Source organism: Platalea leucorodia (assembly GCF_965183815.1).
Source record: "Platalea leucorodia genome assembly, chromosome: Z".
Classification (NCBI taxonomy): Eukaryota; Metazoa; Chordata; class Aves; order Pelecaniformes; family Threskiornithidae; genus Platalea; species Platalea leucorodia.
In genome coordinates, this window is record NC_138858.1 from 57,157,737 (window position 1) to 57,301,915 (window position 144,179).

General features: G+C 39.7%; 1 protein-coding gene across 3 annotated transcripts; it reads left to right on the forward strand.

Annotated features, from left to right (window-relative positions):
* Window positions 1-1,531: 1,531 nt before the first annotated feature.
* On the forward strand, window positions 1,532-60,589 carry PCGF3 (polycomb group ring finger 3; the record flags this gene model as incomplete). 3 transcript variants are annotated; one of them, XM_082335800.1, is made up of 10 exons in its annotated part: window positions 1,638-1,710; window positions 34,772-34,814; window positions 42,470-42,587; window positions 48,803-48,899; window positions 51,505-51,560; window positions 52,487-52,597; window positions 53,063-53,151; window positions 54,409-54,546; window positions 56,293-56,373; window positions 58,160-60,589. In XM_082335800.1, the coding sequence occupies 8 exons, from the start codon at window positions 42,479-42,481 to the stop codon at window positions 58,205-58,207; spliced, it is 729 nt and encodes a 242-aa protein (XP_082191926.1). In that variant the 3' UTR covers window positions 58,208-60,589. The 3 variants fall into 3 exon arrangements, with proteins under 3 accessions (XP_082191927.1, XP_082191926.1, XP_082191925.1); XM_082335801.1 differs by lacking the exon at window positions 34,772-34,814 and having other exon boundaries at window positions 1,532-1,710; XM_082335799.1 differs by lacking the exons at window positions 1,638-1,710; window positions 34,772-34,814 and having other exon boundaries at window positions 42,455-42,587.
* Between the last annotated feature and the right edge of the window lie 83,590 nt (window positions 60,590-144,179).

The following is a 144,179-nucleotide window of genomic DNA, read 5'->3' on the forward strand; positions in this document are numbered from 1 at the left end:
CCAAAGGCATTAGAACTGATGTAACGAGGTTGAAAAGAGAGCAAACCATTGCCTTGGCTCTCTGAGGTTTACAACAGTCTTGTCACAAGGGGTATATTAAAGTAGATTGTTTGAGGAAGCATGGCCATATCATCTTGCTTCAGGTACCATCTTCTCAAAAATATCTATAGTAAGAGAAAACCAAAACCCATAGACTCTGGCCTTAATGTTTTTCCCACTCTGCAGTCTTTGGCTCTGGAAACACTAGGAACAAAACAAAACAAAACAAAACCCAACAACCAACCACAAAAACAAACAAACAAAAAAAGCAGGCATCCAGTTTACAATATCATGCACATTCTTATAGTTTGTTAATTTTGCTTCTGGCTACTTGAAGCCCAATTCCAGAAGTCAGGTAGGAGACCCCATTACTTTATCTCTGTAAGTAAAGGTCCATGCAAAGTCATTTGTGGTTAAAATGAAAACAGAATTTAAATTTCTGACAGACAAGATGCATCCATTTAACCACACAACCCCTTAAGTTAACAGAGCAAATCTACAGTGCTGGCATATTTTCTGTTAACACAGGCTTAACGTCTAGATAAGAAAGCTCCTAGAGCCAAGCACTGACCCTAAAGTTGTGGTACGCAATAAAGGCTCAGTAGTTTGTTGGACAAGGAGGAAAACATCTTCTAGGGCTGTACCATGTCAGACAGCCCATTTCCAGTTGCATTCTTAGACAAGGTGTAAGGCTGTCTTGTGGCTTATTCTTGGTTGGCACGGAGGAAAGAGGGACATACATAGGTATTTTAAAGCATTACATTCAAAATATATGCATAATTGGGAATGTAAAGCTTGCTCTGGTGTCTTAAGAGTTTGGACAAGTGAACTTTTAAGTACTTGTATTTGCGACCGTGGCATTCAGCTAATTGGTATGAAGTTTGGTATGGGTTTCCCAAGTTTTATGCATGCTCCTTAATCTAAGACCTCATACCTTTCAACTTTCAGGAAGCCAAAAATCTTCTTAATTTCATCAGTTGGAGTGTTTGAGTCACCTGCAGTTTGTCACCAAGTTGTGTGTCTGTCTTGCCACCAGCGCTCCTAGCTCCCGTTCAATGAAGGGCCATACCCTGCCGAAAAGTAAACAACCTTCGTTACCCTCACCCTGCTCACAAGTTCAACCGATTTTTCAAAGCCGGTCACCGCGGGGAACCCGGACATCCTCCCTCTGCCCCCTCGGGCCCGTCTCCCGGGGCAGCACGGCGGGCCCCGCGGCCGCGGCCTCGCACGCGCTCCCCCGCCCCCCTGCCGCGGTCGGGCGGGCGGGGGAGCGCGCGCAGGCCAGCCCCGCTCCTCGGGGGAAGGGGCGGCCGGAGCCGTGCCCGGGGTGAGCGCCGCGCGCATGCGCCCTGAACGCGGCGCCCCCGCTCGGCTCCGCTCGGGCCGCACTCGGCTATTTCCGTCTCTTTGTTTTAAACTCCGGGCCGAGCCTTTTAATTTTATCCCCTCCCCCCCCCTTTTTTTTTTTAATTCTTTTGGCCGGGGAGGGAAAGAAGGGCTGCTGTCTGTTACGTCGCTCGCGTCCTCTGCTTTCTCTCTGTGGTGGCGCCCGGGAAGGACGGGCCGGGGAGCGGAAGATCGGTGGCGGGGAGGAAAAACCCCCCGCAAGACTCGAGAGGCGACCGCGCCCCTCCCCCGCCAACGGACACGGCGCCGCCCCTCCCCCGTCAGGTCAGTCCGGGGCCGCGGCGTGGGGTGGCGTGGCGTGGGGGTCTGCCGATGGCGGGGCCGAGGTCCCGGCCCTCCCCCGCCCTGCTGTGAGGGCCGCGGGCCCTGTGAGGCTGGCCGAGGGGCTTGGGGGCGGGGCGGGCCTGCCAGCCTTCCTCCCCCCGAGGTCTTTGGTGTGGGGGGCTGCGGCGACCTCCGGCACGCGTGTGCGTGGGGGAGGGTGCGGGGCGAGGGTCTGCTCCGCCTCAAGGGGGTCAGGGTCTGCGGGGGACCGGACCTTCTGTCCCCCAGGTGTCCAGGGTTTCGGGAGGGAGGGGGACTGTGCTTGAACTTTCCGTGCCGCAGCAAGCACGCGGTATTCTCGGGGCGGGGGTGTTAATAGGAGAGGTTGGGTCTTGCGTGAGGTTCCCCGCCCCAAACACCCCACCCAGAGCAGGGAGTCTTCTGTGGGCCCGGGGAGCGTTTGTCCCTGTCCTTCTGTCTGTCTGGGGAAGGTGTCTCTTGTCTTCCGAGGGAAAGGAAACCCTGACACCCCCCATTCCACCCCTTCCTACCTCCGGGCAGAGTTGCCTGTTGTGCGGAGGGGCCGGGGCCAGCTCGGCTGCGGTCAAGGCAGTGCTGCCTGTGGGAAGCCGGGGTGGATGGAGCTGTCCCGAGTTGTCCCTGAATGCTTCCCCGGCTTCCGGAGGGAGTGGGTTTGCAGGGCTCCAAAACGCCACGGCTTTGGGAGAAGGGGTCGCTTTGAGTGGTGGCGATTGGTAGTGGTGGAGATACCGTTTTCAGTAAGCTAGGGAATAGAGGGGGCATGGCCCTTGCGTGTACGACCTCAGCTGTGCAGGCTTCAGTGCTGTGTATCTTAAGTGACATGTGGGATTTCGTCATGTGGGAAATAGGAAATGAAGTGGTGCTCGTAAGTAAAATATAGAATGCTTATGGTTTGAGTTTTATTAAGGTCTAAGGATATAGATATACATACACATACATACATACATATAAATATATTTGTTATTACGAAATCCTGATCATTTTCTCAACAGTTTAGTGAGTTGTGATGCTGTTCAGACTTAGTCTCTTAAGTTGGTCTCTTTTAGTCTGAAAGTGTCGGGACACACTTCAGACTGTCTTGTGTGGAAAGTTTAGCATGTCCTGAAGTTAATGAGGCTCACAGGAGGTTTGATTATTATGGTCTATGAAGTAATTGGGTGTTCTTTTGTTACTTCACATGTTTGTTTGTTTGTTCGTTTTTGTTTTTGTTTTTGTTTTTTTTTTAAATTGTTACAAAACTATCAGTCTATGCACACTTTGTGTCAAATCAGTTTAGCCATTTCCTGCCTTCTGTATGAAATGCGTGCCTCTGAGCAACCAGTTCAAGAAATTCTGTTTTATTATCTGTATATGCTCTGGAGCATTCTTCTGGAAATATTTTGTTTGGTGTTTTTCAGAATAATTCTACATAATTGTCTTCCAGAGTTTCACAGAAGAATTAAGTTTGTGGATCAAAAGGTTTGAATTAAAAAAAAAAAAAAGAGATGAACATTATGTTTAAGGAGCATCCTGTGTATGTGTCTTCCATTGTAAACTGGTTTCCTTTATATAGCTTGAACAATTAGGCATGTGCTAAATAGGTTGTTATGGAAGTGTGCTTTTAAAAATTATTACTGATTATTGTTGGGTAGGATACTTGTGAATTTTATGTTTGTGCTTTTAGTGGCAGGTCAGATGAGAATCTGAACTGTGATACTTACCATGTGTCTCATAAAGGTGCTCTGCAATTCATAAAATTCTTTGGTTGGTGACAAGGTGAACAGAAATAGGAACCTTGTACACTTCCAGTAGCTTTACTATTTCAATTTAAGTTGTACTTGTAGATATTTTATAATGTGTTTAAGAGAATACAGAACCTGTGCAGGACTGAAGGTACTTGGTGAGATCATGTAGGATGCATTAGAAAAGGGTCAGGCGGTTTACTAAAGAGAGGTATAGGGGTACTGCAACAGAAAGCTTGGAAAGAAATAGGTTTTAAAGCATTTCATAAACCACTTTTTGAGGAAAATCTGTTTCTTTATGTGGGCTGATCTAGCCAGCTTGATCTTGTTACTCTGCTGTCACCACAGAAAATCTAGACTGAACACTTGTAAATGTTTTATTAAAGTCGACTTAGAGTTTGTAACTATGCTGTCCTAATACTAATGCCTAGAATGGCAGAAATTAATTACCATGCTATGAAAGACTTACGCTACTAAGAGACTGTAAAGTAAAGCTTCTAGTTGCTGCAGCTGCCCAACTTACTTCTCCTGACTAACTACATGCTTTAGAGGAGGTCATCTCTAAGGTTTGTGTTTGAGATAGAGGTAAGCTCTCTTGCCCAGAACCGTTCTACATTTGCTTTAATAGCTTCCATTTCCTTTTTCCCATATGACTGTTTAATCTAGGTGGCCTTTTTAGCTTTTGTCAGGTTATGATCTCCCAGGACTGAAATAACTCCAGATTTAATTCCGGAACTCTCTGGGAAACTCTGTAAGAAGAAGTAGAAGCATTTCCATTGAAGCTCTAAGCTAGATCCGACGCACAAGGTGGATGTGGACATATTTTGAAAAGCATACATATTGGTAGCATTTCATTTATCAGCTGCTGTCTTAAGAGATGATACTAGCTTACAAGAATGTATAACAAGATCTTGTATGTTATAAAAATTTTATAAAAATAAAAACAATTATCAAATAAGAAATTTTTTTGTTTGAAACTATTGTCCATAGGTACACATGCGGAAGTAGAGTTACTAAATGGAAGCTTGTATTAATAATGGTGTTTAGAGATGCAATGGATTTAAGACTGTCTGCATTTCTGAGAGTTTAGTAGTTTAAACTCTGTTCCCTTTTTGTCATTGATAGTAAACACCTTTAACGATGGTTGAACTACTCTGATTTGCTAGGTTACGTATGCTGTCACGTTTAAAGGAAATGTAGATAAAACCTGCTTGGGGGAGTTTGATTGGAGTAGGTTAAAAGCCAGGAAGAACCTGTCCATGTCTTTTAGCTTGTACAAGACTTACTGTGAAGCTCTGTCTTGAAGTAAACTTATAGTTTTCTATTCTTTGCACCTTCCTTTTTAAAATGTATTGCTGTACTATTAGACTGTAAGTTTAGCTAATATGTGGAAGTCCTAAATGCAGTAAAAAGGAAGAGGGAAAGGTGTTATTCTGCATCTTTCCTATTGTGATACGTAACACAGTTTCATTGCTAACTGAAGACACACTATAAACAGTGGTTTGTTCTATAATGGCTCTAAAGAGCCAAGAAAAAACTTGCTGCTCTTATCTGAATTAGATTTTCTCAAGTTAATTTTACTGAATTAGTGCATCTATATTTAAGTCAACAGACTATGATCAGTGTGGTGAGAACTAGTGAGATTGAAAGCTATTTGCAACTGAAAGTTTGAAGTTTGCTGCTGCAGAGATGCAATCATATTGTAGAGCCAGCATTGTAGAAAGGATTAAACCTCCAGTGAGTTAATCAATGATACTATTTTCCCTTTTTTTTTTTTTTAATTAATCAGAAAGAGTACGTTATACTAGGAACTTCATCCTATACGTAGGAACTTAAGGGTCTTTTTATTCCTTTGTCAAACACAACACGTATTATTCAAAAGTAGAGGGTAGTACAGATCATTCAGAAGTAGGGATTATGGTGAGCTCAATTTACTTGTTCTTTGTGCCAAAAGATGACTGCTCTCGCAGTTTTAACTGCCTCTTTTTCAAATCACAATTATAATTTGATGGAGCCAGTGGGGGAAATTGTTGAGGCAGTGAGGGGGAGAAGGAGATAATCAAGGTGTGTGTATGTTGGCATAACCACAATGCAGGGTAAGATTGTAAGGAAGAAATATGCAAGTGTGAAGAAAACCAGGCTTTTTTATAGTTTTGCTGCTGGTGGAAGAACTTATTTAAACTAGCTCTACCATTGTTTTCCATCTCTCTACAAAGTGGCAAGGAGACCTATTATTATCCCTATAGATAACATAGGGTTGATGCTTAGGTTGATGATTAGGTTGATGCTAACAGATAACTATTTCGTATTCTGACATTGTGACTGGCAATAACTTAGAAATTTGTCTGTATTTAAAGGGCTTGTGTTTTGGCAGCAATAAGGATCCTTCTTGTTTGAAAATGAGGCTATCCTTATTGTTGGAAACTGAGGATATCTTTGCTTTGTGAATAGCATAAATTCATTTTGATTTAAGGTCAGAAGCATTCTGTGTCTGCTGTTTGTGGGCAAGAATGTGCTGTGCAGTATTTGCTTAATTAAGAGTGGAAAGTTATTTTTTTCAGGTTGCCAGAATGAGTATCATGTTATTTGCTGACTTGCAAATGGCCATCTTGTCAAGTTTTTCAGTTTTAGTAACGAAATTTCTTTTCACTCTCAGAATAACCACACAGTTGGTGTATGTTACTCTCTTTAGCTGATTATTATGTAATCATTGTGATGTTACTGGATGTAATACAAATCTTGCGTGAATTATGTGTGATGTTATGCTGGAATGGGTCATCTCTGCTATCTTCTCCTGCAGTGTGCATGCGTACATTAATATAATGTTTGTAACCATTAAGTGTCACTTAGTCATGAAAATAGGTAAGCATTGCCAGTGCAACGTTTGCTGATTTTTCAGGTAATATGTTGTGCTGTACAACTTTTTCTAGTTTGTCACCCAAAAGAACAAGCTGAAAGGTACAATACAGCTGGCTAACTTATATATTCTTTATTTATGAATAATTGTTTCTGACATTTCTTGTTGTATCTGAACTATTAGTTTGAGTACACAGATTGGCATAATGAAAGTCATGGGTCAATTGATTACTTAGTTGAAGGACATTGCCAAATTTATTTTAACTTACTAGACAAAACTTTTATTTTTATTATAACAAATTTATTTTTTGTACTGAGCAGTGGCAATCAGTAGAATTTATTTGAGGAATGGGATTTTTTTTTTTAACATAGTGGCATGCTTTGTTCATTCAGAGTGACTTTTCCCAAAAATCATTTGGACATAGAGACATTTGGAAGTTAAAGTTGTGTCTTGGAGCTAAGGTCAAAATGGACTAGCATCTTAACTCCTGTTTTTCAGATGGTTGTATTTCATACTGTTCCATTGTGATAATAACTGGGTTTTGTTTTGTTTAGAACATACTTATATTGTAGGAAAAAAATATAGACACAAGGACTTCGGTCTTGATTTGAGGATTCAAAATAGACAAGAGGTAAGGGAATTTTTTATGTACTTGTTTAAGTACCTGATCATGCAAACTGTTGAAAATGCATATGCCCCTGTTTCTAAATCAAATTATTTATATGTCAAACCCTAACTTTTTTTAAACCTATATCTCTTAAAGATACTTCTAGTATTATTTCCTTGCTTTAAGAGAGTGCCAACACACTGTAATCAAATCAGTCCTCTTAATGCATGAAATACTTTTCTTTCTGTCTTTGAATTATTCCTTTCTTCTAAGGTGTGGACCCCAAACCAGTGTACAGGGTTTTCCTGATCAGTTCTGATTGGTTCACTTATGAAAGCCCTGCACTTGCGGTGCTACGGCAGGTGATTCCCTTAGTCTTCCTTTAGCATTATACTAGTTGGTTGTTTACTGACAGTTTTTGAAGCTTTACTGAATCATTTTCAGGGAATAGCAAGCATAACACCACCACTTGTTAAATGCTCACTTAGAATTTCTTATCCACAAGTGCAAGTTGCTCTTGCCTTGTGCAAAAGTCTGAACTTGAGGGAAAGTTCTTTTGTGTTGGTGTGGAAACAGTGTAGTAAACAATTATACTCTGTGAGTGAAATCCATCAGGTTTAGAGATAAACAGTTACCTTTTTTTAGGAACAGTTGCATGGATTTAATTCACTTGTTGAATGAGATAAGTAACTAAACTGCCTTTTCCTGTATCAGTTTCCTAAGACTGATTGCAAAGTAGCCTTGCATCTTAAATCAACTTACGCTTTAAGATCATGCTTTTTGTATTGGGTTGCCATATGATGGTAATTAATTCACAGGTGTTTAGTGAAGTTCTTTAATCTGTGCTCATACTGTTCTCAGACAAATAGCGAAGAGATGCCCAATATTTTTGTATTTTTTTTTCCTGGAAAATCCATATATGCATTTTCCTTCCCTCTTTTCCCTTTTTCGGATTTGATAAATTGACGTTACCTTACCTTGAATCTGTACTTTTAAATTCTGAAGTTCATTGCTACAATCTATGTCTATTCCTGCAGTGAAATATAAAATCTAGTCTATTTGAAATACTGTGGTAATACCTTATTTTACCAAAAGTTTCAATCTAACTATTATTGAGCAGGAGCAGTTTAATTGAAAGGTGCTTTTTAATAACATTTGTCCTTGTTAATAGTAGCATTATGCTTGGTAGCACCAGGGTAAATAGTTTATTTGCATATCAATTTATTAATCTTGTGTTTCTAATCTTTTACTTCTATTTCTTGACCAGCTAGAATGAGGTAGAAATCCCTCCCAAGATCAGGTCATTCTGTAACTGTTTCAGAAAAGACTTGTGTTTGTATTCATAAAATCTTCATTCAAACTTCTTATTTTGAGCATTGTCCACAAGAAAACTAGTCTAGATTTATACAGGCTTATATCTGAGGTAGCATAAGTAGCACCGGGCAAGATGGTAAGGCTTCTGGCTAGCTAGTGAAGTTAATTTTCTTCAGTTCACCTTCTTGCATGTCAGATTCTTTCAAGATTTGACGGAAGTTAGCAGAAGCAGTCTGTGTATATTGATCCACATGGTATTAAGTGAATCTTGGCATTTGGAAATTTCATTTTATGAATATCTTTGAAATATGTAGGTGTAAAAAGTACTGTATTAGTTGCAGTCATTTTAACTTTTTAGGCACAATCTTAGATGCTACCACTAGAAATTGTTTATCAGGAATTTGTTTGCTCTAATCTGTAACAGTTAGTCAAATTATGTAAGGTTATTTGGACAAAGTGTTAGAGATACAGAGAGGATAACACCTTGTTTTCTTTTTTTTTTTTTTTTTTTTTTTTGACAAAAAGGTGTTTTACCTTGGCCTTTTTTCTTTTTTACTAAAATTAACAAATGCAACGGAACACAAATGAGTGTAGGACTAACTCTGTAAGTAAGCCATTCTGTGATCAAGTATGTAAATAGATTATGGTCTTCAAATGAAGTATTTTTGTTGCTTCTCTTTGGGAAGTGAAGGTACGTTCTGTCCCTGTGTTTCAGCTCCTCCCTCCATCGCTCCACTAAATGGGTCAAATGACTTGCCTAGTGGAACTTGAAGTAGACTTACAAAGCCACTGCTCTATCAGGGCATTTATTATCCATTCACAAGAATGAGTCAATACTGAATTGAATTTCTGGAGGTGATTGGAAAGTGTTGTGGAGATTTGTTTTATCTTCAGAATGTGGAAAGACAGAGTGTAAGGATAACTAAAAAGATTCCAGATCCCTCTTCTGCAGCCTCCATTATTTCACCTGACGTTACTGTAAGATATATTCACTGGAGGAGTGAAGATGGGAAAAATGAACTGCTTTTGTTTCTCCCCCAGATTCCTTAGCCACTTTTTGCTTCCCATGATAAGTAACCTTTTCTCAAGTTAGTCATCCATTATCACCATCTGCAGACATTGACAATTTTAGCATGCAATTGGAAAAAAAAAACAACTTTTTTTTCAGTTCTTTCTCCTCCCAGCATTAATCCAAAAACAAAGGGATGAACTTTTTTTTTCCCTGAAATTACTTTTTCAAATGCTCATAATCTATGAAGAGATCTACACATGGTATATCCTGTGACAAAAAGTCTTTCAGATGCCCAGGATTTGCTCTGTGGAGATCACTGTGAGGCGGGGTCCTTTCTGTCCTTATTAGCCAAACTTTTAATGATACATGTTTCTTGAGGTATTTTGTTAAGTTGTGTTCTAAAGAATGGAGGGAGAGAGTGTCAGTGAAGATGTCATCTATTTAAACAACTATTAAATTTTTATTAATGTTTCTAAGTTATTTTGGTTGTCCCTTATGGCGTAGTTCAATCTCCAAAGGTAATTCTTGGTAAATTGCAGAGAGGAACCAAATTCAAGCCTATGGATAATTGCTAGCAGGCTGCAGTAGTTAACATCTTGCACTGAAAGACTGTTTATTCCCTTTTTACTGTTCATGTTGCACATCCATCTAGTGTTTGAAATTTGTTGTAGGAAGCAATAAGGATCTATGAAAGTGATTTTGCTTTTAAAAATTCCTGGAGGGAGACTTAAGGTATATCTGGAATGCAATTATTATGATACATAGCAAAGGTAGTGTTTATTTATTTATTTATTCTTTGCTAGGACTGTCAGATGCTGTTTAGGCTGAACCTTTTCAGAGAATATTTTCTTCCTACAGTTTTTGAATAGCTTGTATCAATGTGCGGCTGAAGAGTTTTGTTGGTAATGGACATCTCTTTGAATGCTAATTATCAATTCTGTGATAATTCTGTAACTTCAGTGATGTTTTTAATGATGGATACCTTTTCATATAGAATGAATAAAAGATTGATATAAAAAGCTTTAGCTCATAGATGACTTGCCACTGTTTTCTTTGTAACTTCTGATCTGCTGCTGTGGATTAGAAAGGTTCTGCAATATATCATAGAATTATTATGTCCATGTGAAATGCTGTTGTGAATGCCTGACTCCTGACAGTATAAAAGCCGTTTAGTGGTTATTTGTCTGCTTTCATACTAGTTTTCCACATAGATGTCTCTTTTACCCAAAAAAAAAAAAAAAAAAAAGTTGGTCTACTGATCCATTCTTCTACTGATTTTATTTTTTATTAGGTCTATTACTGTGTTTCATCTGGATCTTACTGCTGTCTTTGTATACTTGAGGTTGGAAGGAGGTAGCTGATTAGCTATTGGGTTTGTTTCAACTTCTTTGTTTTCACCAGCAACCTTCCCTTATCTATAAAAGCTGACATCTGTGCCTTGTTTTAAGGGATTCTGAGGAGTTTTGTGCAAAGATCTAAATGCAGAGCATGTCTTCAACTCATTTGTGGACTAAAACTAAACTGTCCCAGAGGCTGTAGAGTACCATTACCATGACTGGATAAGGAAGAGCAATTTAACCTTTGTACTGTTCAAAGATGTGTTTTCTATACTTCTGACTCTAGAGAGACAGACTTGAGCATGTGACAAAATGACTATATGCAGGGCTGGAAGGGGAAACTTTTGTTCAGGAGGTAGTTAATTTCTTTTGCTAGCTGGAATATGTGAAGCTTGTGTCAGTGCTGCAGCAGGTGCTGAGTAAATTGTAGTAAGGGAAACTGGTAATTCTCTGAGATTTGGTTAAGCTCTTGGTATTTGGAAATTTAGAGAATGTTTTCATGGCTACTCTTTATTAAAGTGTAAATCTTACTGAACATAAGGGAAATACAGCATATGACTTTGGGAGATATTACTAATGTATGCTGTAAGAACAGCACTTGAGAATTATGGCTGACAGGCAAGTTGCTGCATCTAGCTCTCATTCCACCTACCTTTTTTCCTGAAGAGTTTTCCCTTGCTCTTCTGCTACATTAAGCCTATACTGGCATAAAGCTGCCTTCGTCAATGGTTTGTGCTAATATTCTATACTGTTAAAATAAGCACCTGATGTGCAAGGAATTTTCGGTTCAAGGTGGCCTTCTCCAGCAAAGGGGGGGGGACGGACAGTTGCAGCCAGTAATTTCTAAAACTGCAGAAATGAAGCTGTCAAAGCCCTTACACAAGTGAAACTAGTCTCATGGTGAGGTCATTTTGTTGCCTTAATAATTTAAACCTTTCAGTTCCTGTCTACTGCTGGGCAAATTTTCTCTGTTTTAAATAAAACAGCAGAAGTCAGGTCACAGGTCACGACAAAGAATTCAGTTTTATAAGTGCTGAATCCTCTTATGCTATTGTTTTCCACTGGATTTTTCTGTCAAGAGTCCTTGTGCCTTAAACCAGTGTCATACTGCAGTGTTAGGACTGACAGACAAGATAGTGATGTTGTAATGTTGTTGCTCTGCTTTTTGGTCAGAGATCGTGGAACTACCTTTTAATAATGACTTTGATGCAGAGTTTAGAATGATTGAATGATATTCCATATGTTCTCTGAGGTTTTCTTGAATTGTGACACATTATTAGATTATGCAGTGAAAAAATGTCTTAACAGTTACATTTTGGAAATCTTTCCTTACTGCAACATGGCCAGTGAAACATCAAAAAAAGAAAACCAAACCAAAACCCCCGAACAAAACAAAAAAAGGTTTGATAATTGCAGGTATCCCTTCTGTGAAGTGTCACGTCTTTGTGGAAGATAATGCCTGTTTTCATATTGCTAGACATGTAACTTCCTCCCTCCCTTCCTACACACATGCAGAACACTAGATGTAATGATGACGAGGAAATGAAAATAAATGGAATGTGAGGGCTTTAATGGTGTAATTCCTTCTACAAGTGTAAGTTTTCAAACACCGTTATCCCGTTGAGAATGTTGTGAACCTTTTTGAACTGGAAAGTTGGAGCATTTTTCAATGATTTGCTGTGAGGTTGGGTTGGAAAAGGATGGTTGTTTTAGTTCTTAAAAAGACAAAAAACAAAACAAAACAAAACAAAACAAAAAAAAAAACAAAACACAAACCAACCTGCCTCCACCCCCTCCAAAAAAATCTACCAGAAAAAAATATCTGTGGTCAGTTAAACAGGTACTTGAGAATGCTGGCTTCTGCACTCTGACTTGAAAATGTAATACTTGTTTTACATGAGCACACATACAATTTAGGGAAGTTTCAGTGATACCAGGCTCATGTCACTGTAATGATTTCATTAAGCTTGCCAAAAATGTGAGGTGGAATCTTTTCTTTATGCAATGTGACCGATCCCCAATACAGTCATCTTAAGATGAGTTCAGAACATACAGCCTACAAGAAACATGGCTGGTGAAATGTAGTTATGAATGTCTTCTGTGTTTTGGTAAAAGATACTTTCAAACCTCTGTTCTGTCTGCTGCTTCTAATGGATAAAGTTACTGCACTTAATTGCTGAAAAGCTGTAAAGGTAAAACTGTTAAGATGGCCAGGTCAGAATATCAGTAGTTCAGGGCTGTTCTTTATGTTCTTGTTCTGTTTTCATGTGGTAAAGGTGGTATGGTCAGCATGTCAAAATAAGTCAAGAGCTGAAAAAGCTAGAATTACTGTATTGGAAGAATGTTTTTTGTGCTTATTGCATGAGTGCAGGTTTTTTCCCTGTGTTTATAGTCAATTTCATTATATATGGGAAAGAATTAGGAAAAACCACACAGTAAACTATATTACATTTTGGTGTTTAATTTCCTCTTTCTTCCAGGAGAATGACTTTCCTTTCCTACCTCCTTTGCTCAAACTACTAATTTTCACTTTCCTTTCTATTACCTGGTGAATGTTGCAGTTTCTTTTCTAATTCCTCTCAACTATTCATTCTTCTACTACAAGCATACGTGCTTTTGTCGCTCTAATGCCAGTCTTCATTTTAAGTGCTGTTTATATTAAAGTCTATTTCTCAGTTGGTTTGAGTGCAGTTGACATGGGTACAGCAGGAGAAAAGGGGAGTTCTGGCAAGCACACTTGCTATGTCCAGGTGGCTTGTCTATCCCTGCCTTTGTAGGATTGACAATTGCTTATTCATTGCCCTTAATTCTGCAGAGGGCAAATGGCCCTGAGGGGTTTTTGCACAGCTGTGGAACAGAGGGTCTCACAGTGTCTTGACAGTTCAGCCGCTCTGTTGCTGGTCAATGGAAATACCTTTTGGGCCTTCAGCATTGTGGCTGGCTGGCCACTGTCTTTCAAGGCAGGTTTGTCACGTGTAATGGATGATACTTGAATGCAATGCTTACCCTGAGAAATATGTGTGCTGCATGAGGCCTGTAGGGCTGACACTAAAGAAGGGTCTGCTAGAACAGGAGACGATGCTGCTTCATGACAAGTGCACCCTCTAATAAGTGGTGATTTTCTCCTGGTATTTTAGTATGGCTATCACTGGTGAAAGGGAAGGGAGAGAGGAAGATAACAAACAAGCAGCAGTGTAGCTTGGCTTAAAGTTGGGCTAGGAGCTTCACGGTAGGATTTGAAAAGTACTGGGCTACTGTTGTGATCAAAACAGCTTTTCACAATATGTTTATCTTGTAAGGCATTAAAACTGAAATTGATATATGAAGTATTGTAGATTTCTCCCTAAAAGCACCTGAAAAGATAGAATTGGCTATTTCAGATACTACTCTCTACTGTCATAAACATACTGAACTAAAGATTAATTTTACTTAAAAAATACTTAAGTTCCTAATATTTCATTTATTCTAAAGATTCTACACAGAAAAAAAGTGGAAATGAGAATTCTTGTCTCACTGAAAACTTGAAACCTTTGGCTTTAGTCTGTTCACCGTAGGACTAACAGGTTTTAGTAGTTTACTTGACACAGTCCAAGGTATTTAGTGAAGAAAATAGCAAGTTCTCGTAACAGAAAAGTCAGATGTTACTGTGTTGTCTCTAAATATTATGATTGTTGTGTTCCTGCTTATTAAAAATAATCAAGCCTTTTGCAGGTAAAATGGTGTTGAATTTGATTAGGTTGTCTTGACTTGTACAGTCAGTTTTATCAGTGAGAAGTAAAAGGGTACTGATGTTGGTTTTTTATCATCTGAGGAGCTTTTCTGTACTTCGGAGCATTTGGGCAAATATGTAATTGTATCTTAGCTTAGTTTTGGACTGAATCAGCTCTTTCAATGGGCTGAGCATGTGCTCAAATTGGTGTGTTTGTTCAAGGGAAGGCGCAGATGTGCATAGCAGAGTGAGAATTGCAGAATAGAAACAGCAGGCCAGAACTGGATTGGCACAGCCTGTTGTCTGAGTCCTTGATTAAGCTACTGGAGCTCAAGATGCAGGTATAGTAGACTTCACAACTTGATTTGGCACCTTCAGATTCTTCATATTACACTGAACTGGGCAGTATTGGAAATCCAAAAATTTGGACTTGTCAAGAATACTGGCTCTGCTCTGCGGTGCTATTTGGTATTGCTCAGACTGTCAAAAATGGTGTCAGTGCAGGTGATCTGAGTATCTCCCTCTCTCCTCTCCTGTTGTACTTGAGGTCTTAAAGCAATGATGAGTATTTGCAACAGGTGTTTCCTATAAAACTTTGAAAATGGTCACTGTGAAAACAGATTCTATTTCATTTGTGTTAACATCTAGTTAAAAGAAAGTTGTATGCCTTGCATAATAAAGCCAGAGTTCTCTGCTATTTATACTCACTGTACTTTGTATCTTCTAAACATAAAGTACTTGCAGAATACTGTCTGCTGTAAAATTAGCAGTGGTGTCTAAATTTGGTACAATGCTTAAAACCCATACAATTTTCATTTTTTAAATCGGTTGGATTTATACTAGTGAAGACTCAAAGCTAACTGTTTCTCTTAAGTTCATAAAGTCTAGCAGTGCAGACTCCTTTATATTGAACAAAGTAAAATGCTTTTAAAGATAACGGGGGGAGATTGCTTGCACACTTGAAAAGTATGCCACGGTAGTGAAATAAAGTAGTAAATTTTTAGATGATGAGTCCAGCCCTTTGCAGGTATATTGACAAAGAATGACACGCTATTGGAATAAACCTCAGGGGTTATGAATATCTTTCCTGCTGGCAGTGATTGACAAGTGTAGGTTTATTCCAACTGTTAATGGGTTGATGTATTATTGAAATGACTTGTATGTCTCCTTGTTCAGAAAAAGGAAGCTTTTAATAGCACATTCTACCATAAGAAGGAGAAATCTTGCAGTCTTTGGAAGTAACACATACAAGCCTCTGGTGCTTTTGCTCTATATTAACACCTGCAAATCTCAGCTCAGATGGTCCTGATTTTGTATTTCATTCTTCTGTTCCTTCCTCAATGTTTTCACTTTAACAATTGTATTTGTTTTGAGAGAGGAAAAGGAAAAGAAGAGGGAAAATGTTCTCAAAACTGAAGTTTCAAGACTTCAAGGTAAGAATTGAGGCCATCAAATACTGGAAGATACGGAGGACTGAACATTTTTTGGTGGAAGGAAAAGAAGGTTTTCTGCTCTATCGATTAAAATCCTGCTATACAATTTAATACTTAAATAAACAATGCTATCAGGTTTGTTTTCACATTTGCAGTCAATTGAAAGGCTAGGATTGTGTCTGGGGTAAGAAGGCTGCAGCAGCAAGAGTTGAAAGGAGACTAAATAACTTGTTACATTGTTGCTTCAATTTATATCTGAAAGAGCTGAATGTTAGAATAATAGGAGAAGTGTGAACAGAGTGCATCTTAAAGCCCTCCTGGAGTTTCAAGAACAAAAGAAGAAAGATTTTGCAAGGCTTCTTTTCATTTGAGTTGCATAGTTCATGGGTAGCTAACTTTATGTAAGCTACTGTGTGTACATTTGAATCTAGAAGGAATACAGAATACCTACTGACCATTTGCAAGGTTTGGGGCAATTGTAGCAACATTTGCTCATCTTCTGTCATAGCAGCACAGAGGCAATTATTGGACAGATTACTGAAGTTGAAAGCTTTGATCACTGAAATTTTTTAACTAAAGGCATGGATATGTAATTTTTCAGATCCTTTTAAGTCTTGAAGTTTTGTTTTGATTAATTAACCATTAAGTCCTGTAATCTGGGTTTAAACTATGTGGGAACGTTAAAAAGAAAAGTGATTGCTGGTAAAATGTGCATTTGGTTGAATTGTAGCACCTTCCTGTTTCTTACCTGCTGGTAGCTTCTGGCTTCTCACTACAGATTTCCATTTTGACAGCTACTGTTTTACCGGGCTGCCACTGTGTCTGGACCAATAAGTGGAGGCAGGTGACTGAAAACCTGAATTTTTCAAGGCCTTTTGTTAAATACCCAAAGGAATTGTCTTTGGTTCCTATATGAAGTTTCTTTATCCTCTCTTTTTCAAAAATAAGCAATATTTGCATGAGAATGGGAAAATTGTTGTTTCCAATAGAGATCTGTAACCGCTTCAGATAAAAGGTATAAAAATTCTACTGCTCAGGTACCCTATAATTACTCAGTAAAGGTACACCTTTTCTTTGTCTTTGTTAATACGGGGTTGGTTTCTGGGGTTGTAGACTCACATAAGATGTTTTATGTAACTAGATGTTTTTACTGTACCTAGGATTAGGATTTTTCAACAATGGAAGTTAAAACATGTATGTAAGGGGCAGGAGGAAGGGAAAGGTCACCAAAACTTAAAGTTTTTTAGGAGTTGAGGGCACAGGTTCATAAGGCTTCTTGCTTCTCCATGCTGAACTTTTCAAGCCGTTATCTTGCATGGAGTCATAGAGCAATCAGTGCACATGTACACCATCAGTTCAAATGACAACTAAAAGTCACTTTTTTGAGTTGCTGATGTGTTCTGAAGAGGACATAGTAATGAAGATTACAATCTGTTTCAGCTGTGGTTAAGTCCTAAATTACTTTCTCTGAAGTGCATGGATATTAAACATTCAAAAAAGTTCAGATAGAATCTCACTAAAGGTTTGGTTTTAAAGAACTTTGTTCTTCATGAGATTCAATGCTGGTTTTGGCTGACTTTTAATTATTGGAAGTCAAGGATCTCTTTGTCTCCTTCTGATCCATGTATACTGAATTGAAACAAAGTGCCTTTTTAATGGCGTGTAATTTCTGTCTCTAAATTCTCAATGAGGAGGATGTTGGAACATATTCTTCCAGTGTATGACAAATGTGCCTGTAACATTTTGTCATGACTTGATCTGGGATGGTACTCAGGTGAAGAGTAGTCTTTTCGTCAAACGCCTCCTGCCTCTAGCAGTGGTTTTGATTTCTGATAATGAGCCAGATTTTATTTAGAGAAGGTTGTAGTGGTGTTCATTAATGAAATGAAGGTCAATCCTGTGATAATACTGTGGTTTTATAGTATTTTTAAAGACTTCAAGAACTTTGACACTTTAAGACTTCTTCCCAGTTTTATCAGTGGTTGTAATTCATGTTGGTTGGAAATGATCTTGTACCCTCAGCACTAAACAAAGGAAATAGCAGAATGTGAAGAGTCATTTGAATGTAATTAAACTAATACTTCTTTGTCAGAAGTGGAAAATAGCTTTGGCAGGATCAAATCTGACCAGTCAGACATTGTTTTTATCCAGGCTATCTTCCAGAAAATTTTAACTGTTGTTGCATAGATATTCTGCATTCCAGTATTTGTTAGTCTGCTCTTAGGACTGTCTCAAGACCCTACCATGAACAACTCATGGTCTGAACAACTAAGCATGTTTTAATTGGAAGAGGTGTCTGGTATGCACTTAAGAGTTTTGAAGGATGTGGTTTCACAGACTGTGGAGCCAAGCTAATGGCTTGCTGCTGCCAAACAAAGTTCAGTTCTCACTGTGCAGTGCATCCTCTTCCCTTGAACAGTCTCAAGTTCTCCTTTAACCTTCCTGTGAATAAGTGAATTTATCAGTCCAGCAGAAGACTATCCACAGACTTATGAGTTATTCCCAAAGCATCCGTAAGCCTTGAAATGGCACTACTTGTATGGAAGATGCTGTTTTAATGAGACTCTATTAAGAGCTGCTTTGAACAATATAGTGATGAAATTGTGAAGTTCTGCTAATCAAGGCATCTAGATGGCGGATAAGAAAAAACGTTTTCTACTTCAAAATGGCAAAAGAATTTTTTTCTTGCAAGAAAATTTACTGATGATGTAATCTATGAAAGCTTTTCTAAACAAAGGTTTAATTAACTATATTTTAATCATATGCCTTACTAGTCTATATGAAAGAACTTTGTGCACGTATTCTACAATAAACCACAAATATAGTAGTAAGTCCATCTGATTAAAAAAGATCCATCAAAATAAAAATTAGAAATAATTGTGTTGATATTTTAGAGCTTTGAGATGCTTAAACCACCTTTTCTGATTGGATTATATTAAAAATAGGAAGATTTCTTTAGGTTATCTAATATTAAATGAAACATCTACTTTGAGACAGTGCATTTCCTCATTTTCCTATCTTAGTTCTTTTCTGCGTATGCTGCAGCTGCCATTTCCAGAATGAAGTGGAAATGGTTTACATCACTGTAACGTGATTTCAGAGTACTGATAGATACGTTGAATGCTTGCTGTTACTCACTCTTTGTGTACTTCTGCAACTCTCAAAACCAGAGAAAGCAACTATATGAAAATGTTTTCTGTGGAGGGTAAGGTACTGGTACAGCTTAAATACAAACCTGTAGAGGTTTGCACATGACAGTCAAGTGAATTTTAAAAACTCTGCCATCCCCATTAACAGATGAATGCAAAAGTTATGAAAGACACTTACTTGTCCTTACTTCTTTCTATTTAATGCCCTTTTTTTTTTTTTCCTGAAATGGTACTGAGTCTATTGGGGTGTGTAAAAGGAGGGCATAAAACTCTTGGTAATAAAATTTCGTCCTAACTTTATCTAAATGGGCTTAATATTACTGTAGTAAGTGACATTGTAGTTAAGTACCACATCTCTAATTTCAGTGATGTTGAGTACAAGCAGAGCAACCAAAACCAGTGCGAGACACCAAGTTTTAAAAGTTTTGACTTTTCCAAAACCTTTTTGTCTTGCCCTTTCCCTTCCCTCTGCTTTTCAACTGCTGGCTCCTACTCTGCCCAACTACATTACTTGCCTCAGAGGTCAACAGGAGTGAGTGATTGGGAAGGCTGGGGCTGAAGATGAGAGAATCCTGTTTCCCTTAGCAGCTGGTGCTGTAGATACAATGAAACTTAAAATTTTCATGCTGTTGCAGTAGGACCACCTCATATGCTCTCAGACCGCAAGTCTCCAGAGACACTGCTGCTCATTCTAGATCTTTTGCCAAAGACACCTTTCCTCCAAAGATGAAGAACTTCAGTACTGGTTCTAAAGTTTGGAGTCCTGATCCAGGTGGTTGGAGTTTGGTGCTAATGGCTTACCTCTGAAATATGACTGGCTAGCTAGGTGCCTCCTAGTGACCAATGTAGGAAAAGTCATAGAATCATAGAATGGCTTGGGCTGGAAGGGACCTTAAAGATCATCTAACTCCAGCCACCCTGCCATAGGCAGGGATGCCACCCACTAGACCAGGTTGCTCAGGGCCTTGTCCAACCTGGCCTTGAACACTGCCACAGCCTCTCTGGGCAACTTGTTCCAGTGCCTCACCACCCTTTGAGTGAAGAATTTTTTTCCTAACATCTAACCTAAATCTCCACTCTTTCAGTTTGAAACCGTTCCCCCTTGTCCTATCGGTATCTGCCCTTATAAAGAGTCTCTCCCCATCTCTTATCTAAGCCCCCTTTAAGTATTGGAAGGCCACTATAAGGTCTCCCCAGAGCCTTCTCTTCTCCAGGCTGAACAACCCCAACTCTCTCAGCCTGTCCTCACAGGAGAGGTGCTCCAGCCCTCTGATCATCTTAGTGGCCCTCTTCTGGATCTGTTCTAAAAGGTCCACATCTTTCTTGTGCTGAGGGCTCCAGAGCTGGATGCAGTACTCTAGGTGGGGTCTCACAAGGGCAGAGTAGAGGGGGAGAATCACCTCCCTCGACCTGCTGGCCACGCCTCTTCTGATGCAGCCAAGGATACGGTTGGCTTTCTGGGCTGCTAGTGCACATTGCTGGCTCATATCCAGCTTTTTGTCCACCGGGACCCCCAAGTCCTTCTCTGCATGGCTGCTGTCAATGAGTTCTTCTCCTAGTCTGTACTCATGTCTGGGATTGCCTCAGCCCAGGTGCAGGACCTTACACTTGGACTGGTTGAACCGGTTCATATGGGCCCACTTCTCAAGCTTGTCCAGGTCCCCCTGGGTGGCATCCCATCCTTCAGATGTGTCAGCTGCACCACTCAGCTTCATGTCATCCACAAACTTGCTGAGGGTGCACTCTATCCCACTATGTCGTTGATAAAGATATTGAAAAGCACTGGTCCCAAGACAGAGCCCTGAGGGACACCACTCGTCACTGGTCTCCACCTGGACATAGAGCCATTGACCACAACTCCCTGGATGCATCCATCGAGCCAATTTCTTATCCATTGAATAGTCCACTCTTCAAATCCATATCTCTCTAATTTAGAAATAAGAATATTGTGTGGGACTGTGTCAAAGGCTTTACAGAAGTCTAGGTAGATGACATCAACCGGTCTTCCCTTATCGACTGTTGCAGTAACTCCATCATAGAAGACCACCAGATTGGTCAGGCACGATTTGCCCTTAGTGACGCCATGCTGGCTCACTCAGATCACCTCCTTGTCTTGCTTGTGCCTTAGCATTGCTTCCATGAGGATGCATGGCATGATCTTCCCAGGCACAGAGGTGAGGCTCACCAGTCTGTAATTCCCCAGGTCCTCCTTCCTACCCCTTTTTAAAAGTAGGGGTGATGTTACTCTTTTTCCAGTCACCAGGGACCTCACCTGACTGCCATGACTTTTCAAATATGATGGAGAGTGGTCTTGCAACTACGTCAGCCACTTTATCAGGTGGTCTCGAACTTGCTCTTCACTTACAGTGGGAGGGCCTTTGCTCCCCCAGCCCTCTCCTAGAGGTTCGTGGACTTGGTAGGTGCAGGAAGCCTGGCTGCCAGTGAAGTCAATTAACTCTGTCCTGTCTTAAATGATAAAAATTCACAATACTCAGTGTCCCTGTGTTTTTGTGGTAGTATGTTCACTGCCATTTTAAATGTCCATTCAAGAAACCTAGCAAAGTTTAATGAATGTTTTTTCATTTCTGAGGTTTACAAGCTAGCTTTATGATATTAATACACATGAAGCCAATACAATTTAGGAACCCTGACTGTAGTATGCTGCTTTTGAGATGGCTGCTTTGTTTGAGGAAAAAACCTAAACCACCATATAAACAAACAAAAAAACCCTAATATATTTACAGTTCAAGAAAAGAATAGAAAATTATTTTTAGCCGCTCTTAAAGTACTCTGAGAATTGGATTAATCTTGTGTTTTCTACATTTTCGGCTAGTTACATGAGTGCATGGGTTTTGTGCCAATTAATTGGTACCAATTAATGGTACTTTCTGTAGGATGATTTTTTTACATTTTACATTTTTACATTTTACTTCCCCTCCTCTTTTGCTTTTGTAACATAGCAGCAGTCTTTTGGGTTAGTTCCAATGACTTCTGAGTATTGATTTTAAGATAACACATCATTATACAATGAAATCTGTGTTGAAATCTGTAAGCTCAAGATAGATCACTGTAACTGCATTTAAGGTAGCTTTTTAAGTTAATACTCTGAAAGAAAACTTGAAGTATCTATAAAAAATTCTCATATCATGTATTCTTTTATGTTCCTGATCATGTTTTATTTCTGATAAGAGATGCCTGCCATCTGTTGCCACTTGAAAAGCCTCCTATTGCTGAATTATGAGAATGTGATCTCTTCCATAATTACACTTGCCAATGTGTCTTGGGTGGATGTAATACATATTTATCCCTTGCCTGGCTCTGTAAGAAGAATTGAGGCAGTGGAGAGAGTGGAGGAGGAAGGATATGGGGAATAACACACCGGGGCTGACAGTTGTGATGGTAGGTGGGAAGCAATCAAGTAAGTAGGCCAGGTTGCATTTAGTATGTATACACATTTTCCTTACTTTAAAAACCTGCCGTTCTCTTACTTTTTTACTCTTATTGCCCCTCTTCCTAAACAGAACCTTTTAAAATGCCAGCTCCGATTTAGTATTGATGCTTTATGCATATTCATATAAGGCAATTTTCAGTCATCATTGCTTGAAGTCAGGAAAACCTTAGTCTTGCGTTTCTTTGCAATGTGTTTGCTTTCACCTTCAGAGCTGAAGGGATCTAATGCCAAAATCTGTCTTCAGCTTGATAGAAGCAGGGTGCTTAATTTTTGTGCTCTTTTGAACTCCCATTTGTACATTTTAAATGTGCTTTCATTTTCTTTCCTTATATATATTCCTGCAACAGAACTCTGTAATGGGCTTCTACAGGAAAGATTTCAAGAGGTTACAGGTTGTCTTTACAAGAGGGGATTAATAATGGATGCACTACAAATCAAAGAGTTGGAAGTATGACATAGTTTGCGTTTGTTGATCTGTAGTTGGCATACTGAGAAGGAAAAACACATACTTACTCTCATGTTCGTGAGTTTGCTGTGACCTTGCTGTGTCAGGGGCTCCATCTTAGCGAAACAATAAAAGCCTGAAATATCGTCTGGATCATTTAGTTAACTTTGCTAATGCCTCCACCATCTCCCACTGTCTCTAGGTAAGTAAGCAAGGTTCCCGATTACCTACACTATTTGAGGTGTAAGACTATTACAGATGTTTGGGAATGTTTTTCTAAAGTCCTCCTAAACTTAACTCTGAGGTAGTTTATGCATGTGTTTTCTTTCCATTGTACATTTTCAGCTTAAATAAGTCTTTCTGCTTTCTCCTTATCTTACCAGTAGCAGTCATATTGCCCTCTCAGACCAGCATGTGATGGGTGAATACAGGAAAGGCAGAGGGGTTTTTTTGTTCCCACTCTGTGTTCTCTTAATTGTGATAACCCTTCCTATTACTTGGTCCAGTTTCATGCCATTTTTCCTTAATGTGTTCAGCTGGAATTGAACATTATTTCAGAAGATGTTTCAGCAGTAGCTTACAAAATTGCACTGACATGTGACTGTGGCTATTGAAATTGGCCCATGACATATTCTGGGTTAATATATATCTGATTATGGCTGCAGTAAATATTGCTAATGTTTGAAACTTGTGCTTTCACATGTTTGGATGGAAAGCACTGTATATGGAGGATTTTATATTCCTAAGTCATGGTGACTACGAATTCAGATCTACTATGAATCTAATAAAACTCAACGTTTACCAAAAATGAAATCTGAGTCTCAGTGCAGGGATGATGTCCATCTTCTTTGCAGTGTTCTGTTATGCTAATGGATGGACAAAGGTGTAGATGAGTTTTTAAAGTACGGTAAAATACTGTGTATTACAACTCTCTAGTCTTTTGCCTTTTACTGACAAACTGATATTTATCATATTTAGTTGATTTTATTAAAGGAATAACAGTTAATTATTTACTTGATTTTCAAAGTGTCTTCCTTAATTTAGTGCTTTATAAGCATGTGTTGTCAGGTGAAAAGTTGAAGAAAAGAACTAATCTCCATAATTTGGGTATTTGTATATCTCTTTGCCTGCAGACACTTTGAGATCAGTTGTGTGACCATTTTTAGCTAAAATTTAGCAAGCAGCTAGTAGTTGTTTGACTGTTTTGTACTCTAATACAGTCAGTTTTAATACAGATGCCAAATCTAAGCAAAGTATAAGAGAAAATATTTAAACAAAACCTTAGATTAAAATGTCTTGGTATCCAGCGCTGATATTAAACATGTGTCTAGTAACTTAGAGGTTTTTATGATTAGAGGCTAAACTGAGATTGAATGGCTCTGGATTTTTTTAAGATATATTTAACATTTTGATATTACTTGTATTTTGTGAATTTTCTAAGAAAGTTAATTCCTGTAACAGCTGGGAGGAGGTGGTGTTTGATGTTCCTCATTCCTCTCTGCAAAGTGAAATGATGGAAAATAAATTACCAAAATTTGTGTGAAGGGGTGTAGGACAGTTTTGAGTCACTCAGTTGTTTTCAACTGCATTGCTATTTCTCCTGCCTTACTGAAGTCCTTTTTTTCCTCATTATGTCTTTTAGTAATAACATACAAGACAGAAATTTTGAACAGTCATGTTTGCTGTTTTGACAGCTAACTGCAGGGCATAATTCATTTTGTGTAGACAGAAACAAGTGTTTTATGGAAAAGTATCAGATAGATCAGTCTCCCATTGTACCATAAAAGGGCAGTATGTGGGGTGAATAAAAATTAAATGGGTAGATTTAATGCTACTATGTCCTGATTATTACTCCTACTTTATCTCAAACATTTGTGTCACTTTTTACATGTCACTTATTAACAGTGGTGTCTTTTACTTCGCATTGTAGTGAATGAGATGTGTAAAAGTGAACGTGTTTTGCTTTCAGGTGGACATTTCTTAAGCCACCCTAGGGCAACTATTAGTAATGGTGTAACTACACCCCATGTAGTTTCTCTTTAGCCTGTTAGTCAGGTCTCCTCAAAAAAAGACCGAAGCATTCTTGAGCATAATAGATCAAAGAAATGAGTAGTACATGGTCATTTTCAGAGGATGTTTTCAGGAAACGGATGTGATATTAGAGTCTCTTTGGTTTTTACACCTGATGGCTGACGTTGCCATCAATCATGACCTAAATTCTCTAAAATAACATGACAAACTTCATTTCAAATAAGTTGGCTGAAGATCACATTACTCATACTTTGCTTGACTTGTCTAGTCAGCTATTACTCTCTGACTTTTGATCAAGAATAAATTGTTAAAAACTTAAGAGTAATGTGTAATGACTAGTGAATAGTAAGAATTTCTGACTTAAAAATCGGACTAGTGTAAAACCTATTGCTGAAACAGTCTCTTAGGGAGTAATATTGAAGATCGAGTTACACTTGCTATGTACAGGCAATTTTACTACAGAAGTATTCAGGCAGAGTTTATTTTGGTTGCCAGGTGGTTGCAGGGAGGGAGAGAAAAAACATCTCACTCATTTGTCTAGTTATGGAACCAAGACTAGGGATTAAAAAACAAAAACAAAACAACCCTTTCAGTTACCAATTCACATAGTCAGTTCAAAACTGGGATCATGAGCTTTGTGGTTTTTTAAAACTTTCTCCAGTATTCCTGTGGGTATAGTTTTTTAGAAGAAAAATTTTTCGATGTCTGTCTTGAAGGGGCTTCTACATGTTGTCCACAAAATAAGGTGGGTTTTTTTGTTGTTCTTTGTTTTTTGTTGTTCTTTTTTGCTAGTTCTTCAAAACAGTGCTTAAAACAAATAGACTTAGACTTGGGGAATATTTCAGAGAGAGAAATGCGATAGCAGTTTAGAGATTTAAGTACTGTTCCAGTTGTCCTTCTGTTTTCACCTTCTCTTTCACTTAGTTGCATGGCCCTGGTTTTGTGAATGTCCTTTGTAGGCAAAGTGTTCTTGATGCCAGGAGGCATTACGTCTGACACAAACCTCCAATAATTCAAGATACTGGGAATAATTCAAGATACTGGGAAGAAATCAATAACTTGCCTGCAGCTTATAAAGTCATACCTTCTAATGAAAGCTCCTGATTTATTAGGGAACAGTGAAATGTCTCAGCAATCCCACGCCCACCCTTCTTCTTCCTCCTCCCAAAAAACCCCAAAGAATTAGAATATGTAAAAACAAAATAGGTATTCATGTTTGCTTGCTCTAGGAAGGCATGGTGACTTTCTAATCCCTTCATTGAAGGTAAGTACATTCTGATAATATAGCTTTTATATAGGCTTTGTAATATCCTAGTTTTTATCTTTAGTGAAATTAACTTAAACTTGTGTTTTGAAGTAGTGATTATGAAGGAACTGAGATTGAGTTGTAATTGGCTAGAAACTCAAATAGTGGAGAATGTCATGTTGGTTGTAAGACTCAGGCTGTTAACCTACATTTAGTTGTGGCAGGCAGTCAAGTCCCTAAAAGAAGCATTGGGGTAGTGGCTTATCTGAATAATTATGTACACTCTGTGCTGTGTAATTGGAGTAGTTAAGTGGTTAAACCCATTTTTTCTAGTCATAAAGGCAGCTAGTATTTTAGATGTGATAGTAAATTAAGGCTCTTCATCTAAATGTCATATTTTAAGATAACATGATCTCTGAGAGGCTATATTTTTCCTACGTGTTTCCAGTACACAGAATAAAAGATATCATGGCTGAGTTAAAGTCTTTGGAGGTTCACCCTATGCTTAAGTAGATTTGGTAGACTGTTCTGGATTTGGAAGAGGAGGGAAATAGTCTTTGGTCTAGCTTTAACTGGATTTCAAAAATATATATGATGATGTCCAGGCTTGATCACTCTTGTGTTTGTTAATTGGGATAAACTGTAAATATTAAGAGGACTTCACAAAATATTCATTTAGCAGATTTTCCAGTGGATTTCCTTAAGGGATCATCTGCACTGTCTTAGACCTGAGCATATGAAAGTAAAGTTACACTACTTGGTCATCCATATGCTTTTCTGAAAGGCAGCTGAAGTATTTATCTAATTGTCAGCAGTTTACTCTGGTTTGGCATTCATATGCTCCACAAGCATTGCTGTGAGAGACTAAAGAGGGATAACTATTTATCGCACGATGATAAAGCGGGATAACTATTTAGCACACGATGGAATGCCCTATTTTGATAGGTCTGGTACAGAGAAAATAATAGTTGCTCATTGGCCAGCTGAGAAATAATTTCTTGGAAGAAGAACTGCTCTTGGTGAGGATCCATCCTGTGTTCTGCACCCTCTGTTTAAGTATTTTCCTTTTGCAGGGCTGAAGAACAGCTTACATTTACTTTGCTTAAAGTCATAGAATCATAGAATGGTTTGGGTTGGAAGGGACCTTTGAAGATCATCTAGTCCAACCCCCCTATCATGGGCAGGGACATCTTGCACTAGATCAGGTTGCTCAGAGGCCCTGATTCCGAATACTTCCAGGGATGGGGCATCCACAACTTCTCTGAGCAACTTATTACAGTATCTCACCACCCTCATTGTAACAGCTTTCTTCCTTATATCCAATCTATCCTACCCTCTTTCAGTTTAAAACCATTGCCCTGTGTCCTGTCACTGCAGGCCCTGGTAACAACTCTGTCCCCATCTTTCTCATCAGCCCCCTTTCAGTATCGAAAGGCACAATAAGGTCTCCCCGGAGCCTTCTCTTCTCCAGGCTGAACACCACCAACTCTCTCAGCTGGTCCTCACAGGAGAGGTGTTCCATCCCTCTGATCATTTTTGTGGCCCTTCTCTGCACCTGCTCTAACAGGTCCATGTCTTTCTTGTACTGGGACACAGAGCTAAACTCTATGAACATACGCAGTACTCCGGGTGGGGTGTCATGGGAGTGGAGGAGGAGAATCACCTCCCTTGATCTGCTGGCCACGCTTCTTTTTCTACAGCCCAGGATACAATTGGCTTTCTGGGCTGCAAGCGCATGTTACCAGCTCGTGTCCAATTTTTTGCTCATCAGTATCACCAAGTCTTTCTCCACAAGGCTGCTCTCAATCCATTCATCCCCCAGCCTGTATTGACACCGGGGATTGCCCTAACCCAGGTTCAGGACCTTGCACTTGGCCTTGTTGAACTTGAGGTTCACATTGCCCCACTCCTCAAACCTCTGGATGATGTCCCTCTGGATGACATCCCTTCCCTCAGGCATGTCACCACACCACTCATCTTGGTGTCATCCACAAACTTGCCGAGAGTGCACTCAATCCCACTATGTCAGTGATGAAAATATTAAGTAGTACTGGTCCCAGTACGGACCCTTGAGGGACACCAGTTATTACTGATTTCCACTTGGACACTGAGCCACTGACTGTAACTCTTTGGATGTGGCCACCCAGCCAATTCCTTGTCCATCTAACAGTCCATCCGTCAAACCCATCTCTCTCCAATTTAGTTGGAACATGCTTCTGTGAACATGTTTAGAGAGGTCTATTAGGTTACATGGTAAAGCTTGTCTGCACACCCACAAAGGAGCACAAGGGCAGGGGAGATGGGATACTCATACCAGGCCTAACTACTTCCAGGCCCATTACAGGAGCCGTCAGCTTGTCAAAGGCTCATCTCCACAAGCCCAGAGGAGCACAGGGGCACAATGGCAGACAGGGAACCCAGATGAAGGACTCAGAGGAGGGTGCACCCCATCAGGTGTGTAACCTAACCAGGACTGTCCCAGAAGAGCCATCAGCCCCATTGTCCAGACATGCTACCCATGACCACGAGTCAGTGCTGGAATACCTTTTGGACTCAGGGCTGGAGGTGTTACTGCCAGGGGTATGGGACATAGAGAGTGCAGGGGAAGAGCATTTTGGGGTTGCAAAGGATTTACAGGATGCTTTGGGGAGGAGCCAAAGGCAGGGGAAAGGAGGCATTTAGGTGATTTGGGGAGGAACAAACATAGGAAAACAGAGCAGCAAGGAGATTTAGAAGGCCAGGCGTGTAAATAGTTGGCTGGTCAGTACATGTGTCTGGCCATACCCTATGTCTGATCAGTGCAGTCTGTCTTATCTTCTTCTTGAATTCCTTTCCAACTCCTTCCTGGGTGAGGGGCGCTTTGTTCTGTGTGCAGGTGTGTCTCTGGGGGCCTGCGTGCCAGCAACTGCAAGTCAGTTGGAAGGCCCGAGGTGCCAGCAACTGGAGAGGCTGGCATGAGTGGACTTAAGTGCCAGCAATAGGAATGGGACCTCAGGCCACTAGGGCCTGTGCGTCCATGGTGCGAGGAACTGGAGCAAGTGAGGGTCTGGGCGCCCTAGCTGGAGCGGGACTGCAGGCCAGAGGGACCATGTGCCTGAGTACTAGCGGCTGGAGAGACCGGAGTGAGCGAAACCAAGTGCCAGACACTGGGTTGGGACCAGGGGTCAGAAGCCCATGTGTCCATAATGCCAGCAATTACAGTAAGTGAATGTTAGTGAAGAGCAAGCCAGGCTAGCCTCCATGTAGGTGAAGTGGCCAGGCATGTTTACCTCTCTAACAGGGAGACCAGAAGAGGAACTGGCTGTTGTGGTGACCGAGTGAGTCCGGCTGGGTGCCAGGGACACCATAGGATCTGAGGATCTCTAAGGGTGAGACTGCTGGTGAATGTGTGGCTCTAAGGGCAAGACCACAGGGGGCTGGCTACTGGGTGACCAGTGGAGTCTCAGCCATCTGTGTGAATCTGTGCCTGTGTGTCTCTGAGGGTGTGAGACCATGGGGGGCGTGATGGAGAGGGTAACTACTGGGGGAGCAGGAGAGTCCTGGTGAGCTGTGTGTGTGCATGCATGTGTGTGTGCGCATGTACCAGCAACCAGACCCCAGACAGTCTGTACCAGCAACTGGAGTGTGGCAGTGGCCTTGAAGACATGTATGTCCAGGTGATAGCAATTGTGGAGACTGGGATCCAGGGGACAGCTACTGGGCAGACGGAGGGTCTGAGTCCAGCTGCTGGGGGATCCACCTTGCACGTGTGTGTATATATATACTCAGTAGTAGACCTCTGCTCTGCTCAGCCAGAGAGGAGAGCAGGGTGAGGCTGTTGGTGCTGTTTGTGTTCGTGTTCATGTGCGTGCTGTGTGTGTGTCTGTCTTGATTGATCTGTTGTTGCTGGCTGTGGTGTATGTGTGTTGTATACGTGTGCTCTCTGTGTGTGTGTGCCTACTGAGAGTATCTGATCTGATCTGAATTCTCTCAGTGCCAGGAGGCACACAAGGCGTGAACATCGTTCTTCCACTTCGATCGGTCTGCGGCTGCGTGCTCTGGAGTCAAGGGCCACAGCGCAGTCTTCCGTCGGTTTCCCCCTCAGGACACGACCGATCCAGTTCCATCTCCTCCTCCTCACTTCGTTACCGATTTTCTCCATCCCTGCCATTTCTGATGCTCGTTGTTTCTGCAACTTTTTTTTTTTTTTTTTTTTTTCCCGGGAGGAGGTAGTTGGCCTCCTGCCCAACCCCCATGACTTGGAGGGCCAGTGGTTTTTCTGTCAGGGTGGCCTTCCCTTAGGCTGCGTTGGTTCGCGGCACCTTCTTGAATTTTATCCGGTGCACCCTCCAGAGAGGGATCGCCTATCCACCACCCAGGGGACGCGCCTTCTAGCCATGCAGCCCCAGCCGAAGGCTACTGAGAGTATGTGCAAGTTGTATCTGGGGGGGCTTGGAGGTGCTGCAGTGTCGCCTCTTTTGGGCTGTGAGGTGCAGCCTGATTTTTCCCTCAAGTCTTCTTTGGCGCTCTGTGCTTCACCTCCACAGTGTTCACCAGTGGAGAAATCAATCATCACTCTTTAATCTTTTCAGAGGAAAAGAACAATTACTATAAGTAGGCTGGAAGGCAAGTGGCTTTCCTTGCAAGAGTATTGTAGTAGACTATGGCACTGATTTTTGTAAGTAATATTAAATGATTTATAATCCTACTTTGGGACCAATTCTTATCAGTTTTTAGTAGTGTTTTAGCAATGTAACAGTGAGGCAAATACTCTGAAAAGTGAGAAAAGTAGTGTACTATTCTTGCAGGTCGTCTCTATTTTTGTCTGAGAAGATGAAAAATTAATACCTTAATTTCCACTGGATCTGGAGAAACCTGACTTGTCAGTTAGTTTGTACGTGATGTGATCTCTGCAAATTGCTCAGCACACTCATGAAATGGTTACAGAACTGAAATGCAGTAATGCACTCAACAGAAGGTAAACGTAAAATAACAACAAAACCCCCTGAACAAGTGCATGAGGAAACATGTGGCTCTCTGTATTCTGGGGGTAGTGCTGGTTTCACAATGTCGTCAAAATACTATGTACTCATTCAAATTAACTGCATGCCGTGTTTGTGCTTGGTAGATCTTTGTTTTAAGAAGACAGAGACAACAAATGTATAAAGGCTGTTTTTCATTTGTTTTTGGGTTTGGGGGGGGAGATGTCCTCCTTATTTTGTGTTATTAAGAGGTATACCTCCTTTATTGACGTTAGGGCACTGGTGCCATCTGGTGGTGATAATACCTTCCCAGAAATGGGAAAAATGACTGGTGAGGAGTTCCACTGAGATGTGAGAAATTGCTGGCATGAAGAGTACACAGATACATTTGCTACCTTAACATATAATTATGCGGATGAAATAAGTCATAAAAGGCTGCACATGGGCTGTTAATCATAACTTGGCTTGCTAAAGCAAATTTAATGATAATTTCTTCCTGCTCAACAAAATGGTTTGTTTCTAGTAGTTTGTTTTATTAAATAGTGCTTTGCAAACACAACATAACGAATTTTATTGAAGTTTACAATACTTTAAAACTCAATTTGGAAGAAAAATTTTCTTCTGTTATTGCATTTTGCTAAACCCAGGACAACCTTCTCACTGCTGGTATGTTTGAAGTTACTGTTCTCTTTTTAAGGGGCTGATACATTATGTTTGAATGTAAAAATTCAACAACATAAACCTGGCAACAGTTGAAATAAACCACTTTGATATCTGAAGCCAAAACAACCACAAATATTCTGTTTTCTTTATCCTTCCATCTCTTAAAAAAGGTCCTGTGTGTTAAGTTGTTTGCCTGAGGTAATATCCTCATCATTCTCTAGAGTACTGTATAGGCTGTATTGACCTTGTTAGCAATGAAAGTAGGACTATGACTACTTCTCCAGTTCTCTTGAAATAAATTTCTGATTCATAAACATCTTGCCCTGTGATGGAAAGATTTGCAGAAGTGCAAGGTACTTTATATTAAGCTGGTGGGGTTTTTTAATTCATTTCACTTAGCCATAATTCTTTTGATCTGTCACAAATCAGCATGCTATTATTTTAATAAGTTACTGCTAAATAAATTTCTTTGTGGAACAGAGGTCTGTCTGTTCAGCCGTTAACTTACATCTTTCTATTGCAATTGATGACAATAACAGGCTAATTTTTATGTTTTAATCCAGCTAGTTGAAGAGGCACAAATTCTGTGCTTGTATTTCTTTGTAATCTCTGATTTCATGACCATGCAACGCTGCCTTCAGTTGCATCCTGCTGAAAGTGTGAATTAGACTTCCCTTTAAACCAGGCATTAGTACTCTAGTTACATGGTTATGTTCACAATGTCAGGAGCCTTTTTTGGATCCTATCTTGATGGAATGAGGTGTTTGCAGGCCTGTTCAGCTAATGTAGATTGTGGAAACAGCTGTTAAAATTGAAAATATTTAATAGTATTTAAGAATTCAATATTAATATTTAAAGTAATATTTAAATATCTAATCTATTTGTTGAATGTCTTTGAGTGTAATTAAACTGGCTGCATAGCAAGGACTGTCTTTTTTTCTACAGTTTGATTCAGCTCATTCTAGACCTAGGTTTGTCTACTGGGTTTCATCTGCATGCCACTACTAACAAAAGTGTGTGAGGCTTATGCCTGGCATAAGCCAGGCAATCATAAGCATCAGATTTGGAAATTTTCCTTCCCATGCTAAGTTTTGGGTCTGAGCAAGTTCCATTGTTACAATGTTTTGTTCTTAGAGCTGTGACTTTCACTTTAATGAGTCTGTCTTAGAGAATTGAGGTGTACCTGCTGCTTCTGTTACTGTTGTCATTCAGCTTTCAGTGCTGTATGACCTTAGCACCTTTCAGTAATTATTCAGCAAAATTACTAGCATCTGCCATATATAGCTTTTTTGCAGGCTCCCACCACTGTGAACACTATACTTCTGCTTTTTAATCAAGTAACATTATTACACTATATTTCAGCAAAATAAAAATCCTTTTAAAATAGAGCAAGGTTGTAATGGTTTGTAAATCCTTCAGGCATTCACTTCAGTTCTGGATTTGTACCTGGTAAGAGTAACTTCCTGTTTTGCTTTACAAGGCTAGGTGGTACAAATGAGAACTATGGTTTGATAATCTGTCTAGTTATTAAGAGCAGTCATAGCAGTCAAACAGACCTTTGAAGAAAATCCCTTTGGGAATATTAGTACTCGCTTCTGACTTGTTAGTGTGCAGGATCAGTAGAGCGATCCACTTGCCCAGTCTCCAACAACCATCTAGATATAAAAATTAACAGAATTTCCCTGTCTTTAGCTTTTATAGTGCATTACTATCTTCCTGTAACCAGAACATGAAGAATATGGTGGTGATTTAGGACTGACTTGGTTTTGTTGGCTTTTTTCCTCACAAGTTGAGTACCACTTTCTTCTTCTGGCTGAACCAAAGTCTTACCTTGTCCTCTGCCAGTAGCAGGGAGGGAAGATGCATGACAGTTCCTTTTGGAAGACTGTTACTCAGAAGTTTATGTTCTGATGTGTGATATGCCTCTGACTCAGTTACTTCAGAAGCAGTGTCATTGGCTGCTCTGTTCTCCACATTTTGCTGCAGAAATAGATCTTTTTTGTGGCAAATGCCTTCTAGAGTTTCTTCTCCTGTCCATATGAGGGACTTTCCATCCTTCGTGAGGACTTTTTTTGTGGGTTCCCACAGAAGAGCATCTCATGCAACTCTGCATTGCTTTCAGTTAATAGTAATTTTTTCTCTGAATGCAGTCAAAGAAGTTCACAGTGGAATTGCTAAGAGATTTTTATTTGCGTTGTGCTGAAGTTCTCACCTAGTGCTATCATTAGTATCTTGTTATATCATTGTATTTATAATTCCCTTAGCAATATAACAGTAAAATCATTAACTATAGGCTATGCCTTTGATTTTTTTGGAGCAGGAAGACGGAAGTAGTAGTACCTTTTACCAGTCTCTGTAACATCTGAGTATTTCCTGTGTGAATCAACTTAATAAGAAAAATTGGCTTCTGTCAAGTTAATCTATTCATGTGAGATTATCCTCTGCCTAAAGGTGATGCAAAGGTGTTTTTTGTTTTTTTTTTTGTTTTTTTTTTTTGAACATAATTTTATTTTGGAAAATATCTAGAGATTTGGGAAATATGAATTATTTCCTTGAAAGTACTTTTGGAAACTTAAGATAAAAAGAGCAGATTACTCACAAATATAGCTTGAAAACTGAGAATAATAGTCATCTGGCTGTGGATCTTCAATCCAAAATCTTGTCTTTTCTTACAGACCGATCACTATCTGGTCTGTAGGTTGTGCTTCAAGGTTTCTGCTTATTTGTTTGGTTATTTTCCCTGTTATTTATGAAGATAATGAATTCATTTTCACTTCACCATCACATTGTGACAGGACTACTTAGATTTTTGAGCAGTTTTCCTTGACTATATGTGTCCTTTCATAGGAAACTTTATTACATCTTTTTTTTTCTTTTTTTTTTTTCCCAAGGATCTAATTCTGACAGTCTTTTCCTGCTTTCTTTTCTTTCTTCAGAAGTGCCCCTGCCCCGCTGTTATCTTAAATTTATATAGATGCTTAGATACTTTTAGGTGAATTCAGTGAGTTAAGTATTTCTTTGTGGCAGCTGGATTTTGAGGAATTTTGGATGTTAACTTTCAGACTATTTTTCTGTCTTTTCAGGTCTCTGGATGGCAGACTCTGAAAAGAAATGCTGTTTTAAGAGGTATGCCTCACGTAGGCCAGAATATTCCTGACTAGTGTGTATATCATTTGATTATCATTAGATAAGGCCATACTTCTGAGGAGTCCCTCTGCTGATCCTCTCTGTAAGCTTGCATGAATAATAGTTTTCAGTGCTGAAATCTCTCTGAAAGGTGAAAGCTTGTACAGAGACATTTAGGCTTGTCTTACTGGTGACACAGTTTTAGTAGAGAGATCTGTAATATACTGCTTACCTTTTTACTTGATCATATTAATAGAACACTGCCTTAGTGGATGAAGTATGGCATGAAGAAAACCAGTTGACTATCTAATGTGCATATCCCCTGCCAACCTCTCCTGACTGGGTGGGGGTGGGGTGGGTTGTTTGCTTGTTTTTTAATTGGGAATATAGTCCAGATGCCTTTGTAATTAATCTTCACTCACTTCCTCCTGGTGTGATGTAAGACTTACCAAACAGTGAGAGCCTGACACGGTGCCAATAGTGTGGTATAAAATACGGTCAGTTGGAACCAAGATGAAGAAATACTGATCTTTGTGTAAGTGATCATTTTTGTGTATTAGCTGGATGTTTGGAAAACTTTGTGTGTTTGTTTGGGGTTTCATGTTCCAGCACTTAAGGAGACTGTCTCTTCTTTCTCCATTGGTGGTATGTTGTTTCTGAATAATTCATTGCTTTACAGCTGTTAGGAAAGCAATCTCTTTGAAATTGAATTGGATAGCTCTTCTATTATGTCTGCTATCCATTTCAGGATTCTTAAGTGGCAGATTTTAGGAAAGTAGGCTTTGTTTATCTTTCTAAGAGAAAGATTGCTCTAACCCAGTCTTTTCAGGGCTCTCCTTGTTTTAATTTTTTTTAAACAGGACTTCTTAATTCTTTTTAGGCATGACTCAGGTCACTGAAACTTCAGAAGGTTTCCTATTTCTCTAAAGCAGTACAGTGCTGATTTGTTTTGTTCTGACTCTAAAATAATTCCCAGTGTAAAGTACTAAAAACTTGGGTTAAAAGTGGCTCTTCAGCTATTGACTGAGATTCTGGTGTTGCTTGTTTTTATGCTGTGTTTACAAAGGTCCTAAAGAAAATGATGCTAAGAATAAGAGAGTATATTATTGCTATTTTCAACACACCTGTGGGCAGAAATCAAGTAGATGGTGCTGCACTATTCTTGGACGTGCACACTTGTAGGATGAGAGGCTTTGTACACAAGTAGCAACACAGGACACTCCTATGAGACAGTAGGAGCACTTTTTGCCATTGAGGTTGGTCAGACCCTGGAACAGGTTGCCTAGAGAGGCTGTGGAATCTCCATTCTTGAAGGTTATCTGAATGCAGCAGAAATAGGTCCACAGCAACTCAATTTAAGTGGGCCTACTTCAAGTGCAAGGTTGGATTAGAGCAGTTTGGAGGTTACTTCCAATCTATTTTATCCTATGAATCTGTGTAACCTGAGGGGTTACTTTTTTTTCATTTCACATTTCCTGTAAAAACAGGTGAGGCTCAGGTTGGTTTGTTTTGTTGTTTGGGTTGGTTTTTGTTTGTTGGTTTTTGGTTTGGGTTTTTTTTTGTTTGTTTGTTTGTTTGTTTTTAAAAAAGAAGCACCTGTATTTGAGAAGCGTTTTGTGATTATAGAACCAAAGAAGTAGAGTAACTTCTTCATATTGCAGTAACATGGTTTTGAGGGAGAAGGATCATGCTTTGGCTATAGTGTTCACTTGTTGGCTAGGTAAAGAGTGAGAATCTTTAAATGTTTATCAAATGTCACTGTTGAGTCAGTGGATTGAGAGTCTTAGAAAGTTATATACAGTTCTTACAGTTTATTTGAGATTACTTGCTGTGGTAGGTTACTATTTAAGCAGGTAACTGTGTAGAAGAACTAATGAACCTCTGTGTCCTACAGATTTGCCTTGCTTGGCTTTGGCTTTCTAAAAACTAAATTAAGGTATGACATTTCTGTTGTCTGTTAACTGCCATAGAGGTTTGATGGGAGCCTAAGGTTTGCAGTGTTCAGCTGTGGAAAAGGGGCTATTAGGTTCTGACATGTAAATGTTCAGATTCTGGTCTGTTCTCTGAAGTTGCCTGCTTTTATATAGGATGATAACTGACTTTGAGACTTCTGCTTCTGAACTTGGCTGTGGTCCTGTGAAAGATTCAGAAGCTCTTGAGCATGCATCTTCTATGCAGTGACTGATTGGTCACATTACAAAATAAGGCAAATTCAAATATTCTCAGTTTAATGTAGAGGTTTGCTTTTCTTACTAACTCCTGCACAGTCTACTGAGTTTAAAAAGTCCCTGTCACAAAGAAGTCTTAATTTGGAGATACGTTTTTGTTTTGTTTTGATTTTTAAAATTTTATGCAAGAATACATCAGCCTAGGTGGTGATTTGGAAAAGTAAAGGTATCGTAATAATAAAGTTATTATTATGTCAAGCTGGTGCGTGTGACTTTAACCTCAACCTGATTCTGCCAGTTTTCTTTTTAAAGCAACCAATTTTAGATGTTGAGCTCATGCTACCTTTGTTGTGTTGATGTCTATGTGAGTATGACCAGGTAACAGTTGCTTGAAGTACTCAATGAGCAGCTTGAGAGCAGTCAAACAGTAAGAAATTCAGCTTGCATGGATAGATGAAGGTAGAGTAATAGTGTAGTAAGTTCACAGGATCATAGGGTAATTCAGGTTGGAAAAGACATCAAGAGGTCATGTAATCCAACTGCTCAAAGCAGGGTAAGCTATGAGGTCAGACCAAGGTTGCTCAGTGCTTTATCCAGTTGTCTGGATATTACATGCTCTTAAGCTGCAAGTTCACTTTTAGCTTTCTTTTCAACATATCACTGTTTGAGAGATGGGAAGATGAGATTTGTGGAAGATACCACCTGGAGTTCAGATGTGGAAAAATCTCATTCCCTTTTTCAAAGGGAAGGTATTAAAAGGAAATGTGGATTTGCCTAAAAAATAGAAAAACAGGTTGTTTAAAGCAAGCTTGCTAATCTTGGTGGGTTTTAGTCAAACTTCATATTTTGGACATTGTGTAGTCTTGCTGTTTAGCTCCAGTTTGTATGAGGTTACTAACATGGATTAATTGTATGTGCAGAAAGTGTCAGTAGTCTAAGCAGAACGATGTCACTTCATTTAGAATTGTTCAGAGAAATCCAGCAGCTGCTAAACATGCTTTTCCTCTTTTCTTCATGTTACTACATGTTAATATGGTAAAAGTAGCTCTTTGAGGGTGCTACCTAAATACCGAAAACAGATGCTGAGACTTCTGAAGGATACTGAGATTTTCTCAAGATAGATGACATCTTGCTTTCATGGGAGCCCAGCAGTTACAAAAAATTAACTAGGTTTTCAGTTGCTTGGTTGATAAACTCAAATAATTTATTTCAACTGAAATTTGCAAGCTAATGAGTGATGTAACATCTTAAATTTTTAATAAATAGATTTTTAATTCATTAGTGTACTTGTAATGTTGAAATAATGGGTAGTCTTTATAATAATTAAGGTGGAGTTAAGATGCCATAGAAATAGGGCTTGGGGATGTATTTATGGTATGCTTGTCAGCATTAATGTCTTGGAAATTTTTTATACCTTCTGTTTGCTTCTAATCTTCAGATCTAATCCACGTATTTTCCCCTATAGCAGTATACTTCAGTGTATATATGGTTACTTAAAAAGTATGCTTAGTGTGGTTTTTCGGTGGGGTGATAAGAACTTGGCTGTCTTACATGATGGAAGTGACTTTTAACTTTTGTTTGGAATTAGGCTGTAGGAACATGGGAGTGTTGGGACACCTTCCCAAGAGCAGATGGTGTGGTTCAAGTAGACAAGTACCCCTTTTGAGTTGATAGATGTTAACATATTCCAGATAGGAATATGGAAGACATCCCACATTAGCCATCTACTCACATGAAGAGTTTCTTCCTAAGTATTGTGAATAGTATTATGACTGTGTATCCTTTTCAAATACATTAATAATGATAAAAAAGTAGTTGAAGGTGAAATTTGCAATTATGTTATTTACTTTCCTCTGAAGAGATACGGAACAGACACGTGATGAATGTGGAATTACTTTACGTTTTTAATTTGTTGCTGTTATTAATAAATTTAATTCCTTATATGAGGCTGTAACGTTAGTCCTTCTATTTCTTTTTTGTATATGTCAGTAGTTTTGCTAGATTTTTTTTTTTCCTCTTTCCCTCTGGGAAGCAATTCACATTGTCCTCAAAGTCCAAGTCTTTAAATATGTTGTCTAACTGAACTGACATCGTGGTAATACACCATTTTGTTGCTAGCTCCTCCCTTCCTTTCTAAATAGATAAGAACTGGTCTGGCCTTCCCCCCCCCCTTCTTTCCCCCCCCCCTTCTTTCCCCCCCCCCTTCTTTCCCCCCCCCCTTCTTTCCCCCCCCCCTTCTTTCCCCCCCCCCTTCTTTCCCCCCCCCTTCTTTCCCCCCCCCTTCCTTTTTCCCCCCCCTTCCTTTTTCCCCCCCTTCCTTTTTCCCCCCCCTTCCTTTTTCCCCCCCCTTCCTTTTTCCCCCCCTTCCTTTTTCCCCCCCTCCTTTTTCCCCCCCCTTCCTTTTCCCCCCCCTTCCTTTTTCCCCCCCCTTCCTTTTTCCCCCCCCTTCCTTTTTCCCCCCCCTCTTCCTTTTTTCCCCCCCTCTTCCTTTTTCCCCCCTCTTCCTTTTTCCCCCCTCTTCCTTTTCCCCCCCTCTTCCTTTTTCCCCCCTCTTCCTTTTTCCCCCCCTCTTCCTTTTTCCCCCCCTCTTCCTTTTTCCCCCCCTCTTCCTTTTTCCCCCCCTCTTCCTTTTTCCCCCCCTCTTCCTTTTTCCCCCCCTCTTCCTTTTTCCCCCCCTCTTCCTTTTTCCCCCCCTCTTCCTTTTTCCCCCCTCTTCCTTTTTCCCCCCCTCTTCCTTTTTCCCCCCCTCTTCCTTTTTCCCCCCCTCTTCCTTTTCCCCCCCCCTTCTTTTTTTTTCCTTCCTTTTTTCCCCCCTTTTTTCCCAATAATGCGTCCTATTGTTACAGATTAACTGTTTTGAAAAATAAGAGGCATTCCAATTTTCCTCTTTTTCCTGAGAATAGAGGACACAGGTCTCAATTGCACAGGATGCAAGCTAAAGTGGAGTCTGACACTGAGAGCTTGCTTACAGACCTTAAAAGTAGCATTGCTTATTGGAGATTCAAGCTGCGTTGAAGTTACCATGTCTGGGCCTCTGCATATGCAAAGAAGAGATCGCTCTCTTGTTTTAGCAGCTGCGAGATAGCAGTGTAGGCCAGGCCTTCTGGAGAAATCTCCTACTGTAGCTTTTGTCTTGTTTTGAAACTGAGTTGTCTAATGCCCTTGAAAAAACCTGTTCCCATTCTGCTGCTTCTTCCAATAGTTCCCAGTTTCTGTTCTTTAAACGTCTAATGAGAGGGGATTTGTGTCGTTCTTAAAAGGAGTATAAAGTTTTCATGAGGTTGATTTGACAAGCTTGCTCTGGATATTCTAGAAGACACGTATTTTTCCATTACCAAAAAGTGTATGATTTTGTTTCCCATTCAGTCAGTGAGGTGTGTATTATCTTTGCTATCCTCTTTTTTCTGGCACAATGGGCTTTATTACCATTTTTATTTTTATCTTCTTCATTGTATGGTTCATTCATTGTTCTCGTAATATTATACCCTATCTGAACTGGTTTTTGTTTGTTGCAGTTTTTTTTTCCAGTGGCAGTGCTTGTCTCTATTGTAGTGGGGAAAAATTGTCATGCTTTTTCTAGAAAATAAATAATGTCTTTACTTTGGTTTTCACCATAATATCTTTGGCTCTTCTGCGTCATTAGTGCTTGGATTCAGTCTGTAGTGATCCTGACCACCTTTTTCTGAATTCCTGCCTAGGCAAGTAGCTAGAGTTGTATTGATATCTCCTTTTTAAGTATCCTTGTAGCTTAATTTCTCTTTTGCCTGTCATGAATTATGTTTTCCAGTGTGCTGACTTTCTATTTAACCGATGGTTTTAAACCATCTCCTGAACTCTTCTTAAAGAGTGATGTTAAATAGCTCTTCCCCTGTGCCATAGAAATGTTTTTGCTTCGTGCAGTAGCTTCTTTAACTGGAGACCTCATGCATTAACTTCCAAGGGTTTAATATGTCGCTGATTTTCAGTTGGTCAGAAATAAATCTGCAAAATACAATTTAGAAAAGTAATTTGGTTTCCTAGCATGGATTCTGACCTATCTTGTGTACTGCAAAACTAAGTTATGCGTGCATTCTTCTGTAATGGCTAGTTACTAGCTTAATTAAGAAATCTCAAATACCATAAAATAAGGTTGTTTTTTGTGTCGTTCACTTCTTAGCCGTGAGAACTGGAAGTCTTCCTAGTCATTTTTGTATAGGACAATGCAGATTTTAATGGGTGGGTGTTGGGTGTGCTTTTCCATAGGTTATAATGGAACATAAAGTACCGTGTCAGTGCTGGTATAGTTCAGATCGGTGTGAAAGTTTGCCTTTTGATAGTTGTTTTTGCTTAGTACCACTTCATTAAACATAGAAAAAGAATACGACAAATTAAAGATCAGACAACGTTGTTACGATATTTCTATGTGAAATTTGGGGAATGTGTCACCATTCAAATTCTGAATGTATTCCAAACTAAGCTAGATGAAAACTAGTATTTGTGAGCCAGGGACAGTAAAGTCACTTTAATGCAAAGCAGTGTAATTCGGTGACTTCCGCAGTGCGGGAACCAAATGTAATATGTTGTAAGCCAGTTTCGCCTGCTCTGTTAATTAACTCTAATGCTGTCAACTTATGGTAACGGTACAATTTTCAATATATTTTGAAAAAGAAAGCATAGCTATATTTAAAAGGTAACAGCTTGTTTGTTAGGGCATGGCCTTTGTGTGATGTTTTCTGTAAAAGTAATTGGGGTTGCCGCAAAAGAAGTTAAATAAGCTGTTTCATTTTTAATTTCTGATTTTTATTCCTTTTAATGGTGGTTATTCTATCCCTTGCTCTGAAGAGAGAAAATCTTTCTAGTTCATGTTTCTTAGTACAACAAACTGCCACTATGCCAATGAGACTATTTTAGTTTGTAATATGTTCTGTAATTAATTTGAGTTTAAATAAAATGGGATTTCAGAAGGTTTACTTTTCAGCTCCATTATTGAGACACAGCTTTAAAATTATGCTTTAACCATACTGGCAGAAGGCAAACACTTAAAAGTGTGATTAAACCTACTATGCCAAATCAGACCCTGTTATTTTGACTTTTCAGTTATCAAAATGCTTTCAGTTTTCAAATTGCTTTGAGGATTTTCTCTCTGCAAATTTTTGTGAATCTTTCCCCATTACTAGACTGAATGTGATGACTTAGATCAGTCGAGTAGTAGGGTTTCACCTTAAATCCAAGTCCCCTGGTTGGTAAAGGAACTTATTAATAACATGCTAGAAAGACTGTTTTCTATGGTATTGAAACTTTGACTTGCAAAATAGTGTGGGGGTTTTACATTGTTTCACTTCTGTGAAGTCCTTTGAAAGTTAGTGCTATCATTGTGCCTGTGTGCATATGAGAGCCTAAAGCTGTATAAACATATCTTTAGGGTTAATTCTAGTTAATCATTTATTCCCAAATGACTTATACCTGATCACTACAGCTGTGTTACTTTATGATATGTCTTTTCTGCAGACACCAAAGATGCTAACAAGAAAGATTAAGCTTTGGGACATTAATGCCCATATAACCTGTCGTCTGTGCAATGGATACCTGATTGATGCTACTACTGTAACAGAATGCTTACATACTTGTAAGTAGAAGTAGAATTAAATTAAATAAATTGTTCTTTTGTTTTTTTAACTTGGTGTGCAAAATGTTTTAATGGTTTTTAATTGAAATTTAAAAATCTATTGTGCATCAGTGAAAATAATGTGTGCTTCACTAGACATTGCTTTTTTTAACAGATTATTTGCTTTTTTAACAAAGCAAATGAAGAGAACATTAAAGCTGTGCTGCACAAACTTGAAGCCACATACAATTAGTGGTAACATATGCATTCAAGAATGCAGTCTGTCTTCCTGCTAAAGGAATATGGAATGCCTAGTTCTCTCTTCTGTGACAGCTGACATAGCATATGTTCTCCACCTGGAGCCTTCCAAATGTCTCTTGCACTCCTGTTCCTCTGCAGAAAGCAGCCGTAGTTTATCGATAAAGAATAAGTATGTTGTATTGTACCTGAGAAATAAGGTTTTGTTCCAAAATACTGTGATGAGGTAGTTGTTTGCTATGTTACTTTGTGAATTTCTAGTTTCATATTGATGAAGTATGCCCTAGTACCTTGCAAAGCCTTAGGCTTCAAGAAAACTGAAGGTATAAGTCTATCCCAGCATCCTTGTTGTTGACATCGTGGGATATAGGAGTGCTAGGGTTTGCAGTATTCTGATGGAAACCTTGCATATTAGCACAGTTCCAACTAAAGATCCGAAGATTCCTTCTGAGGAGAAGCACCCTTATAGTCCAAAGTGGTAACTCCAAAACTATTCTCTGTCTTGAATCTGTTCTGATCCATAGTTTCCTTTGCCAGGGAGGTATCAGCTGAGGAATTAACCTTCAGTCCAGAAGGCCTGCTGTAGTGACATTAAATACCCTCTGTAGCAGCCACATTGATGGCTTTACACCTTGTATTACAGGGTTTTACCAGAAATATTTTTCCTAGCTGTGTCTTCAGAATCCATACAATTTACCAACATGTCCTTGTCACCTAGGACCTTCGATTTGTCCAGTTTTATCTGTTCAGAGCTTAGAATATGATTTGTTTTGTTTATAGGTACCTGTATTAATCTATTAATATTTGTCATGCAACTTCAAACATCCCATGTTTTAAAATGCTTCTGTCACAGTATTTTACGCTTATTCTGATAAAGCTAGTATGTTGTTTGAATAGCTTAATGATCCATAGTCCTCAGCTTTCTTGGAAGGGAGTTATATGGTGGTAGAGGCTTCATCTCCACAAAATGAAAGTTTCAGTGGTCTTATTCTTCACCTAAAATGTCTTACAAAGGGGAAATAAAATGTTTATGATTTGTCAGAGATTACGTTTTCAGTTGTGTTTCATTTAGAAGTTCTGTTCATCAGCTTTAATGAGTTTGTTGTTCTTGTCATGCTTCCATGTCACTTTGGTTATTCTCATGTCCCTTCTCCATCTGTTTCACATCTTAATTTCCATAGTGTTCTTTTTGGAGTGTAGAGATCTTTAAGCTAGACTTCTACTTAGTTTTGCCCCAGATTCTTTACTGCTGCTATTAACAAGAGCATATACAAAACCAGTATTATAACAAGTTAACATGGCTGACATAGAGCTAGAGGGTCATTTTTCATTGTTCTTTTTAAAAAAAAAAAAAAAAAAAAAATCCACCCAAAAAACAAATAACAACACATAAAATAACCCTCACCTGACATCATCTCCACCGCTTCTTACATTTGCTTACAGAGGAAATTTTTAGATTAATCCACAGTGCTTCACTGCTTACTTCAAAAGCCAGGGAGTGCTCCTTGCTAGCTTCTGCTTCCCACCCCCACCTTGTGACTTGTCCCTCCCTTATTTTGGCTGTTTATATTTTCAGAATACTACTTCAATGTGTGTCCTGTAGAAACAGTTTTCTGAGAAGGGGCACACAGTCCTGTCTTTTTTCAAAACCTTTATACATGTTGGCATCGTTTGTATTCAGTATGTTAATGCTAATAATATATTTTCGTGGAAAAGCATCCTGGAAAAATCTATCCTGGAAGTGCCCTGTCTGAGATAGTGAATTCTCTGCTGAAGTACACCACCTTGAAATGTTGTTTGTGTTTCTACTCAGAACTGTACAGTTTTCTTATCTATTTCATTTTTCTCTAATTTCCTGTCCTTCAGACATTCAGAGACTTTTCACTCCAGTGGTAAATGTAGTTCTCGAGTCCTTTGGTGAGAGTCATTTGGAGTTCCAAGGCCAGTCCTTTGGAGGGACAGGGCCAACTTCTTTTGTAAAACAGAATTCAGGGGAGAACAAGCATTTTTTCCTCCCTCTTCTACTTGTTTCTCTGCTGTATCCTTAGTTTGTTGGTGACAGGCAGGCCTATAAGTCAGTACATCAAAACTTCAGTAGTAGTAACTCAGTCTTTCCTAGTTTACATCTGTTTCTTTATTAGAATTCTAGGTTAGCAGATATATACAGGTCTTGTTAAACTTTTACATTTGTTATTTGAGTTTCATTAGTGTTTATGTGTTAAAGCTGTCCTTATGTGTTACGAAAGGGAAAGCCTCTTATGAAAGGTATTGTGGGTTCATGAGGATAGTGAAAGACCAATTGTATTTCTTGAACTAAATATAGACATGAAAAAAGTCAAGAGGAATTAAACTGTGTTTAAAAAAAAAAAAGTGAGTGAGGATTAACCTTGCCTGTTCCTTTTCTAATGAAAGATCTCTGATATGTTTAAGTGTACTGTAAAAGTAACCAGAAAATGTACAGCTCAGTTCAGGCCTACAATCAGTGCCCAAGTATCTGGATAAATGGAGATTGGGGACTTTGGAAATCCCAGGTAATGGAAAAACTCTAGTAATACTATTGTTTCAGACCGCAGAATGGTTGCCATATTGGCTGTCCTATGCTCTTAGGACTTCCAGTTTCAGGAGAGTTTATTAATCCCAACTTGACCCTGTGAAAAAAGAACCAATCTAGAAGACTGCAGCACCCTCCATATAAGCTATCTAATTGCATTTATTTGGACACTGTGCTTAGACTAATAAAGTGCCAGAACCTGAGATGACTTATGATTAAGTTCAGTTTAGGAGGAGTTTAGTGTATACTTAGTCCAAACTGGAAATTGTACTGAAATGGGTGGTCGTTTTAGAATGTATCATAGAATGGTTAGGGTTAGAAGGGACCTTTAAACGTCATCTAGTCCAACACCCCTGCAATGAGCAGAGACGTCTTCAACTAGATCAGGTTGCTCAGAGACCTGTCCAACCTGACCTTGAATGTTTCCAGGGATGGGGCATCTTCAGCCTCTCTGGGCAATCTGTTCCAGTGTTTCACCACCCTTATTGTAAAAAATTTCTTCCTTCTATCGTGTCTGAATCTTTTAGTTTAGAAGCATTACCCCTTGTCCTATTGCTACTGGCCCTGCTAAAAAGTCTGTCCCCATCTTTTTCATAAGCCCCCTTTCAGGCTACAATAAGGTCTCCCCAGAGGCTTCTCTTCTCCAGGCTAAACAACCACAACTCTCTCAGCCTGTCCTCATAGCAGAGGTGTTCCATCCTTCTGGTCATTTTTATGGCCCTTCTCTGGACCTGCTCTAACAGGTCCATGTCCTTCTTGTACTGAGGACCCCAGAGCTGGACACAGTACTCCAGGTGAGGTCTCACCAGAGCAGAGTAGAGGGGCAGAATCACCTCCCTTGACCTGCTGGCCACGCTACCTTTGCTGCAGCCCAGGATGCAGTTGGCCGCCTGGGCTGCGAGTGCACATTGTTGGCTCATGTCCAGTTTTTCATCCACCAGTACCTCTAAGTCCCTCTCTGCAGGGCTGCTCTCAATTTCTTCATCTCCCAGCCTATATCAATACTGGGGGTTGCCCTGACCCAGGTGCAGGACCTTGCACTTGGCCTTGTTGAACCTCATGAGGTTCACATGGGCCCACTTCTTGAGCTTGTCCAGGTCCCTCTGGATGGCATCCTATCCCTCAGGCGTGTCAACCACACCACTCATCTTGGTGTCATCTGCAAACTTGCTGAGGGTGCACTCGATCCCACTGTCTGTGTCATTTATGAAGATACTAAACAGTACTGGTCCCAGTACAGACCCCTGAGGGACACCACTCATCACTGATCTCCATCTGGACATTGAGCCATAGACCACTACTTTCTGGTTGCGACTATCCTGCCAATTCCTTATCCACTGAATAGTCCATCCATCAAATCCATATCTCTCCAATTTAGAGAGAAGGATGTTGTGGAGGACCATGTCAAAGGCCTCACAGAAGTCTGGATAGATGGCATCCATAGCTCTTCCCTTGTCCACTGATGTAGATGATGGTCCACTTCACCATAGAAGGCCACTTGGTCAGTCAGGCAAGAATTGCCCATGGTGAAGCCATGCTGGCTGTCTCGAATCACCTCCCTGTCCTCCATGTGCCTTAGCATAGCTTCTAGGAGAATCTGTTCTATGATCTTCCCAGGCACAGAGGTGAGGGGCTGACAGGTTGGTAGTTCTGAAGATCCTCCCTTTCTACCATTTATAAAAATGGGTGGAATGTTTCCTTTTTTGCAGTCACTGAGGACTTCACCTGACTGCCACGACTATCATGGAGACTGGCTTGGCAACTACATCAGCCAGTTCCCTCAGGACTCTGGGATGAATCTTGTCAGGTCCCATAGACTTAGTATATTTAGGTTCCTCAGGTGGTCTTGAACCTAATCTTCTGTTACAGTGGGAGGGACTTTGCTCCCCCAGTCCCTGCCTTGAGGTTCATCCACTCGAAAGGGGTGGGAAGAGAGATTGCTAGTGAAGACTGAGCAAAAAAGTTGTTGAGTACCTCAGCCTTCTCCTCATCCATTGTTGCCAGTTTGCCAGTCGTGGTCATTGGGAGGGTACACTTTCTTTGACCTTCCTTTTCTGGCTGACATACCTATAGAAGCCCTTTTTCTTATTCTTTGCGTTCCTTGCCAAGTTTGGCTCCAGCTGCACCTTGGCCTTCCTGACCCCATCCCTACACAACTGGGCAGTATTCCTATACTCTTCCAAGGATACCTGTCACTGCTTCCACTGTCAGGTTCTGCTTTCGTTGACTTGGTAAGATGGGGGTTTGGCTTCACTTTTGCAAATGAATCTGGTCTACTGCTTCAGCATTCCACTGGAACAGACTGCTGTGCAAGATCTGTGCTTAGTATGCAAAGCTAGAAGGCTCGGTCTAACCATAACCTCTACCAGCAACAGCACTGTCATCCTAAGTGTGTAAATACAATGAAGAATGCAAACTTATCACGCTTCATTTGCTGCTGCATAATTTTTTTTGTATTCACAGGTGTTTATTTAATTGTACTGTCATCTTGTCTGAGAGGTAGATGGCACTATAGTTAGAGAAATTCTTTCATTTTATGTGGTAAGAACGAGTGCATTAATACCAAGATGAAATGAACTGCTGCTGTTTAAGAAAAAGCTATTCCCCCCCGCCCTTTTTTTGTACATTTTTGAGTTGTAACTTCAAGTGAGTCAGGATATCATGTAGTACTGTATATTATGAGTATATTTCTCGGGAGGGGGAAGTGTAAATAGTTTACTTTGCATGAGATATGGATGATTTTGCGTATGCATATGGAAACAGTTCCAAAAGCATGCAGCTTTGTAATCAACGACTGCTTTAGCAACTTCTACAAGGACATTTTACAAATACTGGAGGTGTGTGCACATGTAATCTTTTTTTCCTGGTGGAAGTTTAACTGTAGTGTACTCTTTGAAAGTTAGAATTAAAATAGCACCTCAATATCCACTTTTTGAAAGTTTTCTGTTCTTTTAAAAGGTATCCAACTTTGGAATAATTTTTTTTTGTGTTGGGTTCATTGCCACCATACGCTTTACTTCTCTATGTGGCCATGGTTAAAGCAAATAGGCTTAGTATCTTCATGGCATACAGCTCCTGTAATATCATCTGTGCAAGCGGAATGGTGCAAGCAATATGATGTTGACCTGCTGGAAATTGCTGCCCTAGTAAATTTGGAAGTGGGATTGTGTGTTGTATGCTTTATTAGGAAGACTCTGTCTAGGTACAGGTGCCTTAATTCTGGTGCATCATTTCCCTGTATCAAGAACATTAATGAAAGATATTGGAAACTGTATTCTGCATGATAGACACTATGCTTACATGATGTAAAAAATGAATGTTGTGTAAATTTCAGTAAAGTGCATTTCTGTGACTGTATAAAAACAAACTTTTTTTTTTCGTTATGCTTCCATTATTTCTTTTTAATTCTGAATGTCCTTGTTATCAGTCTGTAGAAGCTGCCTAGTGAAATATTTGGAGGAAAACAACACCTGTCCAACCTGTAGAATTGTTATACATCAGAGCCACCCATTACAGTATATTGGGTAAGTATGAAAGCAAAAGTGCAACTAGGTTCATTCTAGCCTCTTTGATACAGCACAGCTTTTTCCTAAATTTTCTTACTTGCTTTAAAGTATGTTAGACATTTAAAAGGAATGTTGAAGGTGATTGAGAAGATACGGGATCAAACTTTGCTATGAAATTGCAACTCTGACATCTGTTAGCTTCTTTCAGACTTAAAGCAAGCAAAGTATGCACTGTACTGTTTAATTTCTGTGTGAGTTTTAATGGAATTTAGTCATTCCTCATTTTGTATGCTTGGGTCATAAAAGTTACATAAATGAAACATTTGTAGAAATTATACTTTTACAAAATACTAGAAATAATTAGTCTCAGTTGAACAGTGCTTTTCAGTGTCTGATAGAGTAATGAGAGAAATAATTGTTAGCTTTATTGTTCAGTTAATCTTTCAAAGGTTTAGTTCATAGGAAAAGGTAAGAATATGGCAGCAAAAATATTAGACCAATGGCTTTAGTTTCTAGAATGGAACAATCTTGTCCTTCATTCTATTTTGATCCCTACACAGAGTGCTCTCACTTTCTGGCCTAACATGAATGTGGTATTGTTCATCGGTTTCCTTTTTTTTTTTTACTAATATTTTTCAGGTTTCTTTTGTTTTCAGAAAATACATTCCCTTTCTTTTCCTTCGCTGCTTTCCTTTCATTTTACTGAACTGCAGTAACTTTTGCTGATGAAGATCCATTGTGACAGTGTGTTTGCAATAGCTGTTGCATATCAAGTAGTGTTTTGCCTACCCTTATAAAGAGTTTGGTTTAGTTTGTAACAGTTTTCAGTATGCCTTTCTCAGTTCTGTAACAACTTCTGAAATAATGCTTATAAAAAAATTAGTCTGATTTCTCTTCACTTTTACAGAAAATTCTTGATGTTCTCTACACGCTCATGTTGCTCAAGCTGATCCTGATTCAGGAGCCTGAAACTAGTTATGCCATTTCTGCATTTGAAGAATAATAGTGTACAGTGATAATATGTTATATGATACACTGATAATATCCTATATAAGTGTATGCTTTGGAGGGACAAGTAGATGCCAATAGGCAAGGACGAATAAATGACACAACAGCATGTTTGTCTTCTGTAAAGCTACAGGAATACAGCAGTGCCTCGGTTCAGAAGCTTGTTTTCAGTGCTAAAAGGGGCAAGGAAACACTATCAAATTGAGAACAGCTAGAAAGAAATTCGCTGCTTGTTTTTGGTTGTTGAATACACTTTCAGGGAAGTATTTTGCCTGAACTAGTTATAAAATACTGCCCCTTCAAGACTGAAACAGCCTTTGCCCAGCCTACTTTTGGATATATGTCTATTTTAATAAAGAATTGGCAGTCAGGAGTTTCACAATATGTCTTAGAAAGTAGATTTGCACTCCTATTCATCTCCCTTTACCTGGAAAATAGGTAAACCAAATGTGTCTCCTATTTCACATTCTGAATGCTGTTAAATTCTCACCTCTGATCTAATAGTGATGGCTGATTTACTCATTTATGTTGAAATATTTTTGGAGATGTTCTTGCAATCTGTATGTGATACTTGAAAATGCCAGCCTGTGCAAATGGGATTGCTGCTGGTTGAAATGACATGAATTTTAGAATTAATGATGCTTTGATTCTTCTTGTAGTGCTACTTAAAAGATTGTAATGGTTAATTGTAAATCTCTTCATTTGTCACCATTTCTGTATTTGTTCACTGGTCTCCACTGCTATGAAGTGCTTATGTCAGGTGATGAGAAGCCTGAGACCACTCTTGTAAGCCTGTTCTCCTGTTTAAGTCAGATGTAGCATTTGGTATTGCAAACTCTATTGGGGTGATGACCTTGCAGCAGTCGAGGCAGACATTTTGAAATGTTTCTGATTCTATTTATCCGTTGGAATTTAGGGTAATATTTTGTTTATTTCAGACAGTGACTTATTTTAGACTGAAACAGAATTTTGTCTAGGTCAGCTGGGAATTAAAGTTTAGAATCTTAACCGGTCCTGCTGCGTTCCAGTTCCAGTGGGATTATTATCTTTCTTTTATTTGAGCCACACTACCTATACGGGCTTCTGAGCTACATAATGTTGCTCACAGTTAAAATGTTGGCCTTTAAGAGCAAAGTAAAATTTTATTGTTGTGGTCGTTTTCTGTGAGCTGTTTTCTTGCGTGCTTGGAAAAACCTAGTGAAGATAACTTATCTAGAAATGCGAGAGATGAGTCTGTAGGGGTAAGAAACAGACTATCCTTGATTCTTTTGTAATAAAAGTGAGTTTACGTCAAAGGTGTCAAAGAATTTTGAAATTATTACTGACATACTTACCTTGATGCAGGAGGCTGTGTTTCATGGGGCGTCATCCTTCATGTGTCCAAGACTATTCTTCCTTAAATTTCCATTGGGTTTCTGTCTTAGCCTGTACTTTTTCATAATTTTTTTCATATTACTGTCCTCTTGTTTGATATAAATACTGATTTGAGAATTTAAATTTTTCTTAAGTGATTTTAAAGATTTTACATCAATTTAGTACTGGAACTTCTTTAAGATAAATGTTTTGAATGAAGATGGTTGACTTAAACTTTTAATTTTGTTTTTTTTCTTGCTAGTCATGACAGAACAATGCAAGATATTGTTTACAAACTTGTGCCAGGCCTCCAAGAAGGTAGGTTGTGGTATGACCTTTTTTAGAGGTGGTTTTGCACATACTACTTTAACACCTAAAAAAAAAAAAAAAAGTTTCAGGTGATGAAAATGCAGGGGGGGAACTGAGGAAAAATACAATGGAAAACCGTATTCCTTCATTTGTGTCGTTTATAGTGATTAATTTAATTTCATACCTGTACTAGCAGCAGTTGGGGGGAGGTGGAAGTGGGAGGAAAGATGGGATATTTCTTTGAAAAGTGGTGTTATGTAAAGCACAATAGTAGTTCAGCTTTTGAATGTTGGCATACTGTGACTCTCATTTGTTCTTGTTAAACTGTGTACTTAAACCTGTTGTGCCAGCTGTCTAGAATTCTCAGAGGTAGAATGTAATGCAGAACAGCTTTTAGTTTCAGTGAAGTTTCTGCTACTCTGTGAGTCCTTTCTTAGCAGGTAACTTTCAATTTGTTTTCACTGCTCAGTGATTTTTTTGTCTTAGTGTATGTGACAACTTTTATTTAAATAGAGTATTTTAATCCATTTAAGCTGCAAAACCAGAACATTCTCAAACATCAATAAGATTAAATAGATTATTTAAAAATTATTTCTAGCATATTGAAAATCAGAACTATAAATAAAAATTCAAAAACAATGGTTTGACTGAAATATTGTGGAAGGGATTCAAAAGAAGATATAGTGTTTTAAATACTATCTCATTCTAATAGGAATGCTATAATAGTAGCTATACAGATGACTTTGTAGTATTCTAACTCTGAAAAATACAGGTATGACTTGATACAATACCAAAGATAGAAGAGTAGTAAATACTGACAATGCCACTACTTGTTGGCAAGCCTGTTTCACTTAAGAGGGAAGGGATTTGGAATAACTTCATAAATATTGCATTAGGACTTTATTACAGGGATTAATATTTACAATTTTAAACAGCGGAAATGAAAAAGCAAAGGGAGTTTTATCACAAACTGGGCATGGAAGTTCCAGGGGACATCAAAGGGGAGACATGTTCTACAAAACAGCACCTAGATTCCCATCGAAATGGTAAATGGTCCTTTATTTATTCTGTCTTGGGTGGGTAATGGCTAGTAAATTAATGAACAGACCTGTTGGAGGTATGTGCCTAGTTGGTTTAGTACGATCACAATACGGTGAGTATAGGATTGTCCCTTACTTGTGCACAGAATCTTTTTTTTTTTTTTCTTCCCCTTCTGGTCATAGCATATTAGTGTTGGTGAAGGAGATCTCCATAGTAGTGCCTACATGGGCACTCTCTGAAATTACCCAGCTTCTGGGCTGCTAGCAGTTGAACTGAAGGTTGCGCTCTGTATGTATCCCTCTCTTTTATGCGTGGGGCTGTTGCCAGCTAATGTTGCCTAAGCAGATAAGCACAATTTGGGAAAAGCAAAGTTTATTCTATATTGCAGTCCTGAGCTGTGCTGTTTTAATCATATTAGCATTACAAGCTGCTGGTGAACGTTATCCCATATGTCTGGTTTCTTATCCAAGGTGAAACTAAAACAGATGAAAATTCAAACAAAGAAACTTCTGAGGAAAAACAGGAAGAAGATAATGACTACCACCGCAGCGACGAACAGGTGAGCTCATAGGGCATGTTTTAGTTTTATCTTGTATTTTAGCTTTAGTGCTTTGGTATGCTACCAGAGAAGAAAAGTAACTGTTTCAAGCTACTTTTTCTGTCCTGTGATACAAACAAGATGCAGTGTTGCCCAATGCTTATGTGTAAGCATGAGTTTCATCTTTGGGTTTTGTCAGGAACAGAGAATATGTCAAAAGACATTTGCATTAAGATTTGATAGTTCTGTTTGTTTGTGAGTTTCCAAAGTATCTATTTGCTTTCAAAATGATTCAGGTTATTTGGCTCCCGTTCTGAAGGAGTGTATCCCAGTGTTATTGTGATACATTGAGCTGAATGTGTATCAATAATTATGAATAAAACCTTTTGCATTTTTACTAACTTACTATTTATTTTGTTTTAAACCTCTTAATACTAAGACAGTGTTAGCCCTATACCATAAAAATAGTATGAAAGCTGGGAAGTTCACCATTAAGTTTTAAACACAAAGCATGTATGAAAGTGAAATCTCCTTTTGGGATAAACAAGCCATCCTTTTTATGTTTTCCTGTTATGTGTGTCAAGAGTAAATTAAACTTGGGTTAATTTTCTTTTCAATTATAATGTAAGGGAACTTTCAAAGGGATTGTACCTAGTACTAGATCCTCTTAGTGCATAAAGTAAATCATCACAAAGAGCTTTAGTCTGAGTAATTAATAACTAGATGAGAAAAGAAGTGAAAATTGAAGCATAGAAATTAGAGAGACCTTTGGGGGGGGATAATCTTTAGAATTTTAAAAATTTATGTCATTTATGTCCATTCTTTTTAAACTTTAAATTCTCTTTTAAACATGTGTTAAAATTCTGGTTTAAACTGGATTTAGCAGTTGCATTAAAAGCAAGAAGCTATGTTAGAAGCAATCATTAAAAATGAGCAATCATATTCTTACTCTTTATCTTACTCTAGCTTTTGACATAGGGTCATCTTGAGCTATTGGCAGCTTATGAATTTGGACTTGAGCAGCCTTGTTCCAACATCAAAAATTCTTTCTTGAACTTTTTTTGTCTAGACCCATTTTCGTTGCAGTAGTGCTGATCACTAAACTGACAAGATGTTAGAAAATGTTTTCTTTAATAGGACTACAGACATTTCAGTTTAAGGAATACTAGTACTGTACTTTTTCACTTTGTTGTATTAATAAAAACTGCATATGGAATACATAATGAGGACTGCAGAAAATTCTTCCAGCCAACTCTGACTGTTTGTTTTTTCCTGAAGGTAAGCATCTGCTTGGAATGCAACAGCAGCAAATTGCGTGGATTGAAACGAAAATGGATTCGCTGCTCAGCACAAGCAACAGTCTTGCATCTAAAGAAGTTCATTGCCAAAAAACTTAACCTTTCTTCTTTTAATGAGGTAATATTTTAATTTTTTAAAATTGTTTTGCAGATATAAAAACCTTAAGAAAAGTGTGGGATTGTTCCTTTGCAAAGGAATGTCTTTTAGTCTGATTTTATTTTCAGAAAACAGAAGCATACACCATTTCTTGAATTATATGTTACATAGCTATTTTCTTGTCCTTTCTTGGGTCTATACAGGACTTGCCACTTAGTTTGCAGTGCATCTTTTCAAGTCCATATATAAATAGTTGAGCTAAAAGGCTTGGTTATGTGCTTCCACATATGTTGAAATGGACTCTGGCAAGGTGCTTTGTTTGACAGCTTGTAGTCAGGTATACCCCACCCTTTCAGAGATTTCACATTCAGTGCAGGGGACAGGCAGTTACAAACACTTTAACACTACTGAAGCCCAGCTTACGAGAAAGCAGCACAAATATTTTGTTCCTTTCTATGCTGTCAGTGAAGCTCAACCCAAAGTTGCTGCCTCCCACAAGCAGAGTGTTGTCAGATACCTACTATTCCCTTCCTTTGCAAGGAATACTTGGAATCATGGGAAGAATTTAGGGTGAAAGGTACAGAAAAAAAGGCAATTCTTTGCACTTCTCCTAGTTCAGCTTCAAAAATAACAGTGGCAAACATATGAATGGAGCCTCTGTTTACAACTTTGCTGGGTCTTGGTCACAGTCTCTAGACATCTCAATGGACTCTCAGCTTGCATGTCCCAACCCCACATTATGTCACTGATTCACTGAATTTCATTAAGACTTTTAATTCAAATCAAATCATCTGCTTTGCAGTCCAATGTGTCAGCCCCTTTTTGTTCAACAGCCGATTTGCATCTGTATCGCCCTTCCTTCCTAGCTTCTGTACAATTCAAACCAACACTGTCTTATGGTTGGAGTATGTCCCCCAACTTTGCTAGTCTTCCAGAAACCAAATTGTATCTTCTGTCTTGTCCTCAGCTGGCTTGGAAGTGGTTGACTCTGGCTGTAGCCCAGCAGCAACATAGCTACCATCACTGTTCAAAAGGGGATATTTTTTTGTGTGTGTTTAAGCCCTCCATTCCACTGTGCCAGTGTGTGATTTAACAACCTGCTTGGCTTTTAGTGAAGGAATAGACTTTCAGGATTACTCTTTATTCCTTTGCCATCCCTTCCTACCTTCTTAAAGAGTACATAAATGGTGGGTGTAATCACTGTACCAGTACCAAGTAATGGGTACATAGTAGGAGAACTTAAGCTTGTGGGCGCTTGGTTGATTGCTATAGATTTTTGCAGGTTTGAGTTATTGCCAATTAGATAAGCCATGTAAGTAGACTGCATGCACAGTCAGGACTTCTTGGGTTGTGTGGCAAAGTGTTGTTAATATAAGCCACCTTGGTGGAACTTACTGTTTTCATGCATGTTCCCTGTTTTATTTCATGTTCAGCTATTGTAGTTCAGCTGATTAGGAGTCATATTATCTTCATGTTTTTATATGATCACTGTTTCTAATATCAAGAACTTTCAACAGTAAGATAGAAAAGTAAAAATGGCTACTGAGTATCTGCAAAAAAAACCATAAATGTAGTATATGAGGGAGGTGGCAGACATTTTTAAAAAAAACTGTACCCTTGTAACAGAAAGCCACCTGTTTAAAAAATTAACAGTTCCAGTGTCTTCAAGAGAAAAAAAACTCTTGTCAAACATTTGTAGTATTGTCTGAAATACATTGTTTCATGTTCTGTGTCCCAATGAATTAACTGTTGTCTTTGTTTTGTCAGCTGGACATATTATGCAATGAAGAGATTCTTGGCAAGGACCACACGCTCAAGTTTGTAGTTGTTACTAGATGGAGATTTAAGGTATGACACGTTGGTTCCAAGTAAATCATGAAGTGGCCAAATGTTTATAAAATAGGCATCATTTGGAACTATACTGCTGTAATTGCAAACTTGATAAAAAGATACTTTAATAAATATCTAATATAGCATCTTTAAACACCAGGTATTAGTGTTGTTTCCAAGAAAATGAAGGAAAGGGGAATTAAGTATTGCAAGGGAAAAAGGAACACTGCATCAACTGTCAAATTGTTATCAAGTCTGGCAAAGGAAGTGGAAGCCACAAGAAAGTATTATTTTTATCAATTTCAGGTAAAACTGTTTTTAACCCATGTAGGTGGGGAAATTGATTGTGATGCAGAAAAACCAGAAATTTTCAACACGTTTCTGTAGCTCGAGAAGCCTGTTTTACTTCTAAAGGAGAGGCAGTAATTGCAATGATTGTCTGCCTTAGTTAAGGAAACTTCTAGCAGTATTTAGGAGGCATAAACAGGGCTGATTAAAAATGTTTTGCATCCATCTTCGGCTTGCTTGTTGTGGTTTCTTTAAACAACTTCCTTAAAACTGAATACTGAACAGTGGGGCATTCATTCTGAATATTAATTATGACATTAATAATGGCAACTCAAGTGAAATGGGTTTAAGAATGAATTGCAAAATTGAATACTTTATTTTGCAAGTCACACCTGCAGAGTCAGTGTATGTGTATTTGGGGATATTTGAACTAGGAGTTAGTGTTCATAACGGATAAGTAACACAGTCTGAGCTTACAGTGTACACTGAGATAGAACCACTTCACGGCTTTGGATGCATATGTAGAAGAGGTGCAGGTGGGAGTAGGGAAGCGTTTTTCTGTCTTTGTGTAGAAAAATAATGGACCTCCATAAAAGTCACAGGATAGAAGTCAACAGTCAGTCTTTGAAATGCAGAGAGGTCATGAGTGGACTCTGTTTTGTGTGATGTTCCTGAATGACCTGGAAAGGGATTTGAGTAGTGCAGTAACAGTGTATGGACGACATTGTGGTTATTTTGGATAGTGAAGACAGACGGATGACAAAGGATTGAAGCAAGCCTTTACAGTTCTGAGTGACAGGTGATTAATGAGTACCTTAAGTTCAATGTAGGTAAATATAAAAGGATACAGAGCAAATGTTAGGGATTTTTATGGGGGAAATCAAAAAAGAGAACGAAACGAGCATCAAATTGATGTGCATCTGTAGAAGTCTACTATTCACTTTTATCATGGAAATCTATGCAATTGTGAGTCACATGGAAAATGGAACTGTAAACTGCCTTCTCAAGTGAAAGAGGTGGGGGATGTAAAATGAAACTGGGAGGTGGGAGGTCCAGAACAAAGAAGAGGAAGCGATTCTTTACATGAGACACAGAGCTCCTTGGTGCAGGATGTTGTGGATGTTAGAAGTTTACCTATTCATAAAAAAATCAATGGATACATTCACAGAAGAGGAATCAAGAGAGCTGTTAAATATGAAGTACCACATGCTCTTACGCTGCTTTCTAGACAGCTGCATTTCTCCCTTACTGGTAATGGGTTTTCCAAGTTAAAAAGACCTGGTAGAACTGATCTTAAGGTGATCAGCTCCTGAGGCAAAAGGGAAAGGATTCTTCATCACTTGTTTGAGCTCCACAGATGAAATTGCATCCTGTCTTTGTCTTGGTGAAATTTTGACAGGTCAGATAGCTACTCTGATAGTTCATTTAAGCTTTAGTTTATGAAACAAAGCTTTGCCTACTGAACAGATTAGTTCTGGTTTTGTTTCTTAACTTATCTGATATTTCTGTCTTGCAGAAAGCACCTCTACTGCTACATTACAGACCCAAAATGGACTTGCTGTAGGAGAACTTTATTGTCCTTCTGGACAGAGTTTTTTGCAGAGACGATCATCTGGCACCTTCTTAGTGCATCACTAATCACATGACACAAACCAGCTGAATAATTTTGGAAGACTGTAGTGCTTTCATAGCAGACTGTCCTTCTGACTATTTCTTCTAGGGATGTGTTACCTAGATTTCTGGACAGAAAATATTTATACTCTTTTTGTATGGAAGAAAGAAGTTGCAACTCAACAAGACACTACCAGCACTAAGTTTACAGATACTGAAAACACTTCACAGTTCCATGTAGCTCAGCCTGATTTATCTCTTACAGTTACACAGAAATAAGTTAGAATATTGTGGGGTGATTTAAAAAGGTTGCTTTTAGTTGCATTTAGTTAATTTTCACATTCTGAATCTTTAAAAACTATATTTTTGCAAAGTGTTACTGTCTTACATAGTATGCCTGATTGCATTGGCTTTATTCAAGTTGTTCTGTAGAGCATTGAACATACCGAATGATATAGTGACTGGTGATAATTTATTATGCTGCATTGAAAACTTCTGAAAATCTGGGAAACCAATAAGTTTGTCATTTTTGCCGAGTCATTGCTCTCCCTCAAGTTGTGTTTTACTAAAGTTTTGATGCTCCCCTATGCATGTTGTTTTGGTAAGATTAATAGAAATAATTTCAATTGATTTTAATGTGCCCTGATATTTTGCTGTGGCATAAATTGCACCACATAATGACAAATACTCAAAAGTGCTAGATTTGTGAACTTTTAAAAAAACCCGAACATTTCTCATGTAGTGTGGCTTGCAGAAATCAGTTTTTAATTTAGAGAGAATTTGCTCTCACTAACTAACTAAACACTGGCTCTTGGGCAACTTTGCGTGATACTGCACAGTTTTCACTTCACTGATTAAAACATCCTCAGATCATTATGAGCAGCTTTATATTTCCTTTACCAGTTTTCTTATGAAACCATAGCATTTTCTTTAGCGCAAATCCTAGCTATCTTGGGCGGTGGGGAGCGGGGGGTCAGACAAGATTATTTTAGCACCTTCTGGCCTTAACTGATAATTTTGCTTGCATCAGCCCTAATGGATGCAAGGTAATACATATGCATGTATATATGTGTGCATACATCTATACACATATATAACTATATATGTTATAGAATGCACCCTCAATAGCACTTAGCAGGTTCACTGCACTGTTTGTAAGGCTTTTTGAAATAGCTGGCTTTTTAAAAACAGTAGTTGAAAGTGATTTCTGCAAGCTGTACAAAGTATAGCATATATAGTATGATTGTGAGAGTATTTGTCTGGCACAGGTGTCAAGTCACTGAAAACGGGCTATGCCGTACTATTGGCAGCTGGAAATAGTTAACCTTCTAATTTTTGAAAGAGTTTTCCACTCAGCTGAAAATGCTATTTGCTATTCCTATTAAACCCTGTTATTTTTTGATAAATTGTCTTTGGATAAGAAAACAAGTTTGCGTGTAACTGCCCTGCTTCCTCTAGCTGTATTCCTTCCCCTCTTCTGCTAGAAGGTACTTGTTACTTGATAACAGGAAGCTGATACTGCAAAGGGTTTATCCAGTCATTTTAAATCCTCTTCCTCTTCTTGAGTTTTCAAAGCACCACATTCCCGAGCATGTGTCCCATAATTTCCTTCTTTGGAGTCTTCAGTCATCCTTTCTCAGCTCTGCTGCTGCAGAAGGGGTGCTCCAACTTGTGTTTACCTTCGAAAACAGGGTTCCTCATTTTTAATTATGGTCACAGGTGTGAATGGGAAGGAAATCAAAAAGTATGTGAGCAGAGAATGAAAAGGAGCCTAATGAACTGTGGAGGTAGAAAGGAGAGCCACACAACAGCCAAAAAGTGCTGCTGTTCTTGCAGCTGAGGGTATAGTATAGCTGCATTTGAATGTTCGGGTTAGGCAGAACTCCACATCAGGGCTGGGTAGCTAGGTTTGGGTGTGGGGGGGGGTGTGCATGCATATGAGCAATGGAATCGAATTTGGCTCTGTTTTTGTCTTACTGTTTGTGGACTCAGATACATGTATTTTAGGGGTTTTTTCTGTCTTAAATGTTACTTGAACTGGCAGAAGAGAACAAATGAGATCATGGGTCTACCATTTTTATAATTTTTCATGAAACAGTGAATGCAGATGGTGTGGATGTGTACACAGACTGACATACTGGGCCTTTCTGGAGCTGTTTGTTGTTGTTACTGTCCTAGTATAAATAAGGGACTGGCTCTAGCCAATGAGACACCAAGAGTATGAACAGGGCTGTAAGTGTCCACCCTCTGTGCACGTTGAGTATACAGACACTGACTGTACCTGATGTAGACATAAAATTAAAGCCGCCAGACAAGCGTTCTGATTAACGACCTTAATCAGGATATATAAATGCATAAAAACAAATATATATATGTGTAAGATCTGTCTACCTCAGAATGTGTGTACTGCAGAAACTTTTTGCACGCCTATGATGCAGTGCTGTTGAAGTACATTGGGATTTTAGTACTTCCCTGTGTACTTGTGCAACTGAGAAATGAGTTACGAACACGCAAATTCAGAAGCCTTTCAAATCTATCTCTTGCTGTAACAATCTACAGTACAAAACATATATTTCTAAGTTATAACCATCTTTAGAATCACTTGAATTTGTTATGGTGCTATCAAGATGTTGAAAATTCTGTTTATACCTATATGGAAACATAAATTCAAGCCAGTATTAATACCTACAGCTGGGTTTTTTTGCTTATAATTGTGTGTAACTGCTTTTGCAATGTGTTTAATCTGATAAAACCTCACCAGTAAAAAGAAAACAAAACCAAATATAAAACCACCCAGTTATTTTTCTAAATCATATGTCACAACATCTTCGCTACAGAAACTCTCCCTCAGGAGGGATGTGACTTTGTCTGGACCATATGTTTATTTCCTTTAGCCTTACTAAAAGATTACAATGCAATTGAATTGAGGTCAGAGGGAGGTCTCCTTTGGGTCAGAGCCTTGTTTCACTTCTGTGAAACTTAAGAGACACTTAATTTATATCAAGATTATATTGGGTAAAATAACCCTGATACTGTTCAAAGTTGGACTAAAAGTTGGACTGAGCATAGATATCTCTTAGTCCTAGTGAGATCATGTTAGTTTATTTTGGCTTTCATAAAGATGCCATTACTGTGAAGTAGTTTTCACAATTACTTACGCTGGTAAAAAATTGCAGTAAAGAAGTATCTTGTTGCGTTATTGTCAGCAGCAGTGAGACTGATGAATCACCCAGACTCAGAGTCTCATTAAATATAGTTTCATTAAAAATAGAGAATTCAGATAGAATATATAATATTGAATTTAAATAAGATTTGGGGTTTTAAATTTTAACTTTATAAAATTATTTATTCTATTTTAAGCCTTCTGTCTTATTTTACCATCCAAGTATTTTTGGTTTCAGTGGTCCAGCTTTATTTACGGGCATATAAAATGAAATTGTAAGATGTTTTTACAAGCTTCTTCCTTTTACATTGAGTTTGAGTAGCTTTTATTTGTATGTTTTTGTTTTGTATGGATAAAGAGCATTACTTTATGGTTTTGTGCAATAGGTTTGAAACATACATTTATTAGGCATATGTTTAAATTGTAAATGTAGCATCTATTTACCGTTAAATTTAAAAGGAATGTAGATGGCTTTTCTCACTTGTTCAAATGGGGGTTTATTTGGGGCTATTATTTAGGGGGGTGGTTTTTTGATTTGTTCCTTTTTTATTTTAAGAGTGAAGTGTGGGATTTAAATTTGTGTAAGTACAAGAACTATCTGTCAGCAATATTTTAAAATAAATGATCTTGCAAGAAACCTTAATGTGAATTGTGGAAGCAATCGGCAAGACTTGCAGCCTATCTGAAAACGTTTTGTGCCATTGTTATGTCTGGTATATTTGTGTGCCATCAAACCTGGGAATATTTATTTTTATTAGTTGTGCAATAGTATACACAACACTATCACCTCTGGGGATATGGGACCATAAAAAATATCAGACTACAACTATGATGGTGCTATTTTTTTTCCAGTAGGCTATGAGCCTTTGAAAGCTTATCTGGCTCTTATTGTCTTTATAACAACATAGTTAGTCCTAGGAGATTCATTGAGTTTTTTTTCTACCAGATGATAAGTATAACCATACAACTAGCCTATTTTACAGCATTATGCATCTTACCATTGAGCTAAATATAATAGGAAAAAGCCAACCAGCTTGTACAGCAGCGAGATGAATCTTAATAAGTACTTAAAATGCATTTTGTACAGAAGGCTTGACTGTACAGAGAAGTTAAGTTTCTGTATTTCCTCAGGTAATCACTTCAGTTTGGATGTTTCACTGGAGATATTAATGCAACATACAGTTCAGTTAGTCTGCCTAAAGTTGATAACAGGGCAAAAAATTGTCCCATACACTAGAATCTCTACGTAAGATATAATTAACCGTGACTAAGGTCTTGAGATCTGTTGTTGAAGTAAAAAGTTGGAGAGAGAACTACATTAAGGAACATGGAACAGTGCTTCAATCTCTGCTTTAATCAAAACTTGCAATCAATATAAAAACTTTATAGGAACTTACATCTTGTGGCAAGTCAACGGGAATGTTTTACTGTGGAGTTATTGTTTATTTATGTACAAATTAAAGCTCTGGTCCTGCTACTTGATCATCCTTAGGGCTTCTTGGAAATCTGTCAAAGCCACAATGACCTGTCCGGATCATAGTGGTAGGGTAGGAACTAAATGTCCAATTCTGTGAACACTTACATTGGTAGCTTTACTAATAACCACAGAAACCAGCGGAATCATTCATGAGAACAGTTAAGTATGGTTGAAGGAAGGAGCCCTGTTTTTTGAATACTGATGTTCCAGTATTTTTTTATTTTTACTTTTATTTGAAACTCAAAGCATTGGTTTAATGGAATCTTTAGTTCAAGTGACTTATCTGGACAAAAGGAGAGTTTGTTTTTTCATTTTGCAACAAGATTATATTAAGCGTAAGCTTAAGGGACAATAAGCCAGTGCAACCACTAAGCCTTTATCCTCATATGTGGCATAATAAAGATTCTGGAACTGTCACAGTGTAAAACCATATTTTTGGCTTAGCTTCATTTGAAAGTTTACAATTTTTTATGCTTTGTGTTGCTGTGTAATTTTTGTATTATTGGTGGCTAGTTTTGTCTGAATAAGCCTTTTGGGATTATTGCTTAATGTTTTGATTTTATGATAGTGAAGCTTGTATCCAGTGTTTTGCCAATTAATATTATATGCTTGTTAATAAAAGCAGAGAAACTAACTGAACTACTGTCAGGCTGGAAGTTATTGTCCCATTTTGCCCCAAGAACATAAGGAACTGGCTGTCATAATATAGCACTGAACAAACACAGCGTGACTGAAACAATGGTGGTGTGGCATTGCATTGTCAATAATCAGCCTTTTACTCAAAACACAAGCATAGCCCAAAGTATTACTCCACTGCACAGAATAGCAATATGTCTGTCACAAGTGTGTGGCAAGTCACTGCCAGTTAGGAAATGAAATGGCTTCAGCTACAAAGAGGAAAAACACAGTTGCCCTGATGTCTTTATGTATCTGTGGATAGCAGGGTACTTAACGATGTGTATGTGTTATTTTCAATCTTACCCTTACCTGGTGATCTTGATGCTCAGGGGCCAACTGCAGCATTCTAGAATGCAGACATTCACTTACACACATGCCAAATTGAAAAGCATATCCACGCACATGCTGATTTTATTTTATTTTACTTTGGTGAGCTGCTAGGGGGAAAAAAGGTCTCTTCCTTATAGGAAGCTTTGATTAATGAACAGAATATGTTTTGCCTTTGAAAAAATTGGTCTTTTGTGGTACTTGGCAAACATTGGTGCTTCCCTCTTTGTAACTTCAAGAGCTTTTTTCTTTGAAGGTCCTTGAGATTTATTTTAATACCTGAACAGATCAAGGTATGGGAGAATTTTTAGGTAAAATTGAAATGCCTAGTCAAGATACTACAGTAAAGCTGCAAAGCAGAGGCTACAGCAGTTGAAATTCTTGCAGTATCTACATGTAGTAATACAAATTTATAGCTTGTGAACTGCTCTATACATACTGAGAGGGCAGGAAAGGTTTGTTAGGAACTGCCAACAGTTATGGGCTGGTTTGAAGTCAAGGGTTTATTCGTATGCGTATTTCTTATTTGCACTGATAGTACCAGTGTATAATAGTCCTGAGGAAATTAGGCATCTGCCACTTGCTAACTTCATTTAAATACCAGCATGAGAGACTTGCCGCAAAAAGGTCCCTTGGCCTGTGTGTAGTCACTTAAAAGGGCATCAATGTTAGCACTAATTGAGCAAGCGTTACATTTTGTAAATCTTCCATGCTCTCATTATTAGTGGTTCTAACGCTTCCTGGGACGTTGTACTACTGGTTGCTTCCATCTGTCTGTGAACTAACCAGTGATGGGCCTGGCTCAGCCTGCTTCTTTCCTTCTTGCACTTTCAGCAACTATTACAGGAGTCTAGAAAAGATGCGCTCAAATGGAGGGGTTCTGTTTCATGGGAGTGTGATTACAGATTTTCTGACTTCTGTAAATGCTGGAGCAGTTAAGAGATGACAACCTTTCTTCTCCTATGCAAGCAGAAGTACACTGTAACTCAGTGCTGGACACAAGTTGTAGTCTCTTTAATTGGCACATATGAAGAAATTTCTCAGGTTTGCAGAAGGAATGACCTATGTGTATGCCTCACTTCAGGAATGATTAAAGCATCACCATCAGCATCTGTTGTGAATGTGACCTTTGAAATATTTGTGGCAAAAATTCTTTTGTAAGTTCATGTTTTGTATTGTCCCATGTAAAATATACTTGTAGAAATTCAGACTGTTCTCTGGCTTTGATTTGGACAGAAAAAAATAACTTCTTTGACATTTTGTCTTTTATTACCATTACTTTGTGTTAGTTTGAAATGAGTCATTTAAAATTAGACTGCAAAACATTGTGGAAAACTAAACAACAGAAATACATGATGGAACTGAACTAACTCCCCTTGTTATCTGAACATGGTGCTAATCTAATAAATGAGAGTAAAAACTATTCCAGTTCGACTGAAATTCCCAAGCCTCACAATAAGAAATTGTGCTAATAGTCATGTTAGCTAGCCTTGAAAGCATAAACTTGCCCTGCAGCTAGTAGCAGCCAACTGCATTTTTTTCCCCCAGAGGTAATTCAACATGAGAAAGTTCTAACTCGTGTTTCTTATTTTATATGTAACTGATTTTCTTATTCCACTGATTGAATATTCTGGTATAAAAATCGGCACTTAGAAGTGGAATCTCTCTTTTTGTGCAGTAACTTCCTTGGGGTTTCCTTGATATTGGAGCAGTCAGAAAAAATAATCCATATTAATTGAATATGTGAATTTAAGATAGATTCATTCAGCTGTTTAAACCCTGGTGTAGACATAGTCACTCAGGATTAAACTGATCTCAGTTTAGTTAAGCTTAATGCAGTACCACATCTGAATAAGTGTCTGAATAGAGGCATAATGCAATGCAACTCTCTATGCACCTTTATGTAAAAAGTCCCTGCATGTTTTTAACTTCTAATGTGGACCTCATTTAGCTTTTTTGTTTCTTGAATTTTTTTTTTCAAGCTTCCTTTTGATTAGCTTTTCTGTGAGAAATCCAAGCAGTGGCCTGACCTTAGTGGAGAAAAATATTTACAGTAGTCTGAGACAGGCCCCTACTAAGAGTAAGATGTGGGCCACATCTATCTAAACATGTCTAGTCTTTCACATGGCAATACTCTTGGCATTGTACTGTCACTGTGTAGAGGTGTTGTATTGATGGGTTTGAATTAGACATGTCTGTGCTTTGTATGTTGTGTGTAATGATAGTATGTTAATGTATCCAAACATATACCATATCCATGAAAATAAGAACAGAACAAAAATCCAAGCAACTGGCTTCAACAGGAATACTGGCTGGGTGCTTTCGATGAGGGCATGCTGCCCTTACAGCCTTGCCTCTTGTTTTTTGCCTCTGCCTGTAGCATATAATTGTCCCTTTGCACACCTGAGGGAAGGGAAGCTTCATTTTCATTAAAGTCTTTAAGGCTATTTAATTATTTTCTCATTTGATGCAAAGCTCACTGTCCCTTGCCTGAATTTTTACTACTTTGCAAGAGAACACAAAGCCTGTGATTCTGGATGCTCTAAGGCTTCACTATGTGAAGGTCTGCATTGCTGTTGTGAAAAATGCTGACTGCTGATGCAGCAAATAATGTCTCTGCTTCTGGACTGTTCTACTAGTTCGCAGCAGGCTGCAGAGCAAAGTTTCTGCTTTGGTATATTTCATAATACAATATATTCTCTAAATGCTTTTGTTTTCCCACTTAAGCAATGTTTTTGTAACTAGCTGCAATGGATTGTGACAGCATTACTTGGATTATTGTTTTAAACGTGTTTTGCTGATTTCTGAGAATGCCTGGAAAGAGACCGAGTATAATGGTGAACCTGGATGTCAAGTAGAATATTTCCTCTGGTCCTGTTTCATGTCCTCTGGAAAAGATTCCTTTCTCTTCATTTCAGCCTTACAGTCTACAGCTGCAACATCTGAGACCTGATGATTTCAACTGTTCCCTCCGCTTAGCTTTGAGGCTGTCTCTGGATTTTATTGCAGCAGTGGGCATTGCTTGAAAATGGTGATAATACTGGTTTGAAACAAAGACACTGAGTAGCTGTTTCTGCACCCTCTACCATTGGCACTTTAACAGATACTGTGTGTCCTGACTCGAGAGGCAACTGGCTTCTCATTCTGGAGAAACAGTCTCCTCTTTCCCTAGAAAACAAGCAGTTTCCATAGCTGACTGGCATCTCAGTATCAGGGGTCTGGTTTCTGGGGGTCCTCCTTAGCAAATGGGCCTCGTCCTCTTGCTTCCTTGGCTTTGATGGGTTGACTGTTTTTTTTCTCTGTGGTGGGGGAGCTTTTCGTGCTGGATATGAGGAGGCCTCATCAACTCTCTTTTTCTTTGCCTGGTCACTTACCAAATTCATGGTCTGTTTGATGTTGCAGTCTCAGCACATGCATGGTTATTAGAGGTGACATTTTTGTGGTGGATCTGTTCTGGCTCCAGTGCTGCATACTGCCAAGTGAATTAATCTCTCTGTCTTTTTCAGGCTTCTTGAATGTCACAGCACATGAGAAACTCTTACAAGCAGCCAGTTTGGCTTGGGGGTCTTGGGACTAGAGTCTCTCTCTCTCATTATGGGGTGTGACAGCAATGTGCCCTTCTGTTCTCCTCAGGCAGCTGCTGTGAGTGTGAAAAATTCACTACAACTGTGGGGAAACCTCTTTCTGTGCTAGTTCCACCTGCCCCTCTACCTCCTGGTGCCAGCTGAGGCATTTGCTGAGCTTCAACTCACCACCTTGGCAGTATCCTGGACCTAAGCTTCGTCCAGGGAGATAGAAGAGCATGACCCACTTCCTGCTTCTCCAGGGTCTTCCCTGTCACTGGGCTCTTGCCTTCAAGGCTCTCCTGTACTAGTGAGCTGTAACTGGTCCTATGCCTGACTTTCCTGCTGTTTTGCTCACTTCACTGAGAGGAGGGGAAAAGGAAATGGTTCTTATGCTATCTGCTCCACAAAGCAACTTCCTGCTCTTGGGAGAAGACAAATCCAGTTCTAGGTGTACACACAAGCATCTCACAAGCTGCTTGTGCAAACATCTGACCTGTGCATCCTGGTGGGGCTTGGAAGGAGGCAAGATACCAACCATACCTGAGTTTGTCCTCCTCTTTGTCAAAGGAGTGGTAGGGTTAGAGATTGAGACTAGCAAGGTCCTCTGGCAGACCAAACCAAATGTGTGCCAGAGCTCTTGATGCTGCTTTGAAGAAATGCTTGAAGAAATGTGTACAAGTTGCTAGTCCAGTGCTTCCTGCTGGGCATGGTGATGTAGTTTTGCAAATACAGATCCGTCCCCTTGGTGGTTATGATTCACAGGATGGAACTGGGGAAAGCACATGTGAGAGGTGGCTGCAAAGCAAGGCCTGGCTGGAGATCTGTCATGATTATAAGCATAAAATGAGAAGAAAGGAAGGGAGGAGACAGGGTGAGAGGAAAAGGAGGTAGTTATCTGGTTGAATGAATGAAGCTGAAATTACTAAATGACTAGGTGAACATGGGTTCTGCAGCATGGTTTGCACATTTGCTTGATCTTTGTCACAGTTGGTGACTCTGTATCTGGAAATCTCTGACTGGTATGCTCTCTGTATTATTTTTGCCCTGCAACGGGTATGGTCTGAAGGCAGGCACAGCTGTGAACAGTCTTTCTGTGTTCAGGAAAACAGGTTGCAACTGTTAGCAAACCTGCTGCGTGTTCCTGGCTTACCATTGAACTTGAGAACATACCAGAGCATTAACTGGGAGCAGGACAGGCTCTTTTAAACTTCATCATGCTAGGCAAAATGGCAGAGCCAAGGAAGCAACATCAGCTGCTGGAAAAGCTGAGTTTGACCGCTCAGTGTTTAACAATGCCTCGGCTAAGTTAAACCAGAGTTGCATAAGCCAGACATTCACATGTTTAGAAAGAAAAATAGGGAAATGAAAGAACTTCTGTATGAAGCATAGCTATGTGGTGCAGATGGCAGTTCAACTTTCTGCCTTGTGCTAGGAGCTGGAGGTGCTTGGTGTGGTGGCTCTTAGCATGGGAAGTGCTAGTGCCCTGCTGTGACAGAGAAGCCCAACCCTGTGGAGGGGGTATGAAATACAAAGACACCTTAAACACAGCCCTGTGTTTCTGGCACAGCAGAGAGATCACCCAGTGCGTGGCTGGTCTCTGAAGTGCATCTGTTCTTGCTGGCCAGAGCACCAGCATGTTCCTGTAGATTTTGATTGCCAGGGGTACAGTTTAATCTGCTTTTATGACTGTCCCAGAGAAACTAGACACCTTCCTAGCACAGGTGCCAGCTGTCATGCAACGCCTGGTGAGAGCAGGGTCAGGCATCCAAGTGTGTGTCTTTGCTTCAACCACTGCCTGGCTTCAAGGCAAAGAGCTCTCTGACGACACTGGGGTGCAAGCTGCAGGCTTTTGCAGCCAAGCAGCAGCCACACTCAATTTCCCCAAGGGCAGTGGGAAATAAGCATCTTGCTGCTAAATGAATGCTGAATAAAAATGTCCTGTGGGATTCTGAGTAGCTGTGGGAGAGAGCATGGCTCCTGCAACTGCCTGTTACAAGTGGTGGGGTATTTGGGAAGAAGAGGCAGTGAGGTGCAGGAAAGCTAGTCATGATCAGTTTTGTTTGTACAAATTGCATACAGAGGTACTGTTGATGGTACAAATGACATACAGTTGTCTGTTGCTTGTGATTGGAATTGGGAGCAGAGGTTGTTTTTATTACTATTGAATTATTATCTACAATTCATGGAAAGATGTAGGAACTGTGTGTAGACTAACACATGAAAAGCCTGGAAAACACAAAATATCGTTATTATCGCTGTGGATCTGAAAGGACAGCCACCATCACATAACTAATAATAGACTTAATTTGAAGGGTGTTTGTTATCTGTCAAAGAAAAAACAGAATTCTACAGGAGATCCTGAAGGCCACCAGGAAGGGTGAGCTGACTGGGAATCATTGAAGGCTGTGCTTGGACAACATAAAAAGCACAGGGTTCACAGTGGGTACTTGGAATGACTGAGAAGTCTATATGTGTTGTATGTGTTGGAAGTAATTAGCTAACAGGAAAAGGGCACAATGGAAGAGAAAGACTAGTAGGGAAATGCCTTTTGCAGTATATTGGATGCTTTGGATTTTGTGTCAAATACCTCTTAATTTTGCCTTGCATATTGCTGGGTGCTGAGCATGCATCACTGCAAATGTCCTGGTGACCCAACTGCCCTAATGAAGAAGCTAGTGCAAGAAGTCCAGTACTGAATCATGTGGCTGGGAGGGAGTCAGATCCTTGGTTAGAAACTCTGAGGTGGTGAATCATAGCTGGTGGGGAAGAAGCTGTCTCCTGGGGTGTTCCAGGATTGTTGGAGCACCTCTGCAGTGATGAAACAATCAGTGGGAAATGCAAGCCCTGGCAGTAACGGGAAGGGCATCCAAAGATGGGAACAACACATAGCTTGATGGATGGCCACTAGCCAGACAGCATCAGGGCAAAGAAGACATATTTTTCAGAGAATGGGCATGGCACACCATCATGGTGACAACTAGGGTGCAGTCAGTAACTGAGAAGTCAATGGTCCATCTATCCATCTGCCCTCTGACAGGTCAATTTTATCAGATATGCATGCAACTGTTCTAAACTTAGCACTGATCCAGAGCCACTGTCAGCTAGATACCACCCCTCTGCTGCCAGGGAGTCATGGGAATCTTGGGAGAACAGGGCTGCCAGATTTCAACATGAAAGCAGGCTCAGCCCCTGCATTTGAAGTGCTCATCAGTTTATACCATATTCAGGCTCCTTGCTCCTTCCATGTTTTATAAGTTGTCTTGGACGACTGGTCTTGGATTCCAGAAATGTCCGTGCTTATTTTAGAACTGGATTTTCCTGCCTTAGCTGCAATTTTTCTTTCTTTATCAAAGAACACTTTGGTTGGCTTTCCCTTATCCCATTCTGTTTCGCTTTAGGGAATCTTGTATCACGCAATGGCAGCTCCTTTCCAAGTTTTTTTTTTGTCTGGTTCATTAAGGGATTATTAATGCTAACAGGACAGTGTTGGACTGCTCAGCTGACAAAAAAAAAAAAACACCCTAGGAGCAAGCAGTTGGGCCAAGGCATGGTGGATCTGTACTCTGACCTGCAGCACAAAAGCAGTTAGAAATTCCCTTATAACTACAGGGTCTAGACATCTGCAGAGCAGCGGATGGGGTAGGTGGTGGCTGCAGGTAATCTGATGCACACTAGTGACAGTTAATTTTGTCGCATGTAAACTGGGTTGTATGCTAATAAATACATCTTTTTCATCATAAGAATTGTAATTCAGGAAGCCTCTTGGTTTTGTCCTCCACCTTGCTTAAGCCCAGCTTCTTGTTTAATGGGCATGAAGGCTGAGCTATATGAGCTATTGGCTTTCCTTGAGGCTCATGCATCTGTTTTTTGTCTTACTGCACAAAGGGTTTCTATTCCAAAACTGTGTTCCTTGCCAGCTAGGGATCCATTTGCAGCTTGCTTTAGAACAGCAAAAGATATCCATGTTATGTAGCAAAAGAACCAAATGCTGAATAGCACTCTGCTCGCAGAAGTGTGTTTTTTTTCGGTGTTGCTTCCATGTAGCACAGTCAGATTTTAAGCTCAGTGAAGCTTGTTGAATACTGTCAGCTTGCTCTGTCAATACTGGAGAAAAGCTCTCTCTAGCTGCAGTTCTTTAACTTCCTCATACAGTCCTGCTGTTGGAGTTAGTCACTGTTTATCCTCATCTTTCTTAATCTCCCCCTAAATTGATCAGTGCCGTCCAGTGTACAAAGCTGTGCTCAATTCCCAGAGCTCAGTTCCAAGTGTAAGAGGCTGTGCTCTGACAGCACCAAGTGAGATGTATATGCAGAGCAGAAAGTGGATGAAATCATGGATTTAGTTTATTTTCTTAATCAAAGAACAGATTAATGGTATTGGTCTTTAGGGATCTAGGGAAGAGCAAAGTTTTGAGAAACACAGGCTCTTCTATCTAGAAGCCAAAGCTGAAACAAAAGTTCAGAACTAGCACCAGTAACAAAACATGCAGACTGCACGTGCTTTATGTCTGTGTGTGCTGGGGCCTCTCAACTTTGCATGCAGTCATTCACAGGAAAAATTTAATTGATACAAGGTGGATCCCTTCAGCAACAGGACTCAGACCTCCACCTTTCCAGTAGCTGTCCCCTGGATCCCTGTCTCCCCAGTTGCTGTCACTTGGTGTCCTGGTTTCATCTGGGATAGAGTTAATTTTCTTCTTAGTAGCTGGTAGAGTGCTGTGTTTTGGATTTAGGATGAGAATAATGTTGATAACACACTGATGTTTTGGTTGTTGCTGAGTAGTGTTTATACCAGTTAAGGACTTTTCAGCTTCTCATGCTCTGCCAGGTGCACAAGAAGATGGGAGGGAGCACAGCCAGGACAGCTGATCCAGACTGGCCAACCATATGACATCATGCCATATGGTATATGACATATGACATCCATACCATATGACATCATGCTCAGTATGTAAGCTGGGGGAAGAAGAAGGAAGGGGAGGATGTTCGGCATGATGGCGTTTGTCTTCCCAAGTAACCGTTACGCATAATGGAGCCCTGCTTTCCTGGGGATGGCTGAACACCTGCCTGCTGATGGGAAGTAGTGAATGAATTCCTTGCTTTGCTTTGCTTGTGTGCATGGCTTTGCTTTACCCATTAAACTGTCTTTATCTCAACCCATGAGTTTTCTCACTTTTACTCTTCCAGTTCTCTCCCCCATCCCACTGCAGGGGGAGTGAGTGAGTGTCTGTGTGGTGCTTAGTTGCTGGCTAGGGTTAAACCATGACACTTGGGCATACATGCCTTCAAGGCCACAGCCACAGCTCTACTCCAGTTGTCACATAAAGGCAATCCTTCATGCAAGAAAAGCCTTGGAGAGAAAGCTGTGAATAATGCTTGATAATTGCAAGGCTGTGTACGGGACATTGGGAACTGGAACACAACTGCTTAAAGGAGCTCACAGCTGATGTAAACTGCCTGACGCGAGGATGAGAGGTGTTGTTTCTCAGTTTACTTGGTACTTCCTTCTGTGGTGCACTTCTATGGCGTTCAAGTTTAGGGTATTAATGACTTTTCTAGTTCCTGTATAAACTAAATTCAAACTGTTTGTGTTTGTGACCGTGGGTTCTGTATGTCCAAATATATTTTTGGAGATAATCCCTCTTCAGAAAACACTCACTTCACATTTCTGCTGTCCTCACCCTCACCTGGGGTCTTTTCTCCCATGCTTGGCCATCTGCCCATGCTGGATGTGGAGAGGACTGCTCTGATCAACTACAGAACTCCATTTTACTTCAGTCTTAAGGAAAATTTCAGAAAGTGTATAGACTTAAAAAGCCATATTTCTTTCAAAGGTTTAAGAGCTCCATGGCATCTGCCATACAGTGGCCTGTTGCCTGGTCCACTGCCAAGTTCTGGGCTGTCTCTTGGCTCAGCTGGGGTAGTTTTCAGAGGCCTCGTCATTTCACTGTGCAAAGAAACTCTCCTTGGAGTGGCATTTCATACGTGTTGTAACCAGACAGAGTCATCCCCAGCACACAATGGAAGACATAAACACAGGCCCTGTCGTGCTCTTTTACATGAGTGTTGCACACTGGGGCAAAGCTCAGAGGTCCAGCGTAGCAGAATGGTGCTGATATATAGCTGGGTGAGGAGGACAGGGCCCAGGCTGCCACTACAGATTTGTATGGGTAATACTGTCTCCACCATTAGGTGAGATTGTGTCTTGTGAGGGATGTAAGGTATTGTTCTTTAGAACAGGTGCTCAGACCAACTGTCTGGAGCAATACTTTCAAATGTTTCTGACTGCAGGACTCCCAGACAATGTTTTCAAGTAGAGATATTGGTGTCACACAGGAGTCATGCAGAAGGCACAGCAACTGTTAACCAGTTGAGTTTGACGGCCAAAGGACTATTGACTTCATATTCTAAATGCCTATTTCTGATCCTTTGCCTATTTCAACTTTCCTGTTTCATGTGTAATAAATCAGAGATTTAAAAACATAGGAAGGTTGAGGGGTTTTTGTATGCTAGTGCATAGGAAGTAGTATTTAAAGGGCTCGAGGCGACAGCGCTAGGAAAGCAGGGGAACATGGATGGTCAACACCTAGGATTCTTGGATTTAGAGTTCACACATCTCTCCAGAGCAATATTTTCTTGAACAATTTCCAATATGCTATTACACTAACACAGAAAAGACAACATAGTAGAGAGAGAGAGATGAGGAAAATATCCTTTTACTGGGCTGCACCACATGAAAACACAGCAGTGGTTTGGCCAAGGTGCCTGCAGCCGAGCTGTGTTTTAGCAGGTTTAATCCAGAGTTACCTATATGTGAACTTTCTTGAAGATTCTGCTGTAATATATGTCCCAGTTTACTGGAGCTGTGTTAAACCCTCATGAATAAAAGCATGCATGTTGTTCCTCCCAGCTGTTTGTATACTTATTCCTCCGCTAAAGATGTATTTCCATGATAAGTAAAGTGAAGCTTGCCTCAGACACCCAGACTGACTGGAGGAATGTTTTCCAGACTGGCTTCCCTTTCATGTTTTCATTCAGATCATAAAAACTTTACGTTCACTACCCACCCTGCCCCAAGCCCCTGCCACTAAAATGTCATCTACATTCTTCTGTCTCTGACCATCAGTGTTTCATCTTTGCAGACAGTGATGCCTAAGATCCTGCAGGGATGCAGATGGCACCAATACTGGTGGAGTTCACAGTGCTGGCAGTGAAAGTGATATTTACTTGCATGTGTTTGTTTTCCTAGTATAGCTCAGCTGCAACATGTTGTACCAGTGAGACCAAGCGAAACACTGATGGAGAGACATGGTAAGAGCTTTCTGATTCATCCCATGACTATCTTTCCAGAAAAAAAAAAAATTTTTTTTCAGTGTCTTTGGGCAAATTAGCATTGTTTGCCTCATTACACAGCTATTTGGAAAACTTTTAACTACAACAATCAATTGTTTGGGGGAAAGAATCTTTAACACTGACTAGTCAGTCATAGGTGGAAATAAATTTAGTCTACAGATTCCTGAGGAGCTAAAAACAAATGTTGCACGCCAATCAAGATGGACTGAAGCTTGTTGGCTTGCTGCCAGAGGTGTCTTTCCTATGGCTAAAGCCATACACTCCAACAGAGAAACCCCAAATTGGTCCTCACCAGAGGACCATGACTGGCACAATCTGAGCTGAAGAGCTCAGGAGCCGAGGACTTGGGTGACTGGCTGTTTGTCTGTGTCCCACATGGCTTTTCTATCAAATTGATTTGGATATCTGTTCATATCACTGAACCCCAATGATGTTGTCTGAGACTCCCTTAGCTTTCTGACACCTTACTTTCTCCTCACTTGTAAATATCCGAGGTCAGGGCTTCTGTGCTCCTCAGCTCAGTACCTTGCAGGTCTCCAGCAGGAGGAGTGTTCCTCAAAATAGAAACAAAAAACTGTGCTTTATTTGTTGGGAAAAAGAAAAAACTTGAATGCTCCTGGGGTGGTGGCAAATCCCTTGCCAGGAGGATATATGGTGAAGTAGGGTGACACAGGTCACAGTTCCGTGCTGGCTTAATTCTCTATAATGTGGTGGTGCTCACCTCTGCAGGAAGAGCAATACTTTCTGGAAAGCCTCTATGGATGATCATCCTGAGGTTTGATAAATGCTTTGCACAGATTCCTCTCTTCATGTGTTCAGCTTTGCTGGGGATGGAATCTATTTCTCTAGGCCAAGAATAATGGATTATATCTGGCAAAGTAAGTACATGCTGAGCTGCCCACAGGCTTTGAGTGAACTAACAGCAGTGTGGCAGCTACCTGATGGCTTTCCAAAGTGACAGGCTTTTTAGAAAGCCTGGAAGTGGCGGTCACAGTCAGGCATAGACTATTTTTGTTGTGTGGCAGAAGGGAGGGTTGCCATTTATAGAACATTGAAACTAATGGCTGTTTTTATGCTATCCTGCCTCCTGGTTTCCATTCTGGAGCTGTCCCTACTAATACTCTCAAAACCCAATTTTCTTGAGCTAATTGTGGGTTCAGTGGAACACCTTCTACTCCAGGGAGTGCAACAAAAGCTGAGCTCAGTTTAATATGATATTCGATGTCTTCCCTTCAGCATGGTCAGCCTTGCATTATTCTTACCATTTTGTAAAATTTCCCTCATCAGCCATGCTCTTTTTGTGCAGCCTGTGGGCATGAAGATACTTCAATGGGCTTGGCTTACTGATTAAAGTATTGTACAGAATGAATGGGGCTGAGGACAGAACAAGCAGAGCACTCATGATCTGCTGCTTGGCAGTAATCTTCGACACAGTTAAGTGAAGGTGAGCTTTTCCAACTCCATAATAGAAATTGATTGTGGGTCTAAGACAGGTTAGTGCTGGAGCTCTGGATAATTTGGAGCTCCTTCCAGGCTTTCATGGGCTTTCTGGAACATAACCTAAAGCTGAAAAATATGCACTCTTTGCAGGAGGACATCATCTAACTGCTTTGTGCCTGAGGGAACCACCAGTGTATGCACAACACTACATGATGACATAATGAAATATTTCAAGAGCACCTCAGATGGCTGAGCTGCTTATAAACAGTACTAGAGGAAGCTGCATGAAAGTCTCATAAACTGCTTCTAAAAATCTCTGCAGGGAGCTATTTTTACTACCCACCCACTGCAGTTTCATTACCACCATCTATCTTACATTTGGAAAAAGACAGAGATGATGTTCTGCAAATATTTGTAGTACCCTAAGAAGCAATGCCTACAAGTGATTAAATAATCACAGTGTCCCTTCACATTCAAATATTTCTTTTTTAAGCCTGCAGCTGACCATTGCCTGCCTTACAGAGACACTGGAGGGCTGCAGGATTCTGTGAGATTTCACAGCTAATATCTGAAGTAAATGGCCCTAGGAAACATTCAATTTAGATGTCTATAATGCAGTCAGCTATGGGAAGCCAGCAGAAATTCCTGGGTTGTTGTGAATTTTATTTATTTTTCTGGAGGAATATTTCACGTGATGAGAAGACAATAGAAGGGTGTAAAATTCAGGAGGCTAATCTGGTAATACATCAGCTTTGTAATGAGTAGAGGTTCTCCCATCTGTCCCGGGGAGCTAGCTGGGGACATTTGAAGCGTGCTGTTTAGCAGATTTAACCAGGAAGAGTAAATGGAAGATTTGGGACTGGTTGGTGTGCTCCCAAAACAGTTACTGAAACTTTCCTCAGGATATGAATAAACTTTGAAATGAGAATATCACCCTCACTTTTAGACTTAGGACTTTAGCCCATTAGAGTAGTGCAAGCTGAGTTGCTGGACTGATGCCTGCCTAGAATGATATGTCTAGTCCACATTCCAGCTTTTCTTACATATCAGCAGTTGAAGTGGTGCAGTGGTTCAATTAAACTGGGAAGTGGTACTGTTTGAAAGCAATGAGAAGTCAGCTGTGCAGCCCTTTTAACAGCAAATTCACAAACAGATGGATAATCTGATAGGACAGTGGGATGGAGCATACATCCCAATCGCCAAGGCTGCGAGTTACTTTTATGTGTCACTACATGAAATCTGAACCAGAATGCTCGGGGGAGTGGGGGGTGGTGTCACTTCTGTTCAAGATTTAGCAAAAGGCATCTAATGGCAGAAAGAATGAATCACTGGTTACTTCCACTTGTTGCTCTTCAGAACCTCTCTCAGACCACAGATAATTCAGAAGGTTCCTACCTGCAGTGTCTTTGAAAGGCTTTTCCTGTTTCAGAAGCTACAACACAAGAGATGGCATATGAACATCCCAGGTTTTTCTCTTAAGGCCTCAGATCTACTGGAAAGCCTTTCAATCTTTGCAAAAAATTCAGAACTGCTGTGAATGCTCATGAGGAACTGACACCTGGAAAATTAATGTAACTCGTTTTGCACAGTGATCTGATGGTGCTGGCCAGTACTACTACATGCGAGGCTCAACATGGCACTGCAAAATCTGCAAGGCATGAGACACTGACTTAGATTGTCTCTGAGAGAAAGAGAAGATTCTGCTTGAGACACAGAGAAGATTCTGCTTGACACCCAGAGCACGTTTATTTCACAACTTCTCCTTTTGTGGGCCACCAAGATCAGCCTTAGCATTCCCCAAACACCATCTCATGGTCATGTCTGTCCACTACCTGTTTGATTGCTCCCTGTAGCTTGGTGGTAAACAGACGATGCATGCCTGCTAGAGGAAAGGCACCAGCATGTCAGCCATAGCAAAGCTTTTGAACCTTGGAGTCACCTGCTGTATTTCTTAGTGACTCCAAGGCCACATACAGCAGTGCTTTTTTGAAGTAACCAAAATGTGCTAAATTGCAGGAGGACTTGTCCTTTTTTTTCCTTTCCTCCCTTTGCCTTATCTCTTAGACAGCTATGCTCTAGGCAATGCTGAGCTTTGATAAGCTGACTGTGGCTACTTCAGAAGAAAACAGGCCTATGACCTGAGTGTCTGTGCAGTTGCCCAGCAGCTTGGTGCCATCAGCAGCCAATGCCACCATGCAGAGAGCTCCAGGGCCTCACCAGCAGGCAGGTGCAGGCTGGTGGAAGGCTGAGTAAAACTCCTCCTCTATCATTAGAGATTTGCATATTCATCATTCCATGCAGACTGGCCGTGTTTTTCAGACTGTGGCTGCAGAGACTTAAGGTGCCTCAATCAGCGGCTCTAACAGAAGTAACCTGGGAAGTTTGTATGTGCACTGGCATTGCTGATGACAGATTGCTCCCATGTCATTGTGCATGCTGGCTAGTGTTGCTCTCTGAGTGTGTAGCGGTAGACAGGTAAATCATTTCTAGTGACTCTGATGTATCATTAGCATGAGCATCTTTTCTGATCTTGGTTTCTAAATAATTTCATTCATTCAAGTCTGCCATATTGTCATGGGTTATTCGAACAAAAAATCCGTGTTAGATTTCTTTTAGAAAGGCAGCTGAAACTGATAGCTCACCACCCAAACAGTTTCAGTGTTACTATTTTTTTCTGCATTCCTGACCTGCCAATATTAACTGCTGCTGAGAATTTCCTATACCTGAGCTGTAGTAGTAAACATGTATTTCTTTTGGCAGCATATAGATGTTTTTTTAAATTAAGACAAAGCAAATGATACAAGCATTTCATCACCTTTTTGCTTAATAAAAGGTGTTTTATTTAATAAAAAGGTGATCCAAAAGAGATCGATCATTTTTTGGAGACTCAATATATTTATTGAAAAAGGCGATCCAAAAGACAAAAATCAATCATTTAGCTTTTAGTTACTTCAAAAATATTCAGTATTTATTGCTACATAATCCATCCCTTACAGTTGTCATGAGAATCCTCATAAATCCTCTTGGGAGAGTAGTGTATTTAATTAAATACATATATAATGGTGGTGCACTGACTCACACTCAACTTTTCACTCCCATACAATCTACTTCGGGTCATGCATTTTTAGTGCACAAGGCATTTAAGTCTTCTAATTCTGGCAATGATGTTTTACACAGGAATTACCTTATCCAGTTCTGGGGAAATCCTGCACTCTTGGACTTTCCCCTCAGAGGTGGAACAAGACTACTTGTTCACAAGACTCCTCCACCTGCATTATGCCTCCCTCCAAGCAAACCTACTGGGTCATCATAAAACTCAGCTTTGACAAAACGCCACGCTTTCTTCGAATTTTAACACCTCAGCTTATCCCCTTCCGACAAAGAAAGTGGAAGCGAGTGCCTCTTGAAAGGTAAAGTCAAGACGCCCCGGTCCGGGTGTCTGCCTCCCTGGCCTTGCAGCGGGGGAGCCACCTGCGCGCACCGGGCCTGCAGAAGCTGCGCGGAGGCGACCGCGGTGTGGGCGGCGTCGCAGCCTCTCGCGCCGCCCGGTGGCGCTCGCGCGCCGCCCGCCGCCGCGCTGCCCGCCGTGAGGCACGCGCTGCCGCCGGCAGCGAATGACCGTCCGGAGGCGGCAGCCCCCGCCCGCGGGTTAGCGGCTTCGGCTGAAAACATTTAATCCTTCTTTCGGAGGGTTTTACTCGCGTGACTTGTGCGACGGCAGTAAACTGCCTTCGGTTACCTTTGATTTATACTAAGAGCCAGTCCAGCTGGCAAAATTACCCAAAATACATTAGCGAAACTACCTCAGCATCGATCAATAATTTTATTCGTCACTTAAATTCAATTACGCAATTATGCAGACCACAGCCTTAAAGTCAAACTGCAGTAATGTAATTTCGGTGGAAAATAAGAAAAAACTCCACCCTTATGAACAGTCAGAAAATCTCTATTCTGTGTAATGCTACGGAATATACTAAAATGTCTGTTAATTCAATGCAGAATAAAGTTTAATAAGCTAAATTTAATTTGTTTTCCTACAAATTTGTTGTGTATTTACCTTTTCTGAAAGTGCAAGTCCTTGTTTCATTGCTTTGTTAATGCAGAGAATCTCACTGCACACTTACCAGCTGTCTTCCTTAGGGTAACTCCTTTATACCTTTGCTTACTGTGCTTCCAGAAGTCAGGTCAAAAAAAAAGTGAATTACAGCTGCCCCAGGAGAGCCAGATTCGACTTTGAAATGCATGATAAAATGAGTTTTCTGCAAGTGGTCTGACAAGTGTGTGTGTGGGGTTAATTAAACTTTTTAGCGACCAAAGAAGCCATGCATATGATTTTGTACAGGGGAAAGTACCACTACATGTTTTGGTTTTTTTCTCTATGATTTATTACTGTTATATGCCTTAGACAATATGAATATTAGAGTAGACAATTTTTCAAGCTCTAGAAAATGAATGGAAATATCTGATTTTTAATGAAAAGTTACATTAGACTTTTAAAAGGGTTAAAGCCAAGATAGACAAAACCACTGCATCAAAATGCCTCCTGAAAAGCCAAGGGGCAAGGAGGATATTTAAATATCCTAGTCACTTAACTAAACAAAAGAAAGGCCTTTGTGATTTAGGGAGTAGTTAGAATGGTTGTAAGATAAGGGGGCTCCGGGATAATCCCATCTCAGACAACTGGGCCTTGGGAGAACAAACGCATGGAAGATAGGAAGTCACAAAAGAATGACAACAGCCTTGAAGGACACCGATAAGGTGATTCTAGGACTGAGTTTGCGCAGAAGCAAAGGTCAATCAGCGAACACAGTGAAGAAGACTACGAGCCTTCATCTGAAGACCCCCAAAGACCACCTGAAGACCACCACGGGAGATGACTGCGCATGCGGATCGGACATTTGCATATGTTAATAAGTTCCAGGAAATCTCATGTTTATGTAAATGATTTCTCGCAAATCCTGTGAATATGTAGGACTTTATAGTATATAATCTCTGAAAGTCTACCAGATCGGTGGAGCACTTATGGTGGAGAATCCCCAGTGCTGCCCAGCGCTGCAATAAAGAATACCTGCTTAATAGTAACTTCGTTGCTGTTGAGTTTCATTTCAGGGACTCTCTGAATACTCCGTTTCTCCCTTGGGGGGATTCAGACTGTGAGGAGAAGCATCCGTGAACTTTTGTATCACTTTGAACTAAAACATAGTGTTCATAGATTTACAGATTAAATGGCTTTTGCTGGCTAGGAATAGTGTTTTTCTTCTGTTCCATGTTCTTGTATGGAATTTACAGTAGAGTGGATAGAATCCTGACATTGTCTATGGAGCTTGACTGCATCTCTGGCTGGACAAGAGACAAAGAAGCTCAGAGAAGGGAAGGACAAATCTTTTCTGCCTTTGACCATGAGACTGATTTGAGGCTGAATTAACCACTAAGTTTTCAAACTTGGAAAGTATTGGTGAAGAGTTTTGAGTGGGGTTTTTTTGAGTCCTGTTTCCTCACCAAAGAAATGAGTAAAACGATTGGTCACAGTGAAGTTTAAAGGGGGATATTTGAGCTGTTGACAGATCTCTGCTGGGGGAAGAGACAGAGTATCATTATGACAGACTAAAATTTATGGGAAAGTCATATCATTGTCACACATCTGCATACAAGTTCCTTTGAATAGAGAGTGAATTTTACAGGCAGGTCTAATTGTGTGGGATGGCTCTGGATCCTTGGCTTGGAGCATCTGAAATCCCAACATGGCTTTTGGCTAAGAAAGCAATTCAGTGATACCAGCCTTGGCTGAGTAGCATGGCCAAACCTGCAGCACTCCACAGTGGGGCATGCCAGCACCCTCTTATTCCATCTCGAGAAAGACAGCAAGGTTGTTTTCACATTACAGAGAAGCCTTGCTGTAGAAATGGCTGGGCATGTCACAAGCTCTGGCTAGGGAAATTGACCCCAGCAGGGATGGAAAACACTTGGGGAGGAAAATCCCTTGGGTCCAGACATGCTAAAACATGATTTTCTTCTTTGCTCTGAATCCACAGAAGTTTGACACACACACACTAAGCAAACTGTATTTCTTTGGGCTGGTACAAGAATGAAATCCGTCCAAGTCTGCATGCAGGCTGAAGGACAAAGGGTTGGACACTAACAATGCATTATGCTCTGACTGGCTTTAAATTTCACCTTCCCCCTCTCCCATGCCATGCTGATGATGTTGTAAGATGTTAATTAACATCATCTACAGCAGCAGCCCTTTCCACCTTATGGAGACATGGCTGCCATTTGTATTCTTCAGGTCTGCAGGACTAGTCTTGCAGTCAGCGGCTGGGAAGAGAGTTCTGAGGAAACTGTTGCAAGGCCCTGCTTCTTTGCCTCAACTGGTAACAGTCCAAAACAAGAGTTCAGAGCAAAGTAACCTTGAATGTTGCTTCGTATGCAGCCTAACACTTGGAGCCACAGACTGCATAGTCCCTCTTGCAAACATTTTGGTTAGTCACCAGTAGCTCTGCTCTGCATGAGTAAGGTTCCTGAAACAAAGAAGTTGGAGATGTCTGCCTGGGATGGCACTCCTGGAACTCAGCAAGGGGAGGTAGACAGAAAGCTAATTGGAAATCATCATAGCCATATCAACAGGGAAGAACTTCAATAAGCAAAACCGAGAAAACATTTTCCCTTCCCTGAGAAGGATCCTAACGCAGCAGTCTGATCCCTCAGATTCATTGCATTGCATTCATTGTGTGTGTGTACAGGGCAGCATTATGGGTGAGGGCAAACAACTACACATTTCACTGATAACTCTGCAGGGGGGTCTTCAGAAAGTATCTCATCATTAGGCCTATGCAGGCTTGTGATTCTTCTGTCTGGTAGGTGAATTCCACTTATCATGCTAATGAAATCTTCTTGAATGTGCTGCCCACCCATCTCTGGAAGGTAGAAACTCTGAGAAGGAGAAAAAAAAAAATGTCCTGGTTCAGCTATGTCATCATTTAATGCGGCAGGCAGCTAAAGACCACACAGCCTTTCACTCTGTAATGTGATGGGGGAGAGAATCAGAAGAAAAAGTAAAACTTGCAATTTGAGCTAAAGATAGGTTTAATAGGACAGAAAAGGAAGACAAAACTATAATGATGATAAAAGAATATACAAAAAAAGTGGTGTACAATATCTCACCACCCACTGACAGATGCCCAGCCAGTTCCCAAGCAGCAACCCCACCCCCCAGTCAACTCCCCCAGGTTTTTTTGTTCAGCATGGTGTCATATGGTATGCAATAGCCCTTTGGCCAGTCTGGGTAAGCTGTCCTGGCTGTGTTCCCTCCCAGCTTCTTGTGCACCTCCAGTCTCCTCGCTAGCAGGGCAGTATGAGAAGCTGAAAACTCCTTGACTTAGTGTAGGCACTGCTCAGCAGTAACTAAAACATCGATGTGTTATCAACATTATTCTCATACTAAATCCAAAACACAGTGCTTTACCAGCTAGCAGGAAGAAAAGGTAACTCTATCCCAGCTGAAACTAGGACAAGCTAGAAGTATTCCTCATGATATGGTAACATACGGTGTTATCGATCCATCACTAGTAACACAAGGCAGCATAAAGGGCACCTGAAAAGGGAAATAAAAGAGATGGAGAGACTGTTATCAGCTGCTCACAGCATCCACTTCTGCTTTAAGTCTGCCTCAGGCACAAGATAAAACATTCCAAGTCAAAAACTCTGAAACTTCTCGTGGAAATGGGGTACATACCAAGGAGGAAGACAATTTGATTTGTGCTCAGCCTACAGGCATATATTACTCATAATGCACAGAGCCTGTGCACTTTGAGGTTAAATAGACTTGAGCACTTCTTTAGAGTAAAGGGTGAATAAGAGGAAAATAGCATTACTTGATTGTGGGAATTACAAACCTTAGAAAATGGGCGTAGCTTAGTTAGAATGTTGATGAACCCACGGGAACAGCTCTGTTCTGAAGTGTTTATTACAGTGTGCCAGAGCTGATTTTTTGGTAGGATAAAAATTTTATTGTTTTTAATTATATCCACCTTTGACATTATTGATTTTCACAGGTGCTAGTATTCCAGAATGCTAGGCTTTATAATTATAACCTAAAATTAGACTGGATTGCACATGGCCTAGAAAACATGCTGCAAAGAATATCAGTGTTCCAGAAGTTATTTAATCCTGTAAACTGCTCTTTCCTCCATCTATTAGCTCTCTTCCTTTATGTTCTGTACCCACTTCTCTGAGATACTATGCTATGCTGATGCATAAGGAATAAAAGCAATGACAATATTTAACAGGTCAGGGAGTCAAGGTATAGTTACACTATCATTCTATAGTTACATACTTATCTGACTATAGGTGTAATGACTTATCATTGCAATTTGTGTTTATCCATCAGTAAAAACAATTTCAACTTCAGCTTCAGATGACACATAAGAACAGAGAATGATTTGGAACTTGCTAACAGGCTCTGGCAGACCAGAAACCCTCTTCTTGCTGCTTAAGATGGTAGTCCTTTGCTCCTCATAGGGGCTTTACAGTTGTGTCAGCGTAAGAGCCTAAGAACTGACATAACTGACCTAAATTAGAAAAAAAGATCTGGCCCTGGTGCACCATCTTGGTCAGCAGCTGATGCCATGAACATCATGTGAAAGAACGAATCAAGCGTGATTCTTTCCTGGTACTCTCTCCTGGACTGTGGTAGATGGCAGATCTGTCAGCTGCCCTATACTGACTTCTAATTGTGAATTTCTCCAAGTTTCTTTTTGAATTTGTGTAAACCTCTAGCATCCTGTAGCAGGGAGTCACACAGATGAACTGCATGTTTTTTCAAAAGGAACTACCTTTCATTTCTTTTGAAATTATGATAGATAGATAGATTAATCTGATGTCCCCAACATTACCAGAGGAGGCAGTTGAATATTTCATGGTCACCCTCTCTCTGAGATTCTCATTTCATGTACCTCTCTGTTTCTTGCTTTTTTTATCATACATATCACACTGCAGCCCATCTCATAAGCCTCTCCCTCTGTGCCAACCATTTTTGGGGATATTTCTTAGGCAGAAGCTGTCTCAGACATCTGATCATCCCTCTTGCTGTCTTGGCACCTTTTGTAAATCAGTTATATGTTACTGAGTGCCAGAAAAAATTAGTACAGAGCTTTAAAATTTTATTCACTTATACAGGAAGATAATGATGACGTTGTCCCCAGTGTCTTGCAGGTGCAAAGGGGTATCCTTTTCTACTAATTCTGCATACGTGAATTTTGAAAGTATGAAAGGTCACTAATGCACTTTTCTCTGGAGATTTTTGTCTGTTGGAAAAAATTACTGCTTTCTTCTACTCTTTATATCTTCTCATTTAACCATTTGTTTAAATCTGTATGAGGATTTAACCTGTTATCCCATGGTGGGTTCATGTCTCTTGAGGGTTGTGTTGAAAGACATCAAAACTGTTTCAATCTGGCATGTTTGCCAAACCACGCTAACACCAATAGGTTTGTAAAGCACTGCTCTCCTTCACAAACACGACTATGATCCACCCTCAGTATCTCTGATTTATCCATGTGCTTACCAGCTCTGTTCACTAGAAGACTTTCTGCTAATCTGCCTGATAGGGACAGCATGCTTGTAAGTCTGTGGCTCCTTAGATCTCATGGCACTGGTTGATGGTGACCTAGTAGTCTCTAGAGCGGTTTTGAGTCAGCAGCAGAGTCTGGACATGTTAACCAGGTCAGATAAATATAGATTTATCCTGTTACATGCTGGGAAGAAAAAACAGCGGGAAAAGCAGCAACATAGGCTCTTTGTTGTTCTTTAGAGCTTTGGGCAAAAAGGAACAGAGGAGCTTTCATGTTTCTTCTGTGAGTGGCAGAAGAGTGAAGACAAAGTTTGCGGGAAGGGACTTAGGTGAGGAACGGAAAGATGTTTAGGGATAATGGGAGAACTAATGACAGAATGCTGTTATTTGAAAGGGCACAGAGGCAGACATAGTCTGAAATTTGGTTAAACTAATGCAGAAAGTGTAGAAATTAGGAAAATTTGCACCTGCTTGTTGATTAGTCACAAATAAGAGAGGCAAAACCGTAAAATCAAAGTCAGTTGATTTGGCAGAGGAGAACTGATGATGGACTTACGGTGCTACGGATGTTTATCCCCAGTTGTGGTGGTGTTTGGTAGGTGTAGAATCACTCTGGCAGATAAAGAAAGCAATCCATGGCAGTGCAAGCTTGTGTTTGTATAGCTAAGTTTCTCCCGCACGAACAAACATGTTTGTGAGATGTGACTTGGCTACCAATTGCAGAGGTTCATAAAGAGCAGTTTTTACACTCGCATTTGCCCATCATGGCTGATTTTCCCATCTGCCCTAAGACTTCCTTAGTTGTTCTTGCTCTTCTGCGGCTGCTGTTCCATAAACAGTACATCTTGTGCGAAACCTTTCTGTAGCATTCTTGCCCCTTGTCATTAAACTTTTCTCACAGTACAGAAGTTGGCCAAAAGCCCAGTGCAATCAGTAGTAGTAGCAGAAACTTACTGTTTCAGTTATGACTAATACAGTGAAGGCTTCATTATACTAGGAGTTATACAGACAGGAAAAAGTAATGATTGCTACCTTGAAAAGCTTATGGCTTAGAGAAGCATTTGCTGTTCAACACCTTTGTGATCATTTCTGTGTTGATATAATAGAAAGATGGTCTTGTCTCCAGATCATAAAGGCTTGCAAAGTTCTAAAGTGTAATGCTTTAAATTCCCCACCTCTCCAAAGCTGTTACACTGATTCCACATTTTTTTCAGCATCGTTGGTGTTATAGTAACAAAGGTATTTTCCTTTAGGTGACTGAAAAAGGTCTGTAACAGCACCATAAATCTTTGTTCTATATCTTTTCAGGTATCAGATTGTTCTTTGTCTGCAAAGTAAACTTGGCTTTCTCTAAAGATGCTAGATAGCATCTGTGCTACCTGTGAATTGGCAATAACAGCCTGACGGCATCTGCTCTTTTGCAATTCCCAAGCCTCTGAGAAGCTGAATCACAGTTCTTCATAGACAGCTCTGTGATGGTAGTCACGTTCATAGTTTCCGTCATTCTCACCATGACAAGGTGCTATTAAATGATGGAAAAACAAGTAGTTATGCATTTGATTTGGCATGCCTCTTCATCTCCCTTGTTTTAAGGTGGTTGGTTTGAATTAGCAGGCATATCATTCAGAATGGCCTTATTGCTGTTCTTCTTGCAGTGCTCACATAAGCAGTACAGAGCAGCATCTGTGCTTTGTTGTTACACAAAGAAAAGGGCAAATGATGTAGAGATGAAAAGTGATTATAAAGAAAAACTGCTGTAGTGCATACACCAGCAAGTGGAATCTGTAAATTTGGAGAACAGCATTACTAAGTCCTTTCAATGATGTACCACCTAATACTCAGAAAAAAATGCTTCTAGCCTCTTCCATGGTTTAATCAAATGGAAATATACAACCTTTGAAATCATAGGAGGAAAGCTAACCAAAGTTCATAACCTCTATCTATACAAGAGTGCTATAGAGTTCAACAGTGGAGAAAGACTGCTCTTTTGGGTCATCTTATGTCTTATTCCACTTGGAAAAGTTAGATGGGGAATTGTTGGGAACATGGCTGGAGTAATAGATGCACCTCTGCTAGAAAAATAGTGTTTGCAAATAACTTTTCTTCAGTCTGCTTCTGCTGGCAGAATTTTCCTCAGTTAGATGGTAACAGTTGATTGTTTTTCTGTTCTGGTAGTGGAATTTGGTATCTTAGGGTGCTCACTAGGAAAAAAGAGATGCTGCTTCTCTTCAGTTTTTTTTTCTCTTTTAGTATTGCATTGTGGCCTGCAATACTACATTCCCTGGGAGCTGCCCTTGAGAGGGTAGCTTCCTGTGCTAGTTATGTGTGAGGATCGTTTAGGATTTTTTGGAGAGGAGGGAGCGCAATTGGTTGCTCACTCATGCAGCTGATTGCCTGTTAGTGGAAACATGCAGCTTAGCAACCAGCATTTGCTGCACTGCCAAAAACTCTATGCTTATAAAGTCAGTGTGTGCAAGGCAGCATATGAGTTGACTGACCTTATCATCTGCACAGTATCACTGTGAAAGAGCTGGGACTGTGAAATCTGCTGTTCTTCCATGTGAAAGAACTTTGGTAATTGCAATGCACGTGTCGTGCATGCTTTTGTCCACCCCTAGCCAATGTTGGTTCTTTCAAATCATGCTGGGAAAGTGCTTCAGAGCCAATTCAGTTTCTCAACCACGTCGCAATAAGTGGCTCTTGATGCAGTTCTTGGTTTGAGGAGAACCCGGAAGGCCAGAGCAGGTTGTGATTTACAGCAGTTATGCATAGTCAGATTTTGATACAACCTAAAGTCTAGCTTTCTAACGTCAGCATCTGTTGCCCCAGGAAATTTATAATTATCAGCTGCGCACAGAACTGCTTGAGTGGCTTTTGTGTAAAGCAGATTTCTTTATTTGGTGTTCTTTCTGTATAGTATTTCCACCTTTTCTTATGTCATTAATGAATGTTTCTAGATAATAGTGTTTTATATAAAACAATTGAATTTTCTAATGCGCTATGCTGGTCTCCACTGATCTATGCAGTGATGGTGATTTTTAGGCAGGCAATATTTAAGCTGACCTGCCTGCTATGGGGCTTCGGCACATGGCAGCAACCTGCAATGATGTTGGGAACACATAAAATAGTGTGCATGATGGGGTCAGGGAGGAAGACTTCTGAAAGACAGGGGTATACCAGTCTGTGGGGCGGGGAGAGAGGGCTAAAATAATGCTGCAGGCAAAAATCAGAAGGATCATGTTGTGGCGGTATGAAAAAGGGCTGAGATAACTCTGGGTCTCCTTCAAGAAGTGGTGTTCTGCAACATCTAAAAAATCCCTGCCTTGTGGGAATTTTCACTACTTTATTTTTTTCCCTCCTGCTCAGAACAAAATGTTACGTCTAAAAATAAACTGTGGACCGAAAATAGGAAAAAAAAAAAGTGATCAGCGTCTGCACACACATGTCAGAAGAAAGGTATTTGGTACCAAAATTGAGTTACACATGTTTTTAAACTGAAGAAAACTAAAAACTTTCTGTTTTCTTAAAAATTCTTTATGGGAACTATTGGCAGAAATTGAGCTTTTACTACAGGCTGCAGGGTGATGACTTTTGCGGGGGGGAATATTGAGCCTCGTCTGGGATCATTTGTTCTTTTCAACCCTTGTGTTTGGCTGACTGGTCCCATGGGATTAGTTCTTTAGCGCTTAGCCTTCAGCTAGTTGATGCAATTGTACATTAATCTGCCATTGGTCTCCCTTGAAACTTGCACCAATTTCCTCATCAGGATATGAGGAGATTCCCTCTCACCTTCGTCATTGGCGATTATTATCTTTTTCTTTTTTCCCTGAATTTTGTATTTTGGATGCATCTGCCTTGTGCTATGTGTATGTGCAGACGGGGAGGTAGTACTTCCTTTCCTAGCCACCTCTTCCTTGCTGTCTCCCTGGGGACACACGACTTATTTTATTTTCATTTTTCTGTTTCTTATCCAAGTTCCTATTCCTAGAGTTTCCAGCCTCACCAGGACTCTTCTCATTTCTCATCGCACTGGCCCAGTGGTGATTCCCAAAGGAGGATTTCAAAGGTGTTGAGACTGCCATGAGAGATTCAGGGTAATTTGTACAAGTGGTGTGCATGCCTCTTTGTTTTGAGTTTTCCAGCTGACTGCCTCTTGCTGATTAGAGGCGAGCCTCCACATCCACTGATCGCCACAGCAAAGCATCATCTTCAGGAAGCCCTGCTGAAAGATTTCTGCTATCATTAGCAGAGGATCAGAATTATACATTTTCTCTGCAGTGCCCCCTCAAGCGAGCAGACGGCTTTGAGGTACGAAGCTGTGAGACAGGTGTTACATTCAGTTATATGGTCTCTGTTTCCTCATATAGATTTTTTGAGTCATCTTACACTGGGGAAGCAATTCTTGCCTTTCCCTGTAAACTCTGTCCCTCCAGGTTTTCTCCCTTACAGCTTGCCAAAGGACAAAGATCTCTGCTAGCAGGTGACCCTTCCTAATCCTAAATTGTGTGTTCTTCTCTCACCTTATTTTTTAAAACATTTCATTTTACCTGTTAGATGTATGCTGAGGGAAGACAACCTCTGTGAACACCTGTTCTTTCATCATGTACTACATATAAAAAAGGCATAAAAGGCCTGTAAGAGGCTGTACAGAGAGTCTCCAGGGAATTTTTATGTCATTCTGGTAATGTGTTCTTCAGACCCTCCGGGATTTTGAGGGGTAGACGGAAATTAGAGCACGTGTAAAGTTGTCTTATTCCAATTGAGTTGAAGTTCTGGAGTTTGGTATGTGGCAGAGAATAAATGTAGACACACAGAGATGACTGAGGACTTTTCTGGAGCCCCACCGGGTCAAGTTTTATAAAAGAGCAACGTATGATTTTCTAAATCCATTTGTTATCTATTTTGTAAGGGATGTTTCTTTTGATTTGCAGTTTCTCTGTTAAGGATAATTTGAAAAAATACTGTACTTCCCCAGATAGAATGGTGTTCTGCCTACTTTCCCACAGGTGGTTTATAAAACTGAATAGTCTCAGTCGTTTCCTGCTACATCAGATTTGGTCTTACCTAAAGCAAAGGCTACAACACTTTATGGACAGCCGGGGAAGAGTTCAGCAATTTAGAGTACCTTGATAAGCATAATTATAATGTTTATTGCTTTGCACTATTTATCAATGCAACCAGTCTGCTTTAATGCTGATGTGAGGCTGTCAGTATTATCTGGTATTTAAAATTCTGATCAGTTATGCAATCTGTTTTATATTGCAGCAAAATTTATGTTAGTGCTTGTTCTTGACAGTCTGTGAGATGAAACCCAGAAGTACAAGCCCAAACAGAATGTAACAAAGCATGTCAGAATCAACACTGCTGTTGCAGCCAAAGTGGTCATGGAGAGGGCATCTTCAGAATGGGCACCATTCCTTCAGGGAGAGAACTCTGGAAACTGAAGGGAGAAAAAAAGGTAGGCGATGTTAATGGCTTTGTGTACTCTGTTCAAACCCGTGCCCAGGTGTTTGTATTTCACAGTCTCTGGCATGAATGAGTGCATTACAAAAATGAAAATATTTCCTTTTCTGAAAGAAAATTCAGGCAGTCTGGAAGGCAGGAAGATCTCTTGGTCTTCCTCCAGTTCAGTCTCCTGCCTTTTGTGCACCGACTAGTATAGATAGCATTTGCTATCTGTGGATGGAGTTAGGCTTGTGTTCACAGTAAGTTTGGATCTGAAAATAGATTATTTTTAAGTGAATTGGCTTTTTTTCTAATCCAGAAATATGGTAAGGAAGAGCGAAGAGTGAAGATGAGAGTCTGTCTCTATAATGTTGAACATTCTTCTGAACAGCCAAATCTTGGAGAAATGATAGCCCTAGTTTGAAACACATTATATAACCAGTATTTGTGTCTCTACCTCACATGCACAGTTGAGCAAGATGTGTCACAGTTCCTTATCACTGCAATTTAGTTCAGTCTTCTGAAGGACAGGGTACCTTCTCAAACTCTGGCACTTCATGTCCTCCCTTGGTTCCCAGGCTCAGCCTCCTGGTGAGTTTCTCTGTGGACTTGTCTGTGGGTGCTGTGATAGGAGGCCAACAGTGAGATCCACATGTCAGCTGCTGTCTTGCTGAACAGCAGGAAACTGCCTCTATTTTCTGCAAAGGTCTGGCTTCTGCTTTGGGACTTCAGTGCAGGACAGAAATCCAAATATGTGTCCTTCAGAAATTTAGAGTACCTTGGTAAGAATAATTATTCTGTGTAGTTCATGGCGTATATAAATACACCAGTTGAAACACTCCTCCTAAGGACAGTATCCCGATTCTGCTGTGAGGAGAAAAAAAAACCCCAAACCTCTCAAGTAGAAAAATGAATTTTGCAGAAAAAAGGAAGCAACTGAAAAATAGGTTCTTCAACTATAGCGAATAACAAAACTGTCTGCATTCATTTTCCCTGCTTCCACTAAATATTAAATTCATCAGATATCAAAGGTTCATGTAACTGCTGAGTACTCTGTGGTGGGCTTTTTTTGCCCTCAGGCCAGGATGACCTGCACCTATGGGCAGCACAGATATCCTCAGGGTGTCAGGCAGCTGTGCTCATACCTAAATCAGCTGATCTTTCTGATGTGAATCTCACAGCTGCAATTGATTCTTTTTATCTAAAAGTACATTGGAGTGGACAAAAAGGAGCTTGGCTTTAGACTTTGTTCTTCGTTGGTCTTTCATTATGTGTGAAGGCACAGTCTTTGTTTCAAAGACATTAGAAGAGAATTTTTGTTTAATCCAGCAGTCTCTGTGTCTCTTTTTCTGAAGACTCTTGTCAAATTTTGAGGCAGTGAAAAAAGAAAGATATACATGTGTTGATTTAATCCAATTCTTCCTCATATAATGATATATGTCTTAATTTTTAAGTCTGGATTTAACAAAGTAATTAACAGAAGAGTGAAATTCCCTAAAAGGTACAGCAACAGGAGCCTGTAAACCCACTACTTCCTCAGCTGGTGAAACATAAGTGTACATAGCTGATGCTTCTCATACATATGGAGCCACAAGTTCCCAACTTTTCCCATGTGAGCTATTATGAACTTTCCAGAGTAACATAAGAACCACAGAGTCTGCAGTCAGAGAGAGCTGCAGGTTAAAAAGCACTAAAGACCTCAGCCTTTTTATATGGAGGTGGTATTGTTGGAGCCAGACGCTGTATGAATAGCTGACACCAGGGCAGTTTACCAAACTTTCTGTTCAATCAATCACAAATAGTGAAAAGCATATTCATTATGTGAATTCCCTTTATATAATGTCCAACATTATGTGAAGTTGTCTCGGTTTGGTCCATGGCATACTCTATATTCTATATTCTATTCTTTGATATTCTATTAACTAAAAAGTAAACAGTATGATTTAGCTATGAGTTACTAGATCACAGTTGAAACATGTGAAGAAAAGGTACAGCTTATATGCAGGCAGAATTCCGAAGCAACCGTGATCAGATTTCTTTTCTCACCTTGGGAATGAAATGAATCACAGAAATTTTCAGCCCAGAATGATGTAGATAAATCTGAGAAGTTTAATTAAAAAAAAAATCAAATTAAACCAACATGTGGTACTACTAGTTGAAATACAACATTGCACAATTCCAACTCTTGTCTTTAAATGCAAAGCAAAATTCCCAAATAACTCAAATTAAGGAGTACAGCAGGAGGACTACACTGTGTGAACTCCTACATTCATCTATAACTATGCTTTTAAAGGCTGTGAAAGCCTATTAGTGTCTTGCATTTGTGCCCAGCAAAAGTTTCCATAAATAGGAAGTTTGCTATCAAGTAGGTAACTACCTGAATGTAGTGCAGTGCCAAGTAAGTCAGATTTTAAATTGTAGATAGTTCTTTGAGGGCTATGAGTCTTCTCAACCCTACTAAGTCTAGCTGAAAACTTTCTAATGCACACTGATGAGTGAAGGTCCACAGGTATCAAGTGTGAATGCAGCTGGTTTATTGATAGAAGGAGCTGTGGTGTGCCTTTTGAGCTGCCACACTCAGCAAATGAGTGAAATGGTGCAGGAGGGAGATTACAGTCTCAAATACATGTGCCTCAGCAGAACTGCTTAGTCATTGTAGTGGACACGAAAATTTACTCAATCCCGGCAAAGCAAATCATAAAATAATGTGCATCCACTGCTTAACTTTTCAGGAAATCTACCTCTAGCGAAGAGGCAAACTGCTGACATGGAGGTGGTCAGTCATTTTGCACTGGATTGGCACTGACTGTACAGTAAGGAGACACTAGACTGCCCAGGAGATTTGCTTTTCCGACTATTTTAATGCTTGTGAAGTGTTTTGAAGGTAAAGGCCACAAATATTTTTTTAGTCTTCACTTACTGTCACATCTAGTACAACTGTGAGCTTCATAGCAGTGCTTCCTGACAGAGATATCAGCTGACAAGCAGAGGGGCTTTGTAGCATGTTCTAATATTATTATTTAGTTTTAAATTATTTTGACCTTTTCTAGCATTTCAGGGAATTAAATTTTTACAGTACCTTCTATCCAGTGCACAGGGGGAAGAGGAAAAAAAAATTCAATTTTTTTTACTGTACTAGCACTCTGGTTTTGGTTGAGGTAGGTTGACATGTGCAGGCATGGTACTCAGCAGCTGGTACTGCCAGGAACAGGATGAAAATTTGTGCCTGTTAATGTCAGCCAGGACCCAGCTGCTACTCTAATAGCGTATGTGTAACTGCTGATGTGTGAAGAGCTGTGAGGGAGGTACCTGCAGCCACAGCCGAAATGGCTTCTAACTTTCCAAGTACCAGCTGTCTTCCAAAGAAGTGAATTACCGGGCAAAGTCTCCTTTGGGAACAGCTCTTGGGTGCACACAGTAGGATTTGGCAGTGAGACCCCCATGTTGCTCCTCAGACTTAAGAAGAAAGAGTTGTCAATGCACTGTGGTAAATACCTCCCAGGGAAAGCAAAGGTTGCTGTGGGAGCCATGCAGTCAGGACGGTGATAACACCCCTGGAGGAGAAGGACCACTCAGGCCCTTGGCTTGAAGACTCAGGCCAGAGAGACAATGTCTCCCTTGATAGTGACCATGGCTAACAAATACAAAGCAAACTTGAGTATGCTGTAGTGATCAAAGGCAAGGCAAGTTTTCCATGTTTTTTGGCTTTTGGCTCAGCCTTTTAATGGCTCACATCTCCTTGGACACTCCTCTGGAGAACAACTGTACAATTATTTGTTATCTGCGTTGGGAGAAGGGTGATTTGTCTTTAGTTTGGATGAAGATGCAGTGATGTTTCTGGTTTGTGATTGCAGGATTGCCCTGACCCACAGCACATTAGCAACTGCCCCAGAAAAGCAGGAATGGGGGAACTTGGTTGCTCCTGTCTTTTATGACTGGGGCAAGAGTTCAAATGACTTGACAGACTCAGCGAACCATGTCTGTGTTTTGCCTCTTCAGAATTTCCTCCAGAAGCAGCAGTGAGAGAAACACATAGATGACTCTACCATTCCGTTCTAGAAGACTGAATGACTGTGTATATGTGTGCATATATAGGGAATTTTTAGCCATGCTGTAATAACTGTTTTCTATGGTCCTGCAATCATACTGTGCATCCAATGTTCAAGTCCTGGACAGACTCTCACTGTGGGACCAGCATTGTCATCAGTGGAAGCGGGAAGCCTAAAGCAGTGGTCTTCAATTTACAAAATGTGTGAAAGTGTGAAGAAGGCTTCCGTCTCTCTTGCAGCCCCAGGAAGACTGAAAAGGGAACCCACATTTCTTTGCATCCATGAAACCTAGAAAGGAACCTTTTCCCCAACAGAAAAGGTTTTTGTAGAATTTAATGATCACAGGAGGAGGGCATTAGCAGGCATGAGTCATAGATATTTCTCCCTCTGGATGCAAGCAGAAATGCTAGATTCAGTGCCTGTACACATCCAACGTCTCTGAAGAATGCAGGAGAAGAGAAGACACAGAACTTAAAACATCGTGGCAAAACTGCTTGGTATTTTCTTGATGTTACCTTAGAGACTATTTGTAATTATACTGGAGCCCCTTTTCTATCCCAAACTGAAGCAGCAAGACTGATTTCCTGAAAGAAGCAAGACTGTGTTCCTGAAAAAGTGAACTGTAAGTGTCCTGAAGAGGTAGAGATAGCATATATGCTGAATCAGAGCTACGTCATGACTATGGATGTGGTGAACAATTCAGACAGTTAATGCAGCCTGCTGTGCCCACCTGACTGTTCCAGCTGAATGGCTCTGTAGTGGCAATGATCTTCAGTTTGCAAAAGACTTGGTCACTGTGGGCTATTCCTGAATGCTGTAGGTGTTTCTCAAGAAGAATATTTTGCATTTGCCTCTGGATAGTTCTGTAGTACTAACTGAACAGTCACTCTGTGTATCTCCAGAATATAATTATCCCATTGTCCTAACTAGTTTCAGAGTACTGCCTCGATCATTGTTGTCTCATTATGGTATGGCACCAGAAAGGTGTTTTTTTATATATATAATTCTTTACTTAGTTGTTTACAGGAGGGGTAATGCTACTGGCAGAGCTGTGAAAAATAAATAGACCTGGAAAGAGGAAAACAAACTTCTACAGTGATGAACCTTATTTTAATCGTTAATCAAGTGTTCTTACAATTTATAACTGTTCTCTTGAGTTAATAAAATAAATACTTTTATATTTACAAAATAAAAAGTAAATTCAGAGAACAACTGGTGAGTAAGACCCTCTGGGAAAGCTGCATAGTTGGGAATAAGAAGTATTTGTTTTCACTTTACCACCTGGTTGTTTAACTTACCCAAACCATTTTGTGGTCAGCAGGGGGATGCCTGGTTGAACTGCTAATCTGAAGATCTGAGGAGAAGCAGTATGTAAACACATCAGTGGAAAAGTGCACCAGAGAAAATCAGAAAGAATCCCAAATGTCTTTGTTTAAATCATATGAAAAATTCATAGTATATGAGGGAATTTGCATGTGTATCTGTTGAAAAAGAGGTTTGAACCAAATTACTGAATGACTTGTGGAAACGTCTCCACCAAATGACAGATCCACAGCTGCAGCTCTTGGTTATAGCTATTTTACATTCATAGCCTGCAACTTGTTCTCAGGTAATGATTTTTTCTTGGTATTTCACCAGTTCTGTCACTTTATATTGCATCAGTTGGGCAACCTGCAGTAATTCTAGAAAGTAATTAAACACTAAAACTTAGCACTTGATTGATAATTTTAATATGGGGACCCCACTCTGATTTGTGACAGCTTCATTTGATTTGAACTCCTTGGCAAAAAAATTAGATGAAACACAGATTTCTAGGCTAATCTGTTGATTTGAGAAACCACTCAGAAACCCAGCAATGCAGATCTAATTCTCCCAGTAATTTTCAAACACGTTTAAATAGTTCTTTGTGTTTTATAGTAAGTGATTGATAAATCCTCTTTTGGTTACTGAGACTGTTAGTAAAAAAAAAATGGTTTTGAAAAGAAAAAGATCCAGAGAGGTTGAAATTTCACGGACATAGTGCAGAAATACATTAAATTAAGTAACTTTTAACCTCTTTTCCCTTTCCCACTATGAGCTAAGTGCTCGTTGTGACAAATCTCATATACAGGGGAAGACGTGCTTATCATTAGCGTCTTATTACTCTAAGGTTTGGACCTGCCAACAGCTATTGTTGAACTCAGTAAGAGTACTGGAAGACTTAAAGTGTGACCAATATGCCATGACAGTGAGTGCCTAGGGAGATTGTTTTCTTGATGTGGTAGGATGCGTATGTTTCCTGGGGTTGCAGAGTTACCTGTTGTGCACTTGACTCAGTGAAGGATAAGGTCTCTGCTGCTGCTTTTGGTCCTTTTAATTATTTTCTCCATTTTTCCTTTCCTCTTCCTCCATTTCTTCCAGAAAAGGTCATCTAGATTTTCATCTTCAGCATCCTCCATTTGGCCATTCCCTCATCAAGCCTTGTGCCTGTGAGGACTGGCGATGGTTTGTCTTTCTGGACTTGATGCTGTCTCTCTGTCTTCATGATAGTCTAGATGAAGAAGGGATGATGGGGGAACACCTTTAAGGGTCCAACTTGAAATACACATCATGGACGTAGTTTCCAGCTGACTAGGACAGATGAGGGTGGGATTTTTTTTTTTTTGCTGCTGTGGTTAAGTGTATCCCAATTAGAAACTACAGCCAGCCTTCAGATGGGGCAGGCACCCGTTTTAAAATATAACTCACGGGGATTGATTATTCACAGTCTATGCTGTCAAAGGACATGCCTTATCAAGATTTTTCATGAATCTTGCTTTTGAGACTCCAGAAAATGTTACAATGCTAAGAGAACATGCTTAACTGATGCTGGACAATAAATTTCCTTTACCACCTTCTGGACACAAAGGCCCTGATAAGCATTGCTTAGTTGGCTGCTCTTGCCTACTGAGTCAATCTTATTTCCCTTTTGTTTACGCACTTTTTATATTTGCACCTGCACTCCTCTAACATGAGCTTGTTGGCAGAAATTTCAAGGCTGACAGTTCACCCAGTGCAGCTTGGGTGATCTTAGTAAAAATTTTTATATGCAAATCAGAATTATCCCTGATCAGGATAATTCTCCCCTGTTTCTTTTGGGGGAAACCTCTCCTAGAACACAGGACAATTCTTACGCGTGCACTGCAAGTGTTCTGATTATCCCATTTTAATGACTCTAGTTTGATTATCTAGGGACAACTCCTGATCAGAATTTTAGTAGCTTATCTTCCTTCAATGCATTTTGATATCTGCATTCAACAGCCTTTTAGAGCAACTAATCTCCCTTATAAATGTTTCTTTTTAGGAAACAAATGAGAAGGGGAAAACAGTAAACCCAACAAACTTAGTGCATAAAGAGGACATGAGATAAGAATTAGAATATACTTATGTTGCTTAATTCAGTGTTCTGCAAAAACAATTTATTTTTATTTACATGTAGATTCTATTGAACAGTTCTGCTTTCTAAATCTTTAGTCATATTTCCCTTTTCACACTTCAGACTGACCATGCTATGGAAAAAAAGCACATGGAACCCTGAGGAGGTCATTATTAATCATAAATCCACTGAAACTGAAAATACAGTGGGACTAAGAAGACTCTTGTACCGACTGTTTCCTTTCCTGGAATAAATGGCATAGTTTCTCAGGGAAATATAGGTGCTTTTAAAAATTACATGGACATTGCATTGAAGGGGAAACGTGACAGTGAAGTGTCTAGATTGCAAAGAGATATGCAAAAGTAAAGGCCCTGGATGATCTGAAAATAAGGAACTCAGTGAAAAATGTGAGGGCAGGTGAAAATTCGTCAATGCTTTTAAGACACTTATGAGAAAACAAAAAATACGCTCTACATTATGAAGCAAATGTGAGTCGATCTGCATTTAATGCAAACTAACTGAAATCTATATTCACTTTGCATATGTAATATGAGCACTTTGGATGCAACAGCTAAGAGAGAGGCTGGGAGTCAGGACTCAAGGCCTTCCTTTGACTTACTGCTGACCTGGTGCAAGCCCTTTCTCTTAATGTACTTATTCCTCATCCTGTATTTAGAGAAAGTGAGACATCTTGACTGCAGACAAGTCGGGATGAATTTGCAGGGTTCAGTCTCCTCAGAAAGGCAGAAAGCATGAACATTTACTAAGTCACTCAATAGATAATGCTGCACCTTCACTCATCCTGCTCCCACCTCTATTATATCACTCCTGCTTAAGCAGAAAGCTGACTGTGGACCTGCGCATCCTTCATCAGAAACACGGTATGCAGTAAACACTGTGCATATATATATATATATATATATATCCCCCATACGACAAAAATCCTTTGTATCAATGCGCCACAACGCTAAAATATATGCTGCCTAAGGAAAAGGGAATTGGGGCCCATTACAAAATGGCCAGCATTTTTTTGCTACTGTTATGCAAAGCAGGATTTTACAGGTTCAAGGCTGAGAGGGTAGAAAAGAGGCACAGCATACCAAGATGACAAATGTAGCAGGATAATATATAGAAGTCTGTTTACATGATTTTCAAAAAGCCAGTCCAGAAAGCAGACACTTGCCCAAATGACCTCTTACAACTATGCTAAGTAGAGTTCAGGAAAATGGGCCTTGACTGAAAAATACTGTTTATCCAGGACAGAGACAAAAAGAGATTCTGCAGGCACCAGACATCAGAGGCAATGGATCTCTGCAAAAGCCTGTGCTAGATTCATGCTTCTTCCTTGCATCAGAAGAGTATCAGCTTGCAGAGCTTCCTGCAGACAAAGGTCTTGCTTGGTCCCTTTGGAGACATGAATTCACCACTTCGAGGGGATGAGCCAGCTCTTTTTTCTGATTAAAAAAGCTACATGGACGTTTTCATTATTCATTTCAGGCCTGAGCTATCTTCAGGGCCAGAATGGGCCTCGGAAAAAAGGGCAAGTTTCATCTGTACCCCAGGTCTTGCTTATTTCCTCTTCTCTGTTAAGAACTGTCTCTTTGTTACTTAAAACAGGGCCTTGTCATGGTCAAGTCTTTAGTCATGTTCAAGGCTTTAGTATCCCTTATGATGTAGGTACAGAATTGTCAATTGTCATCAGTTTTGTAGCTTTATAGCTACTACTAGCTGAGTTATTGGTATTTAACTATATAGCTGTTACACACTTAGCTATAGCTTACTCAGTAAAATAGTAAAATTTTAAATTTCAGAGTCTGTAAAAATTATTAGAAAAAAATCTGGCTAACTACTATGGTCTCCATGTTGGAGTCTTCGCAGTTCACACTTCTAATATTGTGTTTCTGCCACTAATGGTTGTGATGATCTATGATTGTTCCCCAATAAGGTTCTGGATTCCACACAAGTAGTAAATACAGGCCTGTAAGTTTTCATGTATCTTCTGCCTGCTTATTTTGCTCAGAGTGAACTGCCGTCAGGTTTTTGGCTCTAGTGGGTTGGGTTTTGCTTTGCAAAGACTACGATGAATTTCACTAAGGGTGGAAGACTGGTGCTGTTTTTTTACACTTCAAGAGTCACACACTAAGCTTCTAATCAGAGAGAGAGGTAGGGTTTCCTGGGCTCAAACTCATTCATATGAAGAAACATAAGTAACTATTTGTAAATTCTGTGATAGCTTTTGGAATAGCTTGGACAATATGTTTCCAGAAGGTGGAAAAAATGTCAGTGGCCTGATGGTCTTTCATCATTACAAATACGAGAATTGTTCCCATCTGTTTTCCATATGACATATTCTTTGCTCCCTTCAAACATCATTACAGCTTTATCGGCTTCATAGTGCCTTTATGGCCGTGTTCAGTGTGTCATTTTTTCACATGTGAAGTGTTATGCGCCTTGGTAAATGTAAATCTTTATTAGCAGCTCATAATCTAGCTGCCCAACAAATAGCTATCATTCCTGTTTATAGCTGATGTGGCAGCACATAATGCTACTATAGTAGAATGGATCCTGTGTACGTGTGTTACAGCTGGAGAATGTACTGTGAATTAGAGAGTATGTTTCCTCTCAGTCAAGTTTAATGACTGCAGACATGATGAAATAGGAATAGACAGCAAATACTGCAGCTATTTTTTCAAACTTCTTAAGCAGATGAAAACATCCCACCCTACTGGCAATTCAGCGGCTAATAGTAGATGTCTGCAAGAAGTCTCTGAGAGCATAAAAGCAAGGGCAAGAATGATCATATTACACTATTTCTGCAGAGTCCTGATTTTTCACTTCTACAAGATTAAGGAGCAATATGCAGGTTTGCCTGAATGCCCCATCTCCTTCACAGATAAAGGATACCTATTCCTTACAACATAGGGAAAAGGAGTAACTTGAATTGAGGTACCTAACTCTCCTGGTTTCAGCTGGGATAGAGTTAATTTTCTTCGTCGTAGCTGGTAGAGTGCTGTGTTTTGGATTTAGGATGAGAATAATGTTGATAAGACACTGATGTTTTGGTTCTTGCTGAGTAGTGTTTATACTAGTCAAGGACTTTTCAGCTTCCCATGCTCTGCCAGGTGCACAAGAAGCAGCGAGGGGGCACAGCCAGGACAGCTGACCCAGACTGGCCAAACAGATATTCCATACCATATGACGTCATGCTCAGTATATAAACTGGGGAGAGTTGGCAGGGGGGCAGCGATTGCTGCTCAGGAACGGGCTGGGCGTCAGTCAGTGTATGGTGAGCAATTCCATAGTGCATCACTTGTTTTATGCAGTCTTTTATCATTTTTTCCCCTATTCTGCTGTTCTATTAAACTGTCTTTATCTCAACACATGCGTTTTACTTTTTTCCAATTGTCTCCCTGATCCCTGGGGGTCAGGGAGGGTGAGTGGCTGTGTTGTGCCTAGTTGCCGAATGGGGGTTAAACTACGACGCTGCACCAGCTCTGAGGTAGGCATGGATATCCTTCTATCTTTGCATTAGAGCCTTGGCACAAAAAAATAGTACAGCTATATACTTTGGGGTTTGGTGAGACCATCTTGGTGCTGCTCACCTGATCATAACTCTGGAGAGGCATTGTAAAAGAGAAGCTCAGGTGGTTTTTTTGCAATGGCTGATTATGTAGTAGAGGTGTAACATAAACACGTGTACAAGGTTTGTTTGCCTTTGATGATGGTCATCTGTGGTTTGTCCTGAGGTATATGTCAGAACAGGATATGTGCCATTCAAATTGTACGTGCTGTGTCCATATTAACTAAAATCATGACTGGTGTTAAGATGGACATGTGATCAAGTGACAAAGATGTTTCATTCTTCAGACAGAGCACATTCCGGCTCTCTAGGGTGAGGCAGTGATGTGGACTTCTTGAAATGGGAGGAGAGCTTCCTTTCTCACTTTTTTCTAGTCACAGCTTTCTATTTATCTTTACTAAAGCAGGAGTAAGTGAGCAGTGTTGTACCCATCTGGTTATGGAAATAGTGTTGGAACTGCAGGTTTTTTTATGCTCCCTTGCATAACCGCAGAGCTTCAGAGTGGGGAACAGGTGGGAGCTGCTGCACATCTCTGTCCACATTCCTTCTCTGAGTACTGCTCTCTTTGAATGTTTTTGTTGGATAACTTTTCCTGCTGTGGCACCAAGACAACTAGTTCTCCGAAGTCCTAGAAAGAGTCTTGTCATCCTTTTTTGAGAGGTGCCACACGGTTTTTAACTTGGCAGCCTAAGTTTTTAATTTGGCAGCCCCAGAGCAATTTAGAGCCATAGCATATAATGCTGGTAATTTTTGGCTTGAGGCAGTTAAGGATGAACTAAACACGCAACTTGCCATCAATCTGTCAGCAGTCATACTGACATCCTTATCCATGCACAGGGGAGGAAGGTCTGCCCATGAGTCTGAATTTAGATATTCTTGGGGGGAAAGGGAAGAAAATGTGAATTACCGGTTTCTAATTTGAAGACTATTTCAGAGAAGAAAAGGTGTAGGAAAATAATCAGTAACTAGAGGATGAATATTGTTTAATATTTACTCCGCTGTCTTCAGGAACTAATCAAACGCCCTTTGTACCTGCGCAGCTTTTGTGGGAACACTTTCTCAGGGTATGGGCCAGGACAGAATGGGGCTTGAAAAGAGAATGCTACTTGATTGAAAAAAAATCCTGTCTGCTCTTTCAGATCTTGTCTAGGTGTGGCTTGCTAAATGAAGCCATCAACTCAAAGATTTCATCTCCAGCCCTGCAGGACAAGGATGCTTTCTGCTGCCTGTTGACCAATAATACGGCTAGCTGAACAATCCCGTAGTCCAGTCCTAGCCCTCAGCCCTAACCTCTTAGGTTGCCTGCTGCTCCAGTGGCTCTGTTGCACACAGTGACCCATGCCTGTTTCCCTTCAGACTTTTCAGGGGAGGGATTTATATCACTGTCTTGCCTAGCAGTCAAGCACTGAGGATATTTTCTTCCTTTGTATTATTTTTCCTTTCTGTTGCTGAGGTGTGATACAAGGACGGGGCCGAGGGGGCAGGCAGAAGCTAGCCTTGCCCTTCACTGGACTAACATGGGGTGAGGATGTGTCTAGATACCTGGGATCTTCTTTATCTACTTGTCAGTAGCTGGCTGTGGAGAAGGACAGGACAAAAGTGTTGCAGATTACACAATTTTTCCTACTGAAGAGCATAAGAGGAAGGCGACCTTGTTGAGATGTTTCTAGTATAGGCATATAACACTGCTTTCTGGGGAAGGGCAGAAGTGGAGATGGTGACTGAATTAGCAGGCAGGGGATGGACATGCTGCTTGTTAGATTGTTCTGGAGACTGTGTTGCAGATGCTTTTTCTGCTACTTTTGCTTGTGTCAGCTGAAATAACATATACTGTAGACTACGCACAGAGCCCTAGAAACTCTTCTTCCCATTTAACTGCTAGGATGATTTCTTTATCATGGATCACTGAGTGTTCCAAATGTACAGGACATTAGCCAGCAACTCTTCCTTGCCTATCTCTTCCCCGCCTATCTCTTCCCCATGCCACTCTTGCTTCCTCATGCTTTATTTAATGTTGAGCCAGCAATTTGGTACAAAAGGGTTTACATATTTTTCTGTTGGAGTTAGGGACTGCTATGTCTAGTCAGCCATCTTTGTTGTAAGTTTCTTTTAATTTTACTTTCATAAACTTCCAGACTCTGCAGGGCCCTTTTTTCAATAGAATTCCTGGGGATAAAGGCCGTTTGATCTTACCAAGACCTGCTGTTAATAAAGGAATGATTAAAGAGATCATTCTTGCCTGATCATAGGCACCTTGTTTTACCAGCAACTATTTTTAAGGAATCTATATATGTATGCTTCTGCATTCACGTTCCTATATGTTATATTCTGTCAAGTAAGACTCTAAATTCATTAATATTGTGGGATGTGTGTCACTGGGAATTTGGACGGCATCCTTGTTACTCTCATCTGTAGTGATCTCAAATGTGTAGGCAGAATTTTAATTAATTTCCCAGGTCAGTTTCATTTGCGCACATTTTCTGAGTGTACATGTAGCTTTTGGTATCACGCAAAAGCCCAACATATATAACAATTGTGATGATAAATGAAATGAAAAAGTGCAGAATTTGGAAGAGAAAAACATGTATTATTGGAAAACAAGAGAGAAAATGTAATCATACACAAATTTAGAGATAGTCAGGATGTTTCCTAAAAAAAAAAAAAAAAAAAAAAAAAAAATCGAAGTTTAAAAGTGCAGAAGTGCAAAAAAACAGGAGGCTTTATGTAATATCATGTAATTGAAGGCTGAAATTGCCAAAGACATACCTATGGAGTCATGTAAATTTTGTTTGTTAAAACTAATTTTTTTCTTTCTTAGCACAGCTGCAGCATTGAAGTGGTCTTACTAAATATTTTCTATAAGATTATTTACCCCACAGAAGAAGGAACAATGCAGCTCCCCTACCAGTTGAGTGGCTTAACTTCTTTCACACCAATTCTGACTCTAATTTTTACCAAACTGTGCAGTCTTCCATGATTGAAATAAATCAGAGCAACAAAAGTCAGGCTTATAATAGCCAACAAAAACTAATTATACAGTCAGTTATTTCCAGAAATGTCTGCTGATGACCTCTGAGGAGAAAATCAGTAGTTAAGAAAGAGAGAGTGAAAAGGTAAGTATATCCTGGAAAGCAGGAAAAAAAAAAAATCCCTGAAAATTGGGATGAATTTCTTAAGAAGTTACAGAGAATGTGAGATTTTCCAGCCCCACTTGGAAGTCCCCGAAACAAAGACCAGCCACATTAATTGCATATTGTTTTATAAAGCCTTATAAAGCCTTCATTTCCTGGCTCTTATTTTGACATTTCAAATCTTTTAACAAACCAAAGAAAGGGAGAGGATTCAGAGAACATGCCTATCTGCACTGGAGTCCACAAAGCACTGTGCACCCCTTAGAGCAGGAGAATTGTCATCCTGCTGTCCCCGTGGCCTTAAGTATGGACATTTTCCTTTTCAGCTTTGCTTTTTTTTCATGCAATATTGAAACATAGTCTAGTTGAGCTAACCTACACTATTTTTTCTGCAAGGGTGCTGTGACTCAGTGACCAAAGATGCTTCAAGAAAAATACCTTAAGTAGTCCAATGCTGGGACAATTTTTTGCCAGTCTGCCAAAGAGACTTTGTACAGGTGCTGGTTGTGCCCTCCACCAGCACCGGGGAGCTGCAAAATTGGACACTTGGTGCTAGGCCACAGAAGCTGTATTGTCTGCTGTACTTTAGCTTTCCTCTTTCTTTCACGTATTTGCCTTGTTCTATGTTCAAGGAAGACAGATTCAACATTGTAAGCAAAAACAGCAGACAACATTTCCAGGCTGGCTCATCTGCTCTTGTTTTCCACTGTCTTCTAGAAAGTGCAGCTCCAAAGTTTAGTATGACACAAAAGGCTTGCAAGTAGAGAGGGTTAATATATGAGCACGCTGAACATCTGGTAGCAATGCAGAACATCACTTTGTGACAATCTTGTATAATGCTTTACACTTTCAGTGCTTCAGATGCTCTTTTTATTATTGTAATTAATATTTAATTAAAATTTAAACTGCTATATTATAAATAATTGATTTTATTACTTATATACAGATGAATATTTAAAACCAGGCTTTCTAGAGGGAAAAGGCTATGGAATAATGCCTGCGGCTGTGCAGAAAAACTATACCAGTTTCTCTTTTCTCTTCCAAAATTTTTAACATACCTTATTTCAGCCAAATTTATAACACAGCTGATTTCACCTGTTTATAAAAGGACAGAGGTCTCAAAGAAAGATAGCTTTAAAGTTTTAATAAAACACCTTTCTCAGATGAAGGCAAGAAACTCAAATTTGACAATCTAGCAGTAGAAAAAAAAATTTACACTCAGGCCTTGATTAGACACCAGAAACCCACTAAAGAGTTTTATCCTCCATTTGCTGTCTTTTCCCAGCCATGGAACAAACTTGTTCATACTGGAAACCTTTTATCACACAGCAGTATTAATGTGGAAGTAATTTCCCTGAAATAGCTTAAGGTCTTTAGTATCCTCAAAGCTCTAGTCAGTGCTATTTGCTCTTCTCTCTCTTTTTTTTTTTTTTTTTTGTTGTTGTTGCCAGTTGTCTCCTGAACTCTCGTGTCTTTTGGTAATTCTTCTTCTCTCCATCCTATGTAAATTTTCATATTGGGCAGATGATTAATGCTTCATGGAAAACCAGAGAAAGGAACATTAGCATGTTTTCTTTGTCTAGAATATGAGAGATTAAAGGAAGACAGAATTCAGTTAGACATGAAGTATCTATGATAAAAGCACAAATAGAGCATTTTTTCTTCTTCAGCTTTAGAAGTGCTCTTCTCTTCTCTTTGCTTTAAGGGTTTTTTTACTATTTATTGGCTTGAGTACAAACAATATGACTATACGACTGTTTTCTTTTTTCTATATGTAGCATTGAGCTTGATGTACTCTAGTCTTTCATTGGATCTCTTGATTTGCTAGGTTTATAAAAAAGGTTCTTTCAGAGTTACAGACAGGATGCAGCAGGCTTTCTATCTGTTATCAGAGAGAAAAAAAAAAACCAAACAAACAAAAAAAGAAAAAACAGTGCACATGGAAGGTAAGGAATAAAATAAAAAGTCCATTACAACTTAGCCTGGAGGTCTGTTAGTTGGTTATCTTCTTCCAAACAGTGATTGCAGACACTCATACAAAGAAAAAAGTATGAAGCGGTACCTTCTCCAAGATGTGCCAAGTTTGTGACAAGTCTCCACTCTGGATATATTTCTTCCTAGACAAGTTTTGGCTCTTACATGAATAGACAGCAAACTTCCATTTCAGGTGATCTGTTTCTGCAGCATGTTTTTTTCCTGGCCTCATCTCAGAGGTATTCATACATTCATTTGCACCTGAAGCTCTCCCCTACAGTGTGCAGATTTGATTAATTTCACTTTTTTATTACCATTATTCCCCATTAATAGAGCTCATGAACTTGTCCATTACTGTTCTATTTCTGCATCATCCCATTTCAGGTGTTTCCATCCATACAACTATTGGAAAATGAAAATGGGCTTGAGAACAGGCCAGAACCTTCACTTCCCTTCTCAACCCACAATAAAACCAGCATCTTTTCAGAAGCAGATGACTTTTAATTCTCACAGAGCTCTTTAGTGTCCCCAGTTAAAGTAGATTCCTTCTAGTGATGCAGATGACTGATTCCTAGAGACCTGGCAGTGGGAAATATTGTGGCTATTGTTTGAGTGGATATATGTGGATGGAACTGTTAATCATCTTCAGGTGCATGTCTAAAAACTGACAACATAATATGGTCTGTAAAAATTATCAGTTCTCCCCATGAGAGGAACTATAAATAACTGTATCTGAATATGGATTAGGTCAGATGAACCTAACCATAGTTAAACCTATGTGAGTCGAAACAGTTTCTGCATCTGTTTTGGTATTTCACCCATGTATGACAACTAGGGTGTTGGTCCTATATTTGCAGACCTGCACCACAGCCATTATATTTTGTTGTTAGTCGTTTCTGAGGGCATGACCTTCTATGAACCAGAGGATCCCTGGAGATGAACAAGCCATTCAGTTTCAAACAGCACTGAAGCTGACCAGAACACTTTAATGGGGCTTCAGATATTTTGGTTCTGCCAAAGGCTTTTGCTTAATTCCAGCTTAGCTGAGGTTGTGCCACCTGCCCCTGTTTTGTCTCCCTATTCCAGAGTGCAGGCTCCCTGGCATGAAGACTGTGCAACACCAGCCATCATGACACCCTGGTATTTGTTGATGCTGAGAAATGAACAGTCTCCTTTTCAAGGTGGTTTATTTTAGCCAGCTAGTGTTCCTACCTTTATTTATGTTATTTCTCTCAGTCACGGCCCTTTCTGTTTTGTGATACATTCACCTATCAGACAAACTGATATTCTCACATTTCCCACCAAAGCCTTGGCTTTTCTCAGTAATGAATACAAAAAAAATGACATTACTGAAACCTGAATGAGACTTCCGTGATGTTAGACTAGTGGTTGGATGCAATGATCTTCAGGGTCTTTTCCAACTGAAATGATTCTATGCATCTGTGATTCTAAGATACTATGTTGTTGGTTTGGTTTTTGCACTCTGTTTGCCATGATGAGTAAACTCAAAGAATGCCAGCAGTTCAGCTCCCAGGCTTCTCGCTACAAAAATTAAGTTGTAGTAAGCTACAGGGAATAAGATATGAATGTGTTTTTAATATATATCTTTAAACAGGTGAGCTGTTCTTGAAGGACATTCTGTTCATAAATTTTTTCTCAAACATTTTTAAAATATTGATACATGTTATAATAAATACTTAATATGTAGCCTTTCTAAAACTTAATACTATATTCGCTATCTATTATTTTGCAGTCGTAGAAAATACATGTGTAAAGCAAAATTTATGCTCTTCGGGGCAACAACAGCCAGATGAGGCCTGAAATCATCATTGCTTGACTAGGATGCCACTGAATTGTTGAGGGAGCTCTGGAGAAGGCTTGAAATATCAGCAAGACTGTTCTGGTATAGAACAGGAAGCAGATCTTGCTGATAAAAACAGATTTTTAAGGGTGTTTCCCAATGTAGTCTCTTGCCTCTTAATGTGTTTTCTGCATAATAACAGTTCAAGATTGAGTGTATTTACTCACAGTTTGATCTGATCCATTTCTTCTGGGAACTGATATGCAGCTAGTATGAGAATAAAATAAGTGCAGTGCTTTATCCTCTGGAGAGCTTCTCTACTGTTCCTCCCTCTCTACGTTGACAATGTGGGACTGCAGAAACAGAGTAGCTCTGTCATTATTTTTGCATGGAGGCAGCTGTGTTCTGACAATAAAGGAAAAAGCTATTTCATGCTGCAACCAAGGTACGATCAGTGATAAAAGCTGTCTCTGCCCATTTTCTTTACGGAAATTTTCAGTGTCATGTTTCTCATGCTTATGAAGAAGAATTGCAAACTGTTCAAAGAGGTCCTCAGTATTGGATTTCATGGGTGAATTGGATTAAACTCTTTCTCCTCCATGTCTCTTCTGCAGAGACATCTCAGGGGAGAGCTGGGAGAAGATGTGGCTGGATTTGTTCAGTGGCAGCTGAATTGATTTGGTTTGAAATGCAGTGGAGGCCAAGCTCCTCTCTCTACTCTCATGAAGGCCAAGGACAATCAGTGTGTGGCAGGAAATTATGTTTTGCAAAAAGTGAGTAGTTCTTGTGGGAATATGTACATACCAGAGGCATCAGCCTCCCTTTCTTTGGAGGCTGTTTTTTCTTAGATGCTAGATTTAAGTTTGGGAGGAACTCTGTGCTCTCTCTGTACTGCTCTGTATATGACAACATAGCAAAAGTTCTTCCCATGTAAATTTAATCTCATCATTCTTTTGACTTACTTCAAAAAAACTTTTCTATTGTCTGCTGACAGAAAGCTAGCAGGGCAAAAGAGTCTAAAGTTGTGGGCTGAGTTTCTTTTCTTTTTTTTTGGCAAGTGCGTTATTAGCAACCGAGGTTGTGCTGTCTCTTATGGAGACTCTGACACTTACTGACTTTTGGGAGAAGACCGAGTTCTGAATGTATAATAGTGTAGGAAGATCTCACTTCTCTCCCTGTCCTTACATCACCTCCGCACCCAGGAATGATAACCCAGGAACTGATAATGTAAGCACTATGCCCTGACTTGGAGTATTCTTAATTATTTGTCACCAGTGTCAATCTATTTTTTTGTTGGAAAGACCTATCAGGATTGCAGGAGGAGTACGAAGAGCAAAACCCTTCTGTCTTCTACTAGAGTGAATCTGCATTGACTATTAAACTTATATCAGTCTTATGCTTTCTTTGGGAGTCTCCTAGAGACACAACAAAAAGACTCAACCTTTCTAAGCACTAGTGGATAGCAAGGAAAACCTGGGATTTGTAAATAGCTGCACTATGTTGAGGGAGACTCATGCAGTTGGTAGTTAGTGTTTTGGCATTCTGGTTTCGATATCTTTGGCTTCCTCCTGGCATCAACACAAATGACAACTGAAAGAACATTTTGCATTGTGGTTGGCATCCTGTAGGCAGGACTCTTCTGAAATAAACTTAGGAAGAGAAGGAAATTTGTAGCATTCGTGGCAGACATATTCCAGTTTCACTGTATGATTTTGAATTTTTTGCATTTTGGATGTAAAATACATTGTTTTAAGACTAAGAAATTTTTTAATCTAAAGTTGGATCTTATATTTTTTTTTATTCTAAATGTACTACAAGACAATGAGAACTAAAGCTTTCCAACAAGCATTTCCCTTCTGTGTAGTTCTAGCAGTATTAAAGCAATCAATTTTTCTCCCTCTTCTCTTTGGGGTTAACATGTAGCTGTTAGGGAAAAATTCTTTAAGATATTATGGTGTTAAATTGTTGTTTGTTTGTTTGTTTGTTTGTTTTAAATATGTACATAAACAGTGTATAAAACAGTTAAAGCTTTCAAATATTTACTGATTTTTGACGACAATATTTTTAAAAATGTGTGTGTTGGGCATAGCTCCTGTTCAATTAAGCTGAGGATGGGTGGTCAGAATGAAAACATGCAACTCAGCTTAGGTTCTTCATTGCAGAATATTTACAGTTAAATTGCTGTGTAATTCTCCCATCCTGGGCATGGATGATGTGACTGCTCAAGGTAGACTAGTCCAGTTTATAATTTTTGGAAATCCTCGTTTAAATATAACACCTGGGAATTGCATAGAGGTATTAGGCAGATGTTACAAATTATCTGCCTTAGTATTAAAGCTGAATTATCAATTCCTGCTAGTGGCTTATTTTTAAGAGATAAGTAGAGTACGACGATTCCATGAAGAGTCTTAAAACAGCAATACTGCATTTCAAACAAAATTTTGTTCATCTTCTCTCTTCCTTCTTTGAGATCTTAAACAGAGGAAGGTTGACTGATGGCTTAAATTCATGTCTAAGAATAGTCTCTGAGACTAAGCTTGAGTACAATGGGATAAGTAAGTTATTTGTGAGCTACCTTGACAAGAGTGCAGACTCAAATCTGACCTTGGCAGGCTTTGTTGAGACATCTGTTGTGCTAAATAAACGCGATCATACTGGTGTCCTCCAAATGGGACTGAGAATGCTGAAGGGTACATTTAAATTGTAAGTCCTCAGCAACGGTAATTCATGAGTAATAAATTATCTGGCCTGGAGGGCAAGAAGTGTTGTCTTATAATGATTTTGGAATGTGAGTGCTCAGGGGCCACTATTCGTAAAGAAAGCTGGCCCTGAGGCACGAACCAAACACCAGGCTAGGATTTCTGATGCCAGTGCTCTCATGACAGGTATTGGTGTAACTGTGTTTTAGGAATCAGCATGTATTGCTTCTTTACAGAGTCCTTGCAGATCCAGTTATGATAGTAGAACTCTCTTCAAAGCATTCGTCATTAAATGGTCCTATATATGAATAAAAATGTATGTTTAATTTGTGTCAAGGGATAGAATAAGATTCCCAACGCTTTGATGTCAGAAGTCAGTAGCAGTCAGACTACAACTGGAAGGGCGAGCTTAATCGGTGCCACCACAAGAGGTAAAAGATCCTAACTTCAGAATCTCACTTGTTGGTTGTCTTCTCCCCTACCATGCTTCTTGACTGGCTGTCACACCAGCAGGAAGTAAATTCTGTGTTATTTTAGACTGGGGGAAAAATAAAGGGATGAATATTTGAACAGGTCTTTCTTAACCAAATGAGTGCAGTCTGTATTTGATACTGCTGAAAGCTCAGATTGAGCTCTGGATTCATCTCCCTGGGTGACAACAATTGGTCTCTTGTGTGGGCCCAGGATTTGAGTGGATGAAGTAAAAACTCTGCCTTCTTGTGCAACCAAACCACTGCTTCTGTCTGTTTGCTCTGGAGTGGTCTCAGCTCTATGCTTCCTCAGTATTGTAATTATGCAAAAACCTAATAATAGTTCGTTTGGAAAGCTTTTTGCTTTGAAGTGATTTGGTCAAATGTCTGTCTTCTCACTTATCCCTGAACTTCTCTTTCTATCCTTTTGCCATGAATAGGCCATAGCTTTGTTCTTCCTCACTGAGAAAAGTTGAAAACGAATTGGGGAAAGGTGTCAAGATTCTTCTTGTATGGCCCATAGAAGTCCATTATGTTCCATGTGCCACAATTGCGGCTCACAACTTCAAAAAAAAAGGGGGGGGGGGGGGGGGGGGGGAGGGGAAGGTAATAGTTCCAACTTGCCCACTGGTAAAATGGCAGAAATTGTATCAAGACAGAACTGCCATTTCCAGATGACGGAACCCTTCATGTGGATAAAATAACTTACTTTCATGATACTAAACAGAAAAAAAATGCTTGGTTGATTTTCATTGGAGAAAGAGGAGAACCAACAGATAGATAATAATAAAGGATAATAATACAAAAATGAAAGAAAAAATGTAAAAGATTAGGCAAAAATTAAGGTAAGAATCCTTCTAAGTATTCAGCTGCAGCACTGACATCTCTGTAATTAAGCTTAGTATATAGTGCTCCGGCACCAGTCCTTCTGTAATGCTGGACACACCACGTAATACCCCTGGCAGTGCAGAGTTATAAGCAGATTCAGATTTGCAAAATTATAATCTGAAGACCTTAGAGGAAGCTGGTTTTTATAAGAAACCTGAGCAATAGAAAATACTTAAGAGAAATACTGGAGGGAACTGTGAGACTAAGAATTATCGGTACACACTGTGTTTCAGTTTTTGCGTACTGTCGTCCACCAAGGGCAGTGGTATGTATACTTAGACCACAATTCTTCACGGATACTCTGACTGCTCTGCTATGTTTCTCTGTCATATAGTAGGGTATTTTATTGAATTATGAAATATGGTCAAAGTAGGATTTTTCTCAGGAAGACTTGCTTCCTGTACCAACAGACGTGCCATGAAACGCTATGATCTGAGACATGGAGACTGGATAAAGCACTTTTACGCAACCACACTCTGTCACCATGCTGTATTGGTCTCTGCCAAATGCTTCTAAAAACAGCCACAGCAGTTAAGGTTGCAGAAATGAGAGCCAGGATCCAGGCTAGACTAGTGAGAGAACAGAAGGTCCTTGCTGGTGCTCCGGGATCTCTTAATCTTCATGTGTTTCTGAATCTAGAGAGTAGCGCTTTCAGTAACTGAAGTTATGTCCCCACCAGCCAGAGGAAGAAGGAGTCTTGGAAGTCTGTGTTTTATCCTATAGGCAGGTGTTTTTGAAAAAAAATGCCGTATTTGTGGCAGCCAATACAATCTTTTATTGGAATGACTAAACACACACATCCGAGGAAAATACTTCTCTAAAATGAATTCTGCTTATTGACTTGGTCTTGTAACACTTTAACCCTGGTAAATTCATAAAATCTTTTTTCTTGTCCATCTTTGTAAATTCTTTTCTTAGTGCTAGGAAAACACTTCATCTACACTTTTAGGTTTAAAATTTTCTCTTGCACAGCTAGGAAGATTATATAAGAATTGTACTAGCAATGACTGAGAGAATACGGATGCAGTGTGGCTGCAAGTTTAAAATTACAAAGCAACTTTAAATCCTACAGGGAGGACTTAATCCTTAATGATTTATATTTTAACATATCCGAAGAAAAATACCATTTTTCCAGTTTTAGCTTGACTTTCAGTGTCCTATTTGTACTGGCTAATTTTTATTAGTAACGACTGGGCTTAAGAGCGTTAGAGAGCTATGCCAGTATAGACTGAAAGAAAGCAGTAGACAGAAAAGCAGCATTGCTAAGTGGTGCTTGGTGCTCCTTGTATCTTACAAAAACACATTAAGGTGCCTTCCAGGCTTTTGCAGCTGATATGATGCAATATGGCCTTAATTTAATTTAGTCACTTAGTAAGGAAACTCTTGTAAACCATAAATGATGTTGTGGGATATATATATTTGTTTTTTTAACACTGATGAAGAACATTTACTGCTTAGGCTTTTCAGAACTCATTATTTTTTTTTACTTGATGCACTGAAATTTTGCCACTGACAGCACTTATACCAGTGTTCATGTGCAAGTATTCCTAGTGTTTTGATCTCTAATCACTGCTCTGTTTCCTTTGAAGGAGAAAAAAATAGTGCTGGGAGTTTATATATGATGATCAGTGAGGCACATTAATGACCCTGAAAACATTGTTTAATTTGTGGGCAAAGAAAAACGTGGATAATGGGAGAAACCTGTTCTGCGAAAAGATGAAATTGGAGAGAGATTTTAATTTGGTTTTCTCATCGTATAAATATAATTACCAAAGAAATTTTAGACAGCAGGTCGAAGAGTCTACAATTGCAAATTGTCAAAACTGGAGGGCTATGATGAGAAATTGTACTCTAGGAGCCCTTCTTGCATTTAAAGAAAGGGAATGCAGGAAAGGTACACTTCTTTTTGTTCTTTGGTCTTTCTAGGGATTCCATTTAGAAATGAAGCTAGAATTAATTCTCATTTTTGTATGTCTGTTGGGGAAATTGTATTTTCATCATTCTTTAATAGGTTGCTCTTTAATAAAAAAAGAGGCAATGGATTTTTTTTATGTCATTCTGACATTTATAGATACTTAGTGTTGCTAGCAGTCCCAGAGTCATCAGGGCTGAGAAACTATTAAGGTCCTAGGACTTAAGTCCTAAGGCATTAGGTCACATTTAATCTCTTAACTCATGCAAGTCCATTCCAGAACTATATAACCTCCTCTGATTATAGATTCTCAGCTTTACAAAAAAATAATGTTAAACACCACCCAGTAGCGTCTAATGGTATTATTTGTTATTGCAAAAGAATGAAATGCACCTCACTCGAAAGGGAGAGGCAGCACTACGTTTTACTGAGGCAGAATAATAATTAGACAAAGTTCAATAAATTTGATGGAATTTAACAAAGCTTAACAGTCATTTACAAATGTTCAATAAGGTTGAAGGCAAGATTCACTCAATTACTTCACAGATGAAGCATACAAGGGACATTACATTAGAATTATTAACACAGAGAGGGGAGATGGGTAAGAAAGACCCTCTTACTGATTCACAAGGTTCAGCGGACCACTTTGCTTTCTAAACTCCTGATGGAGCACAGATACAACTAGGTTCAATCTTAGTCTCAGGCATGGACAACAATTTTTGTCTAATGGAATTGTCTATAAAAACTCTATCGTAATTTCAGAGATAAATAAATTATTAACATTTAATTCATATTAATTCAACATGCTATCAGTCACTTATCAAAGATCTGCAGTTGGTAAGGGGTCTCTCTGCCTCTAGGAGCAACCTTGAGAGGTGTCCTATCTCAAGGGGACATTACTGCCATGCAGCCACGATACCTAGCAGGGCTAGCTGAAAAAAAGGCTCACTTAGACTGTCATATTTATGGAATTTATAGACTGTCATACTATTACACGCGATGGGAAAAATATGCAGGAAATTCATTGTACATGCAAATTTGTTCATTGCTAGATGACTCTGGGAAAAGCTACCTGCTAGTCATGTGCTAATAGCATACCAGTGTTCCAAGCTCATATGCATCAATGTTCAGTCTCACTGCACTCCTTGGTGGGTATTTATTGAACAGAGTGAAACTAAAGGATTTCTTGCCCTGGCTGTGACTCAGGCCTTTATCTCCTTTGGCGTCTGTAGCAAAATACTGCTAGTTTTGTTAAGGGGTCCAGTGCATCCATCACACTTGTGGCAATAGGTTAGGTCAAGTTTGTTTATGAGGAACTGTGTAGCACATAGGTGAAGCACAAGTGCATGCTTATTGCATAGTGAAAACCACTGGCTCAGCAGATGGAAGCACACTTCACCATGCTTTGTGAGCATGCAAAATTTCAGGTATTGACAGGATGAATTTTGAGAAATGGACAGAGTGATAAAACTTCAGCATTGCTAATCTAGTCATGATGAGTCATTGGTTGTCGGTCACGGAATTCTTAAAAGAGAAGAGTGAGTCATCTTGCGCAGTACCAGGTGGGAATTTAATTACCTCTTGGTGCAATTACAGCAAAGCCAGGGAAGTCCTTTTACTACTGGAGTAAGAGCACACAGATAACAGGTACTGAATGCTAAATGGATCAGTCACAGTGTACATGTAGGTCAGTGTTATCCAGCAAAAGAATTTTACCTAGAATGTCCTAAATGACCTCTCAGTAGGAAATTATGTATGGTTGGCTGCTATTCAAGTTACTGAGATGAGGGTCTTGTTCAAAGTAGCCAGAATGATCTGAAAGGACTTCTTCCGACAGCATAAAATCTTATCTCAAAAGACATTTATGTTTACTTTAGACCTAGTATTTAAAGAAAGTGCACAGGGTGTAGATTCCTGTGGCAGCTTATCACCACCTAGGATTTGGAACATGGAAACAAAACTCTGAGAAGCTTTAAAACTACCATTGTGCTGTCTTGAGCTGCTATCAGAACTGCAGAGTCCCCTTGTGCAAATTGACACCTGCATAGCTCCTTTAATGACTTCAGGGTTGCCTAAAAATCTATATAATGCTGCAGATGGTTGAAAGTTCTGCCTAAGCTTGTGAAAATAAAACATGCTTGTTTCACAGAATCAGAGAGAGGTTGAAAGTCACCTCTACTGATTGCCTAGTCTAACCATCCTGCTATAAGAAGGATCATTTAGGGCACGTTGATCAGGGCTGTGTCCATTTCAGTTTTGAGCATCTTCAAAGATGCAGAATTCCCAACAACTTTCGGCAACCTTATCCAGTGTCTGAATAGTCTCCGAGTAAATAACTTTTTCTTTATGTTTTCTTTTATCACTATGTTGCTTTTAAACATTTCTTGTCTCTGAAACTGCCGCCTTCTTACGTCTTCTATCTGTATCTAGTTCAACAAGAGGTAGAAGGATAAAAACTGCTGGAAATGCTCTGTTTCTCAGCAATAAGGGTTATTCTGCTCTGCCTTGCTCAAATAATTTATCTATGACTTAGGGAAAATTCATTAGAGTGTCTTGCAATGTTGCCTATATGAAGGCTGTGCAGACTTTGCCACTATCTGTCATGCAGCCTGACCTATGCCATGATGAATTTCTGTAGCTAAAGCCATATCATTCTTGCAGCTAAATGTAACCTTCTCAAAAATGTGGAAATAGTTATTTTGGTTGTGGAAGGCTCCATGTAACTGTGGGACTTGTGATTAAGAAATCACTTTGCTTATTGTAGTGGCTCAAGGTTACCTGAGTTCATTTCTGGCTCCTCCAATATGGAAGCACCTGTAAAGGAAAACTTAGAAACAGAAAGCTTATACTGCTTTTGCCAGGCCTGGCCTCTCTCTAGAGTAAACCAGGGCAGGTGTGTTTTTTCCTGATCTCTGTCACAGTGGAGAAAAATAAAATCAATGTAGTTTTTAGGCTACTTTTTCAGGCATGTATTGCATTCCAACCTGCTGTGTCCCCTTTTGTTTTCAAACTGCTGGTTTGTGAAGCCTTATGGTACAGATTCATAGCACATCACAGGCCTGGCCTGAAAGGCCCCAAGTCTTCTAGAGAGGACAGGAGTCCTACTTATCCCTGCCATCAAATACTGGGATGACAGAGTCCCAAACATTGATTTTTGGCAGTGCCCTGTTTTAATAAGTTACACTTTTTGTTGTGGTGGGTTTTTTTTAGGAGTGACTAATCATTGAAGGTTTATAAGGAGACAGAGTAAACACGCAATTTGAAACAAGTAATTTTTTGATGGCTTCTATGTACTAGCCAGCACATTCAAAGCCTGGTTTGAGATGGCAGATGTTGCCTGATAATTTTTATCCTACAAGTGTTACTGTGCTTACAATATTTTCTATTCTGTCTTTCAGGTCTGTCATTTATGTGACTTTCTGAGGAGATGTTACTGAGTCTGAGAAGTACAAACAAAACTGAACTTTCCTTGATGTTCTCTAGCTTTGACATAAGGGAAATGCATGTCAACTGGCTAATCAACCTCAGGCCCATTGGACAATCCTTGACCAGCTGGACTAGCTGCTCTTTGAAATGAAAGGAATACAGCTTTCATAGTAGGAGCAGATGTGATCTAAGACCTCAATATGAAATTCTCTGAAATATCTCCCTACTTGTGGGTGATTTTGTAGATGAGCGGTCTTGAGATAAATTTACAGGCACCTTTGTAATTTACATAATCTGCCTTATACCGCTGAAATATCTTAGCCACTTTGGATCATGATGACTCTTTTAATATTTTTAGCAGACTACAAGTTCAATAGTTTTATGAATCTACTTGTTTCACTGTGATCTTCTGATTATATTCAGAAGCTGGATAGAGTACCTGAAACCTGCTCTTCTGGTTTGCATATCTGTGTACAAATGCACGTGTGCTCTCTTTTTCATGCAATATGATGTTTTTTTCCAAAGCCTGTGGACAATTTCCTGCAGCACTGATAAGAAAGTATAATTTGTAAGCCATTTATGAAAAGTGGTAGTAGTCACTTTGAGAATACTTGTGCACCGCTGTAACCACAGTGAAGAATATCAGAGTTGCTTCTGTATTTGCCGCAGCAAAAGGGAAAAAAAAAAAAATCTGGGCACCATCAGTACCTGGTGGCACTTTGGATATAAATTTAAAAGAAGTCCTCAGTCTTATTCATTCTGCTTTGATCTGAACTACCTCCAGTCAGCCAAATGTGGAATTTTTCCCTCTCTCTCTCATTCAGTGTAACTGACAGCAAGCACACTGAACAGCTAGTGTACATCTCTCTTACATTTACTAGGGCAGGCTGTGACTGCTCACTCTCAGCTTAAACAGTATAACCAGGTTTCCACTTGGAACAAAAAAGTAAAGTAAATGATCTTTTCCTACCTTCTAGATTATGTTTGAACAGGCTTTAGACAGAAGTTTGACAGAGATCATAGCAAGAAACTAAGTTCAAGGGCATTTTCAATGCCTTTTCTGAATCATTTCAACACCAAACGGTAAAGCAACACTGTTCATGGACTGCCAGCTCTCTGCAGTAACTAGACAAACAGAGCTCTTCTTCTTCATATCTGAGAGGATTAGATTTGCTCTGCTACAAAATGTGCAGGACATCATCTTCAGCAGCAACGTCACACCTGTGCTTGGCCTACAAATTATGTCACTCAGCTTTTGCCCGTGTGTCATGCTATGCCCCTTTTGCTTTATATCTACATGGCACGATTCATCACAGCCTTGAAAAAGGTAGAGCGAGTGCACTACTTTAGAAATGGACATGTCATCATTCATTCTCCTGAAAAAGACTGCAGTAAACCTTTTGAAAGACATGACTGGCCTGATGTGGAAGAATTGGTCAATACTGGGAGAAATAGACACATCCATATATGTGGGGAAGGTAAAGAGGAAATTGAGACAACTCTACGAACATTTCTCTGATTTTCTGAGAATTATTTAAAGTAATACTTAACATTAAAAAATATGCAAAACTCAACATTATTTCTGCTAAGCTTTATAGCAGAAATAGTACGCTGTGGAAACACAGAGAAATGTTCGTATCTTAAACCTCAATAATGATAAAGAAGAGTAGCCTAATTCTGCTGTTCTTTTATCATGGTGTCTCATCTATGTAACAGGTAGAGGACATTTTTTTTTTTCCATTTTTCTCCTGCCTCTATATCGTCCCTATGATATCAATTCAGCTTGCATCGAGAGTGGAGGGGAGTTACACCAAATAACAGCTGCTGTTCTTCTGCAAAGAAGCAGTTTAATGAGTCAGTTTTGTACTTTAAAAATCCACTTTAAATCCAAAGACCTCATTAATTTGGATGAATTCTCACTGATGACTGCAACTGGAACAGCCCTCAGACTGCTAGCTGGCAAAATGAAACTGTGTTTTGGTGATGGAGATGGTGAAGAGCCACAAAGCTTAAGTACTGTCATTAACTGCAGTCAGTTTACAGTCTTGTACTGTGGGAGGGACTGCAGAGGGGGAATGCAGGGAAGGCACAGCTCCACGCTGCTGCATTTGTGCATTGCCACACCACCCGTACATGTTACAGAACACATTGTGACAGAAAAACATCACAAATTATAACCAAAATTTTTACAATTGTAATAGTTGTGTCTACTGCTTCTGGCCCTGTCACTTGGCACAACTGAAAGAGCCTGGCAGCCTCCCTTCAGGTATTTATATACATTGATGACAGCTGCAATACAATGCTAGTTACTGCCCTCCAACTAGACCTTGTTACAGTTATCTCCACATTCCTGGCATGACCACTCTGCTATTTTTCAAACCGTGTCACTGTTACCTCCCATCAACACTTTGTATGGGAGACAGTGTTAAAGGTCTTGCTGAACTTAAGCCACACAATATCCATGGTTCTCCCCTCATCCACTGAGCATGTGGTAACCCTGCTGTGTTATTCCTCATACTCAAACAAAGAAACTTAAAGACTCAATCCGGAAACTCTAGACTAGTTTTTCATCACTGAGGCTTTACGGCAGCTCTGTATAAAAAGAATGAGTTTTTATGTGAATTTGTGCAGCCAGATACTGACTAATGTGCTATTATTTGACATCTTTTTAACACTTTTTCCTCCTCAGGTTTGCTTTTCCTGCTAACGAGAGAAAGGTCTTTCTGGGGAAGATGCCAACAGAAGGAAGTAGCATATCCATGCCCCTTTAATTCTGATGATCAAGCTATCTTTAGTAGGCAATGGCATACCCCCATAGAGCTCTTGACTACTCACAGCAACAAAGCCGCAGGGAGGAGGAAAACCACGAAGATCTTTGCAGGTTTTGAGCAAGGAGCTATGAGGAATACAGTGCAGCTCAGACACAGGAGAGGCACAGACACAGGACTGGCTCATGATTCAGAAATATGTTTGGGTACTGTCCAGCCACCTTTTACCTAGTCCTGCTTCTTCTGAGGTGAGGATTTGGGTGATAAAAATTCTTTGCTGCCGTCTTAGTGCAGTGAAGAATAAAGAATGCAAACGTTGTCTCCTCAAAATGAGTTTCCAGGGAAGAAATGAAGTTGTCTAGAACATAATTACCTTGCATCATTCATGAAATTGTCATCGTTCAGGAAATTTCTGCAGAGAAAGGGAGAAATTTCCTAGCTGAAGAAATATATGCAAGTATTTTTTGTTATATCTGAAGTACTGCTACTGTGATTGAAGGGCTTCATCCCTCCCCTGTTCATAATTTTCTGAGATTGTACCACAGCTTTTCGTGAGACCTATTGTTTACTGATTTCATTGTAGCAGGGCCATGTAGACTATAGCCATAGTATAACTGGATGGCCTGGTTTCTGGTCTCGGCTCATCTCAGTAAGTATTCTGTTAATATGCAGTGTGTGTTTGCCTGCAGTAAAAACATTTATAGTCAGATCAAATAATCTTTTACAGTTGCAATAAATTTAAGATATTACCAAGCATATTTAAATATAGATTCCCTGGAGAGTTGCTGGGGTAACATCATAAAAAAATAGAGCTCATTTTAATAATACTGTTTACTCTTCCTTCATTTGTGTACACAAATCTTATTTTTTTCCCCAGCTACTACAATATTTTATCTAAGTCAAATATCAGGCTAATTCTGTGCCGTACATGCTTCATTTGAAGCTGAAGTTTTGATACTACTACTATTTAAGTACATATTGTAAATTTGTGTGTTGATATTAATCTCTGTTGCCTGGCCATTTTAATCTTGTGCGTGAGTTCAGACATTCTCAAAAGGTCAAGATTTTGATCTTGTCATCACAACAGCTCTTTGAAAAATGGGTAAGAAACTGTAAGAGAGTAAGCACAATAAGATTTTTGTTGACTCCCCAGGGAACTTGTGAAAAGTAGTGTAATTTTGTCTCATCTTCACACTATTCCACTAGATTGGCCTATTAGGCAGCAATATTTGCAGTGACAACTCTGGTGGGTGTGATCCAATTCATGTAAGTCTATGTCAGTGGGGAGAGGGGAAAAAAAATGAACATGCACCCAACTTTCCTACCAGACTAAAAGGGAACTGTCCTGGTTATCCCTTCTCCCCTTAGTGAGCTTCTTGGAGAATTGGGGTAAAACTTTTATTGATATCAGAGAGAAAATTCTAAATCTCTACATAGTATCTTGTGTTTGAGGGAATCATATGATGGACCACATGTGTATTGATATCAGAAGTCTGCTAGCACTTGAGAGTGCAGTCCAGAGTGAGGAGATCAAAAAAGAGATTAAAAAGCTTTTACCCTAAAAGAATTTTGAGCATATTTAACTCGCTTGTCATCATTTTCTGCTCTTATGTGTCCTAAACACTCCAGGATCAGTGAGAGTCTTTCCCACTTACAATCTTAAAAAAGCCCTGTGCTTTCACAGCATTATAACAAACAGAAAATTGTCTGTAGCAATATCATATTTGGCTATAAAGCTTGCATTACTTCTGGGAACATTAACTCCAGGAAAAAAACACAAGAGGAAAAAAATCAGATTAGATTAAAAAAAGAAAATCAATTTCCATATGAGGTACAAGCTTTATCTTGTTTTATAGAGATTTTATGTCTTAATTCACGGCTTGATTAAATTCTTCCCAGGGCCTGGTACAGCCAAGCTTAATTTCCTTAATTCTACATTCTTAAGGTTTCTTGCTGAACTGAACTGGATTTAATTCTTTCATTAAAGATAAACTTTTTAATGATTTGCTAATTTGGGACAGAAAGTGCAGAAGCAGAAAGAAGGCTGTCAAAGGGATGTGTATTCTACCTTCATGTGTCACTGAAGGGCAAAGTCTGCCTTAAAGATATCTGACACTTCACTGTCCAACCTGTCTTTGAAAGCCTCCAGGGATGAAGATCACAATACGATCTACAGTACACTTTGCCTAGTGTTTCCTTGGTGTCTCAACACACATGCCTTCTATTTATTTAATTCCACTGCTTCCTGTTGTATGTAAGAAAGCCCTCTTCAGAGAAGCCTTTTACATGTCTGAAACTTGTTGCTATAGCTTATTTCAAGTCTTTCTTGGGAATTCCAATTATGGAAATCTCTGCTCATTCTTTCTCCTTGCTTGAAGTGGCATATGTGTTTCTCAAAAGGTCAGGTGCCCATACTTGAAATAGTACTCCAGCTGAAGCTTTAACAGGGATTATGTCTTACATTTTGTAGAGCATTCCTCCCATCACGCGTCTCAGGAAAGCTTTTGCTTTTTTTGTGTTTACTCCTCAGTCTGTATTAGATCTATAGTTGAGATTAGCTAGTCATCATGATGTGGAGTCAACAAGCAATGTGGACATTACCACTTAAAATAAAACAGTGACTTCCCTATAAACTGGTGGGGTTTTTGTACATGGAGTTGAATCACCTGTAAAACCAGGACTTGTGATAATGTTCTCACTGCATAAATTACCCAAAACAAAATATAATTCTGATGTCTTTATGGATTTTTTTTTTTTTTTTTTGGTGAGACACAATGTATAGCATATTTTTTGAGGCAAATTTTGGTAGAAAACTTTGTGGAACATAATTTCTTTGAAGTTGTAAAGGATTCAGAAAGGATTTCACTGCAATAAATTCTTCATGAGCATGGTTGGAAGTAGAGAGTCTCTCAGCATTTATCCTTCAAACTTGTCCTTAACTTGTAATATGTGTCCAAGAATTAGAAAGAAGGTGAAGCAGCAAGTGCAGAGACATCTCTTGTTTCAAACTTTTAGGCATAACAGCAGCAGAATGGGAGTGTTCCAGGAAACTCTATATGAATGCAAGAAAAACTTTCTTTACTGGGAGGTGGTCCAACACTGTCACAGCTTTTTCAGAGAGGCTGTGGAGTGTCATTCGTTGGAGATACTCAAAATCCAACTGGGCATGGCCCTGGGCAACCTTGTCTAGCTGATCCTCCTTCAACATACAGCTTGGTCCAGATGATCTCAAAACGTCCGTTTCAATCTCAACCATTCTGTGAACTTAGTGAGCTATTTATTCTGGGGATTAACTGCCTGTCACATTTTGATGCTTTCAATTTTAGCCCGTTTTGGCCTTCCTGAGAGATAGGTCTGAATTTTATTTTGGTTTTGCTTTTTAAGCTGAGGTGAAGGACGGCTCTTCTGTGTAAAGCAATGATCTTTCACTATTCATTGGTTCCTGCAATGAACAAGCTGTTATACCTAATCTTTTGATTATGGTCAAGGAGGAAGCATATTGTATTAGTAAAGCCACAGATCTATTGTTAGTTTAACTGAAATATTGAGAGTCTAATTAGTATTAATCCAGCTCTAATTTTTACCAAAATGAAGGAACAGCAGTGCAGCTAGATTTCTGCTATGAAATTGTAACACATAATCCTTCATTTCACCTCTAACCTTGGTGCTGCCCTCACCCTTCCACTGTTCCCTTTCACACTGGAGGAAGTTGTGGGATATGTTATCACAAGCTGTCAGCATCTGGTGTCTTTTGCCAGGAAGACTATGATGTTCCAGTTGATGAGTTCTTCTTTATCCCTTTAGGATCCCCTTGAGATCATTTTTTATATCTTTCCTGAGATGCTTTTCTCTTTCTCCACAGGTCTGCAGCTCCATGTTACATCCAAAATCACTGTACCTGGTACGATGTCGAAATGTTGGGTTATCCCTAAATGCACTTTTGTCCATCTCGAGGTCTGCACTTTAACTGACTGTTGGTAAATTTTTTTGTAGCTGTGCTCCTTTATGCTGTGTCATGTGTCTTCACTTCTCAAGGCCTGTGTTGTCCTACTCTGTCTGTATTTCTCAACACTGTCATCATCTTACCATTGTATATATCTCATTCCGCATAGAGTAACTACTTGTGATTGCTATTTATATAAAACTGTGATTGTACTAGACAAAAAGAAGCAAAAGTGAAAAAAATCATGGACATCATAGACACCTGGTCAGTTGGTGAAATTGCTGTCACAGCTAAAGGAAGCAAAACAAAGCTACAGTCATCTCAAGGAAACTTCAGAGATGACAAACATGAAAGCTTCTGTTGATATATGGTGCAAATTAATGACAAAGGTTATGGTTTGTTACTGACAAGGGCAGGGCCACATGACTACTGTTTTACTGGTTTCCAGGTCTGCCGACACTGTTTAAGGTCACTGGCATACTGTTGTCAGTAGCAGTGCCTCCTCGTGTCACAGTCCAGGGTCATCTTTGATTAACACCTGTTTCCCAGAAAATACCTGCTGATTAGCAACTACATTCTCTGAGGGTTACTCTCTTGCTTAAAAACCCTTCTTCAGCTGTCCCTCAAAGGCAAATACAAACTTAAAGATATAAAGAACACTTTAGTGGTACTTTTCCATTTTTTCATCCATGCAATTAATGTTTTATTTGGTACAAAAAACATTATTGTAAGCCCTTGGGCATTACCTGCTGAGCTGTTATGTTCCTTTTTTTTCACCATCATTATTTTTGATAGTGTTCTGCTTATTGGTTGCTGTGCTTGTTTTCAAAACAAAATTAATAACTGTCCAATTTGTCTCCAGGTTGATAGGGCATTCTGCTTCTGATAAGCACAGTGTATTTTTCCTGCAATCAATGTCTCTGTTGTTGTTTTCAGTCTTTTTGTGCTATTCTGTTTGTGACTGCCCAACGACACTTGCAGCGAGATGAAACTCTACCTGTTCCTGCATCTTGTGCCAGAATAGTCTTAATCTGTAGTGTTTATTGCAGCAAACAAAACTTGTATAGTGTTTCCAATCTTATGACTGCTGGATAACTTTCTGTGTCAAATCTTTTCAGTATTTGGGCTCATGTTCAACGTGCCGAAGCTTTATGCTCCTCAGCGTATTACTATTATACAAGACCATGTCAGACTATGAAATTATCATTGTGCCATCAGAATTTAGTTTGGGATCTCCAGTGATGTCTCCCTCTGCTGCCAGCGCTCTCCATTCCCCAAGTGTCCTAAGATCTCCGTTATTCTCTAATATCTTATTGCTATTTTTTCCCTACAATTTGAAAGATATGTTCTTTGGTCATTTACAAATGTTTTTTCTTACCTGGCCTGTTCTTGTATCACTTTACCAAAACAGTTGCTTTCTGCAAGACCAAAACTGCTCCAGTATGTTTCTCCCACCCCATTCTTCCAAAAGGTGCTATTCTTCAATTCATTTCAGTCCTCAGAGCTTACACTGTCCAATGATCAGTCAGTACTAACTTGTATAGCAGAGATCTGGCCCTGTTATTTTCTCTACTTTTTCTTGAGTAAAGTCTAGCCAGAGCTTCGTCAGAACACAGCAGCTCTTTCTAAGCCACACTTGGGAGTGTTGTTTAGAAATACATTATCCCACCCTTTGTAGCTTAGAAAACAAAGGCAATAAATAGACATATTTTTTTCTCTGTTTTCTTCTGCTAGTATATTAGTCCATTTGATACAGACCCGAGTTTTTATGCTATTTCTTTAAAAAGAATTAGCCTAATTAACTGTTATTTCTACTCAGGTATTTTTCCACACATCTTCTTCTCACTCCTAATTTTATATATTTACCAAAAAAGTTGAAATTGATTGAGATATGGAGAGCTCTGAGAGGAAGGAAATCCAAACACAGTACCCAAGGCTCAGGGAATGTGGAGTTCAGTTCTTCCTGGAGGCAGCAGCCAACAATAGATCATAGCGCAGCACTCCAGCTGCTCCAGGTCATCTATGGCACACACTGTCCCTAGGTCACTCAAGAGGGAGAAAGAAACAATGGCAGGGAGGTGAGGGATGGCGGAGGATGGGAAACATGGGAGATGATAGCACAGAAAGCTCTGGACTGTTTTAACTTTGTTTGTTCTGTGTCTCCTGAAACTGCCTGTCCAAAATGGGTGTGCAGTGAGACTGAAGCATGCTGCACAGGTGAAATTGTGGTAGTGGACAAGGCGGTCAGGTTTTGACAGTGTTCTTAAAGCTTTTTTACCAATGGCATTGCTAATGGCTGCCTCGGACCGAGGTTTGAAGAGAAGCTGTGGTAGACTGCAATCTCTGCCATTTATGTTATGACCTCTGTAGGGAACATCATGCTGCTTTCCCTGGAGCTCTTCTGTAATTTAGAGATGGTAATTGTTGGCTTTGAGCTTGATACTTGAACATGTCTGAAGCACAACTACCAGTGTTTGCAAGAAGAGCTCATGCCTTTTAGAGAATCATTTCTGCCAAAGTAGTCTTGCAACTTTTTAAGGTACAGACAAAGCTAAGACAAAGAAATATTTGTGATGCAATAGCCCCGTTGGACAGCATTCAGAGTTCATTAAATGTGTCAGTGTGGAGACTTGCGCTTTACCCTTATTTGAAAGGGAATCATAAGAATATAGTACCATTCACTAGCCTGTTTCTTATCATCATCACTGGGAAACACAGAGGTAGAAACATGTTAAGCAATGGTGTTGAAGTATAGTGTTGGGTTCCTTTTTGTTTCCTTTCCCAGATTTCCTGGGTAAATAATAAAATGACTTGGCGAGTACCCCGCTAGATGCTATGTAGATAACATGCAGTTTGTTTAGGTTATGGAATACAAATATAGCCCTCAACAAATATTTTCGTGTATAGCAGTCTACTTACTTATTTCTCAATTTAATGCCAGCTGCAGCAAATTTTTTTCATGTTGATTCATGAATTAACTGCAGAAATGCCAGCACATACTGCAAAATGCCATTTGCTGAAGTGGACAATTGCTAAATTGGACTCATATTGAAGATTTTTTTTTTCTTTTTGTGCTTTATAGAGTCTGTTTCATTGAGTTTCCACCCAAGCAGTGAAACAAACCAGAAAAATTTTCCTCTAAGCCTTTCAGGATGTAGATTTGGGATTATCTATTCAATAAAAATTCCAGAAAAATAAATTTGTTCTGCTTTGATAGACTCCATCTTATCAGATATGTCTGAGCCAGCTGCCTGTGGAGGTACTTGGTGTCCTCACAGTACTCTCCTTGTAGCTCATGAGAAAGTATCAGCTTTAATAAGGAGTCCTGTAAAGTATATTACTTACTTCTTGGGTAAAAGGCTACGTTTATCTCTGAGGCATGATTTGTAAAGGTTACTTTAATGTCAAATTAAATATTTCTATTTCCTAGTAATAAAATTTTCAGTGTCTGGCACATTCTTTTAGTTAAAATAACTATTGGGTGACATTTTAAAAGTAATCTACTCTTCTGGCTTGCTGAGACATGATTAAATTTGAGCATAATGACTAAAAACGGAAGGTCACAAAAATATAAACAAGTACCCTTGACATTACCCTCTGAAGTAGAATTTCTCTCCCCGGACATTTTCTGCTTGTATGTTTATACATAACCATATCAATATATTAAGTACTATGCTACTTCAGCAGTTGCAGCTCCAACTCAGAATTAGATGCACAGCTTGTGCTAGACATATGCATACAGTTCTTAGTGCCTTTCTCTGCTCCTGGTAAGTTCCATGTGTAAATTCAGAACGGCTACTAAGAAGCATGAGGAGAAATAGAGAGTGAATGGATTATTTAAGGCCATGCAGGAGATTAGTACCTGAATTTGGACTAGAGCCCAGACCACTTACACCTCTATCCAGTGTGTTAGCTACTCCACCCCTTGCCACATTGCATAAGAATGCGTATCAGTCAGTAGTGAATTAGAAAAATTATTTGATTTCTCAAATAACTCTGTGATGGCATAGTTCTTAATTCTGTAACTTCCGTTACAGTTTTCAAAACAAGGGGTTGATTTCCTGATTTTTTTTTAAACTTGTGCGTATTTTTGAAGACCAGAAAAGGCATAGACCAGTATAGCTTATCATAGTCATATGTTCTAAAATGTCATTTCTAGGACTTAGTTTATCATAGGAGCTTAGTTTATCATATGAGATGATAACACAGGCCTCCAGTCTGAAAGTATGCGTTAGTAAAACTTGAACCCTTAATAGAAAAAAACCAGAGAAAATCTTTATCTCTCTTGTCTTTGTACAGGTATCTGTCAGCTTAATAAGCTTCTGTCGTGGTTTAACTGCAGCTAGCAACTAAGCACCACACAGCTGCTCACTCACTCCCCCCACCCTGGTGGGATGGCGGAGAGAATTGGAAGGGCAAAAAGGTAAAAAACTCGTGGTTTGAGATAAGAACAGTTTAATAATTGAAGTAAAAGAAAATAGAACAGTTTAACAGGTAAAGCAAAAGCTGTGCAGGCAAACAAAACAAAGCAAGGAATTCATTCACTACTTCCCGTTGGCAGGCAGGTGTTCAGCCAGTCGCAGAAAAGCAGGGCTCCATCACACGTAACGGTTACTTGGGAAGACAAAAGCCATCATGCCGAACGCTGCCCCTGCTTCTTCTTCCCCCAGCTTATATACTGACCATGACATCATATAGTATGGAATAACCCTTTGGCCAGTCTGGGTCAGCTGTCCCCCTCCCAGCTTCTTGTGTACCTAGCAGAGCATAAGAAGGTGAAAAGTCCTTGACTAGTGTAAACACTACTTAGCAACACCTAAACCATCAGTGTGTTACCATTATTCTCATCCTAAATCCAAAACATAGCAGTATACCAGCTGCTAAGAAGAAAATTAACTCTATTCCAGCTGAAACCAGGAGAACTCTGTGAAACAATAAATAATTGTTCACTGTTAATGATCTTACTTTCTTTAAGTGGACTGCTTCCGTTGTTTTTATTTCCTACTTACACAACTGAAAATCATCTTTATATAACTTTTAGTATCTTTCAATCCACTCTTTATGGTGGATACTTTGCACATGATTTGTTCGGTCGGGAAAATAAAATCTTACCAGTAGACAGTTTGCCTTTCTAGACATGCTAAAGCACAGACAGATTTACCATATAGCTCCTGCAGCATTCGTATATGCTTGATCTGCATGTGAAACTTATTTTTTTCTGACACATATCAGATGGATGTTCCTACACAAACGTGAGTGCGGTTCATTAGCTTTAGAGCTAGATGCCAGTGTGATTGCTGAAAGATGACTCAGGATGTGTAAGATTTGCTATTAAATAAATAACTCTGTGGTGATAATAAAAACATTTGCACAAACAATTCTTCTTTAATGTTTCCATTTAGTTTCCTCCTCTGCGTATACATTGCAGAGCCAGGGAAGTAAGGCAGAAACTACAGCCATGTTCCTTCTGGCCTGTGATATTGATCTGCTAAATGCATTTCTCAGCTTTAGTTATGTGGAGCATCTCTAATCTCATGTTCTTAAGAGACTGATATGACTTACATTCTTTTTTTCATAGTGTCCAAATGATTATCAAATCAATGGCCACACGTCCCAATGTATTTCAATAGCGAGGAACAACGGAAAGTCTGCTAGAGAAATCAAATTACTTTCTCTGTTATTTTCATCTGCTTCTCCTAGTGTGGGTTTTGGGGTTTTTTTTGCTATATGCTAAATTCAGCAGATTTGCAGACTTGAGATTTTGCAGAAATGATATTGACAATTTGCAGCCTTGACATTACAAAATGCTTCCCGAGACAAGAGGGTCCAGGCTTTGCCATTTCCCCTATCCATATGAAGCTGCTGTTCGAATAGCCCCATTCTGAAATCTCTTGCCTTAGCAAGAGTTATTGAAGGCTGGTGTTAGTGCCTCCAGCTCAGGCAGTCTGTTCCACGTGCAGGAAGATATTTGTCAGCAGTGACATTCCTGATTCCTTACTGAACACACTGATATATGCCATATATCTAGGCCTATTTGCCTTGATATGTTTTCTATTAACCAGTTCAGTTGCAAGGAAATGTGCTTACATTTCCTGTCAGGGAGCAACCTGGAACTATCTCTATTGTGGATGATGTGTGTCTTTTTGTCCATGCTGTCTGTTTTGTCTTAGTTGTGACTGCACCGGTCAGGTTAAGCTAAATATACCCAGCAATTATGTACAGGCTATTCACAACCACAACAGCCCTAACATAGGTGCATGTGTCTCAAGTACTGAAGAACCCTTGCCCCTGGGCTAGAACTGAAGGTGTCAGAGCTCAGTAACAAAGGAAAAAGAAAACAATGAATATCTGTGTCTTTTCTGCCAGAGAGCACAAGGGCACGAGCATTACTGCGCAATCTTTCCCCAACACACTGCAGACTTGACATGATGGCTGTATACCGTAAGGATGATTTGGCATGAAGCTGGATCTACTTGAAGCTGGAACCAGTTTAGAGAGTCAGATGTCTGGGACATGTACTGCAGAGGGCAAGCTTGGAAAGGAGCTGCCTCTTCTGCCCGTGTCTGCGAACATCTACTTTTGCAGCTCTCTAATGTCCCATCATAGCCTCTAGGAGAAATCAGCACCTCTCTGTAAAGTGTTGTGACTCAGCTCATGTAAACAAAAACAATCAAAACAGGTCAGAATAGTCATGATCTTAATGCCTCTGCCTGATACGAAAAGTCCTGATCTAGGTCAGATGGCTACAGAAGATGTTGGAGTGATGCAGAAGATGGATTGACGAGTCAGCCCTCATGGCTGGGATGTAACAAGTAGTGTTTCGCGGGGGGTAGGGGGCAGCTAGCTTCTGGCATCCTTATGTGAATGACAGCTTTTCCTCATTCATCATACTGCTCTCGAGGTCCATCTTCAGCTGTCAGTAGGCTTTGCACGATGTTCCTCTTTGATAAGAGCCTTTCCATGTCTCCTTGGGTGTATACAAAGGAGGTAGTGCTGATGTGCCTCTGACTGTTGCTGATGTGCCTCTGACTGTATGGCATGCACTCATGGTAAGTGCTAACAGCTGGAAACAGTGTGTCAGAGAAGATCCCGAGATAGCTCCCACAGTTTACCAGGGCAAGTGCCTATGGGCAATGTGAGTGCAATCACAAGAAAGGGATATCACCCTTACTGAAAGCTATAGGTTGCCAGTGGGGCTGCTATTGTAGACATCAAGAGATATGGTACCCTTTCTACTATAAAAATGATGCTGATTCTTCCTTTTTAGTGTCAGGCTGTACTTCTGGGATATGTTTCTGAATGCTTCTCTAATAGCGCATGTATTGTTCCTGACACTTTCACCTACCTGATTCAGATCCTGGGATGCTATCAGATGCATTGTAAAGCAGTGCCTTGTTCTCTTGTCACCATATGATTGCTTTTCTCTGTGGCAGAAAAATAGCCAAAAGGATATTCCCAATGTGCAAGAGAACACAAACTTGATTTTAACAATTGTTCCTTGTCAGGCTCTCCATGTAAATTTTTTTTTTTTTTTTTTTTTACCTGGTGTTGTCATAATTTCTGTTTTCTTAATAAGGAAAATGTTTGCAGAGAACACCCTTCATCCTATTTCTGAAACATCTTTTTCTTGCTACTAAATGGGCTTTTAAATGTTCTTTTGCTGAAATTCCTTGCATCTCTAGAAACCAGCTTTGCAGCATCATTGCTGTCTTTGCTAAACCTCAAGCAGTAACAGTACTTCTTTCTTCAATGCATCAGCAGTACATTTATACCTGTGTCTTGCTGACATCACTCTGAGGTGAATATTGACCAAGTGATCTAGACGGTTTTGTCACTACTGCTTGTATACAAGGCTACTTGTTGTATAGAAAGAGGTAATTGCATTTGCAAGAAAGACGGGACTGCTATGTGCAGATGGATGTGGCTTCACAGGAAGCAGTGGGTAATTTTTATTAGCAGAGTAGAGAGTTATTATGAGTCATGTTTTTTTCTGTAGCCTGTCAGAAGCCAAGTTTTAAAGGAGGGGTTTGTAGGAGAAGGAGGAGACATTAGGGTTGTGTGTAAGGAAGTCTTTTGAGTGTGAGGGGCTGTGGATCCTTATGGGAAATCATATTTGCGGGAATGGAGCCTGGTACCTTAGGCATGACCCCTGGCATGGAAAATGCTTTTAAATGAAAGCAAGCACTTTCGTTCTGAGCATGACAGAGAAAAATGATGTGAGCTGGTGACAGCTTCTGTCACAGAGGTATTATTATTCTGTTCTGTGGCAGGTGACCATCTGGATCTGTGCATGACACTGCAAACTATCTTTTTGGAGATGTTTCTTTCCTTCCACTGCTGTATTCAAGGATATAAGCAGAAAAACAAACCAAATTTTATAATTATTTGGACTTGCTGTGATCATGGAATGGTTGGGAAAAATAACACAAGTTGCAGAGTTTCTGAAGGCAGAGTTTTCATTCTCTTTCACATTGGACTCCCCTGCCTGTGCAGTAGCTGGTGTCGCAGCAGACCTGCCAGTAGAATTGCTGAATTCTGATCTAGTAGGCTGTGAGGTCACACCAGAGAGATATAGCCTGAGTCATGAAAGGCGGAAAAGACACTGAAAGAATAGGTTTCAGATAATTTCTGCTATCATTTTGAAGTCAAAGGAAAGCATGGTAAATCCTGTGGAGGAAAACACCCATACCAGAAAAAAAGAGACATTAAATAAAAATGCTTCTGGATTTCTTGTGCTGTGAAATTGAAGTAGAAAAATACAGCCTTGGCTAAAATAATTTATCAAGGCAAATAGCAAGAACATTTCTCTCAACTTGCAGAAGTCTGGCCTGTGGTTTGAAGAAAGCCGGTGAGCTGCTGTCCAGAGTCTCTGCATATGTCTTTTTGCCAGTTTGAAGTGTTCAGCTTGTGAGATTATTCTGTTCTGAGAATACTGAAGCAGCATTATTTAATGGCTCCAGAAATAGTGCCAGTTTGAGGTATTGAAATGCCAAAAATTATTCTAAAAGAGAAATCAATCTGTTACAAGGTATTTCCTAAAGTTCCTCAGTACTCTCTTGCATCTCGTTATCAGACTCAGCTCAGCATTAAAAACCAAGAATGTATGCCAAGCATGAAATTTTTATTCAAGTATGCAAAGCCTTAAATGTAGCAGTGCCTAGACCCTCAGCTTTCCACAAGGGAAATGTATCTGCCTTGTATTAGAGGGGAGAGTACTTCTCTTTAACTGTAAGTGGACAGCACAGCAAGACAGGCTTTAGAGTGTGCTTGCGTTTCCTTTTGTTCTGCATGTTTTGATTTTCATTGTAATATCATTAGAGACAAAGCGCATGACCTAATAAATTTGGCAATGCCATACACTTCAATGGAAGATGAAGGAGTTTGGCACTTTGCATGCAATGAGTCTATTTTTCCTGTAATGCAGGAAAGAGGGTTTACCAAAGATCATGTGACTGTATATGCCAAACTTTTTTTAAGTCTCTTTATGCTCATATCTGTGTATTCAAATTTTTCTGTCAGGAACAAGTTAGTTTTTCAGCAATACTTGTATTTGCTGTGAAATATTTTATGCCTCAGCATATTTCTGCATTGTGCTTTATCTGGTCCACATGGAACATTTCTGCTGAGTCAGTGAAATCCTTCTTAACAGCAAGGGCAAAGGAACAACTACAGCGTTCAGGTTTCAGTCGTGGGCCTGCTTCTGTAATCTGAGTTATATGCCATCATCATATTGGCATTCCAGAGCACAGCTCTGCTAGTTGACATAAATAAGTTGCAATGTGAAGTGACTAACAAGTGAATGAGGGGAAGAAGAGAGTCAAAGTTAGTTTTTTTTTTTTCTGAGGCGTAAAAAAATTCCAAGTGTGACCTTTTTTCTGTCTGGCCAGGTTTTACCAATTTAAAATCATTCTTATCCCCCAGTCCAGCTGGCTGTATGACATGCGTCTCCACGTGGTATTTGCTCTGCTTCCAGTATCACCTGGAAAGCTATTCAGCAATGAAAAGATTTGCCAGTGTCTTTGCTCCATCAGAGGAAAAGGGCAAATACAGTACAGAACTTTCCATGGTCCCACTGTCATCTTAGCATTAATCTCTAAAAACACGTTTCAATTTGTCAAAACCAACAGCAAAGCGGTTGCACAGCATTTTTTGATTTTCTCATTAAAACAATCAAGATCTTCTTCAGCAAAGCAATGTCCTTGAAGTTAAATGGTATACTACGCTCTGCCAGAAGCTCTTGTTCTGTTGCTGTCCTTTACTTAGACTACACACACTGCAGAACTGTGGTAGAAGAGCGTTGCGCTGCAGTGTGCGGTCACCGGCTCTCAATGCAGGCTTTGGATGCTGCAGTGTAAGACTGCAATGCTACACTGTGGAGTTGCTGAGCTTTTGAAAAGGCAGAGTTAGATATTGAACAAGCAAAGTGTTCACTTGTGGGATTCAACCTGTTTTGCTGTCTGTGAGCACATCGTGTTCTTTTTTTAAATATTTCTCTAAAAGCCATATGACTTGAAGGAAAAATCAATACTTTGCTTCCTTGTCATGTGAGAGAAAAGGGGACTAGCTGTGGCAACCTTCTTATATATGCCTGAGTGGTGCCACAGAGCAGCTGACATGCTGCACTGTTTGTGAAAACAAGGCAAAAAACCCTTGAGGTTTACGTTTTATGATTCATCAAAACGTGTTGGTGAAAGGTAGGAGAGCGCAGCAGAAGCACAAAATAGGTAACTGACAAAGGATAAAAAAAAATCCTGTTTCATAGAAGTACTGGGAGGTTTTTATTTGAATGACCTGGCTTTCATCAGGAAAAACAGATAGGAATCTGCAAGTTTTCCCTGTGTCTTTCTCAAGGCTAGGTAGGGCTGGCGATGCAATGATGAATTTGGCAGGATGAGCTGCAGCATAGCTGTCCTTCTGAGATGAGTGAACTCTGTCCTTTTCTTCCATACACTTTTGATGACTACTTGTGTTTCTGAAGGGTGAAAACTGGCATCTTCAAACCAGCTTTTGATCAGAACTACTGGAAAAAGGCATTACGGCTGTCTCAGGACTTTTGTATGTGAGGAAGGTACCATGCAGCACATCACAGTGCAAGATATTCTTTGAATACTGGCTAATTGCTTTTGTCCGCAGGGTCACGGGTTATTGCTTTTGTAGCATCTTTGTACGTTTCTGTTCTCTGAAAGCCAATTCTGTGCCAAGGAGAAATCTCTGGTCTTATGTGAGGGGAGGTAACCTGGTCTAGAATTGGCCTCAGATATTTACAATCTGTCAGCGTGCTGCTATTGGAAGAGAGCACAAAATATTTTAATGTGTTTGGACAGATGGTTTTACCCTCCAAAATGCAAATTTATCATTCAGCTTTCTCCTGTTGAAGCCCCCACAAGTAATGCGGTGTGGCTAGACAAGAACTTGTATATTTATATGCAAATAAGCCCAATAAGATGCAAATGTGCCACATTTATACATGACTATGGATAATTATGTAAAGCAGAGCTATTCCTCAAATGGTCATACAAAGTATACTGCCATGTATGAAAGGAATAGCATACAGAAGGCTGCTTGTGTTTATTGGCAGTGACGTTTCTCCTAGGAAAAAGGACTGCAGCAGCCCCAGCCCCTGTAACACTGAAGGTCTTTCTAGAAACCAGAGGTTTGGGACTGTTGAAATAGAAACTGTGTATCTGAGGGGCAGGATGATGATGTTGCATGTATGTTGTTTTTCTAAAGTTTCTGATGTGGCTAATTCATAGGGTGGGTCCTGTGGCAGAAGGGTGTTTCGTTAGACACAGAAAGGCTGTTCTCAAGTTCTGCTTTTTCTTGATGTAAACAGTAAGCAGGAAGCATTACAGATTGGTAAAATCAGAATAATCCAAGAAATAGACAGACCCCTTCTGAATACTATAAACAAATAACCAGCTGCATCTTGTCTGCCTTTTCCTGGGAGGGAATAAGAACCTTTTAATGCCTTATTCATTCTGTTCACGCTATGCATCAAGGACTGGTGAAGCTGCCACGATGCCTTTGATGAACTCTGAGCACAATGCATTCAGAAAATGGGTGACAAGCTCTGACTGCAGAGTGATGATTTTGCCTCCCAAGCCTGTAAAAAGAACTTTTCTCTAGAAATCTATTTTTAACACAACTACTGCTTTTCAAGCTAATGAGAGCCAGCCTAGCATTTCTAAGACAATGGAGAGTTTGAAACATAAGTAAGTGCAGCACAGTTCTTTGATTACTGTTCACATAACAGATATGGAAGTCGTTGTCCCTCTGTTTGACTCTTAAATATTCCAAAATATTTAATCTGTGATCCATCAGTTGCCAATGAGAGGAAAAAAAACCCAACATTACCTTGGTCGTGTGCTTGGTTTTGGATTACCTCTGTAAGTTTAACAGTGGTCTTAAAAGAAACAGTAAAAAATGACCCAAGTCTGTAAAACATAACCAGTTAGCAATGTTTACCACATTTTAAAAAAAAGAAGCCAAACTTCTTGAACAACAATACAATAACAATATTTCCATGCAGAAAGTGGTAAAACACTACACAAAATAATTACCATTGTATTGTGCTGTAAATCTTCCTTAAGAGAAAACAGAATTAAAAACACATCTGACTGACTCATGTGAGAGTACGGAAAGTTTTTCTTTAAATAAGTATTAAAAGCTTCTCCGATTTACACTTGAAACCCATCAGAACAATTTAGATATAATTTCTAATAAGTTTTATTTACTAATTCTAATAATAACCTCTAATATGATTTATTTACTAATTCTTATGAAGACTAGTTTTGAGAGGTTAATAAAAACTGAAGTTCTAATTTTGGTGAAGATTAAGCAGTTATGTTGCACGCAGTATGTACATGATACACACTTGTCAAAGTCATCCCACAGCAGAAAAAAAGCTGCTTTACAGTTCCTTTACAAATGGTTTAGTAGCATAAAACATTACCTGTACAAAAGACAAAAGGAGACTCAAGATCCTCTGAAAACAATCCTGATTTACCAGAAAGCAAGTGAAACCAGTCCAACTTGTTGAGTCACGAACTTCCCAACATTTCTCTACTGGCTAGGTTCAGATAGAATGAGGACAGATTTGCAATCCTTATTGTAGAAAGGTTATTTTCTAACTTTAGTGCTCCATGGACAGTGCAACAGGAAAAAAAAAGTTAAACAAGTTAAAAAGCTAGTAATTTTTCCACTCTAAAAAGGTGGGGTGGGAAGGGCACAGTGGGAGGCAGAGAGTAATTTCACATTCTTTTCCTATTTTCCTGTGCCTGTTTTGGAACATACTGGTGGAAATTTTTATCAGAGGATTAGATAAAAGAAATCAAAAGATCAGACCATGGTCTAATGCTTCAATGAATCATGTTTAAGAGACATTTCAGTCACTATATCAATGCAAAACCCCAAAAAATCTGTTTAAAAGTAACATTATTTTTGCACATCTGCACATGTCAAATTGAAATAGCGAAGATGATTTTTTTCCAAATATCTAGTTACAAATGCAAGCATATAAACATTTTTGTATTATCTTTGCGACTGAAATTTGCTGGTTTTTCAGACTCAGGAATATTCAACAAAGCCGCAAAGACTTCTTTGATGATGTTGTGACAGGGTGAGGTTGTTAAAAATCAGGGTGTAATCTTCTGTATTGGCTCTTTTGCAAAGAGGCTTGTTTTCTGAAGTCCACATTGACTTTCCTTTTTTTTTTTCTGGGTATTTATGTGAATCAATTGAAATGTAGTTGGTTGCATTGGCCAATTTCCTGGAATAGTGTCGTGATTTAAACCCAGCTAGCAATTAAGCACCACACAACTGGTAGGATGGGGAGAGAACTGGAACACGAAAATGGAGAAAACTTACAGGTTGAGATAAGAATAGTTTAATAATTGAAGTAAAATAAAATAGTTTAACAGGTAAAGCAAAAGCTGTGCAGGCAAAGCAAGGAATTCATTCACTACTTCCCATCAGCAGGCAGGTGTTCAGCCATCCCCAGGAAAGCAGGGCTCCATCACGCATAATGGTTACTTGGGAAGACAAACGCCATCATGCCCAATGTCCCCCCCTTCCTTCTTCTTCCCCCAGCTTATTTACTGAGCATGATGTCATATGGTATGATTGTCTTATGTCATATATCATATGGCATGATGTCATATGGTTGGCCAGTCTGGATCAGCTGCCCTGGCTGTGCTCCCTCCCGGCTTCTTGTGCACTTTGCAGGAAGCTGAAAAGTCCTTGACTAGTGTAAGCACTACTTAGCAACTACTTAGCAAGAACCAAAACATCAGTGTGTTATCAACATTATTCTCATCCTAAATCCAAAACGCAGCACTATACCAGCTACTAGGAAGAAAATTAACTCTATCCCACATGAAACCAGGATAAATAGAATGGACGGTATATGAACTGTTGTGTTGGAGTGCTACAGGCACTTGAGGGAAGTAGTTCATTCTGCCTGAAAGGAAAAAAGAAGCAATTATTTCTGAATTAACTTTCCATACGAGCAGGTTACACACCTTTTTGTTCATACTATGTTTCTTGAAAACTATCTTGAAGTCTTGCAAGACTGAAGCAACTTTAACAGGAGTATGTTGGAAGACTAATCATGCTTAAAACTCAGAGGGCTCACCCCAGCCACTGCCCTTCTGGTAATTCTCTTTCTTTTATAATAGCAAAGTAGCCTTTTTTTTTTTTTTTTTTATTTACATCCCCCCACTTCTTTTTTATGGACTTGTATTAAGTATAGTGGAATTAGAGGCTTTGCTTTTATTAGTAGCAGATGAAGACACCTTCTATTATCCACTCTTTGTAGAATGACAAGTCTTTGCAGCTTTGTGTTCTTCCTGTGTAAAGGAGCTAGAAAAGCATGTCCTGGCACCCTATCATTTAGTGAGGTGTGGAGTCCCTTAAGTTGTACTCTAAAGGCAAAGATAGGAGAGTCAGAGAGGAAAATTCCTAAGGGAATCTTACCCAAAGAAACAATAAGGGGAATCAATTATGACAAAGCACTCTACTAAGTCGAGCGTGGCAGACTGCATATGAGATATGATTTACTGAAAAAAGACAAGAGGTGAAAAGGTGCAGGTGTACAGGTCTCAGTTTCAGTGGCTTGGACAGAAAATTGTTTTATTTATTTCATTTAATTACATATTTATTTGGTCAAGACTTCCTGTAAGAAAGACTGTGAATAAGAAAGGGCTGAAAACATGTATTTACTATGCCTTTAGGGCTTACCAGTGCTTGATGAAAATTGCCTCAGGCATCACATCAGAAGAGATATTGATCAGATCAGCCCAAAAATATCAGATCAGTGGAGCATTGCAGTTCTTTAGCGTTCCTCTAAAGAGATATCAGAGAAAAGAGTGAGGAAAGGTGTGACAAGTTTGGAAGTCATCCTGGACTTTTGAGATCAATACCTTTTTTGTTTCAATACTTTTTTTGTCACAAAGTAACTTTGGGAAGTCAGCAGCTCAAAGAAATATAGTGACATAAGTGGGGAAAAGTAGGTTTGACCATGACCTGGTGTCCCCTGAGATCTCTCCCTGACTCCTACTTACATTGACTGGCTTTGTGACCTTGGCCAAATTCTGTAGGCTTCCTGGTTTCATCGCACATACACTTTCTGTGGATTTTGGATACACCACACTCCCTATATACAGCATCTGTCACAGTGCTGATTTGAAGGAACCAGAAATGATTTAAGAATTTAACCAGAATTTAATTATTTAACCAGAAATAATTTCAAATAACCTGATAATGCAAAAGATCCAAAATTTGAAAAAAACACCTCTGTAGAAATGCCATAGGAATTTACTCCATGCGACACTGCCAGCTGAACAGACTAAGGAACTGAATAATAGCTACATGATGTTTCTTTTCTGTACAGTGACAAATTCCCAGACACCTAAACCTCTCCATTCTTCGCTTAGCCACTGCTTGGCTGCTCACTACGTAGTAAATAGTTCCAAGAAGAATTAGCTTTTGCCCTGTTATTTCCTCATTCATATATACTGCACTATGAGCCCAACTCCTCATACAGAAACAAACACTATCCACAGGGAGATACCAGACTCTAGCTTTAATTTAGTAATTACAACTTAAAATTTCACTCTTCCACATTGAAGCAAATTATTTCTTCTTTTACAGTGCTCAAAGAGGAATGTCATTACTGTGTTGGCCCTGTTTCCCTGCTAATCACAAAAAACGTATTTTCTTTCAATAAGAGCCAGCAAATCCCTCTCAGTTGGGAAACATCTGCCAGAGTCAAAGATCTCAGCAGAGAAGAGGAGAAAACAATCACCAAGCCAGCCATTTTTAGTGCTTCTGGGCAGCAGCTGTCAATAGTGCTGCTGTGGGGGTGACTGGTGCTGCTGAAAGAAAATAAAAAGGTCTTTTATCTATAATCTGTAGCAGCATTATGTTTTAATAGCTGTGGATGCAAGGTGTTCACAGAGTTTTTTCACACTGAAGCTCCCCTTGACCTAACATAAAGACACTCTGGTCTAATTAAGGTAATGCTGCCAGTCTTTCTCTCAACTGGTGGTTGTTGCTGAGAAAAACCAAGGAGGTGGTTTTTTTTTAATTTTATTCTGTATTTTTTCCTTCTTGTTTTTGTGTATCTATTAACAGTTGGTCAGGTAAATGGTGTAAGCTTTCAAAATCTTCACAGTCTCCTGTATAGCTTTTCATATGCCTTGAAAACAGACAACATATTTGTATAGTGAACAGTGATTGTCATAAGTTTGTTATCATTTGTAGTGTTTTTGAAACACTATAAAATGAAATATCTTAAAGCCACACGCCATGATTAATTCACATTGGGCTAAATGTCCTAAAGGGAAAAGAGACTACCATTGTGACAAGTATATTTCGATGCCTTTAAATTGTTTCATTTACCCAGAAACATCCTGAAGTTCATCTAATACATTCAAGAGAGAGAGTTTGTGCTGGAAATTTTGATTCTTTGTTCTGGTGATAAGAACAGTAGAGAAAAGCAAATTGAATATGTGATTGACAGTGCATTATTTTAACGGTCAATTGAAAAAGGGAGAATATTTTAATTCAAATAGCTTCTATTAGGTGTTCCTTCCATTATACAGTTTTAGACAGTTCATTAATGTAACTGTTGGTAGTATTTTCTTCTATTTATTTTGATTTGTCTTCATTTATTTAATTCTTTTCTTTCTTCTCCAAAAAAAAGCAGCCCCCTTCTTACTGGTAATTTTTTGTGACTGGAAAATTCACTTGAAAATATGTCTTCTGCTCATCACAATGTTTTCATAATAACAAGCATTAAAGATGTGTTTGCCTGGAATATTCTGATCATTGAACGGCTAGTTTTGGAAGGGACCTTTAAAAGTCATCTAGCCCAAACCCCCGGCAATCAGCAGGGACATCTTCAACTACATCAGGTTACTCAGAGGCTTGTCCAACCTGACCTTGAATGTCTGCAGGGATGGGGCATCTACGACCTCTCTGGCAATCTCGTCTAGTTTTTCACTGAGGTGCCTAAATTCCTATGTCTGGACCTCAGCAGTGACTAAATTTACAAAAGCACTGATTAGGATAGCTCTCATCACACACTTGAAGCTTTTGCCAGTTTAACTCCTTCAGGCCTCTGACATACACATTTAATTCAAGTTTTTTCTGACCTTCAGGGCTGCAGAGATCAGATAAGACTTTGCCTCCTTTTTCTACTGCCTGGTATGTACTTAAAGGAAAGGAAATGAAAGAATCATGTATTGTTTCTTTTGATATGTGGTCATTTTTTTGGGCCCCACTTTTCTGGAACAGACACCCTGATATGGGATTTTAAGGATCCTTGGAGGGACTAAAGCTGTGTTTGGTCACCAAACTCTCCAGGGGCTATGAGCTTTTAAAAACAAGACCACTCGTGAATACCTAAACATGGACATCAAAACACCATCACTGAACACCAATTTTCCCTTTGCCTCAGGAGAAAATATAGATAGAAATGCTGCCAAAGAGCACCACTGAATACAGAAATGGATTCTGGCTATGCAGAACACAAACCTTCACTTGGTGGATTTGTGAGACCATTGCCCATTTTTACATACTGCATTCCCCCTCACATTTTTTCTGTTTGAGACCTTCTCTATCAGCAAGGAACAATGACACCTTACTGGAAGCTACAAGAAAGCAGCAAAATTATGGCTAGTTACATGTGTCAGTTGGTTTGTGTTATAAAAAGAACAAATAGGTACAGGGCACTCCCCTGGCCTTCCTAAATGCAGCATTAAAAATGCTTCCATTGTTTAAAAATAAAAATGTTTTAGTAACGAAGAAGAAAGTTACTTCTTGAAAACTATTTTTTTTTTTTTGTTTCCCCGCAGATTGCTCTAAGAACAAATACATAAAGTATTGATAAATCATAGATCTGTAGTTTTTGGTAAAAAGCTGTATTGATACAAAAGTTCACGGATGCTTCTCCTCACAGTCTGAATCCCCCCAAGGGAGAAACGGAGTATTCAGAGAGTCCCTGAAATGAAACTCAACAGCAACGAAGTTACTATTAAGCAGGTATTCTTTATTGCAGCGCTGGGCAGCACTGGGGATTCTCCACCATAAGTGCTCCACCGATCTGGTAGACTTTCAGAGATTATATACTATAAAGTCCTACATATTCACAGGATTTGCGAGAAATCATTTACATAAACATGAGATTTCCTGGAACTTATTAACATATGCAAATGTCCGATCCGCATGCGCAGTCATCTCCCGTGGTGGTCTTCAGGTGGTCTTTGGGGGTCTTCAGATGAAGGCTCGTAGTCTTCTTCACTGTGTTCGCTGATTGACCTTTGCTTCTGCGCAAACTCAGTCCTAGGATCACCTTATCGGTGTCCTTCAAGGC